The sequence below is a fragment of the Amia ocellicauda genome, chromosome 2 (assembly GCF_036373705.1).
Source record: "Amia ocellicauda isolate fAmiCal2 chromosome 2, fAmiCal2.hap1, whole genome shotgun sequence".
Classification (NCBI taxonomy): domain Eukaryota; kingdom Metazoa; phylum Chordata; class Actinopteri; order Amiiformes; family Amiidae; genus Amia; species Amia ocellicauda.
In genome coordinates this window covers 47258321-47402499 of record NC_089851.1, presented here as the reverse complement: position 1 = coordinate 47402499, position 144179 = coordinate 47258321, and the positions used below count along the sequence as shown (strand labels likewise).

General features: G+C 44.9%; 1 protein-coding gene across 2 annotated transcripts; it reads left to right on the top strand.

Annotated features, from left to right (window-relative positions):
• The first annotated feature begins 44771 nt into the window (after nt 1-44771).
• On the top strand, nt 44772-133073 carry fbxl7 (F-box and leucine-rich repeat protein 7). 2 transcript variants are annotated; one of them, XM_066687216.1, is made up of 4 exons: nt 44772-45318; nt 81968-82057; nt 118661-119272; nt 130432-133073. In XM_066687216.1, the coding sequence occupies exons 1-4, from the start codon at nt 45282-45284 to the stop codon at nt 131166-131168; spliced, it is 1476 nt and encodes a 491-aa protein (XP_066543313.1). In that variant the 5' UTR covers nt 44772-45281; the 3' UTR covers nt 131169-133073. The 2 variants fall into 2 exon arrangements, with proteins under 2 accessions (XP_066543313.1, XP_066543315.1); XM_066687218.1 differs by lacking the exon at nt 44772-45318 and adding an exon at nt 106616-107102.
• Nucleotides 133074-144179: the final 11106 nt, after the last annotated feature.

Sequence of the window (144179 nt, the reverse complement as noted above, 5' to 3'; positions counted from 1 at the left end):
GTGTCTCTGCCACCCAGAGCAGAGCTGTGTGTGTGTGTCTCTGCCACCCAGAGCAGAGCTGTGTGTGTGTGTCTCTGCCACCCAGAGCAGAGGTGTGTGTGTGTGTGTGTCTCTGCCACCCAGAGCAGAGGTGTGTGTGTGTGTGTGTCTCTGCCACCCAGAGCAGAGGTGTGTGTGTGTGTGTCTCTGCCACCCCGAGCAGAGCTGTGTGTGTGTGTCTCTGCCACCCCGAGCAGAGCTGTGTGTGTGTGTCTCTGCCACCCAGAGCAGAGGTGTGTGTGTGTGTGTGTGTGTCTCTGCCACCCAGAGCAGAGGTGTGTGTGTCTCTGCCACCCAGAGCAGAGGTGTGTGTGTGTGTGTCTCTGCCACCCAGAGCAGAGCTGTGTGTGTGTGTGTCTGCCACCCAGAGCAGAGCTGTGTGTGTGTGTCTGCCACCCAGAGCAGAGCTGTGTGTGTGTGTCTGCCACCCAGAGCAGAGCTGTGTGTGTGTGTCTGCCACCCAGAGCAGAGCTGTGTGTGTGTCTGCCACCCAGAGCAGAGGTGTGTGTGTGTGTGTCTGCCACCCAGAGCAGAGGTGTGTGTGTGTGTGTCTGCCACCCAGAGCAGAGGTGTGTGTGTGTGTGTCTGCCACCCAGAGCAGAGGTGTGTGTGTGTGTGTGTGTGTGTGTGTGTCTGCCACCCAGAGCAGAGGTGTGTGTGTGTGTGTGTGTCTGCCACCCAGAGCAGAGGTGTGTGTGTGTGTGTGTCTCTGCCACCCAGAGCAGAGGTGTGTGTGTGTCTCTGCCACCCAGAGCAGAGGTGTGTGTGTGTGTGTCTCTGCCACCCAGAGCAGAGGTGTGTGTGTCTCTGCCACCCAGAGCAGAGCTGTGTGTGTGTGTGTCTCTGCCACCCAGAGCAGAGGTGTGTGTGTGTGTGTGTGTGTGTGTCTCTGCCACCCAGAGCAGAGCTGTGTGTGTGTGTCTCTGCCACCCAGAGCAGAGCTGTGTGTGTGTGTGTCTGCCACCCAGAGCAGAGCTGTGTGTGTGTGTCTGCCACCCAGAGCAGAGCTGTGTGTGTGTGTCTGCCACCCAGAGCAGAGGTGTGTGTGTGTGTCTGCCACCCAGAGCAGAGCTGTGTGTGTGTTTGCCACCCAGAGCATAGCTGTGTGTGTGTCTGCCCCCAGAGCAGAGCTGTGTGTGTGTCTCTGCCCCCAGAGCAGAGCTGTGTGTGTTTCTGCCCCAGAGTAGAGCTGTGTGTGTGTGTGTCTCTGCCCCCTCAGCCCCCAGAGCAGATCTGTGTGTCTGTGTGTGTGTGTCTCTGCCACCCAGAGCAGAGCTGTGTGTGTGTGTGTGTCTCTGCCACCCAGAGCAGAGCTGTGTGTGTGTGTGTCTCTGCCACCCAGAGCAGAGCTGTGTGTGTGTGTGTGTGTGTCTCTGCCACCCAGAGCAGAGGTGTGTGTGTGTCTCTGCCTCCCAGAGCAGAGGTGTGTGTGTGTGTGTCTCTTCCGCCCAGAGCAGAGCTGTGTGTGTGTGTCTCTGCCACCCAGAGCAGAGGTGTGTGTGTCTCTGCCACCCAGAGCAGAGGTGTGTGTGTGTGTGTCTCTGCCACCCAGAGCAGAGCTGTGTGTGTGTGTCTCTGCCACCCAGAGCAGAGCAGAGCTGTGTGTGTGTGTGTCTCTGCCACCCAGAGCAGAGCTGTGTGTGTGTCTCTGCCACCCAGAGCAGAGCTGTGTGTGTGTCTCTGCCACCCAGAGCAGAGCTGTGTGTGTGTCTCTGCAACCCAGAGCGGAGCTGTGTGCGTCTCTGCCCTCTCTGCCATCCAGAGCAGAGCTGTTTGTGTGTGTCTCTGCCACCCAGAGCAGAGGTGTGTGTGTGTGTCTCTGCCACCCAGAGCAGAGGTGTGTGTGTGTGTCTCTGCCACCCAGAGTAGAGGTGTGTGTGTGTGTCTCTGCCACCCAGAGCAGAGGTGTGTGTGTGTGACTCTGCCACCCAGAGTAGAGGTGTGAGTGTGTGTGTGTCTCTGCCACCCAGAGCAGAGGTGTGTGTCTGTGTGTGTCTCTGCCACCCAGAGCAGAGGTGTGTGTGTGTGTGTGTCTCTGCCACCCAAAGCAAAGGTGTGTGTGTGTGTGTGTGTCTCTGCCACCCAGAGCAGAGCTGTGTGTGTGTGTCTCTGCCACCCCGAGCAGAGCTGTGTGTGTGTGTGTCTCTGCCACCCCGAGCAGAGCTGTGTGTGTGTGTGTCTCTGCCACCCAGAGCAGAGGTGTGTGTGTGTGTCTCTGCCACCCAGACCGGAGCTGTGTGTGTCTCTGCCCTCTCTGCCCCCAGAGCAGAGGTGTGTGTGTGTGTCTCTGCCACCCAGAGCAGAGGTGTTTGTGTGTGTGTGTGTCTCTGCCACCCAGAGCAGAGGTGTGTGTGTGTGTGTGTCTCTGCCACCCAGAGCAGAGGTGTGTGTGTGTGTGTGTCTCTGCCACCCAGAGCAGAGGTGTGTGTGTGTGTGTGTCTCTGCCACCCAGAGCAGAGGTGTGTGTGTGTGTGTCTCTGCCACCCAGAGCAGAGCTGTGTGTGTGTGTGTCTCTGCCACCCAGAGCAGAGCTGTGTGTGTGTGTCTCTGCCACCCAGAGCAGAGCTGTGTGTGTCTCTGCCACCCAGAGCAGAGCTGTGTGTGTCTCTGCCACCCAGAGCAGAACTGTGTGTGTCTCTGCCACCCAGAGCAGAGGTGTGTGTGTGTGTCTCTGCCACCCAGAGCAGAGGTGTGTGTGTGTGAGTGTGTGTGTCTCTGCCACCCAGAGCAGAGGTGTGTGTGTGTGTGTGTCTCTGCCGCCCAGAGCAGAGCTGTGTGTGTGCCTCTGCCCCCAGAGCAGGGCTGTGTGTGTGCCTCTGCCCCCAGAGCAGAGCTGTGTGTGCGTGTCTCTGCCTTAGATCAGAGCTGTGTGTGCGTCTCTGCCCCCAGAGCAGAGCTGTGTGTGTGTCTCTGCCCCCAAAGCAGAGCTGTGTGTGTTTCTGCCCCAGAGTAGAGCTGTGTGTGTGTGTGTGTGTGTCTCTGCCCCCTCAGCCCCCAGAGCAGATCTGTGTGTCTGTGTGTGTGTGTCTCTGCCACCCAGAGCAGAGGTGTGTGTGTGTGTGTCTCTGCCACCCAGAGCAGAGCTGTGTGTGTGTGTGTCTCTGCCACCCAGAGCAGAGCTGTGTGTGTGTGTGTTTCTCTGCCACCCAGAGCAGAGGTGTGTGTGTGTCTCTGCCACCCAGAGCAGAGGTGTGTGTGTGTGTGTGTGTGTGTGTCTCTGCCACCCAGAGCGGAGCTGTGTGTGTGTGTGTGTCTCTGCCACCCAGAGCGGAGCTGTGTGTGTCTCTGCCCTCTCTGCCCCCAGAGCAGAGCTGTTTGTGTGCGTCTCTGCGACCCAGAGCAGAGATGTGTGTGTGTGACTCTGCCCCCAGAGCAGAGGTGTGTGTGTGTGTCTCTGCCACCCAGAGCAGAGGTGTGTGTGTGTGTGTGTGTGTGTGTCTCTGCCACCCAGAGCAGAGGTGTGTGTGTGTGTGTGTGTGTGTCTCTGCCACCCAGAGCAGAGGTGTGTGTGTGTGTGTGTGTCTCTGCCACCCAGAGCAGAGGTGTGTGTGTGTGTCTCTGCCACCCAGAGCAGAGGTGTGAGTGTGTGTGTGTCTCTGCCACCCAGAGCAGAGGTGTGTGTGTGTGTCTCTGCCACCCAGAGCAGAGGTGTGTGTGTGTGTGTGTCTCTGCCACCCAAAGCAGAGGTGTGTGTGTGTGTGTGTGTGTGTCTCTGCCACCCAGAGCAGAGGTGTGTGTGTCTCTGCCACCCAGAGCAGAGCTGTGTGTGTGTGTGTCTCTGCCACCCAGAGCAGAGCTGTGTGTGTCTCTGCCACCCAGAGCAGAGCTGTGTCTGTCTCTGCCACCCAGAGCAGAACTGTGTGTGTCTCTGCCACCCAGAGCAGAGCTGTGTGTGTGTCTCTGCCACCCAGAGCGGGGCTGTGTGCGTCTCTGCCCTCTCTGCCATCCAGAGCAGAGCTGTTTGTGTGTGTCTCTGCCACCCAGAGCAGAGGTGTGTGTGTGTGTCTCTGCCACCCAGAGCAGAGGTGTGTGTGTGTGTCTCTGCCACCCAGAGCAGAGGTGTGTGTGTGTGTGTCTCTGCCGCCCAGAGCAGAGCTGTGTGTGTGCCTCTGCCCCCAGAGCAGGGCTGTGTGTGTGCCTCTGCCCCCAGAGCACAGCAGTGCGTGTGCCTCTGCCCCCAGAGCAGAGCTGTGTGTGTGCCTCTACCCCCAGAGCAGAGCTGTGTGTGCGTGTCTCTGCCTTAGATCAGAGCTGTGTGCGTCTCTGCCCCCAGAGCAGAGCTGTGTGTGTGTCTCTGCCCCCAGAGCAGAGCTGTGTGTGTTTCTGCCCCAGAGTAGAGCTGTGTGTGTGTGTGTCTCTGCCCCCTCAGCCCCCAGAGCAGATCTGTGTGTCTGTGTGTGTGTGTGTCTCTGCCACCCAGAGCAGAGCTGTGTGTGTGTGTGTCTCTGCCACCCAGAGCAGAGCTGTGTGTGTGTGTGTCTCTGCCACCCAGAGCAGAGCTGTGTGTGTGTGTGTGTGTGTCTCTGCCACCCAGAGCAGAGGTGTGTGTGTGTCTCTGCCTCCCAGAGCAGAGGTGTGTGTGTGTGTGTCTCTTCCGCCCAGAGCAGAGCTGTGTGTGTGTGTCTCTGCCACCCAGAGCAGAGCTGTGTGTGTGTGTCTCTGCCACCCAGAGCAGAGCTGTGTGTGTGTGTCTCTGCCACCCAGAGCAGAGGTGTGTGTGTGTCTCTGCCACCCAGAGCAGAGGTGTGTGTGTGTGTGTGTCTCTGCCACCCAGAGCAGAGGTGTGTGTGTGTGTGTCTCTGCCACCCCGAGCAGAGCTGTGTGTGTGTGTCTCTGCCACCCCGAGCAGAGCTGTGTGTGTGTGTCTCTGCCACCCAGAGCAGAGGTGTGTGTGTGTGTGTGTGTCTCTGCCACCCAGAGCAGAGGTGTGTGTGTCTCTGCCACCCAGAGCAGAGCTGTGTGTGTGTGTGTCTCTGCCACCCAGAGCAGAGCTGTGTGTGTGTGTGTCTGCCACCCAGAGCAGAGCTGTGTGTGTGTGTCTGCCACCCAGAGCAGAGGTGTGTGTGTGTGTGTCTGCCACCCAGAGCAGAGGTGTGTGTGTGTGTGTCTGCCACCCAGAGCAGAGGTGTGTGTGTGTGTGTGTGTGTGTGTCTGCCACCCAGAGCAGAGGTGTGTGTGTGTGTGTGTCTGCCACCCAGAGCAGAGGTGTGTGTGTGTGTGTCTCTGCCACCCAGAGCAGAGGTGTGTGTGTGTCTCTGCCACCCAGAGCAGAGGTGTTTGTGTGTGTGTCTCTGCCACCCAGAGCAGAGGTGTGTGTGTCTCTGCCACCCAGAGCAGAGCTGTGTGTGTGTGTGTCTCTGCCACCCAGAGCAGAGGTGTGTGTGTGTGTGTGTGTGTGTGTCTCTGCCACCCAGAGCAGAGCTGTGTGTGTGTGTCTCTGCCACCCAGAGCAGAGCTGTGTGTGTGTGTGTCTGCCACCCAGAGCAGAGCTGTGTGTGTGTGTCTGCCACCCAGAGCAGAGCTGTGTGTGTGTGTCTGCCACCCAGAGCAGAGCTGTGTGTGTGTGTTTGCCACCCAGAGCAGAGGTGTGTGTGTGTGTCTGCCACCCAGAGCAGAGCTGTGTGTGTGTTTGCCACCCAGAGCAGAGCTGTGTGTGTGTCTGCCCCCAGAGCAGAGCTGTGTGTGTGTCTCTGCCCCCAGAGCAGAGCTGTGTGTGTTTCTGCCCCAGAGTAGAGCTGTGTGTGTGTGTGTCTCTGCCCCCTCAGCCCCCAGAGCAGATCTGTGTGTCTGTGTGTGTGTGTCTCTGCCACCCAGAGCAGAGCTGTGTGTGTGTGTGTGTCTCTGCCACCCAGAGCAGAGCTGTGTGTGTGTGTGTCTCTGCCACCCAGAGCAGAGCTGTGTGTGTGTGTGTGTGTGTCTCTGCCACCCAGAGCAGAGGTGTGTGTGTGTGTGTCTCTTCCGCCCAGAGCAGAGCTGTGTGTGTGTGTCTCTGCCACCCAGAGCAGAGGTGTGTGTGTGTGTGTGTGTGTCTCTGCCTCCCAGAGCAGAGGTGTGTGTGTGTGTGTCTCTTCCGCCCAGAGCAGAGCTGTGTGTGTGTGTCTCTGCCACCCAGAGCAGAGCTGTGTGTGTGTGTCTCTGCCACCCAGAGCAGAGCTGTGTGTGTGTGTCTCTGCCACCCAGAGCAGAGGTGTGTGTGTGTGTGTGTCTCTGCCACCCAGAGCAGAGGTGTGTGTGTGTGTGTGTCTCTGCCACCCAGAGCAGAGGTGTGTGTGTGTGTGTCTCTGCCACCCCGAGCAGAGCTGTGTGTGTGTGTCTCTGCCACCCCGAGCAGAGCTGTGTGTGTGTGTCTCTGCCACCCAGAGCAGAGGTGTGTGTGTGTGTGTGTGTCTCTGCCACCCAGAGCAGAGGTGTGTGTGTCTCTGCCACCCAGAGCAGAGGTGTGTGTGTCTCTGCCACCCAGAGCAGAGCTGTGTGTGTGTGTGTCTCTGCCACCCAGAGCAGAGCTGTGTGTGTGTGTGTCTGCCACCCAGAGCAGAGCTGTGTGTGTGTGTCTGCCACCCGGAGCAGAGCTGTGTGTGTGTCTGCCACCCAGAGCAGAGGTGTGTGTGTGTGTGTCTGCCACCCAGAGCAGAGGTGTGTGTGTGTGTGTCTGCCACCCAGAGCAGAGGTGTGTGTGTGTGTGTGTGTGTGTGTCTGCCACCCAGAGCAGAGGTGTGTGTGTGTGTGTGTCTGCCACCCAGAGCAGAGGTGTGTGTGTGTGTGTGTCTGCCACCCAGAGCAGAGGTGTGTGTGTGTGTGTCTCTGCCACCCAGAGCAGAGGTGTGTGTGTGTGTGTCTCTGCCACCCAGAGCAGAGGTGTGTGTGTCTCTGCCACCCAGAGCAGAGCTGTGTGTGTGTGTGTCTCTGCCACCCAGAGCAGAGGTGTGTGTGTGTGTGTGTGTGTGTGTCTCTGCCACCCAGAGCAGAGCTGTGTGTGTGTCTCTGCCACCCAGAGCAGAGCTGTGTGTGTGTCTCTGCCACCCAGAGCAGAGCTGTGTGTGTGTCTCTGCCACCCAGAGCAGAGGTGTGTGTGTGTGTGTCTGCCACCCAGAGCAGAGGTGTGTGTGTGTGTCTGCCACCCAGAGCAGAGGTGTGTGTGTGTGTCTGCCACCCAGAGCAGAGCTGTGTGTGTGTTTGCCACCCAGAGCAGAGCTGTGTGTGTGTCTCTGCCCCCAGAGCAGAGCTGTGTGTGTGTCTCTGCCCCCAGAGCAGAGCTGTGTGTGTTTCTGCCCCAGAGTAGAGCTGTGTGTGTGTGTGTCTCTGCCCCCTCAGCCCCCAGAGCAGATCTGTGTGTCTGTGTGTGTGTGTCTCTGCCACCCAGAGCAGAGCTGTGTGTGTGTGTGTGTCTCTGCCACCCAGAGCAGAGCTGTGTGTGTGTGTGTCTCTGCCACCCAGAGCAGAGCTGTGTGTGTGTGTGTGTGTGTCTCTGCCACCCAGAGCAGAGGTGTGTGTGTGTCTCTGCCTCCCAGAGCAGAGGTGTGTGTGTGTGTGTCGCTTCCGCCCAGAGCAGAGCTGTGTGTGTGTGTCTCTGCCACCCAGAGCAGAGCTGTGTGTGTGTGTCTCTGCCACCCAGAGCAGAGCTGTGTGTGTGTGTCTCTGCCACCCAGAGCAGAGGTGTGTGTGTGTGTGTGTCTCTGCCACCCCGAGCAGAGGTGTGTGTGTCTCTGCCACCCAGAGCAGAGCTGTGTGTGTGTGTGTCTCTGCCACCCAGAGCAGAGCTGTGTGTGTGTGTGTCTGCCACCCAGAGCAGAGCTGTGTGTGTGTGTCTGCCACCCGGAGCAGAGCTGTGTGTGTGTCTGCCACCCAGAGCAGAGGTGTGTGTGTGTGTGTCTGCCACCCAGAGCAGAGGTGTGTGTGTGTGTGTCTGCCACCCAGAGCAGAGGTGTGTGTGTGTGTGTGTGTGTGTGTCTGCCACCCAGAGCAGAGGTGTGTGTGTGTGTGTGTCTGCCACCCAGAGCAGAGGTGTGTGTGTGTGTGTCTCTGCCACCCAGAGCAGAGGTGTGTGTGTGTCTCTGCCACCCAGAGCAGAGGTGTGTGTGTGTGTGTCTCTGCCACCCAGAGCAGAGGTGTGTGTGTCTCTGCCACCCAGAGCAGAGCTGTGTGTGTGTGTGTCTCTGCCACCCAGAGCAGAGGTGTGTGTGTGTGTGTGTGTGTGTGTCTCTGCCACCCAGAGCAGAGCTGTGTGTGTGTGTCTCTGCCACCCAGAGCAGAGCTGTGTGTGTGTGTGTCTGCCACCCAGAGCAGAGGTGTGTGTGTGTGTCTGCCACCCAGAGCAGAGGTGTGTGTGTGTGTCTGCCACCCAGAGCAGAGCTGTGTGTGTGTTTGCCACCCAGAGCAGAGCTGTGTGTGTGTCTCTGCCCCCAGAGCAGAGCTGTGTGTGTGTCTCTGCCCCCAGAGCAGAGCTGTGTGTGTTTCTGCCCCAGAGTAGAGCTGTGTGTGTGTGTGTCTCTGCCCCCTCAGCCCCCAGAGCAGATCTGTGTGTCTGTGTGTGTGTGTCTCTGCCACCCAGAGCAGAGCTGTGTGTGTGTGTGTGTCTCTGCCACCCAGAGCAGAGCTGTGTGTGTGTGTGTCTCTGCCACCCAGAGCAGAGCTGTGTGTGTGTGTGTGTGTGTCTCTGCCACCCAGAGCAGAGGTGTGTGTGTGTCTCTGCCTCCCAGAGCAGAGGTGTGTGTGTGTGTGTCTCTTCCGCCCAGAGCAGAGCTGTGTGTGTGTGTCTCTGCCACCCAGAGCAGAGCTGTGTGTGTGTGTCTCTGCCACCCAGAGCAGAGCTGTGTGTGTGTGTCTCTGCCACCCAGAGCAGAGGTGTGTGTGTGTGTGTGTCTCTGCCACCCCGAGCAGAGGTGTGTGTGTGTGTGTCTCTGCCACCCCGAGCAGAGCTGTGTGTGTGTGTCTCTGCCACCCCGAGCAGAGCTGTGTGTGTGTGTCTCTGCCACCCAGAGCAGAGGTGTGTGTGTGTGTGTGTGTCTCTGCCACCCAGAGCAGAGGTGTGTGTGTCTCTGCCACCCAGAGCAGAGGTGTGTGTGTCTCTGCCACCCAGAGCAGAGCTGTGTGTGTGTGTGTCTCTGCCACCCAGAGCAGAGGTGTGTGTGTGTGTGTGTGTGTGTGTGTCTCTGCCACCCAGAGCAGAGCTGTGTGTGTGTGTGTCTGCCACCCAGAGCAGAGCTGTGTGTGTGTGTCTGCCACCCAGAGCAGAGCTGTGTGTGTGTGTCTGCCACCCAGAGCAGAGCTGTGTGTGTGTGTCTGCCACCCAGAGCAGAGCTGTGTGTGTGTGTCTGCCACCCAGAGCAGAGCTGTGTGTGTGTCTGCCACCCAGAGCAGAGGTGTGTGTGTGTGTGTCTGCCACCCAGAGCAGAGGTGTGTGTGTGTGTCTCTGCCACCCAGAGCAGAGGTGTGTGTGTGTGTCTCTGCCACCCAGAGCAGAGGTGTGTGTGTGTGTGTCTCTGCCGCCCAGAGCAGAGGTGTGTGTGTGTGTGTGTGTGTCTGCCACCCAGAGCAGAGGTGTGTGTGTGTGTCTCTGCCACCCAGAGCAGAGGTGTGTGTGTCTCTGCCACCCAGAGCAGAGGTGTGTGTGTCTCTGCCACCCAGAGCAGAGCTGTGTGTGCGTGTGTGTGTGTGTGTGTCTCTGCCACCCAGAGCAGAGCTGTGTGTGTGTGTGTCTGCCACCCAGAGCAGAGCTGTGTGTGTGTGTGTCTCTGCCACCCAGAGCAGAGCTGTGTGTGTGTGTGTCTCTGCCACCCAGAGCAGAGGTGTGTGTGTGTGTCTCTGCCACCCAGAGCAGAGCTGTGTGTGTGTGTGTCTGCCACCCAGAGCAGAGCTGTGTGTGTGTGTCTGCCACCCAGAGCAGAGCTGTGTGTGTGTGTCTGCCACCCAGAGCAGAGCTGTGTGTGTGTTTGCCACCCAGAGCAGAGCTGTGTGTGTGTCTGCCACCCAGAGCAGAGGTGTGTGTGTGTGTGTGTCTGCCACCCAGAGCAGAGGTGTGTGTGTGTGTGTGTCTGCCACCCAGAGCAGAGGTGTGTGTGTGTGTGTGTCTGCCACCCAGAGCAGAGGTGTGTGTGTGTGTGTCTCTGCCACCCAGAGCAGAGGTGTGTGTGTGTGTGTGTGTGTCTCTGCCACCCAGAGCAGAGGTGTGTGTGTCTCTGCCACCCAGAGCAGAGGTGTGTGTGTCTCTGCCACCCAGAGCAGAGGTGTGTGTGTCTCTGCCACCCAGAGCAGAGGTGTGTGTGTGTGTGTGTCTCTGCCACCCAGAGCAGAGGTGTGTGTGTGTGTGTGTCTCTGCCACCCAGAGCGGAGGTGTGTGTGTGTGTGTGTCTCTGCCACCCAGAGCGGAGGTGTGTGTGTGTGTGTGTGTGTCTCTGCCACCCAGAGCGGAGGTGTGTGTGTGTGTGTGTGTCTCTGCCACCCAGAGCGGAGGTGTGTGTGTGTGTGTGTCTCTGCCACCCAGAGCGGAGGTGTGTGTGTGTGTGTGTGTCTCTGCCACCCAGAGCGGAGGTGTGTGTGTGTGTGTGTCTCTGCCACCCAGAGCAGAGGTGTGTGTGTGTGTGTCTGCCACCCAGAGCAGAGGTGTGTGTGTGTGTGTCTGCCACCCAGAGCAGAGCTGTGTGTGTGTGTGTGTCTGCCACCCAGAGCAGAGCTGTGTGTGTGTGTGTCTGCCACCCAGAGCAGAGCTGTGTGTGTGTCTGCCACCCAGAGCAGAGGTGTGTGTGTGTGTGTCTGCCACCCAGAGCAGAGGTGTGTGTGTGTGTGTCTCTGCCACCCAGAGCAGAGGTGTGTGTGTGTGTGTGTGTCTCTGCCACCCAGAGCAGAGGTGTGTGTGTGTCTGCCACCCAGAGCAGAGGTGTGTGTGTGTGTGTGTGTCTCTGCCACCCAGAGCAGAGGTGTGTGTGTGTGTGTGTGTGTCTCTGCCACCCAGAGCAGAGGTGTGTGTGTGTGTGTGTGTGTGTGTCTCTGCCACCCAGAGCAGAGGTGTGTGTGTGTGTGTGTGTGTCTCTGCCACCCATAGCAGAGGTGTGTGTGTGTGTGTGTGTGTGTGTGTGTGTCTCTGCCACCCAGAGCAGAGGTGTGTGTGTGTGTGTGTGTGTCTCTGCCACCCAGAGCAGAGGTGTGTGTGTGTGTGTGTGTGTCTCTGCCACCCAGAGCAGAGGTGTGTGTGTCTCTGCCACCCAGAGCAGAGGTGTGTGTGTCTCTGCCACCCAGAGCAGAGGTGTGTGTGTGTCTCTGCCACCCAGAGCAGAGGTGTGTGTGTGTCTCTGCCACCCAGAGCAGAGGTGTGTGTGTGTGTGTGTGTCTCTGCCACCCAGAGCAGAGGTGTGTGTGTGTGTGTCTCTGCCACCCAGAGCAGAGGTGTGTGTGTGTGTGTCTCTGCCACCCAGAGCAGAGGTGTGTGTGTCTCTGCCACCCAGAGCAGAGGTGTGTGTGTCTCTGCCACCCAGAGCAGAGGTGTGTGTGTGTCTCTGCCACCCAGAGCAGAGGTGTGTGTGTGTGTGCGTCTCTTCCACCCAGAGCAGAGGTGTGTGTGTGTGTGTGTCTCTGCCACCCAGAGCAGAGGTGTGTGTGTGTGTGTGTCTCTGCCACCCAGAGCAGAGGTGTGTGTGTGTGTGTCTCTGCCACCCAGAGCAGAGGTGTGTGTGTGTGTGTGTGTCTCTGCCACCCAGAGCAGAGGTGTGTGTGTGTGTGTGTGTCTCTGCCACCCAGAGCAGAGGTGTGTGTGTGTGTGTCTCTGCCACCCAGAGCAGAGGTGTGTGTGTGTGTGTGTGTGTCTCTGCCACCCAGAGCAGACGTGTGTGTGTGTGTGTGTGTGTGTGTCTCTGCCACCCAGAGCAGACTTGTGTGTGTGTGTGTGTGTGTGTGTGTGTGTGTGTCTCTGCCACCCAGAGCAGAGGTGTGTGTGTGTGTGTCTCTGCCACCCAGAGCAGAGGTGTGTGTGTGTGTGTCTCTGCCACCCAGAGCAGAGGTGTGTGTGTGTGTGTCTCTGCCACCCAGAGCAGAGGTGTGTGTGTGTCTCTGCCACCCAGAGCAGAGGTGTGTGTGTGTCTCTGCCACCCAGAGCAGAGGTGTGTGTGTGTGTGTCTCTGCCACCCAGAGCAGAGGTGTGTGTGTGTGCGTCTCATCCACCCAGAGCAGAGCTGTGTGTGTGTGTGTTTCTCTGCCACCCAGAGCAGAGGTGTGTGTGTGTGTGTCTCTGCCACCCATATCAGAGCTGTGTGTGTGTATGTCTCTGCCACCCAGAGCGGAGCTGTGTGTGTCTCTGCCCTCTCTGCCCCCAGAGCAGAGCTGTTTGTGTGTGTCTCTGCGACCCAGAGCAGAGGTGTGTGTGTGTGTGTCTCTGCCACCCAGAGCAGAGGTGCGTGTGTGTGTGTCTCTGCCACCCAGAGCAGAGGTGTGTGTGTGTGTCTCTGCCACCCAGAGCAGAGATGTGTGTGTGTGTGTCTCTGCCACCCAGAGCAGAGGTGTGTGTGTCTCTGCCACCCAGAGCAGAGGTGTGTGTGTCTCTGCCACCCAGAGCAGAGGTGTGTGTGTGTCTCTGCCACCCAGAGCAGAGGTGTGTGTGTGTCTCTGCCACCCAGAGCAGAGGTGTGTGTGTGTCTCTGCCACCCAGAGCAGAGGTGTGTGTGTGTCTCTGCCATCCAGAGCAGAGGTGTGTGTGTCTCTGCCACCCAGAGCAGAGGTGTGTGTGTGTGTGTGTCTCTGCCACCCAGAGCAGAGGTGTGTGTGTGTGTGTGTGTCTCTGCCACCCAGAGCAGAGGTGTGTGTGTGTGTGTGTCTCTGCCACCCAGAGCAGAGCTGTGTGTGTGTGTGTCTCATCCACCCAGAGCAGAGCTGTGTGTGTGTGTGTGTCTCTGCCACCCAGAGCAGAGGTGTGTGTGTGTGTGTGTGTGTGTGTGTGTGTGTGTGTGTGTCTCTGCCACCCAGAGCAGAGCTGTGTGTGTGTGTCTCTGCCACCCAGAGCAGAGCTGTGTGTGTGTGTGTGTCTGCCACCCAGAGCAGAGCTGTGTGTGTGTGTGTGTCTGCCACCCAGAGCAGAGCTGTGTGTGTGTGTGTGTCTGCCACCCAGAGCAGAGCTGTGTGTGTGTGTGTGTCTGCCACCCAGAGCAGAGCTGTGTGTGTGTGTGTGTCTGCCACCCAGAGCAGAGGTGTGTGTGTGTGTGTGTGTGTGTCTCTGCCACCCAGAGCAGAGCTGTGTGTGTGTGTCTCTGCCACCCAGAGCAGAGCTGTGTGTGTGTGTGTCTGCCACCCAGAGCAGAGGTGTGTGTGTGTGTCTGCCACCCAGAGCAGAGGTGTGTGTGTGTGTCTGCCACCCAGAGCAGAGCTGTGTGTGTGTTTGCCACCCAGAGCAGAGCTGTGTGTGTGTCTCTGCCCCCAGAGCAGAGCTGTGTGTGTGTCTCTGCCCCCAGAGCAGAGCTGTGTGTGTTTCTGCCCCAGAGTAGAGCTGTGTGTGTGTGTGTCTCTGCCCCCTCAGCCCCCAGAGCAGATCTGTGTGTCTGTGTGTGTGTGTCTCTGCCACCCAGAGCAGAGCTGTGTGTGTGTGTGTGTCTCTGCCACCCAGAGCAGAGCTGTGTGTGTGTGTGTCTCTGCCACCCAGAGCAGAGCTGTGTGTGTGTGTGTGTGTGTCTCTGCCACCCAGAGCAGAGGTGTGTGTGTGTCTCTGCCTCCCAGAGCAGAGGTGTGTGTGTGTGTGTCTCTTCCGCCCAGAGCAGAGCTGTGTGTGTGTGTCTCTGCCACCCAGAGCAGAGCTGTGTGTGTGTGTCTCTGCCACCCAGAGCAGAGCTGTGTGTGTGTGTCTCTGCCACCCAGAGCAGAGGTGTGTGTGTGTGTGTGTCTCTGCCACCCCGAGCAGAGGTGTGTGTGTGTGTGTCTCTGCCACCCCGAGCAGAGCTGTGTGTGTGTGTCTCTGCCACCCCGAGCAGAGCTGTGTGTGTGTGTCTCTGCCACCCAGAGCAGAGGTGTGTGTGTGTGTGTGTGTCTCTGCCACCCAGAGCAGAGGTGTGTGTGTCTCTGCCACCCAGAGCAGAGGTGTGTGTGTCTCTGCCACCCAGAGCAGAGCTGTGTGTGTGTGTGTCTCTGCCACCCAGAGCAGAGGTGTGTGTGTGTGTGTGTGTGTGTGTGTCTCTGCCACCCAGAGCAGAGCTGTGTGTGTGTGTGTCTGCCACCCAGAGCAGAGCTGTGTGTGTGTGTCTGCCACCCAGAGCAGAGCTGTGTGTGTGTGTCTGCCACCCAGAGCAGAGCTGTGTGTGTGTGTCTGCCACCCAGAGCAGAGCTGTGTGTGTGTGTCTGCCACCCAGAGCAGAGCTGTGTGTGTGTCTGCCACCCAGAGCAGAGGTGTGTGTGTGTGTGTCTGCCACCCAGAGCAGAGGTGTGTGTGTGTGTCTCTGCCACCCAGAGCAGAGGTGTGTGTGTGTGTCTCTGCCACCCAGAGCAGAGGTGTGTGTGTGTGTGTCTCTGCCGCCCAGAGCAGAGGTGTGTGTGTGTGTGTGTGTGTCTGCCACCCAGAGCAGAGGTGTGTGTGTGTGTCTCTGCCACCCAGAGCAGAGGTGTGTGTGTCTCTGCCACCCAGAGCAGAGGTGTGTGTGTCTCTGCCACCCAGAGCAGAGCTGTGTGTGCGTGTGTGTGTGTGTGTGTCTCTGCCACCCAGAGCAGAGCTGTGTGTGTGTGTGTCTGCCACCCAGAGCAGAGCTGTGTGTGTGTGTGTCTCTGCCACCCAGAGCAGAGCTGTGTGTGTGTGTGTCTCTGCCACCCAGAGCAGAGGTGTGTGTGTGTGTCTCTGCCACCCAGAGCAGAGCTGTGTGTGTGTGTGTCTGCCACCCAGAGCAGAGCTGTGTGTGTGTGTCTGCCACCCAGAGCAGAGCTGTGTGTGTGTGTCTGCCACCCAGAGCAGAGCTGTGTGTGTGTTTGCCACCCAGAGCAGAGCTGTGTGTGTGTCTGCCACCCAGAGCAGAGGTGTGTGTGTGTGTGTGTCTGCCACCCAGAGCAGAGGTGTGTGTGTGTGTGTGTCTGCCACCCAGAGCAGAGGTGTGTGTGTGTGTGTGTCTGCCACCCAGAGCAGAGGTGTGTGTGTGTGTGTGTCTGCCACCCAGAGCAGAGGTGTGTGTGTGTGTGTCTCTGCCACCCAGAGCAGAGGTGTGTGTGTGTGTGTGTGTGTCTCTGCCACCCAGAGCAGAGGTGTGTGTGTCTCTGCCACCCAGAGCAGAGGTGTGTGTGTCTCTGCCACCCAGAGCAGAGGTGTGTGTGTGTGTGTGTCTCTGCCACCCAGAGCAGAGGTGTGTGTGTGTGTGTGTCTCTGCCACCCAGAGCGGAGGTGTGTGTGTGTGTGTGTCTCTGCCACCCAGAGCGGAGGTGTGTGTGTGTGTGTGTGTGTGTCTCTGCCACCCAGAGCGGAGGTGTGTGTGTGTGTGTGTGTCTCTGCCACCCAGAGCGGAGGTGTGTGTGTGTGTGTGTCTCTGCCACCCAGAGCGGAGGTGTGTGTGTGTGTGTGTGTCTCTGCCACCCAGAGCGGAGGTGTGTGTGTGTGTGTGTCTCTGCCACCCAGAGCAGAGGTGTGTGTGTGTGTGTCTGCCACCCAGAGCAGAGGTGTGTGTGTGTGTGTCTGCCACCCAGAGCAGAGCTGTGTGTGTGTGTGTGTCTGCCACCCAGAGCAGAGCTGTGTGTGTGTGTGTCTGCCACCCAGAGCAGAGCTGTGTGTGTGTCTGCCACCCAGAGCAGAGGTGTGTGTGTGTGTGTCTGCCACCCAGAGCAGAGGTGTGTGTGTGTGTGTCTCTGCCACCCAGAGCAGAGGTGTGTGTGTGTGTGTGTGTCTCTGCCACCCAGAGCAGAGGTGTGTGTGTGTCTGCCACCCAGAGCAGAGGTGTGTGTGTGTGTGTGTGTCTCTGCCACCCAGAGCAGAGGTGTGTGTGTGTGTGTGTGTGTCTCTGCCACCCAGAGCAGAGGTGTGTGTGTGTGTGTGTGTGTGTGTCTCTGCCACCCAGAGCAGAGGTGTGTGTGTGTGTGTGTGTGTCTCTGCCACCCAGAGCAGAGGTGTGTGTGTGTGTGTGTGTGTGTGTGTCTCTGCCACCCAGAGCAGAGGTGTGTGTGTGTGTGTGTGTGTCTCTGCCACCCAGAGCAGAGGTGTGTGTGTGTGTGTGTGTGTCTCTGCCACCCAGAGCAGAGGTGTGTGTGTCTCTGCCACCCAGAGCAGAGGTGTGTGTGTCTCTGCCACCCAGAGCAGAGGTGTGTGTGTGTCTCTGCCACCCAGAGCAGAGGTGTGTGTGTGTCTCTGCCACCCAGAGCAGAGGTGTGTGTATGTGTGTGTGTCTCTGCCACCCAGAGCAGAGGTGTGTGTGTGTGTGTCTCTGCCACCCAGAGCAGAGGTGTGTGTGTCTCTGCCACCCAGAGCAGAGGTGTGTGTGTCTCTGCCACCCAGAGCAGAGGTGTGTGTGTGTCTCTGCCACCCAGAGCAGAGGTGTGTGTGTGTGTGCGTCTCTTCCACCCAGAGCAGAGGTGTGTGTGTGTGTGTGTCTCTGCCACCCAGAGCAGAGGTGTGTGTGTGTGTGTGTCTCTGCCACCCAGAGCAGAGGTGTGTGTGTGTGTGTCTCTGCCACCCAGAGCAGAGGTGTGTGTGTGTGTGTGTGTCTCTGCCACCCAGAGCAGAGGTGTGTGTGTGTGTGTGTGTCTCTGCCACCCAGAGCAGAGGTGTGTGTGTGTGTGTCTCTGCCACCCAGAGCAGAGGTGTGTGTGTGTGTGTGTGTGTCTCTGCCACCCAGAGCAGACGTGTGTGTGTGTGTGTGTGTGTGTGTCTCTGCCACCCAGAGCAGACTTGTGTGTGTGTGTGTGTGTGTGTGTGTGTGTGTGTCTCTGCCACCCAGAGCAGAGGTGTGTGTGTGTGTGTCTCTGCCACCCAGAGCAGAGGTGTGTGTGTGTGTGTCTCTGCCACCCAGAGCAGAGGTGTGTGTGTGTCTCTGCCACCCAGAGCAGAGGTGTGTGTGTGTCTCTGCCACCCAGAGCAGAGGTGTGTGTGTGTGTGTCTCTGCCACCCAGAGCAGAGGTGTGTGTGTGTGCGTCTCATCCACCCAGAGCAGAGCTGTGTGTGTGTGTGTTTCTCTGCCACCCAGAGCAGAGGTGTGTGTGTGTGTGTCTCTGCCACCCATATCAGAGCTGTGTGTGTGTATGTCTCTGCCACCCAGAGCGGAGCTGTGTGTGTCTCTGCCCTCTCTGCCCCCAGAGCAGAGCTGTTTGTGTGTGTCTCTGCGACCCAGAGCAGAGGTGTGTGTGTGTGTGTCTCTGCCACCCAGAGCAGAGGTGCGTGTGTGTGTGTCTCTGCCACCCAGAGCAGAGGTGTGTGTGTGTGTCTCTGCCACCCAGAGCAGAGATGTGTGTGTGTGTGTCTCTGCCACCCAGAGCAGAGGTGTGTGTGTGTGTGTCTCTGCCACCCAGAGCAGAGGTGTGTGTGTCTCTGCCACCCAGAGCAGAGGTGTGTGTGTGTCTCTGCCACCCAGAGCAGAGGTGTGTGTGTGTCTCTGCCACCCAGAGCAGAGGTGTGTGTGTGTCTCTGCCACCCAGAGCAGAGGTGTGTGTGTGTCTCTGCCATCCAGAGCAGAGGTGTGTGTGTCTCTGCCACCCAGAGCAGAGGTGTGTGTGTGTGTGTGTCTCTGCCACCCAGAGCAGAGGTGTGTGTGTGTGTGTGTGTCTCTGCCACCCAGAGCAGAGGTGTGTGTGTGTGTGTGTCTCTGCCACCCAGAGCAGAGCTGTGTGTGTGTGTGTCTCATCCACCCAGAGCAGAGCTGTGTGTGTGTGTGTGTCTCTGCCACCCAGAGCAGAGGTGTGTGTGTGTGTGTGTGTGTGTGTGTGTGTGTGTGTCTCTGCCACCCAGAGCAGAGCTGTGTGTGTGTGTCTCTGCCACCCAGAGCAGAGCTGTGTGTGTGTGTGTGTCTGCCACCCAGAGCAGAGCTGTGTGTGTGTGTGTGTCTGCCACCCAGAGCAGAGCTGTGTGTGTGTGTGTGTCTGCCACCCAGAGCAGAGCTGTGTGTGTGTGTGTGTCTGCCACCCAGAGCAGAGCTGTGTGTGTGTGTGTGTCTGCCACCCAGAGCAGAGCTGTGTGTGTGTGTGTGTCTGCCACCCAGAGCAGAGCTGTGTGTGTGTGTGTGTCTGCCACCCAGAGCAGAGCTGTGTGTGTGTGTGTGTCTGCCACCCAGAGCAGAGCTGTGTGTGTGTGTGTCTGCCACCCAGAGCAGAGCTGTGTGTGTGTCTGCCACCCAGAGCAGAGCTGTGTGTGTGTCTGCCACCCAGAGCAGAGCTGTGTTTGTGTGTGTCTGCCACCCAGAGCAGAGGTGTGTGTGTGTGTGTCTCTGCCACCCAGAGCAGAGGTGTGTGTGTGTGTGTGTGTCTCTGCCACCCAGAGCAGAGGTGTGTGTGTGTGTGTCTCTGCCACCCAGAGCAGAGGTGTGTGTGTGTGTCTCTGCCACCCAGAGCAGAGGTGTGTGTGTGTGTGTCTCTGCCACCCAGAGCAGAGGTGTGTGTGTGTCTCTGCCACCCAGAGCAGAGGTGTGTGTGTGTCTCTGCCACCCAGAGCAGAGGTGTGTGTGTGTGTGTCTCTGCCACCCAGAGCAGAGGTGTGTGTGTGTGCGTCTCATCCACCCAGAGCAGAGCTGTGTGTGTGTGTGTTTCTCTGCCACCCAGAGCAGAGGTGTGTGTGTGTGTGTCTCTGCCACCCATATCAGAGCTGTGTGTGTGTATGTCTCTGCCACCCAGAGCGGAGCTGTGTGTGTCTCTGCCCTCTCTGCCCCCAGAGCAGAGCTGTTTGTGTGTGTCTCTGCGACCCAGAGCAGAGGTGTGTGTGTGTGTGTCTCTGCCACCCAGAGCAGAGGTGCGTGTGTGTGTGTCTCTGCCACCCAGAGCAGAGGTGTGTGTGTGTGTCTCTGCCACCCAGAGCAGAGATGTGTGTGTGTGTGTGTGTGTGTCTCTGCCACCCAGAGCAGAGGTGTGTGTGTGTGTGTCTCTGCCACCCATATCAGAGCTGTGTGTGTGTATGTCTCTGCCACCCAGAGCGGAGCTGTGTGTGTCTCTGCCCTCTCTGCCCCCAGAGCAGAGCTGTTTGTGTGTGTCTCTGCGACCCAGAGCAGAGGTGTGTGTGTGTGTGTCTCTGCCACCCAGAGCAGAGGTGCGTGTGTGTGTGTCTCTGCCACCCAGAGCAGAGGTGTGTGTGTGTGTCTCTGCCACCCAGAGCAGAGATGTGTGTGTGTGTGTCTCTGCCACCCAGAGCAGAGGTGTGTGTGTGTGTGTCTCTGCCACCCAGAGCAGAGGTGTGTGTGTCTCTGCCACCCAGAGCAGAGGTGTGTGTGTGTCTCTGCCACCCAGAGCAGAGGTGTGTGTGTGTCTCTGCCACCCAGAGCAGAGGTGTGTGTGTGTCTCTGCCACCCAGAGCAGAGGTGTGTGTGTGTCTCTGCCACCCAGAGCAGAGGTGTGTGTGTGTCTCTGCCACCCAGAGCAGAGGTGTGTGTGTGTCTCTGCCATCCAGAGCAGAGGTGTGTGTGTCTCTGCCACCCAGAGCAGAGGTGTGTGTGTGTGTGTGTCTCTGCCACCCAGAGCAGAGGTGTGTGTGTGTGTGTGTGTCTCTGCCACCCAGAGCAGAGGTGTGTGTGTGTGTGTGTCTCTGCCACCCAGAGCAGAGCTGTGTGTGTGTGTGTCTCATCCACCCAGAGCAGAGCTGTGTGTGTGTGTGTGTCTCTGCCACCCAGAGCAGAGGTGTGTGTGTGTGTGTGTGTGTGTGTGTGTGTGTGTGTGTGTGTGTCTCTGCCACCCAGAGCAGAGCTGTGTGTGTGTGTCTCTGCCACCCAGAGCAGAGCTGTGTGTGTGTGTGTGTCTGCCACCCAGAGCAGAGCTGTGTGTGTGTGTGTGTCTGCCACCCAGAGCAGAGCTGTGTGTGTGTGTGTGTCTGCCACCCAGAGCAGAGCTGTGTGTGTGTGTGTGTCTGCCACCCAGAGCAGAGCTGTGTGTGTGTGTGTGTCTGCCACCCAGAGCAGAGCTGTGTGTGTGTGTGTGTCTGCCACCCAGAGCAGAGCTGTGTGTGTGTGTGTGTCTGCCACCCAGAGCAGAGCTGTGTGTGTGTGTGTGTCTGCCACCCAGAGCAGAGCTGTGTGTGTGTCTGCCACCCAGAGCAGAGCTGTGTGTGTGTCTGCCACCCAGAGCAGAGCTGTGTTTGTGTGTGTCTGCCACCCAGAGCAGAGGTGTGTGTGTGTGTGTCTCTGCCACCCAGAGCAGAGGTGTGTGTGTGTGTGTGTGTCTCTGCCACCCAGAGCAGAGGTGTGTGTGTGTGTGTCTCTGCCACCCAGAGCAGAGGTGTGTGTGTGTGTCTCTGCCACCCAGAGCAGAGGTGTGTGTGTGTGTGTCTCTGCCACCCAGAGCAGAGGTGTGTGTGTGTCTCTGCCACCCAGAGCAGAGGTGTGTGTGTGTCTCTGCCACCCAGAGCAGAGGTGTGTGTGTGTGTGTCTCTGCCACCCAGAGCAGAGGTGTGTGTGTGTGCGTCTCATCCACCCAGAGCAGAGCTGTGTGTGTGTGTGTTTCTCTGCCACCCAGAGCAGAGGTGTGTGTGTGTGTGTCTCTGCCACCCATATCAGAGCTGTGTGTGTGTATGTCTCTGCCACCCAGAGCGGAGCTGTGTGTGTCTCTGCCCTCTCTGCCCCCAGAGCAGAGCTGTTTGTGTGTGTCTCTGCGACCCAGAGCAGAGGTGTGTGTGTGTGTGTCTCTGCCACCCAGAGCAGAGGTGCGTGTGTGTGTGTCTCTGCCACCCAGAGCAGAGGTGTGTGTGTGTGTCTCTGCCACCCAGAGCAGAGATGTGTGTGTGTGTGTGTGTGTCTCTGCCACCCAGACCAGAGGTGTGTGTGTGTGTGTCTCTGCCACTCAGAGCAGAGGTGTGTGTGTGTGTGTCTCTGCCACCCAGAGCAGAGGTGTGTGTGTCTCTGCCACCCAGAGCAGAGGTGTGTGTGTGTCTCTGCCACCCAGAGCAGAGGTGTGTGTGTGTCTCTGCCACCCAGAGCAGAGGTGTGTGTGTGTCTCTGCCACCCAGAGCAGAGGTGTGTGTGTGTCTCTGCCATCCAGAGCAGAGGTGTGTGTGTCTCTGCCACCCAGAGCAGAGGTGTGTGTGTGTGTGTGTCTCTGCCACCCAGAGCAGAGGTGTGTGTGTGTGTGTGTGTCTCTGCCACCCAGAGCAGAGGTGTGTGTGTGTGTGTGTCTCTGCCACCCAGAGCAGAGCTGTGTGTGTGTGTGTCTCATCCACCCAGAGCAGAGCTGTGTGTGTGTGTGTGTCTCTGCCACCCAGAGCAGAGGTGTGTGTGTGTGTGTGTGTGTGTGTGTGTGTGTGTGTGTGTGTGTCTCTGCCACCCAGAGCAGAGCTGTGTGTGTGTGTCTCTGCCACCCAGAGCAGAGCTGTGTGTGTGTGTGTGTCTGCCACCCAGAGCAGAGCTGTGTGTGTGTGTGTGTCTGCCACCCAGAGCAGAGCTGTGTGTGTGTGTGTGTCTGCCACCCAGAGCAGAGCTGTGTGTGTGTGTGTGTCTGCCACCCAGAGCAGAGCTGTGTGTGTGTGTGTGTCTGCCACCCAGAGCAGAGCTGTGTGTGTGTGTGTGTCTGCCACCCAGAGCAGAGCTGTGTGTGTGTGTGTGTCTGCCACCCAGAGCAGAGCTGTGTGTGTGTGTGTGTCTGCCACCCAGAGCAGAGCTGTGTGTGTGTCTGCCACCCAGAGCAGAGCTGTGTGTGTGTCTGCCACCCAGAGCAGAGCTGTGTGTGTGTCTGCCACCCAGAGCAGAGCTGTGTTTGTGTGTGTCTGCCACCCAGAGCAGAGGTGTGTGTGTGTGTGTCTCTGCCACCCAGAGCAGAGGTGTGTGTGTGTGTGTTTCTCATCCACCCAGAGCAGAGCTGTGTGTGTGTGTGTCTCTGCCACCCAGAGCAGAGGTGTGTGTGTGTGTCTCTGCCACCCAGAGCAGAGGTGTGTGTGTGTCTCTGCCACCCAGAGCAGAGGTGTGTGTGTGTCTCTGCCACCCAGAGCAGAGGTGTGTGTGTGTGTGTGTGTGTGTGTGTGTGTCTCTGCCACCCAGAGCAGAGGTGTGTGTGTGTCTCTGCCACCCAGAGCTGAGGTGTGTGTGTGTCTCTGCCACCCATAGCAGAGCTGTGTGTGTGTGTGTCTCTGCCACCCATAGCAGAGCTGTGTGTGTGTGTGTCTCTGCCAAGCAGAGCGGAGCTGTGTGTGTGTGTGTGTCTCTGCCACCCAGAGCAGAGGTGTGTGTGTCTGTGTGTCTCTGCCACCCAGAGCAGAGGTGTGTGTGTGTGTCTGTGTGTCTCTGCCACCCAGAGCACAGGTGTGTGTGTCTGTGTGTCTCTGCCACCCAGAGCACAGGCGTGTGTGTCTGTGTGTCTCTGCCACCCAGAGCACAGGTGTGTGTGTCTGTGTGTCTCTGCCACCCAGAGCAGAGGTGTGTGTGTGTGTCTCTGCCACCCAGAGCAGAGGTGTGTGTGTGTGTGTGTGTGTGTCTCTGCCACCCAAAGCAGAGGTGTGTGTGTGTGTCTCTGCCACCCAGAGCAGAGGTGTGTGTGTCTCTGCCACCCAGAGCAGAGGTGTGTGTGTCTCTGCCACCCAGAGCAGAGGTGTGTGTGTGTGTTTGTCTCATCCACCCAGAGCAGAGGTGTGTGTGTGTGTGTCTCTGCCACCCAGAGCAGAGGTGTGTGTGTGTGTCTCTACCACCCAGAGCAGAGGTGTGTGTGTGTGTGTGTGTGTGTGTGTGTCTGCCACCCAGAGCAGAGGTGTGTGTGTGTCTCTGCCACCCATAGCAGAGCTGTGTGTGTGTGTGTCTCTGCCACCCATAGCAGAGCTGTGTGTGTGTGTGTCTCTGCCAACCAGAGCGGAGCTGTGTGTGTGTGTGTGTCTCTGCCACCCAGAGCAGAGGTGTGTGTGTGTGTCTCTGCCACCCAGAGCAGAGGTGTGTGTGTGTGTGTCTCTACCACCCAGAGCAGAGGTGTGTGTGTCTGTGTGTCTCTGCCACCCAGAGCAGAGCTGTGTGTGTGTCTGCCACCCAGAGCAGAGCTGTGTGTGTGTCTGCCACCCAGAGCAGAGCTGTGTGTGTGTCTGCCACCCAGAGCAGAGGTGTGTGTGTGTCTGCCACCCAGAGCAGAGGTGTGTGTGTGTCTGCCACCCAGAGCAGAGGTGTGTGTGTGTGTGTCTGCCACCCAGAGCAGAGGTGTGTGTGTGTGTGTGTCTGCCACCCAGAGCAGAGGTGTGTGTGTGTGTGTGTCTCTGCCACCCAGAGCAGAGGTGTGTGTGTGTGTGTCTCTGCCACCCAGAGCAGAGCTGTGTGTGTGTGTGTCTCATCCACCCAGAGCAGAGGTGTGTGTGTGTGTGTGTGTGTGTGTGTCTGCCACCCAGATCAGAGCTGTGTGTGTGTGTGTCTGCCACCCAGATCAGAGCTGTGTGTGTGTGTGTCTGCCACCCAGAGCAGAGCTGTGTGTGTGTGTGTCTGCCACCCAGAGCAGAGCTGTGTGTGTGTGTGTCTGCCACCCAGAGCAGAGCTGTGTGTGTGTGTGTCTGCCACCCAGAGCAGAGCTGTGTGTGTGTGTGTGTCTGCCACCCAGAGCAGAGCTGTGTGTGTGTGTGTGTCTGCCACCCAGAGCAGAGCTGTGTGTGTGTGTGTGTCTGCCACCCAGAGCAGAGCTGTGTGTGTGTGTGTGTCTGCCACCCAGAGCAGAGCTGTGTGTGTGTGTGTGTCTGCCACCCAGAGCAGAGCTGTGTGTGTGTGTGTCTGCCACCCAGAGCAGAGCTGTGTGTGTGTGTGTCTGCCACCCAGAGCAGAGCTGTGTGTGTGTGTGTCTGCCACCCAGAGCAGAGCTGTGTGTGTGTGTGTCTGCCACCCAGAGCAGAGGTGTGTGTGTCTCTGCCACCCAGAGCAGAGGTGTGTGTGTGTGTCTCTGCCACCCAGAGCAGAGGTGTGTGTGTGTCTCTGCCACCCAGAGCAGAGGTGTGTGTGTGTGTGTGTGTGTGTGTGTGTGTGTCTCTGCCACCCAGAGCAGAGGTGTGTGTGTGTCTCTGCCACCCAGAGCAGAGGTGTGTGTGTGTCTCTGCCACCCAGAGCAGAGGTGTGTGTGTGTCTCTGCCAACCAGAGCGGAGCTGTGTGTGTGTGTGTGTCTCTGCCACCCAGAGCAGAGGTGTGTGTGTGTGTGTGTCTCTGCCACCCAGAGCAGAGGTGTGTGTGTGTGTGTGTGTCTGCCACCCAGAGCAGAGCTGTGTGTGTGTGTGTCTGCGTCTCTGCCACCCAGAGCAGAGGTGTGTGTGTGTGTGTGTGTGTCTCTGCCACCCAGAGCAGAGGTGTGTGTGTGTGTGTGTGTGTCTCTGCCACCCAGAGCAGAGGTGTGTGTGTGTGTGTGTGTGTGTCTCTGCCACCCAGAGCAGAGGTGTGTGTGTGTGTGTGTGTCTCTGCCACCCAGAGCAGAGGTGTGTGTGTCTCTGCCACCCAGAGCAGAGGTGTGTGTGTCTCTGCCACCCAGAGCAGAGGTGTGTGTGTGTCTCTGCCACCCAGAGCAGAGGTGTGTGTGTGTGTGTGTGTGTCTCTGCCACCCAGAGCAGAGGTGTGTGTGTGTGTGTGTGTCTCTGCCACCCAGAGCAGAGGTGTGTGTGTGTGTGTGTGTCTCTGCCACCCAGAGCAGAGGTGTGTGTGTGTGTGTCTCTGCCACCCAGAGCAGAGGTGTGTGTGTGTGTGTCTCTGCCACCCAGAGCAGAGGTGTGTGTGTGTGTGTGTCTCTGCCACCCAGAGCAGAGGTGTGTGTGTGTGTGTGTCTCTGCCACCCAGAGCAGAGGTGTATGTGTGTGTGTGTGTCTCTGCCACCCAGAGCAGAGGTGTGTGTGTGTGTGTCTCTGCCACCCAGAGCAGAGGTGTGTGTGTGTGTGTCTCTGCCACCCAGAGCAGAGGTGTGTGTGTGTGTGTCTCTGCCACCCATAGCAGAGCTGTGTGTGTGTATGTCTCTGCCACCCAGAGCGGAGCTGTGTGTGTCTCTGCCCTCTCTGCCCCCAGAGCAGAGCTGTTTGTGTGTGTCTCTGCGACCCAGAGCAGAGGTGCGTGTGTGTGTGTCTCTGCCACCCAGAGCAGAGGTGCGTGTGTGTGTGTCTCTGCCACCCAGAGCAGAGGTGTGTGTGTGTGTGTGTGTCTCTGCCACCCAGAGCAGAGGTGTGTGTGTGTGTGTGTCTCTGCCACCCAGAGCAGAGGTGTGTGTGTGTGTGTGTCTGCCACCCAGAGCAGAGCTGTGTGTGTGTCTGCCACCCAGAGCAGAGCTGTGTGTGTGTCTGCCACCCAGAGCAGAGCTGTGTGTGTGTCTGCCACCCAGAGCAGAGGTGTGTGTGTCTCTGCCACCCAGAGCAGAGGTGTGTGTGTCTCTGCCACCCAGAGCAGAGGTGTGTGTGTGTGTCTCTGCCACCCAGAGCAGAGGTGTGTGTGTGTGTGTCTCTGCCACCCAGAGCAGAGGTGTGTGTGTCTCTGCCACCCAGAGCAGAGGTGTGTGTGTGTGTGTCTGCCACCCAGAGCAGAGGTGTGTGTGTGTGTGTCTCTGCCACCCAGAGCAGAGGTGTGTGTGTGTGTGTGTCTCTGCCACCCAGAGCAGAGGTGTGTGTGTGTGTGTCTCTGCCACCCAGAGCAGAGGTGTGTGTGTGTGTGTCTCTGCCACCCAGAGCAGACGTGTGTGTGTGTCTCTGCCACCCAGAGCAGAGGTGTGTGTGTCTCTGCCACCCAGAGCAGAGGTGTGTGTGTGTGTGTGTCTCATCCACCCAGAGCAGAGCTGTGTGTGTGTGTGTCTCTGCCACCCAGAGCAGAGCTGTGTGTGTGTGTCTCTGCCACCCAGAGCAAAGGTGTGTGTGTGTCTCTGCCACCCAGAGCGGAGGTGTGTGTGTGTGTGTGTGTGTGTGTGTGTGTCTCTGCCACCCAGAGCAGAGGTGTGTGTGTGTCTCTGCCACCCAGAGCAGAGGTGTGTGTGTGTCTCTGCCAACCAGAGCGGAGCTGTGTGTGTGTGTGTGTCTCTGCCACCCAGAGCGGAGCTGTGTGTGTGTGTGTGTCTCTGCCACCCAGAGCAGAGGTGTGTGTGTGTGTCTCTGCCACCCAGAGCAGAGGTGTGTGTGTGTGTGTGTCTCTGCCACCCAGAGCAGAGGTGTGTGTGTGTGTGTGTCTCTGCCACCCAGAGCAGAGGTGTGTGTGTGTGTCTCTGCCACCCAGAGCACAGGTGTGTGTGTCTGTGTGTCTCTGCCACCCAGAGCAGAGGTGTGTGTGTGTGTCTCTGCCACCCAGAGCAGAGGTGTGTGTGTGTGTCTCTGCCACCCAAAGCAGAGGTGTGTGTGTGTGTCTCTGCCACCCAGAGCAGAGCTGTGTGTGTGTGTGTCTCTACCACCCAGAGCAGAGCTGTGTGTCTGTGCATCTCTGCCACCAGAGCAGAACTGTGTCTGTGTGTGTGTGTGTGTCTCTGCCACCCAGAGCAGAGCTGTGTGTGTGTGTGTCTGCCACCCAGAGCAGAGCTGTGTGTGTGTTTGTCTGCCACCCAGAGCAGAGCTGTGTGTGTGTGTGTCTGCCACCCAGAGCAGAGCTGTGTGTGTGTGTGTGTCTGCCACCCAGAGCAGAGCTGTGTGTGTGTGTGTCTGCCACCCAGAGCAGAGCTGTGTGTGTGTGTGTCTGCCACCCAGAGCAGAGCTGTGTGTGTGTGTGTCTGCCACCCAGAGCAGAGCTGTGTGTGTGTGTGTCTGCCACCCAGAGCAGAGCTGTGTGTGTGTGTGTCTGCCACCCAGAGCAGAGCTGTGTGTGTGTGTGTCTGCCACCCAGAGCAGAGCTGTGTGTGTGTGTCTCTGCCACCCAGAGCAGAGGTGTGTGTGTGTGTGTCTCTGCCACCCAGAGCAGAGGTGTGTGTGTGTGTGTCTCTGCCACCCAGAGCAGAGGTGTGTGTGTCTCTGCCACCCAGAGCAGAGGTGTGTGTGTCTCTGCCACCCAGAGCAGAGGTGTGTGTGTCTCTGCCACCCAGAGCAGAGGTGTGTGTGTGTGTGTCTGCCACCCAGAGCAGAGGTGTGTGTGTGTGTGTGTCTGCCACCCAGAGCAGAGGTGTGTGTGTGTGTGTGTGTGTCTCTGCCACCCAGAGCAGAGGTGTGTGTGTGTGTGTCTCTGCCACCCAGAGCAGACGTGTGTGTGTCTCTGCCACCCAGAGCAGAGGTGTGTGTGTCTCTGCCACCCAGAGCAGAGGTGTGTGTGTCTCTGCCACCCAGAGCAGAGGTGTGTGTGTCTCATCCACCCAGAGCAGAGGTGTGTGTGTGTGTGTCTCTGCCACCCAGAGCAGAGGTGTGTGTGTGTGTGTCTCTGCCACCCAGAGCAGAGGTGTGTGTGTGTGTGTGTCTCTGCCACCCAGAGCAGAGCTGTGTGTCTGTGCATCTCTGCCACCAGAGCAGAACTGTGTCTGTGTGTGTGTGCGTCTCTGCCCCCAGAGCAGAGGTGTGTGTGTGTCTCTGCCACCCAGAGCAGAGGTGTGTGTGTGTGTCTCTGCCACCCAGAGCACAGGTGTGTGTGTGTGTCTCTGCCACCCAGAGCACAGGTGTGTGTGTGTGTCTCTGCCACCCAGAGCACAGGTGTGTGTGTGTGTCTCTGCCACCCAGAGCAGAGGTGTGTGTGTGTGTCTCTGCCACCCAAAGCAGAGGTGTGTGTGTGTGTGTGTGTGTGTGTGTGTGTGTGTCTCTGCCACCCAGAGCAGAGGTGTGTGTGTGTCTCTGCCACCCAGAGCAGAGGTGTGTGTGTGTCTCTGCCACCCAGAGCAGAGGTGTGTGTGTGTCTCTGCCAACCAGAGCGGAGCTGTGTGTGTGTGTGTGTCTCTGCCACCCAGAGCGGAGCTGTGTGTGTGTGTGTGTCTCTGCCACCCAGAGCAGAGGTGTGTGTGTGTGTGTGTCTCTGCCACCCAGAGCAGAGGTGTGTGTGTGTGTGTGTCTCTGCCACCCAGAGCAGAGGTGTGTGTGTGTGTGTGTCTCTGCCACCCAGAGCAGAGCTGTGTGTCTGTGCATCTCTGCCACCAGAGCAGAACTGTGTCTGTGTGTGTGTGCGTCTCTGCCCCCAGAGCAGAGGTGTGTGTGTGTCTCTGCCACCCAGAGCAGAGGTGTGTGTGTGTGTGTCTCTGCCACCCAGAGCACAGGTGTGTGTGTGTGTCTCTGCCACCCAGAGCACAGGTGTGTGTGTGTGTCTCTGCCACCCAGAGCAGAGGTGTGTGTGTGTGTCTCTGCCACCCAAAGCAGAGGTGTGTGTGTGTGTCTCTGCCACCCAGAGCAGAGCTGTGTGTGTGTGTGTCTCTACCACCCAGAGCAGAGCTGTGTGTCTGTGCATCTCTGCCACCAGAGCAGAACTGTGTCTGTGTGTGTGTGCGTCTCTGCCCCCAGAGCTGAGCTGTGTGTCTGTGTGTGTGTGTGTGTCTCTGCCACCCAGAGCAGAGCTGTGTGTGTGTGTGTCTGCCACCCAGAGCAGAGCTGTGTGTGTGTGTGTGTCTGCCACCCAGAGCAGAGCTGTGTGTGTGTGTGTCTGCCACCCAGAGCAGAGCTGTGTGTGTGTGTGTCTGCCACCCAGAGCAGAGCTGTGTGTGTGTGTGTCTGCCACCCAGAGCAGAGCTGTGTGTGTGTGTGTCTGCCACCCAGAGCAGAGCTGTGTGTGTGTGTGTCTGCCACCCAGAGCAGAGCTGTGTGTGTGTGTGTCTGCCACCCAGAGCAGAGCTGTGTGTGTGTGTGTCTGCCACCCAGAGCAGAGGTGTGTGTGTGTGTGTGTGTCTGCCACCCAGAGCAGAGGTGTGTGTGTGTGTGTGTGTGTCTCTGCCACCCAGAGCAGAGGTGTGTGTGTGTGTCTCTGCCACCCAGAGCAGAGCTGTGTGTGTGTGTGTCTCTACCACCCAGAGCAGAGCTGTGTGTCTGTGCATCTCTGCCACCAGAGCAGAACTGTGTCTGTGTGTGTGTGCGTCTCTGCCCCCAGAGCTGAGCTGTGTGTCTGTGTGTGTGTGTGTGTCTCTGCCACCCAGAGTAGAGCTGTGTGTGTGTGTGTGTCTGCCACCCAGAGCAGAGCTGTGTGTGTGTGTGTGTCTGCCACCCAGATCAGAGGTGTGTGTGTGTGTGTGTGTCTCTGCCACCCAGAGCAGAGGTGTGTGTGTGTGTGTGTCTCTGCCACCCAGAGCAGAGGTGTGTGTGTGTGTGTGTGTCTCTGCCACCCAGAGCAGAGGTGTGTGTGTGTCTCTGCCACCCAGAGCAGAGGTGTGTGTGTGTGTGTGTCTCATCCACCCAGAGCAGAGGTGTGTGTGTGTGTGTGTCTCTGCCACCCAGAGCAGAGGTGTGTGTGTGTGTGTCTCTGCCACCCATATCAGAGCTGTGTGTGTGTATGTCTCTGCCACCCAGAGCGGAGCTGTGTGTGTCTCTGCCCTCTCTGCCCCCAGAGCAGAGCTGTTTGTGTGTGTCTCTGCGACCCAGAGCAGAGGTGTGTGTGTGTGTGTGTGTCTCTGCCACCCAGAGCAGACGTGTGTGTGTTTGTGTGTGTGTGTCTCTGCCCCCTGGAGCAAAGCTGTGTGCTGCAGTCCATTAAATCTAATCTTAAACCAGAAAGCAATGATAAAGTCCAAAGAAAAGTTTATTCGTTACGAGATCAGACAAAGGAATCATGTATGCAGGACTTTTTAGCTAGCATTGATGACCATAATCAAGGCAGTTATCCATCAGTTAAAACCAGTAAAATGAACTCCACAAACAACCAGAGCTAATAGCTGTTAGAGTCTTCTTAAATTTTGTTAGTGATGTTAGTTTTCAAGGATTAATTGTATTAATGCAGTTATTTCACAATGGGCATGATTCAGGTAATTTAGGGATGGTGTGAGAGAACACTCATGCTTTCAAAGTACAAATAAAAAATCTAAAACAAACAGTACCCTGAACTCAGACTCCACATTTATGTGTCTTAAGAAAGGTAAAAAATAGGTTTGGAAACCATGGTAAAAAGTAGTAAATATTGCTGAATTAAGTATTAATTTGACAATGCACTTTGTAAATGTAGTTCACATATATAAAATACCTTGATGAGATATCTTGATACTATGTTTTACTGATGTTTTTCTAATCAGTTTTATTGCAATTCAAAAAGAAAATGGCATGTACTTTAATGTATTCATTTTGATTTTGTTTATTACATTATTGGGAGTTACAATATGGCACAACTTATTTCACAATGCACATTTAAAAACAAATGTTTTGAAAGCTACAACAAAAAAGTTTTCTCTGAAACAAACAATTTAAGTGCTTAAGACAAATTACATTCACTGCAACTTTTCTTTGTAGAATATTCTCCCTTTCTTTCAGGCACTGGTCAAGAATGTAACTGTATACATTCAGAAGAATTCCACCCAAACCATGTGTGACCAAGTCAAAGCTTTCCAACTGTGTAGATAATGTAGTTTTTAATTTGTTCAGATTGTTCCTAGAAACAATAAAATCCAGCACATAAGTATTCTTGTTATGATGTTTATCTCCTTTGTGAACTAAATTCTGTTTAGAGGCAATTAGAAAATCACATATCCTAGACATAACTAGAGCTGAATTTCTCTGGGCCTGTGAGAATTACATTAACATATTGACACATGGTATTAGAGGTGTTATGACAGTGTGTAGTGGTTAATAGTCAATAGAAGATATAAATAGTGATTTGTGTTTTTTCCAGATAGAAAACTTTTTCCATTGGTGTATGTTAATTCCAGGCATATGATCACACAAACATTATACATTATTTATATTATTTTACATTCAAAATTTGCTTAAAGTTCTTAAGATATACAATGAACATGACAATAAATTTTTTAAACCATAACTCGGTTATAGTGTAACAGAGTTTTCTGAACTGTTGGATGTCAGCAGCTCTTGAATGGTGTTGGAATCAGCACTCAATGTTGGAAAGTTGTTGGCAATGCTTTTAAAGTCAATAAACTTGCTAGCCAGAATGCCAACATCTTTGGATAGATCAGCAGGTTCTCCTGAAAAAATAAATCTATTTGAGTAATACTAAGCATTATTATTATTATTATGTATACTAATATTTATATTTATTTCAAGACTTACTAAACTTTTAATACATACAAAGATATAAAACCTTCTATTTCATGCAAGTATACATAATTTATATTTTATGCTAATCAACATATAATAGCTTACAAATACATAATTAGTTAATTCATGCAAATGTTTTTCATTGCAATGTATTGCAACTCTTTGTTTTTAAACTTACGTATGCTGTCCTAGATATTTAAATTATTCAAGTTGGCTATACCCTCAGTCATTTTCAAGCGAGCACAGGGAGGTAACCCTCGATTTTACTGCAGTTTTTATCCCTGCTGTTTTTTAAAACTGTTTTATTTCTTGATTTTTGGTTTTGACTCTCCTTAGGTAAGCTACCACTCCATTCATAGAGAGTTTCTCTGGGCTGCTGCATCTCCTCCTCACTTCATCTATGCTTACTTCATAACTATCAAGAATATATACGTCATGACAATCATAGCGGCATACATATTGCTTTCCAAATCAGGTAACAGTACCATCATTTACACTGAAGGATTTATACTGAAAAATATGTACATGGTATCTTTTACTCACACACTTTTCCAAAACTGCTTATCCTTACAGGGTTGTGGTTAACTATCTCTGCTAACATTGGGAACACCCTGGATTGGATGCCAGTCTATTTCAGGGCATACACGCACAAGCACACATTAACATAAACACCTTGGGGCAATTCATAGTAGCCGATTACCCTTCTAACGCGTTTCTGTGTGGTGGGATGAAAAGAGCCTCTCTTAACTGTTTTATGCAGTAGACAATAAATGTTTAATCATTTCAGCCAAAGGTTGCTTTACCCTTTATGATATTTATGAAAATCACTTAAAATACTAAATATAGAATGAAATACATTGTAAACTGAATTGTTTAAATATATTACATACATATTTCATACCTTCTTTGCTGCTTGAAGTTTGATGGCTTCAGCAAAGATTCAACTGTAAATCCACCTGTGGCTTCATTTGAGCTATGAGAAAATAAGTACTGGTAATTAATATATTGCACTTTACAAGCTAAATCCTTCACCGTTGTCTAAATTCCTTTTGACTTGTCCATGTAAGATAAACTAAATGTATGTTTATGCTTAATTAATCACAGGTTGAATTGGACCAACATAATTCATTCAACATTTTAATATATACAGAACATATTATAGGCAGTAATGTTAATTTAATACAAACAATGTGTTTAAAACACACAGTTTTTAATATATTTGACAATATAGAGGAATTATAAACATTTGCCTTACTTTGATAATTTCTTCTACATTCTTCTATTGGTGAATCCGGTGACCTATTAGCAAAATGTGGATATCAGTTAATTCAGTAAAAAAGTAAAACAAAATATCCACTACTACTCTATTAACCTTTACTGATTTGTATATATGTTATGCATCTGATTGCAGAGAGTTTTAGGGATTTAACAGGAAAACTTCTACAAAATTATCCAGACAGGAAAAAGTATACTGTAAAACTGACTTTGACACACTCTCTTTTCTTTTACGGACCCTTGATTTTCCTCCCTTCACCATGGTATCTACAATGAAAATTATGACTTTATGATAAATATCTGAAATGATACAGCTCTGCTCTGAGGGCAGACACACACACACAGGTCTGCTCTGGGGGCAGAGACACATACACACAGGTCTGCTCTGGGGGTAGACACACGCACAGCTCTGCTCTGGGGGCAGACACACACACACAGCTCTGCTCTGGGGGTAGACACACACACACACACACACAGCTCTGCTCTGGGGTCAGAGACACACACACAGCTCTGCTCTGGGGGCAGAGACACACACACACACTGCCCTGCTCTGGGGGCAGAGACACACACACACACACACAGCTCTGCTCTGGGGGCAGAGACACACACACACACTGCCCTGCTCTGGGGGCAGAGACACACACACACACACAGCTCTGCTCTGGGGGCAGAGACACACACACACACAAAGGGATACAGAGAATCCTTGGTATGACAAGATATCAAGCACAGTATATACCAAACAAGGCTGATATCACGACTCCACTTAGACTGTTGCTACATAAAGACATAATCTGGCCACTGAACAGTTGGCCAAGCAACAACATAAGCAGAAAGTTTTTTATGATAGGAAGGCTGCACCCCTGAAACCATTTACAGCAGGTGATCCTGTATGCCTAGAAACTACACAGGGTTGGGTCCCGGCCACTGTTCAAAATGTTCGCAGGGAGCCCAGGTCCTATGATATCATAACTGATTCTGGCCATGTGTACAGACGCAACAGGAGGCATCTGAGAGCCGACCATAGTGACAGACAAGGGGCTCTCTCCAAGGCTTTGTCTGAGGTTTTCATTCCTGACATTGCTCCTGTGTCTCAGGATGAAAATGATCCTATTTGTGATGGTGTTTCGCAAAATGTCTCTTCTTTCACTATGCCAACTGGATCAGGGGTCAGGGTTACTAGGTCTGGCAGACAAGTGGTCATGCCAAGTCGTTACCAGTCGTTGAAACACTGCCGTAACTGTAGGATTTGACACGTGCTTTGGAATCCGTAGGTCACTAAAGAATATTTGATCTAAATCAAAAGATACTTTTGTGTGTAGTTTGTAACTGAATATGCAAGTGCTAATGAATATCCAAATTGGTGATCAACTGATGCTGGTGATGAAATGTACTATGTGATCAAGTGTGCATGATGAAAAGTGTGTGATGAAAAGACGTAGACCCATTCGAAAATGCTCTGCCGTGATTCAGGGAGTGACTGTTTTTGAATGCGCTTAAAATGTAATTCCTGCAAAGTACAGCAGAGGGAAACAGGGGAAAATATGTGTATATTACTTTAAATATTGAGTCAGTTATTTTGCATGTTAAATAGTAACAATTGAAATCTGGGGGGAAAATCACACAAAATTAATGTTTATTACAGTAAATAACTATTATTTACATCTCTAACCATTTCCAGTTTATTTAGTGTTTAGCCAATGAAAACAAGAAAGTTTGATTGTGAGAATATAATTAAGTTTGCTTTCAATCATTTAAAAATATTTAAATTATATCTCTGGAAACAGTTTTTTGTTCCAATAAAGCACTTCAAAGTTTGAATGTGCACCTGATACATATGGTATCAACCACTGAATGGACATTATCAGCCATTATCAGTCCCATTTGAATAGGGTCGTTATCAGCCATTGAATGGTTGATCATTACACATGCATAGCGTAAAACTAATATCAAAGAGACTCAACTTTGCTTATACTACGTATTTCACTGGGCTATATGGAGGGCCAGAACTGACCAGCTACATTAAAAAGTTAGCACATATATATATATTAAGGTAGAGAGATTTAAATAAAATAAATAATATGTATGTCACAATCCCAGTCTAAATGCACCTCCACATATCCCCACTGGATGTCACTATCACATTTCCTTACCAGTCACTTCTCCCAGCTCCCTTCATTCATTCAAATCAATCAATCAACATTCCTGAACGCCATGTGGACTTGTTCAATCACCCTCTACACCCATTCACTCTGCACCTCCCAACTTGGTTTCTTGCTTCCCTCTGCTCCACATATAAACCCTTCACTGTCTTTCACACTTCGCAATGTTTTGTCAGTTTAATTCCCCTGTTCCTGTGCCCCGAAGTGCGTAACAGAAAACTTCACCTCTTAATGGAGCCAGCGGTGCTGACCACCCTCGTCACCATGCTCGGGGAGGGCCATGCTCGGGGAGCATGAGCGGACGCTCTGGCAGATTGAGACTGCTCTGGACCAACTTCTCGAGTACCAGCCTGCTCCCTCGGTGATGGCTGTTCCGGCTCCTGCTGTTGCCCCTGTAGCCCCTGTCCAGCCAGTCTGGCTGGCTATCCCAGGGAAATACGACGGCTGCCCCGACCACTGCAAGGGCTTTGTACTACAGTGCCAACTGTACTTTGCCCACCTGCCCACGTCCTTCCCCACCAAGGCAGCTCAGATTGCCTTAATCGTCACCCTCCTGACTGGGAAAACACTCTAATGGGCTTCCGCTGTCTGGGAGCAACAGGGTGAGGAGACAAGATCCCTGACTGCCTTCCTGAAGCACTTCCAGGAGGTCTTCCATCACCCAGCGTAGGGGAGAGATGCCTGGGAACAGTCCCTTGTCACTCCCCTAGCCGACCCTGTGAGCGTCACCCTGTGCCTGCTTATCACCCCGGCTCAGTGCCATGTTCGTGCTGGATACAGCTCGGCGATACACATGCCTTTGTTTATACACTGCTGGACTCCGGGTCTGCGGGGAATTTAATTAACAGGGTGATAGTTACAAAACACCACATCACCTTGTGTGCCTCCTCTCTGTGTCCGGGGCTAAGGCCCAGTGTCCCAAATGATGAGCCCCATCACTATGTCCATCGGTCTGCTCCATTCAGAACAGCTCCCCTTCCTTGCGTTTGACTCTCCTGGAGTGGACATCATCCTTGGCCTGCCGTGGCTCACTCACCACAACTCAGTCATCTCCTGGACTGATGGGGATATAATCTCATGGGGGCAGAACTGTTTCTCCTGGTGCCTGTCTCACCCCTGCCGGGTGACACACATAGAGAGCCCCCTTCCCCTTCTCTAATAATGCATTGACTGCATGTAGCAAGGATGTTTCTGTTATAATGGGGGATTTCAATTTCACAAATTGAAACAAAACATTGCGGGGCACAGGAACAGGGGAACCTAGTTGCAGTGCTGGGAAGGATGGTCAGACAGGCGTGGGTCAGGTACCGGCAGCACAGTGCAATCAAGGCAAGGACGAGGTCGTGGTCACAAGCAAGGGTCAGGCCATCAGGCGAACAGAGTAACGAGGGAAGTTCAACATTGTGTTCTGGAGGTCAGGCAAGGACCCAGGGATCCAGGGAACAAGGCGGCGGTGGCGGCACCAATTTATTAGTTTTTTTAACATGTAACTGCAGCTGTAGGTCACGTGAAAGCATTTGATAAGGCATTTGATAAAGACAGATTCTAAAATTGGAAACTGTAGGTAATCAGGGTAATATAAATAGATGAATTAGTTGCTTCATAGTGGAGTGAGGTTGTTAGTGGAGTTCCACAGGGATCAGTATTGGGGCCTTTGCTTTGTCTAATCTATATTAATGATCTGGACTCTGGGATAGTTAGCAAACTTGTCAAATTTGCAGATGATACTAAAATAGATGGCTCAGCAGATACAATGTCGGCAGCACAGGTTATTCAAAGGGACTTAGATAATATTCAGGTGTGGGCTGACACCTGGCAGATGAAATTCAATGTGGACAAGTGCAAGGTATTAAATGCAGGCAATACAAATTTCCACTATAATTTCACTATGGGAGGAATAGAACTGGAAGCAGTAATGCCTGAGAAAGACCTAGGAGTCTCTGTGGACTCCTCACTTTCTCCATCCAAACAATGTGGGGAAGCAATAAAAAAGGCAAACACAATGTTAGGGTATATTGTCAAAAGTGTAGAATTTAGAACAAGAGAAGTAATGTTAAGACTGTACAATGCACTAGTTATACCTCATCTGCAATACTGTGTACAGCTCTGGGCTCCACACTTCAAGAAAGATATCGCTGCTCTAGAGGCAGTTCAGAGGAGAGCAACCAGACTTATTCCAGGTTTGAAGGGAATGTCCTATTCAGAGAGATTGACGGAACTGATGTGGGGCTTTGATTCAAGTCTTCAAAATCATGAAGGGCATTGATCACATCAAACCAGAGGAGCTTTTCCAGATCAGCAGGGACACAAAAGGAAACTTTGATGCAATTGGGCTGCAAGGCATTCATTTTTGTGTGAATAAAACTGCTCTTTGGGGCATCTATTATGTGTGTAAGAGGTCACGTTGATGCCATCTGGTGGTATAAGGTTATGACGGGCTGTTCAATTCAAAATTAACAGAAAAAATAAATCATATACCAAAGTGGATATATAGCAGAAAAACAAAAAATCATATACCAAAATGTATATATGTTATGGCACAAAAATATAAATCACATACGAAAGTTGATATATCATATACCAACATGGATATATCATATACCAAAGTGGATATTTCACATAGCAGAAAAAAAAATCTTATACCAATGTGGGTATATCATATACCAGAAAAAATATGTCACTCTGCAAAATAAAAATATATACCAAAGTCATGTGGTGGAGATGTTGGGCTGGTCATGCGCAGTGTGACCAGTTGGTTAGAGATGAGAGTGGATCCTTCACGGGGTCACAGGCATTAGAGCCGAATGAGGGAGACATCGATTGATTACGAGCAGGAGATGATCATTATTGCTGAGTGTACATATACATTAATATACATATATTACAATTATAACTTTTAAAATGATTGGTACTGTATTTGTTGTTTGTGATGTATTAATAGCTCTTTGTTTTTTTAATGTAATTTGTTGGTGATACTTCCAAGATACTTCCATTTTTGCCCTTTATCTGTTTCACTTCCTCCTTTATTGACCTCTTGCTGTTGTAGTATTGAAAAAAAATATTTGCATTAGTTTTAGCTCCAAGAGTTATGTTTCTTTCTATTTGTCTCTTTGCTTTCCTGATCCCTTTCTTAAGATCTCTTTGCAGTTCAACATATTCTTTGTATTTTGTTTCATCTCTATCCCTTTTTGTATGTGCTATACAACATTTTCTTTCTCTTGATATTTTTTGCATACTTCTATTAAACCATTTTGGCCAGTGTTTTTTGGTCTTCAATTTGGTACACATTTCTCCTGAGCCTTAAGTAGAGTATTCTTAAAATATAACCATCCATTTTCAACTGAATCTGTATCCAGTGTGCCCCAGTCTAACTCTTCTAAGTGCCGCCTCATACCTTCAGGGTTTGCTTTTCTAAAATTGTAGATCATTGTTTTAGACTTGGTCCTTGTTTTGTGCAAGTGTGACTCAAAGCTAACCTTACTGTGATGACTGTTTGCCATTGGTTCTCTATCTAGTGTCCCTCTGACTCTATCTTGGTCATTTGAAAATTTCAAATCAATGCATGCGCTCTCTCTGGTAGGTCCCCTGATAAATTGAGTTAGAAAGCAGTCATTTACCATTCAACCATTTCTATTTCTGCTTCTGTAGTCCCAACTGGGTTTCCCAGTCTATGTTTGGGAAATTGAAATTCCCCATTATAACAGGCACATCCTTGCTACATGCAGTCCAGATTACACTGTACAATGCAACATCTTTCTGAATATCTGAATTGGGTGGTCTGTAACACACTCCTACCACTAATCCTCTGGATCTTTTATTCAGAAGTTTAACCCACAAAGATTCTGTTTCGTTACTAGGATCTAATTTGAGTTCTTCTGCCTCAATGTCATTTCTGACATATAATGCTACTCCACCACCTCTTTGATTTTGCCTGTCACTCCTAAACTGTGTGTATCCTTTCAACTTGTATTCATCCCCATCATTTTCTGCAAGCCATGTTTCTGTCACTACAACATCATAGTCGCACGCCAGCTTCTAGGTCTTACATCTTGTTCCTTCTACTGCTGGCATTGAGGTACAAACATTTCAGGAATTTCTTACTAGCATTTTCCCTTTGTTTTCTTTCCTTAGTGGAACATGTCCCATTGTCAGAGCTCCCTGTCCCCCTGGTCCCTAGTTGAAAAGATTCTCAATTACTCCACACATGTGCTCTCCCAATGCATTAGCCCCCCTTCTGTTTAGATGTAGACTGTCTGGTTTGTACAGGTCCCATCGATCCCAGAAGAAAGAGCAATGCTCCATGAATCTAAAACCCTCTTCCCTACATCAAGATTTCAACCACATTGTAAAAGTCAGACACAAACGACGGGGAGAGAGAGAGTCTCGGATTCCGGCGGTGTCCGGACTTTAATGGGGTTCACACTGTGTCAAAAATAAAAACACAAAAAAGGGGAAACAAGACAAAACCGGCACACAGAAATGTCCACAAAAACGGGTTGCTCCGGGCAGGAAAACGTGGGCTTGTCAGGTCTCTCAGCGGTTAGCTCCCTCCGTTGGGAAAGGAGAGGGATTAAATAGATGAGGCACAGCTGCCTCTGACGTCACAGTCGCCACGGTGCTGATTGCCAACAGCCGTTGGTCTGCAGCCTGTTTGCGAGGGAGCAGAAAACACAGCTGCGGCACATCAGCGGGCGTCAGCAGCAGCCGTGCCGTGACAGACAGCGGCCTGTCACACATGTGTTAAACTTTCTCATCTCTGCCTGTCTCCCTGGCCTGGCACGTGGTACCGGAAGTATTTTGGAGAAAACTACCGTGGAGGTTCTGCTCTTTAGTTTCTTTCCTAACTCTTTAAATTTGTCTTGCAGAACCTCTGCACGTCCTTTTCCTATGTCATTGGTTCCAATGTGGACCATGACCAGTGGATTCCCCCGGCTTTGGCCAGTAGCCCGTCTACTAGTTTAGGGAGATCTACAACCTGAACACCAGGCAGGCAAGATACCATGCGGGTCTCCTTATCACTAGAACATACTTTGTGATCTACACTTCTAAGAATCAATTCTCCTAATATAACTACCTCCCTGTCCTGTGTCTGTGGCAACTTGTAAATCCTTCTGTTTACTTCTTGGTCTCAAGAGCAGCTTTAAGTACCATTTTGTCTACCTGCCCCCAATTCACACCTAACTGTTGTAGCGTTATGTTGGGTGTATTTTGATAAGAGCATTTGGGCACTGAGCTGAAGCACTGATCTAAAAAAGACCTCTCCCCCCCAAAGTTATCAGATTTCCTTAGCTCATCAGCTTGGAACTGGTTTGCATCAAAGTGACAGTTTTGGGGAGGATGGCACCGAGAATGGGCCGAATAGTTTGGAATTCTGCTATGAGATGTCTGGAGAAAGGGGCCTGTAGGTGATAAAAACTCTTTGAAGTGGACGAGAGCCGAAATCCCGACATAGAGCTACGAACCCGGGCCAACCGGCATTTCCAAAAGATGGCATGGATTGACATCAGTCATAAATCAAGCCCCCCTCCAATAGGACACTGGGGGCTGAAACCGAAATCCAATCTCAAAAATTCAACAACCAATCACCTATTGATCTGACAGACTATAAGGAACTGCACGGCCTTTCTCTCTCTCTCTCTCTCTCTCTCTCTCACCTGAACCAGAAACTCGCTGCCACAGCTCAACCTGTAGCTCTGTTGCCAGAACCGGAACCAGAAACCAACCAAGTCTTTGCCGGCAACAGAAGAGTTAAACTGGGAGAAGGAGATTGAGCCGTACGAAGAATTCTTTTAAAGGACTTTATTAAATAAAGAACTTTACAGACTGCGCTGCCCGCCTGTGCCCACCTGATCAGTGGAGTTTTACAGCTGGACAATTGACTGTAGTCGACTGTATACGAAAGTGTCAGTCATTTAAATAGCTATTTGAGTCTTAAGAAACTTGACCCTTGGAACAAACAGGGCCCTGCTTTCCTCAAAGACTTTGTCTTCAAGTAACTACGGTGGAATCCTGCTTACAAAGAAGATTTTGTGCACAACCTTGGAGCCTTCAAACCAGTGGAAAATCTGTTTGGAAAAGACTCTACTTTCGCGCAACCCCAACTTCCAGGTGCATCGACTGAGTGGAAGTTCTTGAACAAAGCTGAACCGGACTGCCTTTGTTCCAAACCACACGGACCTTGTGCCGTGTGCTGTTATCTGAGCACGAAGCCAGAGAGGCCTCTCTGCGACGAAGTTCAGATAAGTTTAACAGTTTGGAGTTCGTGATTCATGACATTTGAGAAATAAATTAGAAATGTTAATCTGTGATTCATAACTCTAGAATGTGTAATATCATTTAGTTTTCTTAAATATAAATGTGTGTTGCATTAAACTGTTTTGTTGATAATTTTAGAAATAAAATCTGTCAACGCCGAGAAATATCTTCTCATTCCTGTTTAACTGTTTAGTCTGAAATTGACACAAGTTAATAGACACCAGATTATTGGTGGCCCTGCCTATCCTTAATCATTGAATAATAATCAGTTAAGGGAAATTGTGGTAACAAGTAATGATAGGATATTTCTCGGCACCTAAACGTAAATGAGACTGATATATATATAACGAGAAGTTACCTGACATAAATACTAACCTCCGTAGTTATTTAATGTCTGACTAACAATACTAATGAGAGACTCACCTTCGTCTTACTAACTGGTATTGTAGTCAATGTGTTTATAACCTTTTTTGTTTAACGATTTGTGTGTTATCATATGCGATCCCATGGTCTTTGATTTGGTCACGGAAGTGATTTGTCTTTGATTTGTTGATCTAGAGTTGAATTTTAATTCATTTTTCCCTTTTGTATAATTAGTGTAGTGCTACATTTAGTCTTTGTTTTTTTTAAAAATTGACAATTTATATCTTTGGAATTGGTGTCTGCATCCAATTATTACAGAAATTGAGTTCTACAAGATTCCAGGATTCGTGATAAGATGATACTATAAATTCACTTCTTTAATTGAATTTTATAAGTGTACCTTACGCTACACTGTCTCCAACTGGATCCACCGGGCACAACTCACTTAACTGAAATCCTGCTAGTCCTAGACTAAATCACCTTTCCTTCAACCTATTTACTTTCACCAACTCAGCAGCTGTACTGAATTGATATGAATTAAGGCGAACTACAGACAATATTAACTTCAATTAAGGCAGTTAAAACAAAATCAGGAATGTTAAGACTGTATGAAACTAGGAACACAATAAGATGACTGCCTCTCACCTGTACTGTCCTGTGTCTGTCTATGGCAACTTGTAAATCCTTCTCTAATGAATATTTTCTTTAAACATGGAATGAGTGCTGCTATATATATTTTTATTTATCAATAGTCAGTTGTAAATCAATCAGCGCATCACGCTGCATTTCAAAATGGTTCAGCTTTGAGTTCAACACAGGCAGCTATAACAAAAACAAGTCAGCACACAAGTTTTCAAAATAGCTCCAAAACTTTATTAAAATGACTTCATTATTTCCATGCAACCGATGCTGACAATGAGTGTTGCTTTTCTAAAACTCAAGGTACCGATGCCTTGAAAATCTAATTTTGATGGTTTCGTGTGAGTGCTGTGATTTCGGGGTCAACCACACCTATAACCCTGCCCCCGTATGTTAACTGCATCCAGTCCCCGCCCCTACATTGTATTTAATTTTGGCACTCTTCAGACGGAGCCATCATGTAAAACAAAACACTGACGTGCTGCAATGCAATGTGTGTATTACATTTAATGCAGTCTCTACCATCACGCTGCTGTAGCAATGTAAAGCATTATTATTACATTTAATTTTGGCATTAAAATAGTACGATGCTATAAAACAATTCAGCAGGGATAAAACACAAAAATAAGCTTGTATTGTTTAACAATATGTGCATTGTATTTAATTATTGTACGACAAATTCGCAACATTCTGTACAGCAATACGCCGATCATTTTTCGATTTCAGCATATGTATTTTGACACTAGAAAGCTTCCATAGGCCATCAGCTGCACTGCTCTCTCCCTCGGGCTCCAGCCATTTGCCTGGGCAACCATATGAAACTTAGCCCAGTAGGCCTCCCACTTGGCCTCTCCATCATATTGCCTGACCTCCACGTGTCGGTCTGTTGGCCCCCTGTTCTGCAACCCATTCCAGGTCTCCCATGTATCCCTGCTGCTGGCAGAGCAGCAGCCATGTCGGGCCCTTTGTGACCATTGTAGGGAGCGGGAGTCTCCTTTTTTCTTTCTTTTTAGTAACAAACAGGCAGATTAAGTGATATAATTATTATTGTAATGTCAGGACGTTAATTGCCCTTGAAAAACACAGTCTAAAAAACTTCTCACTTTTTGTCTCTACTCTGCTCTCTCTCACTCAGGCCCACATTCCTACACAGTATCCACACACACTCTCTGCTCCACACCAAACTCACTACCCATTCCCAATCCCTTCTTCTCAAATCCCCACCAGCCACCAGGCATTTTACATTTGTGTATAAGTTTCTAACTCCAAAATAGAAAAACGTATAAAATATTATAAAGAAAAGTCATGTAGTGGGAAAATTTACTTTTATAATTTCCTTTATATTCTGTATATATTATTAATTGTTTCATGTTGTTATATTATACATTGTTTCAGTTTATCTATGAAGCAATCATTAGTTTGTATTTATTCTGTCTGAGAGGTTACTTCAATCAGCATTGTCTTCTCATGATGTCATTCAGCCACTGTCTTCTGGATATTCAATCAGCTGGAACAGTCAAACAGTATAGAGATTGTGTGTTTTGGGGCACAGGTATTTGGCTAAGGACTTACAACAATGTCTTTGATAAACATCTGCTGCCTAAGAATGCTGACCAGCACCAATCAACTCATCAAACACTTCAACAACAATAACACACTTAGGTCTGTGTTAATTATTATGTATGTGGTAAATTATGTTGTACAACTGTATTTTAGTGAGATGTAATCACTTCTGACAGAGAAGACTGTAACCCATTGTCTATGAAGATACAAAAAGGCTTCTACAACTCACATCCTTAGTTCTTTTCTTCACTTCATGTAAGAGGAGAGCTCTGGGTTAACCTGTATTTATGTTTTCTGTAATAAACTTGTTACTTCTTCATCGGTGTATCCTGGGACTTACTAAAACCACTACAGTCAAGTAGCATTTAAGCTTATTGAAAAGTAGTGTCAGGTCAAAGAGACCCAAAACGTAATAGGAGGTTTAAGAAAGGTTTGAATTAAATTAAAATGTATTATTTTAACACTTCTTAATCAAGCGTTCCTTTTACAAAGATAAAATAAAATGCTAAAAATATATCAGGGGACTGGTCTTTTTGTGCAGTGGATTTGTTACTCTCTTGAGGTTGTGTAGATGAGGTGCTTGGATGTGTGCCTGATATTGTGGTGGAGTCTGACAGTACAGGCTACGATGTGCACTGCAGTTTCAAGCCATAGCTATGGATGAAGTCAATGGAAAACTGATTATGGTTATTTTACAACTCCAATTCAAAGTGCCAATGTGTCACTTAAATGATACTACTTATAGTAAGAGTATTATTATTATTATTATTATTATTATTATTATTATTATTATTATTATTATTATTACTATTATTTTGCAGGGTGCTAAGTTCTATAGGCCTGCTATATGGTAAATACTTGTATTCTCAGTAACAAAGTAAAAGTGTAATCACCATAACAATTTCAAACATAAAAATATAATAATAAACATTAAATGTCTCTATATTGATTATTTAAGACATAGAAAGTAGTAATTATGTAGTAACTGTATGGTGGGTGTGGTAATGTGGCGGATGCCGGGCTTCACTTTAGCGCCCTCTTTACAGATCAGTGACTCCATCTTTCTCCCTTGAAAGGCGGAATCAAAACAGCAACACTATTTAAACTTTCCACCTTGATATATACATATATGAATGCGAATAGAATATAGCACTAATTTCTATATATTTACTGCATGAATTATGATTTTCATAAGAAAATAGATGGGTGGAAGGCAGTTATAGTTTGTTTATGATAAATATTGCTTTATTTTTATTACTACAATATAGTAATTGTTACTTTTAAAAATTGTGTTATAACATTTTAACTATGCAAATAATAAAGTTGTGTATGCCCTTTAATAGACTGATTATCACTAATCCGAAAGGAATTCATACCGATTGTTTTTCAATTTCATATCTTTTGGAGTTGCGGTCTCTTTAAAATCTGTACCAGCCCCTGTGCTTGCCTTCTACAAGAGATTGTCATGTAGGAGGTTCTCCGACGGAATAAATCTATGTTGCTTAAATCTGTTATTAATAGCCGAAGCTTTGTTTAAGATTTGCTTAAGTAATGAACTATAAAAAATACATGTTCGACAAAACAAGTAGTTACAGGCTTTTATTTTAATCTCCCGATGGACCGCTGGATTAACGGAAATTTAAAAATGGTATGTCTGGAAGGGATATAGTTCTTAACCCGTCTATGGATTGCATAAAATGGGGACGTCTCCGTTGGCTGTTATTCTATCAAGGGCTGGATTGAGCGAAGTGCTACATTATCTTAGTTTTTGCGGATTCATGTTTTCGTGACCACATTTTTGAACGAGAAAAATATTTTTGGATTGTATGGCTACAGCAGAGTTCTGTCGATAGATTATGCATTCGACAGAATGGGAGCGAACAATGGCAAACACTATGGAAGTGAGGGTAAGCTATTAAGTTACTTTTATAAATTCTCTACCAAACAAAGTCACTCCTTTGTATCTTGGTGTTGTATATCAACCAGATGTGTATAAAATGCCTTACAATTATTATTGTTATCATCTTCATCATCATCCCTGCACCCTTTTACAATTGTGATCGAAGTGAAATGTTATGTGGAACAAACTTTGTCGTCATTTAAAAAAAAGTGCACACCAGTCATTCACTTTTATTGCCTTATATTAATCGGAATCTGAGACGAGTATTTTCACAAAGAGCGTAAAAAACAACGGAATAGTTTCCTGGCTGTCTAATTTTGTTTACGTTTGCCGTTAGCGAACATCTATCCTTTACTAAATAAAACATTCAAAATGAAAATTACGATTATTGTGCAGGATACACTAGAATTTTTTTTTAAGCCCCCCTGACAATAATCCCACTGTTACTGCTTGCAACAAATATTGTATCCTGTAGCTATAAGTGGCTTATTTTAGGTACACATGGCATTATGTTTATATATCTTCTATCAATTTAATAATTCCACAAATAAGGTAACATTCAAACAACATTTCACAGTAATGTAAAATTAAATTGAATTGAAACAGCTGGATAAGCAAAAACTAGTAAATCCTCAGAAGTGTTGAGAGGGAGGGGAGGTAGTCTTAATAAAATAAATAGTAGTTAATAATTAGTAATGGTTTTACCCAAAGGAAAAAGGAATTTACCATGAATAACAGATTTGATTAAATAGACCCACGTTAAATGAACTCTGACCTGCAGTGCCGTTTCCAAGCGGATGCTTAGAACCCCCGGCCTCGAGGGGGCGCCCCTAGCAAGAAATAATAATACATTAATCGACTATATCTTGAATGATTTTCTATTATTGATTTTCATAAATTACCACAGGGATCAGATTTCAAATAATGTACACATTTTGTTTATGAGCTAGTCGTGCCCAGGGGCATCATGGAATCAAACATCATTTATGCGATAGAAATCATAGATCTGGGGCTGCATAGTGTATGCATCCTAACAGTTTGGGTGTGGCAGAAAAGAAGAACAACATGTTTTTTAGGATTGAGACATGACCAAATTATAACGTCGGAAAAACGACCAAGAACATACCAATCTAGTGCAAAACGTACAAATAAAAAAATACACAGACAGCACACTGGCCCCATTCCAGTAGCGAGTCAGCCCGATGCCAGTTGCCGGAATCGGCCCGATGTCAAATTGTATTATGGCCCAGAATCGGTGCAACGGGACTTGCCGGAATTGGCCTAGACTGTCGGCCCGATGTCAAATTGTATTACGGCCTGGAATCAGCCCGGATCTGGCTGCCTGCATCGAGACAGGTCTCGTTTGTCCTATTCCACAATGTAAAACATAACCTACTTACAGCAGTATGTTCACCTAGGAAATCCACCAATAAGATAGTAAAAGTATAAAATTGCAAAAAAAAAAACCCATTATTTTAACATTTTAAAAATATTCAATGCAAAGTTAATGCATAAGGGAAATGCAAAGGTTGAAATTTCATATTTGAAGTTTAAAATACAATACAAACTAGGCGATGTGGGAAATTCTTATAAATATTATTTTATATAAATATTATATAAGATGAAAACATTCATTTTAAATGCAAAGCGCTTGCTTTAGTTAGCACAAATCCTGCTCACAATAGGGGAATGGTAAGGTCCTCAAGGTGAGAGATGAGACGATTCTCACTCCAAGCTCATCCATCCATTCATCTTCATGTCTTAGATCTCAGTTTGCTTACTTTAGGCTCACTAAATTTGTGAAAAAATAAGAATTGTAATCCAGACATTGTTATTATGTATAGGTTTGTATTTCTCTAAATATTTAATATAAACATTTTATTCATATACCTACATATACGCATACGTATATAAAACATTGGATTTTAAAGGTTATACTTCATTAATATTATTATATCTATATACTTTTTTCCATCTACCTGAATTGTTTAAGTTTACTGCATTTTTGCTGCATTGGAGAAACATTGAATACTTTAAAAACTAGTCCTTCCACCACAGATAACTGATCATCTTGTATGTAATAGCCTGCTGTATGTGTAGATCACTGTTCAAAATGAATGATGAAAAATGTACATTGGAACAACGTAAAACACAATGGAAATGCAATAAGTACGGTTGTTAATGTCAGTATTTAGTCCAGGGGTAGTCAATAGGCGGCCTGCCGGCCAAATCCGGACCGCCAGACGCTTTTGAATGTACCGCGAGAATAATTTTAATTAACTTTTATCATTATATATATATATATATATATATATATATATATATATATATATATTTTTTTTTTTTTTTTTTTTAAGTAATGTTACGGAGGTTTGTTGACTGCACTGCTTGTTGCAGTGCTTGTTATTGTGTGGAACCTAGTCGCAGCAATTCCTGGGCTGCGTCCCAAATCGCACACTTGCTCCCTACACCCTTCGACAAGTGTACACTTCGCGTGATGTTCTGCTGACGTCACAGAGTGTGCACTTGAGTGAGCGAGGGTGTAGGTTGTAGGGTGAAGCTAAAAGCGCTCAATGGGACACACTTCAGCGTCAGCATTCAGCGCCTTTGCCTTTGACCGAAAAAATACCTACGTCTTGTCATCTGTGTCTGTATTTAATCAAAATAATAATTTTGAAATACATTGCTCGTTAATATCACCTCCTAGTTTTATAGGCTAACTACTTCAGTAATTAATTAATTAATTGATTGCTGCCGAAACTTTCTAATCGTATATTTAAATCATGATTATATAATCATTTTTATATGATCTATCTATGTATTATTTCCTTGATACATAATTTAACAATTTCATCAACTGTCTAGCTAACATTACATTTATATGCACCCAATGCAGATTTCCAATACAGACGCATATTTCTAGCAGGCACACATCGAGAACTGTGCATCCTCACCTGTTTCAATTACAGAGACCCACTGAAATAGATCTGTGATTGACAAGCACCAGAAACCGCATCTAGTTTGCATATATAGCGTTGGTTGATATGGGATTTTTCGCTGGTGATGGTTGTGAAGCAAAGATATGTTTGATTCGAAATCTGACTGATTTCATGGATTTCATGGAGATTTTGAGCTATGTTTTTTGACTTCGAAATGACTCAGAATCGCGAATTTCAGATCTCCAGTTTCTCAAAATCCGCCATGAATTACTCAATCGTCTTTGCCCTAATTTTTCAACACTCATTTTGTGTGGTTCACAGTGGGACAAAGGGAAATGTTAAATACTTGAATCTAATAAGACACAAAATACTTGAAACATTCTATTATGTTTATATGACTGCAGTAATCTTTAACAAATTAAAATTTAAGTGGTCTGAAACTGTTTTGATACTAATATACATTTGTCAAATGAATGTACTAAATATAAGCAACAGGGTATATTACTAATTCACAGAATTGTGTGTGTTGGAAAGGGTCATTTGAAGGTGTGACCCCATCCCCCCCATGTCTGGACCTTGACTATACCTTGACCAAGAAATTTGGACCCTGACACAAAATAATTGACTACCCCTGATTTAGTGTATGCAAAATGCATTAGATATAAATCTGTATATTTTACTATTGTTTCAAGGTTTCACAATGAAGATCTTACAGCCAACCTCCTGCTTTCACACTGTCACCGAAGTCCTGTATTACTTTCTCCTGGCTTTTTCTTTTAAATAATTCTAGCCATCTGGACTGTCTCTCTTTATTACCATTACCCAATTAGTGAAGCTAGGTTTTGGAAACCGATATTGTTAGGACAGAACTGCTACATCTGATTGGTTTGTTACCTGTAGGGGGCAGGTCATACATGACACAACGTTAGTTTTGAAAAGTTAATTTATTTAAAAGAAAAAGCTGGGAGAAAGTGGAAGCAGGTGATCAGCTGTAAGATCTTCATTGTGAAACTGTGAAATAATAGTAAAATATACAGTTTTATATACAGTGAGGGAAAAAAGTATTTGATCCCCTGCTGATTTTGTACGTTTGCCCACTGAAAAATAAATGATCAGTCTATAATTTTAATGGTAGGTGTATTTTAACAGTGAGAGAACTGTAGAAGGAGATGCGTTTACAAATCGGTCAGAAATGAGAATAATAATAATAATAATAATAATAATAATAATCAGAAAAATAAGAAACCGAGTAATAACAAGATCTGTGTTTTTCAACGCAGATAATAATAATAATAAGCAGAAAAATAATAAAGAAACCGAGTAATAACAAGATCTGCATTTTTCAATGCAGATAATAAGCAGAATAAGTGGTTTCTACAACACTTGTGAGTTTCGTGAGTTTTCATGCATGTATAAGCGTTTTATAGACATTTGAAAGTTTAAAGTTTTCAGCATTGAAGATACTGAATGCAAATTCCAAGTTTGTCCACATGATGGAGGTAGAGGTCTACATAACGAATGTCAGTATATGGTTGAGGCTGTCATTTTCATTGGTGTATAGCAACCATGTTTTTTGTCCAATCAACTTGGCTTTTTCAACATTGACAGATGTTTGTATTCACTGCTGCATGTGACATGGCCTTCAGTATCGGTACCAGCGCACCGTGTCACCTTTGGGGACAAAACTCACCACAATCAAGCATAACATTGTAATTGATTAGTGTACCAAGTTTGGACTCATAAAAATATTAATCAGATGAAGACACATGTTGACATTTGTTGCTTAAAGGTTTTGGTAAGCAGAGTATTTATGGTCAAGTTCCCCCTCTGTGGTCAAATATTTTAAGGAAGAATTCCAGTTACAATCTCAATAAACCAACTACACTTATTTGATTTAAATATATCAATTTAATTACATTAGTAATACCATCAATACCTCTAATATCATAATATATTAGTAAACACTTGATTCTCTAAGTTTCATTTTGTGTACTTTAAAACACAATCTAACCATTTAAGTAGCTTTAGATTGCTGCTTCTCTTCAATTTGCAGTTACCTTCTCAAGCTTATTTAGTTGCATACCTGGTGTTTCATATAGTTATCACGTTGATGTGTGCGTTATATATATTTACAGCTGTAAAAGCAAAGTATATCACTAAGGAGCAAATAGCTCCAATTAGTTTTAACTTTTGCGCCTGACCGAGTATGTCCATATTTTCATGTGTAGCTCACACAGTACATGTCTTATGTTCATCCTTTCAACTCTACTTCATAGAGTCCAGGACAAAACATTTCCAAGTCTCATAAAACAGCCAAAGAAATAAGCAACAACAACCCATAAAATCAAATTTTCAGGCACGAGAAAACATCCTTGCTGATGCCCAATCACTCCCTTGTGCCGCACAACCAGAGGAAAATTTTGTAAGAAGAGACTCCACCGCAGCAGTCTTTGGTTGGTTAAGCCTTTGCAAAAACGTTAAGGGATTACGTTGAGTTTCATAACTCAACTCTTTACCATTCCTGAGAAAACGATGTTTGAAAACAGTCAATTTTTTTGGACTACAGTCAAGATGGCTGCCAAACCATGTGACTTTAGGCCACCATATTGCATTCGAGTGACCATACCATAGACCCCTACACTCATACAAAGTTTGTTGAGTTTTCACCAAGTGGTTCAAAAGTTATAGGCATTTGAAAATATTCTGGCAGAAGAAAATAAAAATAATAATACAAATCCTTACAACAACAATAGGCTTCCAGGCATCCTGGACCTGGAAGCCTAATAATAATAATAAAAATCCTAACAGAAACAATAGGCTTCCAGCACTTCGTGCATAGAAGCCTAATAAAAATCCTAACAGAAACAATTGGCTTCCATGCACAAAGTGCTGGATGTTTTCACATGCAGACTGAAAAAAGATGTATACTACTGTTTGTATTTCACACACTTTTCAGTCTGATGTATCCAGAACTGTATGCCAAACTTTTTTTTAAATGAGCATAATAAAATCAAAATTTGACATTTTAACAATAACTATATCATTTCATACTGTATTAATATATTATGGTGATAGAGATTATAGAAAGAATAAATAAAACTAAGTTTTTAATAGTTATCTTTTGTCAATCCCAGTGCAGGTTCAGCTGAAGACACACAGTTGTAACCTATCAGAACTCATCCCTGGTGAAAACTGGTTCTTATCGAACTGTTCTTCTAGGTATCTGTTAGGGCTGTGCTCAAAAAATCAATATGGCAAAATGCTGATGTGCGCATTGATACAGCAGCTTTGAAAAATAAACATACCTATGCACATTTCTTCCTTAATGGGAGAACTAAACATGTATATTACTCTCTCAGATTATCATAACTTGCTATTAAATAAATTGTTCATGACTGATACATCAAGATAAATAAAATAAATAAAATTACTACTGAACAGATTGAAATGTGTCTGCAGTAGCCAATTCGTCCTCCTGTCGCACCCCTCCTTTAAGGGAAAAGTCCCAATACTAGAAGTATGATTTGACAAATAGACTGCTGTAGTGTAAGGTACACTTATAAATTTCAATTAAAGAAGTGAATTTATAGTATCACCTTATCACGAATCCTGGAATCTTGTAGAACTCGATTTCTGTAATAATTGGACGCAGACACCAATTCCAAAGATATAAATTGTCAAATTTATTTAAAAACAAAGACTAAATGTAGCACTACACTAATTATACAAAAGGGAAAAACTAATTAAAATTCAACTCTAGATCAACAAATCAAAGACAAATCACTTCCGTGACCAAATCAAAGACCATGGGATCGCATATGATAACACACAAATCGTTAAACAAAAAAGGTTATAAACACATTGACTACAATACCAGTTAGTAAGACGAAGGTGAGTCTCTCATTAGTATTGTTAGTCAGACATTAAATAACTACGCAGGTTAGTATTTATGTCAGGTAACTTCTCGTTATATATATATCAGTCTCATTTACGTTTAGGTGCCGAGAAAGATCCTATCATTACTTGTTACCACAATTTCCCTTAACTGACTATTATTCAATGATTAAGGATAGGCGGGGCCACCAATAATCTAATATCTATTAACTTGTGTCAATTTCAGACTAAACAGTTAAACAGGAATGAGAAGATATTTCTCGGCGTTGACAGATTTTATTTCTAAAATTATCAACAAAACAGTTTAATGCAACACACATTTATATTTAAGAAAACTAAATGATATTACACATTCTAGAGTTATGAATCACAGATTAACATTTCTAATTGATTTCTCAAATGTCATGAATCACGAACTCCAAACTGTTAAACTTATCTGAACTTCGTCGCAGAGAGGCCTCTCTGGCTTCGGGCTCAGATAACAGCACACGGCACGAGGTCCGTGTGGTTGGAACAAAGGCAGTCCGGTTCGGCTTTGTCCAAGAACTTCCACTCAGTCGATGCACTTGGAAGTTGGGGTTTCGCGAATGTAGAGTCTTTTCCAAACAGATTTCTTCTTTGTAAGCAGGGTTTCCAGCGTAGTTACTTGAAGACAAAGTCTTTGAGGAAAGCAGGGCCCTGTTCGTTCCAAGGGTCAAGTTTCTTAAGACTCAAATAGCTGTTTAAATGACTGACACTTTCGTATTCAGTCGACTTAATCAATTGTCCAGCTGTAAAACTCCACTGATCAGGTGGGCACAGGCGGGCATGCGCAGTCTGTAAAGTTCTTTATTTAATAAAGTCCTTTAAAAGAATTCTTCGTACGGCTCAATCTCCTTCTCCCAGTTTAACTCTTCTGTTGCCGGCAAAGACTTGGTTGGTTTCTGGTTCCGGTTTGGACAACAGAGCCACAGGTTGAGCTGTGGCAGCGAGTTACTGGTTCAGGTGAGAGAGAGAGAGAGAGAGAGAGAGAGAGAGAGAGAGAGAGAGACCATGCGCTGTTCTTTATACGCCTGTCAGATCAATAGGTGATTGGTTCTTGAGTTTGTGAGATTGGATTTCGGTTTCAGCCCCCAGTGTCCTATTGGAGGGGGGCTTGATTTATGACTGATGTCAATCCATGCCATCTTTTGGAAATGCCGGTTGGCCCGGGTTCGTAGCTCTGTGTCTGGATTTCGGCTCTCGTCCATTTCAAAGAGTTTTTATTACCTACAGGCCCCCTTCCCCAGACATTTCACCGCAGGATTCCAAACTATTTGGCCTATTCTCGGTGCCATCCTCCCAGACTGTCACTTTAATGTCAACCAGTCCCACGCTTTAAGGAAATCTGATAACTTGGGGGGCAGAGGTCTTCAGCTCAGAGCTAAAATGCTCTTATCAAAATAACCCATCATAATGCTACACTGCATATCAATTTAAAGTAGAGGGTTTCAACAATATGGGTCTTAATGTGCTACTGAAACGCATAAATAAATAAATAAATAAATAAATAAAAAACACATTTATTCCATTTACATGTTTAAAAAGGTAAATCAATCCGCGCATAGCTGACACTTGCATGACATATTCAAGTGCTTGTCTATATTACATACCTGTAGTTCTTTTAAGCAAATCAGTTGGGACTTGGCAGTTATGAGTGTGAAAATAAGAGGCGCGCCAGTCAAATTTTGAGTATATTTGACCGAGTCAGTCTGTTTACAAAGGGATTCTGGTGCAGAGACGCTGCGCGACATGGCTGAACCCATCCCCCACACAGCACTGCTGCAGGTCAAAAGTGTCAAAACTAGTTCAATTTAGAGTACTGGACATATAGAGAGTTTAATATACAGTGGTTTTATTCAAAACACGTGTTCAATACAATAATCAGCGAAAACATATTCATTACGATCTGAGAAGAACGAACGAAAATTAATACAGATTAAGCCTAAACGACATCAATTCCACACGATAAAATTATTTAAAAGTAAAATACAAATCTGATTAATTGCTGATACATGTTTGCGTATTGTTTTATATAATATATATTATAAATATATAATGTGTGTTACTTAAATGTATCATGATATGTATCGTATCATGAGGTTGTAGGCAATATCCAGCCCTAGTTTCTATAACACAGTACCGTGCGACAGTGACCTTGTTTACACAGACACCCAGGGAAACATGCGGTTCTTCACTTAGTTTTGTAGTGCTTTTAGTAGGTTATCAACATCATACAGTAAAATTATAATTTTATATAGTAGTATTTTTCATGACTATAATGATTTGAAAATGTTTATATTGGCCCCAGCCTAGCGATGATCCTGTTGCTGTACAGGTTTGTGAACGCTGGACACAAAGGGGAGAGAGAGACTCTTGAATTCCGGTAGTGTCCGGGCTTTATTAATGGTCAGGTCCGTTCAGGGGACACAGACAAACATGGAAAACAAAAGCAAAATAAAGACACAAACGTCCACAAAACAGGGTGCTCCGGGCAGTCAGGGGTTGTACAAACAGTTCTCCTTCTCTCTGGTTAGCTGCTTCTGTCGGGGAGGGAGAGGGATTAAATAAACAGGGCACAGCTGCCGCTGACGTCACAATTGCCTCGGTGCTCATTGCCCGCAGCCGTTAGTCCACAGCCTGTTAGCGAGGGAGCGGACAACACAGCTGCGGCACATGAGCACCTCATCAGCGGGCGTCAGCAGCAGCCTTGCCGTGACAGACAGCGTCCTGTCACACACCCCCCCCCTAGAAAAGGACCGCCCGACAGTCGGGCCAGGAGAGAGATGGGAGGGAGAAGAGGAAGGGACAGGGGAAGGGGAGGGAAAGGGCCGGGAGAGGAAGTCAGCGTTGAGGTGCTGGGGGCCGGGGCGGTGACGGACTCTGAAGTTGAAGTCCTGCAGGGCGAGGTACCAGCGGGTGATGCGGTGGTTGGAGTCTCTCATGTGGTGCAGCCACTGCAGGGGGGCGTGGTCCATCTCCAGGGTGAAGGGGCACCCCAGGAGGTAGTAGCGGAGCGTCTCCACAGCCCACTTTATAGCGAGACACTCCTTCTCAATGGTGATGTACTTATGTTCCTCGGGCGATAGTTATTTACTCAGATAGAGGATCGGATATTCCTGACCTCCGACACTCTGGGACAGGACCACGCCCACTCCAACTTCGAGGCGGCGGTCTGTAGAATAAAGGGGAGAGAAAAATTTGGGCATTTCAATACAGGGTGTTGGCAGAGGCGGTCCTTAATTGCCTGGAAAGCCACCTGGCACTGCTCCGTCCACTGGACCGTATCTGGAGTACCTTTTCGCGTAAGTTCGGTCAGGGGGTAAGCCAGGGTGGCAAAGTCCGGTAGAAACCGGCGATTGACAAATCCGGCAAACCCCAAAAACTGCCGAACTTCCTTTTTGGACTTAGGAGGCAGACAGGAGGCAATAGTGGTCACCTTGTCAACGACTGGCCGTACCTGCCCCCCTCCTAAGAGGTACCCCAGATACTTGGTCTCCCTCCTCCCAACTGCGCACTTGCCCGGGTTTGCCGTGAGCCCCGCCTGCTGAAGGGACTGGAACACAGCTGCAACCTGGACGAGGTGGCTATTCCAGTCCTTACTGAAAATCACCACATCGTCCAGGTACGCAGAGGCATATTGTTGGTGGGTCCAGAGCACACAGTCCATCAGCCATTGGAAAGTGGCCGGGGCTCCGTGCAGCCCGAAAGGCATAGTGCGGAACTGGTACAAACCCCGAGGAGTGGAGAAAGCGGTTTTCTCTCGGGACGCTGGACTGAGGGGGATCTGCCAGTATCCCTTGGTTGAGTCCAGTGTTGTGAAAAAGTGAGCAGCGCCCAGCCGGTCCAGCAACTCGTCCACACGGGGCATCGGATAGGCATCAAACCTAGACACTGCATTGAGCTCCCTATAATCAATGCAGAATCTAGTGCTGCTGTCAGGCTTTGGCACCAAGACTATAGGGCTACACCACTCCGATTGTGATTTCTCTATGACTCCCAGCTCCAGCATCTTCTGCGCTTCTTCGTTGACAGCCTGCTTTTTGTAATAGGGGGTGCGATAGGGTTTGACATGCACGCAGGTGTCCGGTGCAGTGTGGATGTGGTGTTCAATGAGAGATATGAACCCAGGTCGGTGAGAAAAGACATGCTGGAAGCGGTGCAATAAAGAGCGAACCTGCTGTTTCTGGGTGTTTGTTAAATTGAGTTCAATGCGGACCTCAGAAACAGCAGCTTCAGACTCTTTATTGTGGGAAGAACTAGAAGCACACAATGCTTCCTCCTCTCGCCACTTCTTCAGCATGTTCAGATGGTATATCTGCTTTTCTCTCCGATGATCCGGGCGACACACCTCATAATCGACATCCCCTAAGCGGCGTGTGACCACAAAGGGCCCCTGCCCTGTTGAGGTTGAGAGTAACACCAGTACCTTGTCCCCCGGTGTGAACGATCGTAACCGGGCTCCCCTGTTGTACAAGCGCTGTTGTCACTCCTGGGCCTGTAAGAGATTCGACTGTGCGAGTTTCCCCAGTGCCGATAGCTGATCTCTCAGGTCTAGGACGTGCTGTACCATAGAGGTCCGGGAGGGGGCGGCAGCCTCCCAGTCCTCCTTTATTAAATCGAGGATGCCCCTCGGCCGCCTACTGTATAGCAGCTCGAAGGGAGAGAAGCCGGTGGACGCCTGGGGCACCTCGCGTACAGCGAACAGCAGGGGCAGCAATAACTTGTCCCAGTCCCGAGCGTCTGTGCTCACAAACTTACAGATCATGTTTTTTAGTGTTTTATTAAAGTGCTGCATTAGGCCGTCTGTCTATAGAGGTCTCGCATCACGCGTGACATGAATGGAGTGCCCTGATCTGTCGGGATTTTCTTTGGGATCCCCACCCGAGTGAAGACCTTAAACAGCTCCTCGGCGATCCTAGTCGCTGACATTGTCTGTAGAGGAATAGTCTCCGGGTACCGAGTGGCATAATCCACTATGACCAGCAGATCTTTTCTGTAACGGACCGATCAAATCCATCCCAATGCGCTCAAATGGTATCTCCATGAGAGGCAGTGGCACCAGCGCAGCCTGCGGTACCGCACTGGCATTGGCCTTCTGGCACTCTGGACAGGCAGCACACCACCTTTCTACCTCCTTTTTGATGCTTGGCCAGAAGAACCGGTCCGTTATCCGGCTTAAGGTCTTGTCACGACCCAGGTGACCCGCCGTAGGTACTTTGTGTGCAGAGAGAAACACGAAGCGCCTGTGCAAACGCGGTACCAGCAATTGTTTTGTGACCGGGTCCCCTCCTTGGTTTTTGGTTACTTTATATAATAAATCTTTGTCAATGTGGAACTGGGGATACGAGTGCGCCCTCTGTGCGTTCACTATGCGACCGTCCAAAACTGCGACCTGGTCATATAACCGACCCAGTGCATCATCCCGAGACTGGTCCAGAGCGAAATCGGAAACCCGGGAGAAGACGGGATCCGGGGGCTGCGCCAGAAGTCGTCCTCCGGCCCCATCTTCAGAATCCTCAGGTCAGCCCAAGCCGGAGTCGCTGCGGCCACAGCAGAGACAGGCGCAGGAGCTCGCACCTGAAGTTGCTGGACCAGCGTCTCCAGGGTGTGCTGTTGCTGAGCCTGCAACTGCACTACTGCGGCCAGCAATTGTTCCACGGAAGCTGCTGGATCCTGTTCCTATATAGGGATCCTAAAGGATCCTCTCAAGATTCATACCAGTACTATGAGGTGGCCTAGATGTTCTGATTTATTAGGGGGGCCGAGCAACGAAGTTGCTGGAACCCTATTGTAATTGTTAGGATTTTTATTAGGGGGCCAAGCAACGAAGTTGCTGGAACCCTATTGTTATTGTTAGCATTATTAGGGGGCCAAGCAACGAAGTTGCTGGAACCCTATTGTTATTGTTAGGATTATTCTTATTATTAGGGGGCCAAGCAACAAAGTTGCTGGAACCCTATTGTTATTGTTAGGAATATTAGGCTTCCATGCATGAAGTGCTGGAAGCCTATTGTTTCTGTTAGAATTTTTATTATTATTAGGCTTCCATGCACAAAGTTTTTATTATTATTATTATTATTATATATATATTTTTTTTCCTTCTGCCAAAACTTCTAATGCCCCTAAAACGCTCATACATGCATTAAAACTCATGAAACTCGCAAGTGTTGTAGAAACCACTTATTCTGCTTATTATCTACGTTGAAAAATGCAGATCTTGTTATTACTCGGTTTCTTTATTATTTTTCTGCTTATTATTATTATTATTATTATTATTATTATTATTATTATTCTCATTTCTGACCGATTTGTAAACGCATCTCCTTCTACAGTTTTCAACTATTCCTTACCAAACTTATACCTACAAATGCAGTGAAAACTACACGTGTCGGTCACATGGCGCCGCCGCCATGTTGCGATTAGAGGCGAAATTGTGAAATGGTACAAAAATCTTCTTCTCCAAAACCAATGGACACATGCATATGCCACTTCATACACATGTATACCTTATGGCCTACTGTTACGCTTGTTCATCAGAAGTTGCTCGGTCTCACGCTTTGTCTGCCAGGCTGCGTTTTCTGATTCAAGCTTTGGTGCCTTCTACTCCAACACACTTATACCCACTGTGCCACAAATTGGTATGTATGACAGTACTACAGAGTACTACCAAGGTTGTTAAAGGCGAGTTGCACCAGTGAAAAACATGGGTGCTGTGGGCCAATGAAAAAAAAAGTATGCGCTGCTTCAGACAAGTTACACATTTCCTGTACACTGGAATGCAGTACACACATGAAACTCTGCACATGTGTGTATGCCTCTGCCTTGAAGAGAAAACCAGAAAATGAAGTTTGTGGGGTACACGGTTTAGCCGTAATGTTGCATTCAACATGTGTCCGCATGCAAAAATGAAAACAGCTACTACTCCGGAACTCTAAAGCCCAGTGCTCTGAAACTTTGCATGTATTACATAGACACTGCTATCTATCACGTCTGCAAGAGACAAGTGACTTTGTTCAACAACATGGCAGCCACAAGAAAATGCATATGTATAAAAGCATGAAACTTGACCCCAGAAAAGAACAAAGAGCCATATTCAAAAACTCACCAAATTGTGTTACAGTATGTCTCTTATGACAGCAAATATCTTCAGAACTATAGCCTAATGTACTTAAATTGTCAGTGATTGAACTAGTAGAAAGATCTGTCAAAGTTGATGAAGCCAAGTTGATAGGACAAAAAATCTGGCTGCTGTACACCAACCAAAATGACAGCTTTAGATGATAGCCACATCATGACATTCCTTATGTAGACCTCTACCTCCATCTTGTGGCCAAACTTGGGAATTGCATTCTGCATCTTGAATGACCAATGAAAACTTCACATATATGCTAGAATTATGTGAAAAATACAATGGTACCTTACAAAATTGATGCATGCAATCAAGAAATTAATATTATACCTCACTGACATTGAAATACACACTTCAAGTGACAAAAGATTGAAAACCTCAAATCTATACTTCATTGGATTAGAATTGAGAACTACACATTTAATAATACATGCATTTAAACTACAAATGCCTGCTCAAATCTGAAACCTACTGATACAAATGGAAGCCTTAAAAGTTGCATGGAACTTCTAGTTATTTATTTATTTATTATTATATATTTTTTCCCCTTCCGCCAAAAAAGTGTTGTAGATACATCTTATACCTACAAATGCAGTGAAAACTACACATGTCGGTCACATGGTGCCGCCGCCATGTTGCGATGAGTGTCAAAATTGTGAAATGCTACAAAAATCTTCTCCAAAACCAACGGACACATGCCTATGCCACTTCATACAGATGCATACCTTATGCCCTACTGTTACGCTTGTTCATCAGAAGTTGCTCTGTCTCACGCTTTGTCTGCCAGGCTGCGTTTTCTGATTCAAGCTTTGGTGCCTTCTACTCCAACACACTTATACCCACTGTGCCACAAATTGGTATGCATGACTCTACTACAGAGTACTACCAAGGTTGTTAAATGCGAGTTGCCCCAGTGAAAAACATAGGTGCTGTGGGCCAATGAAACACATGGCAAAATTGCGTGAGTGGGGGGAGCTCGGAAAATTACCATGAGGGGGTGGGGCAGCAGCCAGCAAAAGCCACCACTGTTTGGGAAATGCTGTATTAGTTCATGCCTATGCCTTCACCCTACAACTAGAAGCTGAAGATGATTGGGTACATGGTTTAGCCGCCATATTGGATCATACCTTTTTACATGTGAGCTTATTAAAACGGTTCCTTCTCCTGCACCATAGGGTCCAGTGTGCTGAAACTTTACATATCAGCCATAACATTATGACTACCTGCCTAATATTGTGTAGGTCCCCCTTTTGCTGCCAAAACAGCCCTGACCCATCAAGGCATGGACTCCACTAGACCTCTGAAGGTGTGCTGTGGTATCTGGCACCAAGACGTTAGCAGCAGATCCTTTAAGTCCTGTGGATCAGACTTGTTTGTCCAGCACATTCCACAGATGCTCGATTGGATTGAGATTTGGGGAATTTGGAGGCCAAGTCAACACCTTGAACTCGTGATTCATCAGACCAGGCCACCTTCTTCCATTGCTCTGTGGTCTAGTTCTGATGCTCACGTCGCCATTGTAAGCGCTTTCGGCAGTGGACAGGGGTCAGCATGGATACCCTGACTGATCTTTGGCTATGCAGCCCCATACGCAACAAACTGCGATGCACTGTGTGTTCTGACACCTATCAGAACCAGCATTAACTTTTTCAGCAATATGAGCTACAGTAGCTTGTCTGTTGGATCGGACCACACGGGCCAGCCTTCGCTCCCCACGTGCATCAGTGAGCCTTGGCCGCCCATGACCCTGTCGCCGGTTCACCACTTTTCCTTCCTTGGACCACTTTTGATAGGTACTGACCACTGCAGACCGGGAACACCCCACAAGAGCTGCAGTTTTGGAGATGCTCTGACCCAGTCTTCCAGCCATCACAATTTGGCCCTTGTCATAGTCGCTCATATCCATTTTTCCTGCTTCTTACACATTAACTTTGAGGACAAAATGTTCGCTTGCTGCCTAATATACCCCACCCTCTGACAGGTGCCATGATAACAAGATTATCAGTGTTATTCACTTCACCTGTCAGTGGTCATAATGTTAAGGCTGATCGGTTTATATCAGATCTGTAGTTATTCACAAGCATGACAGCAGCAAGTCAGTTGATTTGCATTAGGGCTGGGCGATATGGCCAAAAATGTTATCACGATAAAAAAATCATATCCGTCGATATGGATAATTATCACGATAAATGTCAAATCATTATTTCTTTCAAGTTTAAAGGCTGATTTTTGCTCCTGAGTGAAAGTTGAAGAAATCAGACAGTTAATTGTGGTTTTGAACTATTCTTTATGGTCAAAACATGACACTTGCCAAACAGTGTTTCATTTCACAAATCTGAGGTAGAACATTCAAAACAATTATCAATGATAACATATTTTTTCAACATGAAAATATGCATGAGTAAAATGCCTTTTCAGTCCTTTTTCCTCAACAAAATAAATATCTGCAGTCTGATGTATAACAGCCCCACAGAGAAAATCAGCATGAAGGCGAACACGATTTAGTTAATGTGTGCCCATTTACAAGTTAAATGAATGAATGAATAAATAAATACAGCAGATCTGGGTTTCCCTCTAAAATATTAAGGACTGATTTATAAATGCGTCCATAAACGCATTGACTGAAATGTGCACACTTTAATTAAATTAAACCTGCTATATTGTAGCTGCTGTTACTGGATGATTTTATTGTTGCACATGGAAAAGTTTTCTTACAGTAACGTAATGCGTGTCTGAATATAATGTTGTCTATACATGTTTAGCTTTTCTTAATATCTCTTAACAGAAAAGTGTATTTATTACGCAGTCTCCAATCATGTAAAGCACAAAGAATAAAATAGACACAAAAGTGTTTTCCACATCAGGCTTTATCGCTTGTAGTGTTGTTTTCGGTCTTTGTTTTTAAAACGAAACACAAACCAAACCCACAGTCGCTCTGCTCCTCCCACAACAAATGATCTTCCGACACGGCCTGGTTTCACAGACAGCTCTGGCGTGGTGCTGAGCCAGTGGTCCGAGGTGCAAGTGTTGCAGTGTGTGTTCCTCTCCACGGGCATACTGTCACTCCTCCTTACATTGCTGCTGCATCACAGAGGTGAACTGGACTGCTGTACCGAATTATCAACATTATCGAAAAATTATCTAAACATCTTTATATCGTTATCAAGATAAGTAATGACTGTGATAATTATTGTTATCGATTTATCGCCCAGCCCTAATTTGCATGTATTCAAACAATTTCCATGCAGGAAATTCGACTCCAGAAAGAACTCATCAGCCTTATTAAAAAAACGGTACAAGGTATGCTTATTTGAGGTATGTTTCGTCGCCAGTGGTGATGGAATATGGTGGCCCTATTGTGTAAAATGCAGAACTTTTAAGTGTATTTCTGAAGCTACTTTCTCTATCCATCAAAAACCTAGTATGTGTTATTCCCTTATGGCCTACTGTAACATTTCTTAACAGGAAGTCTTCCACTCACACAGTATGGTGGTCATATTGTGCTATAGTGCCAAATAGTTTTGAACTTCTGGTCACGACTACTTCACAAACGTAAGGCCCACTGTGCTGAAATTGTGCATACATGACACTAGCATGGTATGCTACTGTGCTCAAATTTCACGTGAGTAGCGCTAGTGCAAATATCAGTCAAAGTTGTTAGAGCCGAATGGATATGATACAAAACAATGCTGCCAATCAAAATTTCTGCTTTTCATATTGAGCCACATACAGTGGGCACCTGGCACCCCTGACTGGCAATGTACAAATAATACTTTAAAAAATATAAACAAGATAATTATAGAGATAAACTCAAAATACCAACATGTGAGAAATACTGTACTTTATTAATGTTCCAATGGAACCAACCAAAACCATACAATTATTTAATACAAAATAACTTTCACCAAAATCAAGGTTTCATAATTATTGGCACTCCTCATTTAGTACTTAGTGCAACCACCTCTGGCAAAGACAAACAGCATGGAGTCTTTTCCTATAATATTTGACAAGGTTAAGGAACACACTTGGAGGGATTTTGGACCATTCCTCTATGCAGATCCTCTCAAGATCCTTCACATTCTTGGGTTTGCGCTTATCAACTGGCCTTTTCAACTCAGCCCACAGGTTTTAGATTGGATTGAGGTCCAGCGACTGAGATGGCCATGGCAGAACATTGATTTTGTTGTCACAGAACCATTTCTGTGTGGATCTTCAAGTCCCAGCCTTCTGGCAGAGGTAACCAGACCAGACCAGCCAAAATTGCCTGATACTTGGTGGAATTTATCATGTCATCAATCTTAACCAGTGCCCCTGGACCTCTGGAATTAAAACAGCCCCAGAACATCACTGACCCACCACCATATTTCACCACAGGTATGAGGTGCCTCACCTTGTATGCATCTCTGTTTCAACTCCAAACATGCTGATGCTGTATCTGACCAAAACGTTCAATTTTGGTCTCATCTGACCAGAGCACCTTCTTCCAGTCATAATTTAAATTACGTTTAGCAAACTCCAAACACTTGCGTCTGTGTCTTGGGGTCAGAAAAGGCTTTCTTCTGGCAACCCTTCCAAAGAGCTTGTGGTTGTGGAGGTGGCGTCTGATGGTGCTTATTGAAACCTGGTGACCCCAAGACGCCACCAAGGCCTGCAATTCTTTCACAGTGATTCTTGGGGATTTTGTTGCTTCTCTCACCATCCTCCTCCCTATTCTGGGCGGCAAAATGCATTGCAAGCCATTACCAGATTTATGAAGGTCTATGACCATCTGTCTCTTTTGAACTGCCAGTTCTTTTGTTTTCTTTAGGGTGTTGGATGACAAAGGGATATTGCATGCGTGTTACCTCATTTCTATACCATGGTGAAACAGAAAGTGATGTAATTGCTCAATATAGTTCCTTAAGACTTAGATAAACTTAAATAAGTGGAATATAATTCCTGGTTTATTTTTGGTAGATGTTATTTACAATAATCTTTAAGGGTGCCATTAATTGTGAAGCCTTGATTTGGAGGACATTGATTTTTAATTAAATCAATACATTATTTTGGTGGGTTCAATTGGAACATTAATAAAGTACAGTATTTCTCACATGTTGGTATTTTGAGTTTATCTCTATAATTATATTGTTTATATTTTTTAAAGTGTTAATTGTGCATTGCCAGTCAGGGGTGCCAGTAATTTTGGAGCCCACTGTACATGAAGAAATTCCTTATGTAGACCTCTATCACCCTCTTGTGGTTATCTTTTGAAATGGAATTCCATATCTTCAATAACACATTCATACAATCTACACATGTACACTAAAATCCACTCAAATTTAAATACACACCTTGAATAACATAAACATGCAAACTACACATGTATAGAGGGTGTCAAGAAGAGGAATTGCTTCTAACTGGAGTGAGGTTGATAGTGGAGTTCAACAGGGATCAGTATTAGGGCCTTTGCTTTTTCTAATCTACAGTACTATGCAGAAGTTTTAAGCAGGTGTGGAAAAAATGCTGTAAAGTAAGAACATAAGAACATAAGAAAGTTTACAAATGAGAGGAGGCAATTTTGACTCATTGTGGTCGTTTGGTGTCCATTAATAACTAAGTGATCCAAGGATCACGATGAGCATATTTTGTAATGTTCCCAATTTGCTGGCTTCAACCACATCGCTGGGGATTTTATTCCAGATTGTGTCAACTTTCTGTGTGAAGAAGTGTTTCCTATTTTCTGTCTTGAATGCATTTAAGCCCAATTTCTATTTGTGTCCCTGTATTCCATGTGTCCCTGCAGATCTGGAAAAGCTCCTCTGGTTTGATGTGGTCAATGCCTTTTATGATTTTGAAGACTAGAATCAAGTCCCTACGTAGTCTTCTCTGTTCCATGGAGAAAAGGTTCAGTTCCCTCAGTCCTTGCACTTGTCCACACTGAATTTCATATGCCAGGTGTCAGCAATACACATGCACATGACCTTTATTCCACAATTGATTGTAATGCAATGAACAAGCAAGATTGTCAGCAATATTAAAAATAAAAATACGTATTATAATATGTGTGTCAAAGTGACCCACGTGGTGGTTCTAGTTAGACGTGCTTATAAAAACAATATTTTTGCAAATCTGGCTCTCAAACGCTGTCAGGATATTGAGGATATTTAGGAAAAGTAAAAAATGAAGACCAGACTGACTGATTGACTGACTGAGCATTTAAATGCTGGTCACTGTGATGTCATCGCTAATCTGCCAATCAGGTGAGAGAGAGGAAAGGAGGGACAGAGCATGTATGTTCTATGTGATGTCATCACTGACTCGACAACAATGGGTGAATGAGAAAGTGGAGAGAGAGAAGGAAATATAGAATTATATCACTGCAAGCTTAAACAGGGAGAACTTTGTGAGGGAGTTTTCCAAGGCTAATAGAAAACTAATGCTTTCATTTATTAATTTCTTATCTTTTGACATTTAAATGAAGGAAGGCAATTGTACAAAGTCCAAGTCCATAAATCCAGTTTGTTACCATTCTTCCAAACAGTGGCGTATCCAGGAATTCGCGAGGGGGGGGCAAAATGAGGGTGAAGAGGGCTGATGAATTAACAGCAGGGGGTCTGAGGGGCCTCCCCCATAACATTTTGAAAATGTAATACCTGAAATGTGTGATTCTGAGTCATTTCAGCGTCGAAAAACCATTAAATCAGGCAGATTTTGACTCAAACATATCTTTGCTATACAATCACATATCATTGTTGGACACATAAAATCACATATCAATCAACATTATGCAGGCAAACTAGACACGGTTTCTGGTGCTTGTCAATCAAAGAGATGTATTTCAGTGGAGCTCTGTAATTGAATCGGGTGAGGGTGCACAAAGTTCGATTTGTGCACCTTCTAGAAATATGCGTCGTCATTGGAAATAAGCTGTTTTCACCGCTGATGTAGGAGTTTCTAGGTGAATTCAAGTCTCCTGAATTCATCAGTAACATCTGCAGAAATTAGTTTGAGGTTCTTATTTATTTACATATACGCTAGCCCATAAAGTCTTTCTTCTGTCATAGTAGAGCACAAATATGTTTTGAGTAGTTTAACCACACTGAATGATGTTGCTGTCATAACTAGTATGGTATATGAGCACGTTACAAGTGACATAACCATCCGAAAAACTGAGAATAAGAGTTTGAGCCTTCTGCATCAAATGGTCTAGCTCCATCTGCACTTATTTATTTCAAAATTGCCATCCCCCCCCTTAAATATGCCACTGGTTCCAAATGTTGTTGCTGTCTCTCTCCTCTTCTCTCACTCTCACCTACTCTGGATCTCCTCCCTGCCTCTCCACATTAGAAAAACTTTGCTTCCTGTTTTATCGAGGGGAAAGCCAGCCAGGATATTGTATTTAAAAATAAATAAATACATACTTTTGACATTTCAGGTGAATGAAGGAATTGTTTAATATTATTTCCTAGACTGAGACATGACAGACTTTATTCCACTGAGCTTTTTAACATGTTCCCCAGATGGCAGTTTAAGTCTAATAATGATATTCTATAATACTTATAATTGCATCTCTCTTAAAAAAATTATGAATACTAAAATGAGATAACAAAGATTTCCAATAAGTCTCTGTAGGACTGGCCATCAGGTTACTGTATATTTAGGCAGGACGTTTAGGCATGTTATCAATATTCATACAAGTGAGAGGATTATTCTACCTTTGCAACATCATCTGCCATTTTGTGGTTTACATGTCTGAAGATGTTGTGGAGTTTTCCACTATTACTTGACACTTACATTCAGGATTCCAGCTATCAGAAGACTCCCTTTGTGCTATTTCTCTGTTCGTCATCTAGTGTCTTCAGTTGGGTCTCAGAAGTTGACCTACTGGGGTGGAGTGCACCAACTGAACGTACGTCTGGCTTTAAACTATGGGCCAGATTAAATCAAAACTTTGACCCATCCGCTAATATAAAAGTACAGAACTGTACTCAGTTGTGACTTCATTTTTAGTAAGATGACATGTTCTTCTAATCATAAATGTAACCGCTATGATGTACAGGTTTGTAGTTTACTATTAGCGGGTGGGTCAAAATTTTGATTTAATCCGGCCCTGTGTCTGACTTAAAACTATAAATAAGCCTGACTGAAAATGTAGTGCTCCACCTGTGCTTAAATCCTACGCCTCATACAGAGTAGACATAAGGATTTAGTCCCTGGTGGTAACATTTAAAAAACAATATCAACATATGCATCAAAAAAGGCATCCCGCTGCCTCAAGAAGGTGGTGTGCAAGCTGTGGCAGCAGGTGATGGGAACCTCCCTTGCACCTCCCTAGCAGGATCTGAGAACATAAATGGGTGCTTGGCTTGCATCATCACCACTTTAAAATGTGCTTATCATTACCACAATCTATTTAACAATAGCAATGTATAAAATCAAGACTGTTGTTTAAATGAGAATTACAGTACCAAATTGTGACATTATTTTAAATAACAGATAAGTACATAATAACACATTAAGAACATAAGACAAGTGTTTAGGAGTTACCCAAGTCAGACACAGGACAGGTGAGAGAGGAAGCTATTTTGTTGTGTTTCTACTTCCAGACAGTCTTAGCATTGTCTAATCTTGTTTTTAGTTTTGCCTTAATTGAGTTAATCTTCTTCCTAGTTTGCCTTTGTAGGCAATTTGGAGGTGGAGTCAGTGAGGTGTCAATTGATGGCAAAAAGCTAAACACAAAGGTACATAAGCAGCTGCTGAGAAACAGCTGCACTGTATCTCTGTAACAAAAACAAAAAAAGTCAAGCAGTTGAATACTATTTTATTGGATTTAGTATTTTCTTTTCATCAATAAAAACAATTCAATTTTTAATACTTATGATTAAAAACATTGACATATCAATCCTTAAAATCACTTAAAAATTTTTAAAATCTTGTGATTTTTAACCAAACTAAAACAATTAACTTTAAAATAAACGTGCTCAAATCAAATAAACAAAACGTGATAAAAGCAAAAAAATTGCACACCAACAAAAGAGTCAGATACATTGAAAATAACTGAAAATGCATTGAACAAATTAAAAAAACAATTAAAAAGGAAAAATAAAAAACAAACAAAAAAGGTCCAATGCATTTTAAATTAAACCCAAAACGGTCAATGTATCTGACAACAAAATATAACAAAACTCTACCAAAAACCCTAAACAATTGTGATTTAAAAACAACTAAATCTTTAAAAACAATTAAGATTCATTATTTAAAATCTTCTTTTAAAAACAATCATTCTTAAAATCTTTAAAAGATCTTTAAAAGATCTTGGACTCGGGCTCCAGCAGGGGGAACTGACCGTCCCCGGAGGTGGGTCCCATCATGGGATCCTGAGCTCCCCCAGATCTTGTATGCGCCAGTTCTTAAAGGCTTCCTCCTTGCCCCTCTGATGGATCTCCAGATTGACGTAGTCTTTTACAAACACCATGCCCCTCCGCGCGATGACGATCGGGTCCAGCTCCTGCTTGTTGAACAAACAGATGTTCCGTCCCTCCCACAGTGCCTGCTTCACTGCGCAGACGACACGCCACCAGCACCTCAAGGTAGATGTAGAAATTCCCTTGGCTGGACCGTATAGGATCTGCTGGGCGGTCGCCCGCGCAGGAACGGCGAACCTGTGGAGGAACGGAGAAAACAGGAGCCAGACCCTGTGGGCGGAGGGGCACTCACTAAAGATGTGAGCCTCCGTCTCCTTCCCCAAGCAACCCTTATAGGGGCAGGTGTCATAAGGAGCTATGCCCCTTCTGTGCATGAACACTCGGGTGGGGAGACACCGACTCACAGCCATCCAGGAGACATCTTTCTGCGTGTTCGTGAGGCAAACGTGCGTAGCGTTAGCCCAGATAAACCGGCAGGTTTCGGGAGGGAAATCTTCTATCCGGCTACAGATGGTCTTATAATCCCAGGAGGCCAGCACGACTTTGTGGAGGCCTACTTCGAGCGCGAAGGCTCGGAGCGCCCTGTAGAACGGCGGGGGATCCCACGAGTGCGGCCTGGTGTTATCCATGGCGCAGAGGCCGAATGGTCTCAGGCTGCTGGCAAAATAAAAGCGGTTCATGAAACTCACTTTCTTGCCAGCAGCCTGGATGTTCTTGACCACATAGGCCAGCCCCTGCGCCTTTATCAGCCGCACAACGTCCGGGACCCCCCTGCCTCCATCCAGGGTACCCTTCACCATCTGCACTCTTTTCAGCCTCTCCATTTTGCTCCCCCAGACAAACCGAAATATAATTCGGGTCACTAGTTTTGCGATAACCTTGTCTGGGGGGAAGATCATTCCTACGTAGAGGAGTATCGGGAAGAGGATGGCCTTTACGACCAGCACCTTACCAGCCATCGTCAAGGTCCTTGTGCTCCAGCCGTGGATCTTCCTTTGGACCTTTGCTATGGCCTCCTCCCAGCTCCGGGTGCCCGTGTTGGTCCCGTCGATCGTGATCCCCAGAACCTTGATAAACGGCTTCACAGGGAACACGGTCGGCGGGCCCCGGCCGACAGGCCATGCCCTGGAGAGGTAGACCTCGCTCTTGGCCTTGTTCACAGCGGCCCCCGTCGCCCTGCAGAAGCCGTCCAGCAGTTCCTCGACCCTGGCCACGGACGGAGCGTCCGTGCAGACCACGGCCACGTCGTCCATATAGGCCAGGGCCTTCAGTTGCTCTCCGCCGGAACCCGGGAGATGGAAACCTGTCACCCGGACGTCCCGGCGGATCGCCTGCATGAACGGCTCCAAGCAGAGGACGTACAGCAGGGCCGACAGGGGACAACCCTGCCGGACCCCCGACCTGACCGGAAATGGTTCGGTCAGGTGGCGGTTCACAAGGACCCTGCTGCTTAGGCCGCTGTAGATGATCTTCACCCACTTCCTCAGGCCAAGAGCGAGACCCATCCTCTCCATAACGAGCTGCAGGTATTCGTGGCCCACTCTGTCGAAGGCTTTCTCCTGGTCCAAGCTGATTAGGACCAGGGGAAGCCCTCTCTCGTTCGAGTAGGCCACGACATCCCTGAGCAGCATGGCGTTGTCGGCCGCCGATCTCCCCCGGGCACCACAGACCTGGTCGGGACCCATGACTTGAGGGAGTGGCCGCTGCAGCCGGAGCGTCAGTGCTTTGGCCAGTATCTTGTAGTCGGTGCACGGGAGGCTGACTGGCCGCCAGTTCCTCAGATCTTTTGGGTCTCCCTTCTTGTGAAGAAGGGAGAGGATACTTTTCTTCATCGAAGGGGCCAATCTGCCCTCTCTGTACATCGACCCCAGGACCTGGCCCAGATCTTCCTTAAGCACCTCCCAAAAGATCTTATAGAACTCAGCAGGGATCCCGTCGGGACCCGGTGTCCTTCCAGAGTTAAGACTCTTTATCACCTGGGAGAGTTCAGTGGTGGTGATCTCTGGATCCTCCTCCTCCTCCTCGTCCCCCTCATTGCGGGACTCCAACAGGGACAGAAAGTGATGGATCAGATTTTGATCCACCACCTTCTGGTCGTACAACTCCCTGTAGAAATCCCGCACCACTGTCTCAACAGCCTCTCTGCCCTCCACCTCTTGCCCCGAGGAGTCGATCATGGAGGACATTGCAGGCCGCCTCTCCTTCGTTTTCTTGAAGAAGAAGCGGCTGCATTTCTCATCGTCCTCCATGATGCGGACCCTGGAAAGGACCTTGATCTTTTCTTGCTCCTCCCGATAGAGGGCGGAGAGACTCAGTTTGACCCGGGCCACCTCCTCAGCTAGGTCGAAGCCTCTGAGCTGTAAAAGACTCAGGCGCTGGAGGCGGGCGTTTAGATGGGAATATCTCGCCCGCCTCTCGCGAGCTTTCCGTTTCCCCAGCTGAATGAAGTAGCCCTTGGTTCTTTTCTTCATCATCTCCCACCACTCTATGGGAGAATCAAAAAGGTCCTTCAGGGTCCTCCACTCCTCGAGGCGTCTGCTAAAGGTCTTAATCACACGAGGGTCATCGAGCAGAGAGGTGTTGAGCTTCCAGACCCCAGGCCCCGACTCCCGTGTGCTCGGAATGAGCACCTCTGTCGTCAGGAGCCTGTGGTCTGAAAAGAAGACCGCCTCCGAAGACATGGCGGTCCTCTCCAGTGGCTTGCTGAGGAGGACGAGATCTATCCTGGAGAAGGAGGAGCCAGAAGAACTCACCCAGGTGAACAAGGGGACCAGGTCCCGACCTGCGTCGCAGAGTTCAAAGTCCTCCACGAACGCAGCGAGGTCCCTGCTGGATCTATCGTTACGGGGCTTACTCCGGTCTACATCCCTCAGAGCACAGTTGAAATCACCTGAAATGATAACTGGCAAGGTGCCGATCAGGAGCGGGCGTAGCTGAGGGAGAAAGAGGACTCTCTCTCTCTGGCTGGTGGGGGCATAGACATTGACCAGCCTCAATACAGCCCCCTTGTATTTAAAATCGAGGCTGGCCAGTCTGCCCGCCTCTATGACCTTAAATGTTTTAACTGTTAAGAAGGGGTTTTTCAGGAGTACGGCAATCCCGTCCGCTCGGGACACATTGGACCCCGACCAGAAGGATTCTCCTAGGGTCCAAGTGTCCCGGAGATCTTTGTATTCTTTTTGGAACGGGATGCCGCACTCCTGCAAACAGATAATATCCGCCTTCATTCCAGCCAGAGAGTTTAAAACATCGGTCCTCTTTTTCACCTCAGCAATGCTCCTCACATTGATTGAAATAATAGTTAATGCCATAATGGCTGTGAGGGCAATTACCCGCTCCGTAACAATCATGTAAAGAAACCTTTCTCTTCCCCACTCCTCTCTTCTCCCTCACCTAGCTTAGCGCTAGCACCCATCATTTCAATCATTTGCCTCACCGCTTGATCCTCTAGGAAGACTATGGGGGGGGCTCGGCTCCCGCCACCCGGTAAGGCGGGCAAAACTCCACTGGGCTCAGGGCCCGTGGTGCTGGAGGTTCTCCCTGGTTCCTTTGAGGCCGAGGCCCGACGAACAGATGGCAGGGCAGAGGCTTTATGTACAACTGGGGAGAAAACTGTGTAGACCCCGCTAGTTGTTCTTTTAACTAATGGTGGGGGAGGGGGTGGTCTCTCCCTTCCCGGCTGTCTGCCGCCGCAGGCCTCCTCCCCCAGCGCCAGTGACCTTGCCATCACGTCCCTGATGTCTTTCTGGGAAAGGACACTGGCGCCGACTCTCGTCTCCTGAGGACCTGCGGCTCTCCCACTACTGCCGGGAGGGCATACCTGACCCCTCCCCTGGGAGAGTCTCAGTTGTGGGGCAGGAGGAATGTTATTTCTAGGGGGCCTCTCATCTACCAGGCCGCCCACTCGGGGCAGTGGAGAAGGCCCACCACTCTCCTCTCCGGAGTCAGAGTGGGGCGTATAAAAATTTGAGGGAGGGGACTCTGGAGCGGGGGAGGAGCCGGCAGGAGGGGGAGAATCTGCAGAATGAATCCTCTTTTTCATCATACCCCCCCTACCCATGCTCCTCTTCTCAGCCCTCCTTCTCTTCCCCGCTACCACTGTCCACTCTCCCTCTGCCTCCACTTCTGACCCAGAGTCAGAGAGGGAGCCTATGAGGCTCCTGAGGATTGTTTCCTCTCTACCCCCATCTTGGGGTATCACCTTTGGAGGAGCCTCCACTTGATTTTCTCTCTCTCCACCACCCCCGAGGGCCCGCGCCCTATTTGCATAGGAGGAGGGACAATTCCTAAAGAGGTGCCCTCCCCCACCGCACAGGTTGCAGGCCCTCTCCTGCTTGCAGGCCCTGGTCTGATGTTCCCCGCCGCAGACCTTGCACTTAACAACGGTACAGGCTGCGGCTAAATGACCCAGGGCCCCGCAGTTCCTACATAATTTGGGCATGCCATGATAAAAGACAAGCCCCCTATTTGCTCCTAAAACCACGGTGCTTGGTAGATGGCGTACTCCGCCGATGGCGGCCACTTCCACCTGCAGGCGCACCTGCCACCGCCGAGCACCGGTCCAGACCCCATCCTCATCATTAACTCTCCTGCTTTCAGACAGGATCTCACAGTGTCTCCTCAGCCATACTTCTACGTCGTACTCTGCCACTGCTTCATTGTAAAACTGAATAGTTACAATTTTAATCTCTCTATCTGTCAGGGCGTCGACCACAAAGTCATTCAGGGGCATGCTGTCTTTTTTCTCCCTATACAGGTTCCAAAAACTCTCCAGCACTTGAGGGTTCTTAAAGCTCACCTCGAACACGTCCCTAGGTCCAGGCAGTTTTACCACACAGTTCAGCTCAGAAGGGGCAAAGCCCAGGCCCCTCTGCAGCACGGACCTGCTGAACTCCAGCCGGGTGAGGGCCGCGGTCTCGGCTCCAGCCTCACGGCTGAAGCGCACCGCATTATGGCGCCTCACACCGGCGGTTCGCTGGGCCATGCTGCACTTTCCTACCTTGGAGAAGGGTCGGGAGGCTCTCAATCCGGAGGTCGGGGCAAGTCCACCTGGCTGGGGAGCAGCTTCCACCTCCGGGGCTCTTGCAGGGAGCGGGCCTTGCGGGGAGAAGTCCGGGCCCTGGCTGCAGGAGGCCTCCCTCAGGGACGTTGCCGATCGGCCTGGTCGGTCCCTGGAATCCGAGGCCTCTCCTGGATCCTGGCTGGTGACGTCAGCGGGGAGCAGTCCTGGTCAGGCCGGGCTCCGGGTAGATGGTCGGCCGGGCTTCTGGATGGGACCCACTCCGTGAGGAGTCCTCCGACCCCTCTGGCTAGGTCCCCTGTCGCTCCCGGTCCGTCCCAATCTCCACTCGCCTCGGCCTCCGGACCGCTCCAAGGACCCAGGACTCTGCAGCTCTGTCAACCGGCACCTCCCCGTCTCGTCTGGTCTGGCCTGATGGATCAGCTCCCTGCAAGGAAAAAAGAAAGACTGTCAAATACAGCTCAAAAAGCCCCCTGCTGGACAAAGGTTTCTCTCGCTATTGGAGGGAAACCCGAGTCCAACAAGCAGTTGAATTAGGGGACAAGAATCAAGAGACAGTGTTTAGGGCACCAACTATGGGCTCAAATTAGTGTCGTAAGTAATGGCCATAAGCCATAAGTCTATGGGTACAATCAGTGGTGAAGTCAAAGATGTGTTGCACAGTGGTGACTGTCAGACCAGCCCACCCTGCTCACTGATTGGGTTAGGAAGAACCATCACTCAAACCTACTGGACCAGTGGAGACCCATGATCCATGCCTCTCTGTAAATCCCTCCCTCACGGCAAAACAGTGCCAAAACTCGTAAACGGAAAGAAAAAAAGAAAGAAAAGAAACTGGTGGCAAAAGCAAAGATTGCAGCATCGCAACCAAACACGGACTTCAGGCAAGTTTTGCCCTCAATTTAACATTATTTGCTTTCAAGATTTTATTTTTTTTGCTTTCGATATAATTTTTTATTGTTTACAATTCTATACATTTTGCTTTCGATTGTTTTATTTTTGATCTCAGCATCAATTTGTTCTCAACTTTTTTTTTTTTTTACAATTGGTTACTTTTATGGCACTAATTTAAGCTCATAACCAACAACTTTCTACATTTAGAACCATGTGGCCACTACAGTGTCAAGTTTGCAGAATGATTGCCTTTTCATCCAGGAAGATTTCATTTGTGAACGTTGTCAGCATATTGAAGTCCTAGAGATCAAAGTCTGTGATCTTGAGGCTCAGCTTGCTGATCTGCACTGTATTAGTGATATGGAAGAATTGGTCAATTATCCCATGACAGAGATGATGTGCATGCCAAAACCTAGGAAGGTTGAGCCCTTAGAGCAGGACAGCGTAGAGAACTGCTGGGTTACTGCTGGACACCGAGTTGAACAGTGACAGCTCAGAGGGTAACGGGAGGGCAGTTGAGCACCAGAGTGCCATGGTGCCCACTACCCCCAAGAACAGGAAGGTAGTTATAGTAGGATACTTAGACACATAGATCACACAGTGTGTTCTAATGATAAGGAAACCCACATGGTATCTTGCCTGCCTGGTGCTCAGGTTGCAGATCTCCTAAATTAATAGACAGACTACTGGCCAAAGCCGGGGGGGATCCACTGGTCATGGTCTACATGGGAACCAACCTCCATGGTAGTTTGATCTGAAATACTACCGGTACCACGTGCTTGGCCAGGGAGACTAGAAAGTTCAACACATGGTTGAAATCCTGGTGTAGGAAAGAGGGATTTATGGGGCATTGGTGTTTCTCCTGGGATAGACGGGACCTGTACAAACCGGACGGTCTACATCTAAACAGAAGGGGGACTAATGCATTGGGAGAGAGTATGTACGGAGTAATTGAGAATCTTTTAATCTAAGGACCAGGGGTGCAGGGAACTCTGACAATGGGACATGTTCTACTAAGGAAAGAAATGAAAGGGAAACTGGTAGTAGGAAAGTTCTAAAAGTTTTGTACCTCAGTGCCAGGAGCAGTGGCTGAAACAAACGAAGGGGCAGTTCAGACCGGGTGTGCTGTCAAAGTGTGGTCTGGGGTGGGGGGTGAAGTGTGGTCCAATTGTAGATCACATCATGGATCGGGGGAGGGGGCAATCAAGACAAGTTGGGGCACTTCAGAAGAAAAAGTGCAGGGGAATGAAAAGAGGCAGTGCCACCCCTGCCAAGAAGAGTTAGACTGGGGCACACTGGATACAGATTCAGTTGAAAATGGATGGTTATAATTCCAGAAAATACTACTAGAGGCCCAGGAGAAATTCGTACCAAAACTTGAGTACCAAAAAACACTGGCAAAAATGATTTAATAGAAGTATGCAAAAATATATGAAGGGAGAGAAAACTGTATATAGTGCATACAAAAGGGATAGAGACAAAACAAAATATATAGAACTACAAATTATTTATAGACCGTTAACTCACGTATTCCAAATGACACTTAGAACAGGTGACTGGAAGACTGCAAATGTCATACCAATCCACAAGAAAGGGTACAAAACTGAGCCAGGAAATTACAGACCAATCAGTCTCACCTGCATTACTTGTAAAATGTTGGAAAAAATTATTAGACAGAAAATAGAGGAGCATCTTAATGAAAACCATATTCTTGGAGATGGTCAACATGGGTTTAGATGAGGCAGATCATGCATTTTTTGAACATTCAACTGTAGCTGTAGTTCACGTGAAAGCATATGATATGATATACTTCAAAAAGCATTTGATAAGGTTCCACACCAAAGACTGATCCTCAAATTGGAAGCTGTAGGCATTCAGGGTAATGTAAGTAGATGGATTATGAACTAGGGCTGGGTGATATGACTTTAAAAGATCTCTATATTTTTAGAAGTTTGCGTGATACACGATATATATCGATATTTCTTGTTTTTATCCTATCAAGCTACAAAATAAGACCAAAGACCAAAAACAGGCTGTACTCCACGGGTTCAGGGATTTGTTGGGAAAAGTTTATTTACTGGTTTTCTTCTTAACAGTACTATTTTCTTCACAGGTCTCCTACTGTGTCCTGACAGAACCCAATCCTTACTGTGCCCATTCTTCAGGGCGGGTCCCAACAATCCCAACAATCCCTAATATCTTACACTACACAACTTATCAGATCTAATAAACAAAGAAACCGGGCGCGAGGGCCAACCAAAGGTTTATACTAAATAACTACAACACAAAACACCATCAACTCAATAGGCCTGTTGACATGAAATGGAGACAGCACTTTTGGGAGGAACGCAGGGTTAGGCCGTAGCGTGACCCTGGAGCCATCTCCCACAAAACGGACACACGATGAGTGTATGGACAGGGCATGTACCTCGCTCACGCATTTGGCAGAGGTGATTGCCAGCAAAAATGCAGTCTTAAGTGACACCAGCTTCAGCTCAGCTGAGTTCAGTGGCTCAAATGGAGCTTGGGAAAGTGCGTCCAGCACTACATGAAGGTGCCATGCGGGCAGTGAAAGGGTTCGAGGAGGCCGTAGCCATCGAGCTCCCTTTAAAAACTGAACAGCCAGAAAATGAGATCCAGGAGGCTCGCCATCAATCCGGACATGACATGCAGAGATGGCCACCAGATACACTTTGAGCGTGGACGGGGACTTGCCCTGGTCCAACAGCTCTTGTACAAATTGCAATATGACCCCGATGGGGCAATTAATTGGGTCTTGACCGCCATCTTGGCACCAGGTGCTAAACGTCCGCCAGTGGTAGGAATACTGTGACCTCAGTGAGGGAGCTCTCGCCAACTGAATAGTGGCAACTACCGCGTCTGACAGACCCCAGGCAATCAATCGCTCCCACTCAGGGGCCAGGCCCAGAGCTGGAGGAGGCCCGGATTGGGGTGCCGAAGCGTGCCCTGCACCTGGGACAACAAGTCCGCTCTCATTGGGAGCTGCCAAGGCTCAACTGGAGGAGGCCGAGGGGGAGGGTCTGTGATGCAGCCACTAGGAGACCCAGCAGCCTCTGGCAAAGGGACACCCTGACATGAGCTCTCAGTCGGAAGAGGGAGAGACACGTGTGGATTGAGGCAACTCTCTCTAGCGCCAGCGTGGCGAGCATGGAAATGGAATCGAGGCACAGTCCGAGGAACTGTGCCTGCTGAGTTGGCTTCAGGCGGCTCTTCTCTCGATTGACCCAAAGGCCCAATTCGGAGAGGCGGCTTAAAATCAGGTCTGTGTGTATCCGAACCTGCTCCCTCGAGTGAGAACAAACCAGCCAGTCGTCTAGATAATTGAGGACACGGACTCCCTGGCAATGCAAGGGGGCTAACACGATGTCCATGCACTTGGAAAAAGTGCGTGGCACTAGCGACAGGCCGAAGGGGAGAACAGCAAACTCAAACGCTCGGCCCTCGGAGGCAAAGCAGAGAAACTTCCTGTGCACCTGTGCAATGGGGATGTGAAAGTTTGCATCTTTCAGATCCACCATGGTGAACCAGTCGCCGGGCTTAATGGCCTGGGACATGGTGCGCAGATTGAGCATCTTGAAGCGCAGCACCTTGAGGTGGCGGTTCAGGCGCCTCAGATCCAAGATGGAATGCCTCAGGGGCGGGGTTCGGGTGGTGGAGGAAGTGGGGTCGGGCCGGGTCCCCTCCTACCATGAGCTGCCATGGGCTGCCAGGGGCCTGGGGGGGCGCCTGCCTGCTAGTGAGACACTGGCGAAGATCAGCAAGTGGGTGGGGCTGTGACCTGGGCTGTGGTCCGGCCTGTGGCCTGGGCTGTGGCCTGGGCTGTGGCCTGGGAGCCACGGTCGGGGAGCCTCCCCACCGGCGAGCTGCCGCAGACGGCGTGCCTTGCTGGACCTGAGGTGCCACTGGGTACACTCGGGCCAGCTGCAGGGACTGCTCCCTCTCCTGAAGGGTGCGCGAGAGCATCTCCTCCACAGAGGGGCCAAAAGTAAAGCCCGGTGAGATAGGGGCATCCATGAGGCGCCCTGTTGCCCTTGCCCCCTGGTGCATCACCGTGACCAGATGATCTGCCGCCGCCGCCGCTATCTCTGAGATAGGGGGCGGGGTGGGTGATGCGCCATGTTGCTCCAAGGACTCCGCCAGCTGAGCCAAGTACAAGGCCAGCAGGCTTTCCGTATTTCGGAGGCGAGCCGCTTGGGCTCCAGCCTCATACGCCCTCCGGAGCAGCGTCTCCGTGACGTGACACTGCCTGTTGGGGCAGGCCAGGTTGCGTGGCTCCACGGACAGCGGAGGTAGGGAGACGAGCGCGGCTATGGTGGAATTTACACTGGGAAAATCCACCAAGCCTGCTTCTGGGTCCTAGCATAAGCCTCCCCACTCCTGGCTAGGGCGGGGGCTGTTGCCGGATGGTCCCAGGTGGCCCTCAGCTCATTGAGGAGGTCAGGCAGGATCTGAAGAGACTCCACAGCCCTCTGGATGACTGCCCAGAACTCCCTGTCCTGTCCCGTGGGAGCAGGAGGGGCGTCCACGCTCAACAGAGGAGGAGGGGTGGGAGTGACCAGCTCCTCCTCCATGAGCTCTGCCTCCAGCTCTGAGTCCTCGTGAGGTCCCAGAGAAAGGCAGTCCTCCTCCCAGGTGGCCTGTCTGCTGCCCTCCTCCTGGGATGGGGCGGACAGACTCCCCTCAGTCTCCACCGGCGCTGTGTGAGCCGGCAGCGGAGCATCATGGTGTGGGGGGGGCGGAACCTGTTGCGCTGCTTGTGCTTCCTGCGCAGCTAGGAGAGCGCAGATTTGGTCCATCCTGCTGTTGAGAGCAAGGATGGCCTCATCGCGCTCCCTGTCTACTGAGCCCGACCTCCTTCGCTGACGCCATGGCAGGGCGATTGCAGCGGCGCCTGGTAAGACCTCTGGGCGCGCCGTAGTGGACCCGGAAGTTGCGGCCAAATCGCGCCTGCTGTCAGTGCCCAGACAGACAGGGCATAAGACTTCCCCACTCCAGGCGGGCAAAGTGCACAGGGAAATGTGCAGCAGAGGTGCTGGTCAGTGTTTGCACCGGGGGCACAAAACAACTGGAACGCCTCTTCAACAAGTGGAGCGCCTAGCGGGCCTGTCTCCACCCGGCAACGTTTATATACACGGGGGTGCTGCAACACCAACCACACGCAACCTTGCTGTTGCCGGACTGAACACTGTGTATACCAAGCACCAGGTGCTGGATACAAGCGCCACGTAGGCCCGTAGGCTTAACCATACCGTATGTGTCTGGGGTCCGCAGGGGCAGAGGGTAGTAGACCACCAGCCGCAGCGGGATCTAAAACCGAGGTACGCATGCACAGACCGGGAGGGCTAGCAGTGCTCGTTCTCAGCGAACCGAGAGAGCGAGATCTCCTACAGCCACAGCCGCGGGCTGTAGTGCAGGCGCAAGCCGGCGGAGGAGCACCTCACGCAGGCGAGATCTCTTGCAACACACCACGGCTCCGGACGGGCAGCCGGGCCGTGAATTTTACTGCCGCTTGCTAGCGCTCCTACTGTGGACGAAAAAACCTTTTGGACAAAAAACCAACACAAGCAAGCAGTCGGAATATATATAGCACTATATAAACACGACTATTATTTTTAAAAGGCTCTTCTTGTTAATGAAACTGAAACAGAAAGTGCAGCTGGACCGGTGGTGCACGGACGGGACAGAATCGGGATTAGCTATCAATAATAACTAAACACACACAAGACAGAGACGATGTGTAGCGAAAAACGGTGGTGAACAACACTATAAAGTGAGCCAGCCACCCGAAATACACAGTTTGAATGTTTATTATAAACACAGACACAGAGAGCTTACGTTCCTGAGTCCAGCAAAGAGGCAAAAGAGGATGAACCTGCGCTGATGTCACGTTTTATAGAACAGGAAGTGGGAAGGGACCTGTTCTGAGTGACGAACGCTGGGGCCAATGGCAGCTTTGATAGAGTGACATTTCGATCGGGTTCCTACAGAAGTGCACAGAAACCCCTACCCCTTTGGAAGTGCTTCCGACTTGAAAGATAACCAACATTTTCAGGTCCTCCCCTTCTCTAAAAGCTCAAGCCAAACTGGATGTTTAGCACACACCTATAATGAAGGTGTCATTTAATAGGTTACAACCCTGGCAATAGCAGGCTGAAAGAGGTTTTGCATCTGAAATCAGGATGATAATAACCTAGATAAGCATTTTTTCGCACACCAACCACCATTTCCCCTCAGCGGTGGAAGTTGCCACATTCCATTTAGAAGGGTCAATGACCGGAGTCTGATGTTAACTGCTGTTATTGTTCTAATCTTTTAACTATAATGATATGCATTCATATTGTGATTTATGATTCATTTAGAGATGTATTTTGTAATTTACAATAAACATCTGTGTTCTAAAAAGTTTGTGAAAATTTATTTTAAACAATTAAGGACAATCTTTTATGTTAATCATATATACTTTTGATTATGATTATGTTCAACATAATTGTGCTATTGTTTTAATTACATTTGTAACATTTGTAAAGGCAGGCAGGGCCTCTCTCTCTCTCTCTCTCTCTCTCTCTCTCTCTCTCTCTCTCTCTCTCTCTCTCTTAAATACTTAGTAGTGGACAGATGTAAGCATAGTTTATTTTGTCTATTTTTACAGTGATCATTTAAATAGAACAGTTATTGTTATATTATAATCTAAACTTATATGCTTGTAGATACAAGCTGTACACTGAATGTCAGCAACATTAATAATAATATTCGGAGAAAAGTTAAGCATCTGATTCAGAGAAATTACTAGAACGACGTGAGACACGTTTGACATAACACTAATTCTAGTATAAAATAGTTTGAGGGGGTGGGGGGTTATATTGAAAAAGTATTTCATTTTTGGTATACCATGCAAACACTAGTCCTGATATGATCAAACAGAGTCTTGTTTAGAGAACATATCCTAAATTTGAAAAGTGAGTTGCCATAGAACAACAGGAATTTTCAATAGTATTTAAGAAAACCTTATATTCACAGTAGGGGTGATCATGCTGTACTTAAATTTGACTCTTTGCAAATGGTCAACCTAGTGGCAGGGGTGGGGGTCAATTAATCAAATAGTCATCGACAACAGCTGTGGAATTTTTAATAGTCAAAATATTTGTCATGCACATCACTAATTAGCAGGTATTTGTCATTTAAAACTGAAGTTTTGTATTGAATAATCAGTATTGTTGGAAGAAATTAGGTAAACTGATTCCTTAAGTCACCAAGACAGATAAAACCTGAAAACGTGGTCATATATTGTTGGTTGTACAGTACTAATGCTATTTTCTAACCCACTCTATTTTTAGGCAAAGGCAGTTCAAGCCTCTCATCTGACGTGAGTTCAAGTACAGATCACACACCAACCAAAGCTCCAAAGAATGCAGCTACCAGCGAAGGTAGGCATCTGGTCTTCATTAGTGTCTCCACCCACCCTTGTGTAGTGTTGACTATTTTGGGAAAAATTTTGCTGTAAATCAAAAACAAACTTCTACCTCTGGGACTTGCTCAGCTTTTTAAAATGACTTTTAGATGTCTTGTATGAATGCCAGTCTAAAATCAATCACAATTTGCAGTTGTCTAAACATGGCTAATTTCTATTGTATAGTTTTTCTTCCTGCATTTTTCTCAATTTGTCAGAGATTTTATATTTTTATACTAATCCATTTAATATGCATCAAAGTGTTAATCAATGTAGAACTGCAGTCAACTCTATTGGCTACATAGCAGTAGAATATGTATTTATTACTAGTTAGGTGAAGAACTATAGTTAGGCAAGGTCCTGTTGTTACTGTTAAAATGGTTATGCACAATGACAAATTATGTTTGTGTGCAGTTTACAAAATAGTGTTCTATTTCATAACCTGTTATGCATATATCTCAGTTTGGAATAAGACATGGGATCTTGAGATCCACAGAAGATGGATGTAGGTTTTTGTTGCAGTTCGGTCAATGGTGATTTTAAATACTTTTTTAAAGGAATAAGGTAATATTATACTCATAGATGAAAAGCAGTTATAACAGTTGAAAAAATCCATGGCCAAATATACAATTTAATTTTGACCCTAATTTATTCAGTAGGCTGCTGGCATGAAAAGAGTACATAAGAGAAATTGAGGATTTTGTTTTTTACCAAGGTTTTCATCATCATTTGCAAAGAAGAAGCAATATAATTGTTTTTGCCATGAGTGATTTTTAGAATGGCCCATTCTTAGAAAAAAGTTTACAAATGAGAGGCCATTTGACCCATCATGCACATTTGGTGTCCATTAATAACTAATAATAATTAATCCAAGGATCACATCCAGTCCATTTTTGAATCTTCCCAAGTTGTCGGCTTCAACCACATCGCTGGGGAGTTTGTTCCAGATTGTAACAACTCTCTGTGTGAAGAATTGTCTCCTGTTTTCTGTCTTGAATGCCTTTCCATGTCCCTGGGTCCGTGTGTCCCTGCAGATCTGGAAATGCTCCTCTTGTTTGATGTGGTCGATGCCTTTCATGATTTTGAAGACTTGAATCATGTCCCAACATTCCAGGGTGATAAGGTTCAGTTCCCTCAGTTTCTCTGAGCATGACATTCCCTTCAATCCTGGAGTAAGTCTGAACTGCCTCTAGAGCACTGAATAATTTCTTGAAGTGCGTTACCCAGAACTGTACACAGTATTCCAGATGAGGTCTAACTAGTGCATTGTAAGTCTTAATATTACTTCCCCTCTTTTATATTCTACACATTTGACAATATACTCTGGCATTTTGTTTGCCTTTTTTATTGCTTCCCCACATTATTTGAATGGGGAAAGTGTGGAGTCCACACAAACTCCTAGGTCTTTCTCATGCGCTACTTCTTCCACTTCTATTCCTCCCATAATGTAATTATAATGGACAATTTTGTTACCTGCATGCAATACCTTGCACTTGTCCACATTACATTTCATCTGCCAGGTGTCAGCCCACATCTGAATATTATCTAAGTCCCTTTTGAATAACGTGCTGTCGAGATTGTATCTGCTGAGCCATCTATTTTAGTATCATCTGCAAATTTGACAAGTTTGCACACAATCCAGTCCAGATCATTAATATAGATTAGAAAAAGCACAGGCCCTAATACTGATCCCTGTGGAACTCCACTAGTAGCTTCACTCCAGTTAGAAGCAATTCCTCTTATTGACATCCTCTGTTTCCTATGCATCAACCAGTTCATAATCCATCTACGTACATTCCCCTGAAAACCCACAGCTTCCAATCTTAGGATCAGTCTTTGGTGCTTTCTGAAAATCTAAGTATATCATATCATATGCTTTCACTTGATTGACTGGTGAGGTAGGTATCAAAAAAAAAAAAGACGGGCTGCAGGTTAATTTAATTTAATATGTCTTTTGTAGCCGAGTATCGACACATTAAAAAAAGACTGTTTGCATTTGGAATAAAGGTTATTTGCTGTCTTATTATTATTATTATTATTATTATTATTATTATTATTATTATTATTATTAACATGAAGTATAAACGCTATAATATATGCATTAATTTAAAAAACTCAACACCAGCATGTTAAGCACAGATTACAGATGTCCCTAAAATCAAGATGAAAATAGAGACTAAAACAACGTATATACTCATTCAATTTATAGTAATTCGTTGCATGGAACAAATAACAATATAAATGCACAACTTAAATTTTGCAGAATTCATTTAACAATAACAACAACAAAAGTGTGATGCCGTGGCAATACATTTAGCAAATACCTCCATTAAAAAACTAAAAATAAAGTATGCCTACCTTACTTCTAGTGAAGGTTGATTCTTCTTTCATTTTTTAAGTAAAATGTGCCATAATATTATTCAGGGAAACCTCATTCCTTAGTATTGTGCTCCTTTGATGAGCTGTGCAAAGTGGCACTTCATGACAGACTTTTCCAGTCGCAGTGAGGACATATTCAGGTGAGATAATTCCATTCCTTGGACAGATCACAGTACCTGTACAATACCAGTCACAAGCTGCTAAGCTTCCACTGATTGTTGTGGAAGGTGACAAACCTGGTATGTTTGGAAGAAATTGGTTAAAGCATTTTCGCTTGGATTGGGCAAATATTTTTGCAGTGGAAGCCCCAAAAACTTGGTTGAGGAAGTGGTGAGCTGCCATAAAGCTGTGTTTCAAAAAGGTTTTGGCACAATTTGGGCTTTCAAAGCTGAAGTTCGGTTACTTCCAAATGCCAGAGCAAAATTCCACAAAGCAAGGTCAGTTCCTTATCCACTCAAGGAAGCTGTGGAGAAGGAATTAGGCTTGTTGGAGAAAGATGGCATTATTTCCAAGATTGAGAGGAGCAGCTGGGCCCATTGTTATAGTCCCCAAAGCAGACCAAGTCCATTCGGATCTGTGGTGACTATAAAATCACTGTAAACCAGTGCATTGAGGAAGTGACCTACCCATTTCCTAACACTGAAGATTTGTTCACAAAGTTAACTGGGGGCTCTGTGTTCAGTAAATTGGACCTCACATATGCTTATCAGCAGCTGGAGTTAGATGCAGATTCACATTAGTATTTGGTGATCAATACATATAAGGGGCTATATAAATACCACAAATTGTCTCTTGGAATCTCCAGGGTACCTGCAATTTTTCAGTCTGTGATGGTTCAGATACTCCAAGGGCTTGGAAATGTTGTATGTTTCCTTGATGACATCCAAATAACTACTAGCAGTGAGGAACAGTACCTGAAAACACTGGAAGAGGCCTTAAACAGACTAGAGTAAAATGGTGCAAATTCATGTTTATGCAGAAAAGTATAGAATACTTGTGTCATTTGGTAGATGCTGAAGGGTTGCATCCAACTGAAGAGAAGGTGGAGGCAAACACTAAAGACCCACAACCAAGGACTGTAGCAGAACTTAGATCATTTCTGGGACTTTTAAACTACACTGCCCAAATAAATTAAGGTTACACGTAATCATCACAGTATAACACCAAATTAATTCAACTTCAGGGATATCAATCTGTCCAGTTAGGAATCCTAAGCGATTGTGAATCATTGTCACCTGTTTTGATGCAAATGAAAGTGACAACAGGTGTACTGGAGAGGCAACAGCAAGACAACCCCCAAAAAGGGAATGGTTTTGCAGGTGGTGGCCACAGACAATTGCTGTGTTGGACAGGGCCGTAGAAGGGCATCAACCCAGCAGCAGGACCGGTATCTGCTCCTTTGTGCGAGGAGGAACAGGAGGAACACTGCCAGATCCCTACAAAATGACCTCCAGCGAGCTACTGCTGTGCATGTTTCTGACCAAACTGTCAGAAACAGACTCCATGAGGGTGGCATGAGGGCCTGACGTCCACTAGTGGGACCTGTGCTCACAGCCCAGCACCGTGCAGCTCGATTGGTATTCACCAGAGAACACCAGAATTGGCAGGTCCGCCATTGGCACCCTGTTCTCTTCACAGATGAGACCAGGTTCACACTGAGCACATGTGACAGATGTGAAAGAGACTGGAGATGCTGTGGTGAACGTTATGCTGCCTGTAACATCATCCAGGATGACCGGTTTGGCGGTCGGTCAGTGATGGTCTGGGGAGGCATATACTTGGAGGGTCGCACAGACCTCCACGTGCTAGCCAACGGTACCCTGACTGCTGTTAGGTACCGGGATGAAATCCTAAGATCCATCGTCAGACCTTACGCTGGTGGAGTGGGCCCTGGGTTCCTCCTGGTGCGGGACAATGCCTGGCCTCATGTGGCCAGAGTGTGTCAGCCGTTCCAGGATGATGAAGGCATTGATGCCATTGACTGGCCCTCACGTTCCCCAGACCTGAATCCAATTGAAAACCTTTGGGATGTTATGTATCGGTGCATCTGACACCACCAAGTAGCGCCACAGACTGTCCAGGAGCTCACTGAAGCCCTTATCCAGGTCTGGGAGGAAATGCCTCAGGACACCATCCGCCGTCTCATCAGGAGCATGCCCAGACGTTGTCAGGAGTGCATACAGGCACATGGGGTCCATACACAGTACTGAGTCTTGATTATGAGTTGCCGTGATGAAATTCACTCAAGTTGGAACAGCCTGTGATTTCAATTGTTTACTTTGATTTTCAGTGTGAGTTTGAATCCAGCCCTCAATCGGATGGTGATTTTGGTTTCCATTGGCGGTTGTTACGTAATTTTGTTCTAAACGAATTACACAATGTACAGTAAAGATTTTGATCTTTAATATATTTCGTTCATCAAGATCCGATAGTGATTTAAGTGTTCCCTTAAGTTTTAAGAGCAGTGTATTATGGTCGTTTCATGGCAAACCTCTTCACTGTCTTGTAGCCATTGCACGAACTCCTACAGAGAGACAAACATTGGAGTTGGTCAAAAGAGTGTGATTCAGCCTTTGTTAAATGCAAGCAGCAATTGCTCAATAGCAGGGTGTTAATGCACTATGACACCCAGAAATGTTTTAGACTGGCATGTGATGCTTCACCCTATGGAGTTGGATCAGTAATTACCCACACATTGGACAATGGTGAAGAGAGAGCAATTGCTTTTGCTTCAAGAACATTGAGCAGTAGTGAAAGGAACTGAGCACAAATTGAAAATAAGTGTTGGCTATAGTTTTTGGAGTAAAGAAATTCCACAAATATTTATACGGTCGTACGTTTACCTTTGTGACTGATTACAAGCCATTGACAACCATTCTAAGGTCAAAGACAGCTGTACCTACCTTAGCAGCACTCCGACTGTTGTGCTGGGCATTGATTTTGCTAGCATATTGCTATGAAATAGAGTACAGGTGTTCAGAAGATCATGGCAATGCAAATGCGCTCTCCCGCTTACCACGGCAAAACATTGAAAAATCTGATGTTCACTCAGACATTTTCTTTTTATCTTGCATGGAAGAACTGCCTGACACATCAAAGGATATCTCTGAAGCAACACTCCATGATCCAGTTCTATCTATTTGACTGGATTGCCAAACCACCTGGAAAATTAAGCCTTACATCCTTAATTCCTTAGATGGGAACAACTTTCAGCAGAACAAGGTTGTATCTTGTGGGGTTTGAGGGTGATAATACCGCCAAGCTATTGTGTCAAGCTGTTAGAAAAACTCCACAAAGAGCATCCTGGAATGTGCAGGATGAAGGCTTTAGCGCAAAGCTATGTCTGGTTCCCAAATTTGGACAGAGACATTGAGGAAAGGGTTAAACAGTGTACTGTATGAATGGCAGTATGGAACACACCTCCAGTTGCACCCTTTCACCCATGGAAATGGCCTACCCGGGTGTGGCAACGTATCTCTGTGGGCTTTGCAGAAAAAGAACGGCAGTTTTTCTTCATTCTAGGTGACAGCCACTCAAAATGGCTAGAAGTTTTCCCAGTGACTCAAATTACAGTAAAGACCATGGACATTCTTTGAAACTTGTTCTCTTCTTACGGTTTCCCAGAAGAGCTTGTCTCGGACAATGGTCCGCAGTTCACAGCAGCTGAATTCACCAAATTCCTGAAGCTAAACAGAATTAAACACACATTAGTCCCTCCATACCACCCCACTTCAAATGGTGCAGCAGAATGCTCTGGTCAAATATTGAAGCAAGCACTTTTGAAACAATTGCTGGACTCAGACAAAAATAAACTGGACTTACCTCTGCAGCACAGATTGGCAAATTTTCTTCTGACCTATCATTGCTTCCCTCTTCTGTCACTGGTCATTTCCAGCAGAGCTGTTTTTGAAGTGTCAGCCACGCACTTGCCTCAGCCTGTTAAGGCCTGATCTTGAAAAAGTTGTGGAAACGAAGCAAGATCATCAGAAGCTACAGCTTTACAATAGCAGTGTGAAACTGTGTGCTTTCAATGTCCAGGACAGAGTTCATGTAAAGAATTGGAGATGGGGGAAATGAGAAATGATTTTGGAAAAACATGGATAGTCCAGTATGTTCACATAGATCATCTGATATCTTTGAGTGATGGTGCATGGAACAAATCGGAAGCCGAGTCCTGGGGAGGTGGTTTTGGAATTGACAACACTCCAAGATTTGGCTTCCTAGAAAGCCAGCAAAAAAAGTGAGACACCTCCTGAGGCAGGAAACTCACCTTCAAGGGAAGCAACACAGCCAGCACCTACTGAAGGGTTTCCTCAGTTCCCAGAGCTGGCACAAGTGTACTCACCCACTTGTCAAGTGTCCCACAAGTGGGAATTATGCACAGGAAAAAACAAAATTATCCAAGGAAAAATACAAAATTATGCAAAATTATGCAACATTAAATCCTTTGTAATATTTTCTTACAAATTGAATTAAATATAAGACTATTTTAACCTTTACAAATACGTACAAGTATTTTGTATTTATATAGCACACAGCACATTTGTATCACAGAATCAACTACTCTATCATTCCTTGAACAAAAAAAGTGACGCATTAGGTGTAAATTTTAAAACGAAATGCAGTTGTTAAATAAGGACTTTTCAGCAAAATGACCCTGCTTTGAATTAGATGCTCACAAGTGCAAAAAAACAAACAAACAAACTATTAAAGAAAAATACTGTGCAATGTAACAAAAAAATATGTGCAGTTATATTGGATACTTCTCATACTACCATAGCACAGCAGGTAGAAATTAAATAAAGCATCAAAGACTAATCAAAATGATTTTATGTTGATGTGAAGTCTTTTTAAATTGCAAGATTGAATTAAAGGAAAACCAGCTCTTTTAGTTTGTCCTCTGAAAGAGAATGCCTTCGATCAGAGAGAACAAGGTTGTATAGCAAGTTGCTGCGCTCAGCATCAGCCATGTTTGTTACAGCATGTATGTATCTAAAAGCTAATGTTTTTATTTTTGGGAGTCGGTCGGATGTTCCTGACCAAAAGATGGTGATGTCAATTCCCCCTTACTGTTCAGCGTGCTGGATTGCGTTGAGCGCCACCTTCCCGGTATACAAAGCAAACTTCTCTTCTGGAATATCACTGAAGCCAGGAATTGAAGCGTAATCCTCCTTGACATGAGACATTACAGGAACTCTTCTGGGGTTGAAAATCCATACGCATTTCAAAAACTTAATTGTGGGCTGCCCACTCTCAGTATCACTGATGTACTTCTTCAGCTTTTCAGCTGCGTTGTCTACAGCTGAATGAAACAGGTGCACCAACTAGCTACTTTGATCAGTTGTTAAATTGTTGACATCTTTAGCCCTGAGAAACCTTTGAGTGTTTTCCCCCAAAAACTGAATATGTGTCTCAAAGAAAAACAGCAGTTTCTCAAAAGCACAGAAAAAGCACGGTATCTGGCTTTCAAGTGTATCAAATATGTCAGTGATTGGATTGCACATTTCATTGATGAAACACAATATAATCTTCAGCAATAAACATTGGGTTTCTTCTGACAGCATTCTTTCAAGTTCCTGCAGCGAGTGTGGTGTGGATTTGCCACACACAAACATTTCTTCTTCAACAAAGCCGTGATAGTGCTGAAAGCGGTTTGCGTGGTACTGAACAGCAGCAAACCAGCTGTTCCATCTAGTTGCTACTGGGTCTGGTGCCATTGTTGCACTGGCAACAGTCCAGACAGTACTGTTTTTTAAGCTTTTTTCATATATGCGGCATTATCTGTGTCAAAGACAACCACATTTTTGTAAGCAATTTTGTAACTTTGCACAATCTGAATGACTGCTTGAGACACGGTGCTGTGGTTTGTTTTCTGCATGAGGTGCATGTCAGCAAGATAGGAGGACACCTTCCCAGTACCGTCTATCACTAGTGGGGCGAGTAAAATGTTAAGTACATAGCGGCCTTCATCGTCAGTCATTTCATCAAATAGAACTGACACGTTCTTATCCTTTAGTTTGTCCTTAAGTTTATTTCTCTCAGTTTTGTAGACATCTGTAATCTGGAATTTCATTGCTGTTCTTGACTCGAGTGTTTAGAAATTGGCGTGCAAAAGGATGGTCTGTTTTAGATAACGGTATGTTTGCAAGGGCACAAGTTAAGACCCAGTCACGGACAACATCCAAGCGCTCCCGTTGTGCTGTTGTGGTTGTGTTGAAACACATTGAAAGTGTATGTTGCATGTGCGATTCTCCCTACAATGAAGCTTTTCTTTTTAAATGCTTCTGTGATTTCGTTAGGTGGTTTGCAATGGTAGATTTTCTCTGATGGTCCAGAACAACGTTGCAGTCTACCTTAGCAGCACTAAGCACGTTGCAGTCTACCTTGATGGGTGATCGGCAGCCAATATATGAGCTTGTAATTGTCAAACTGTGCAAGACATACAGTGAGAGAAAAAAGAATTTGATCCCCTGCTGATTTTGTACGTTTGCCCACTGACAAAGAAATGATCAGTCTATAATTTTAATGGTAGGTGTATTTTAACAGTGAGAGACAGAATAACAGCAAACAAATTCGGAAAAACGCATTTCAAAAAAATTATAAATTAATTTGCATGTTAATGATGGAAAAAAGTATTTGATCCCCTATCAATCAGCAAGATTTCTGGCTCCCAGGTGTCTTTTATACAGGTAACGAGCTGAGATTAGGAGCACTCTCTTAAAGGGAGTGCTCCTAATCTCAGCTCGTTACCTGTATAAAAGACACCTGTCCACAGAAGCAATCAGTCAATCAGATTCCAAACTCTCCACCATGGCCAAGACCAAAGAGCTGTCCAAGGATGTCAGGGACAAGATTGTAGACCTACACAAGGCTGGAATGGGCTACAAGACCATCGCCAAGCAGCTTGGTGAGAAGGTGACAACAGTTGGTGCGATTATTCGCAAATGGAAGAAACACAAAATAACTGTCAGTCTCCCTCGGTCTGGGGCTCCATGCAAGATCTCACCTCGTGGAGTTTCAATGATCATGAGAACGGTGAGGAATCAGCCCAGAACTACACGGGAGGATCTTGTTAATGATCTCAAGGCAGCTGGGACCATAGTCACCAAGAAAACAATTGGTAACACACTACGCCGTGAAGGACTGAAATCCTGCAGCGCCCGCAAGGTCCCCCTGCTCAAGAAAGCACATGTACAGGCCCGTCTGAAGTTTGTCAATGAACATCTGAATAATTCAGAGGAGAACTGGGTGAAAGTTTTGTGGTCAGATGAGACCAAAGTCGAGCTCTTTGGCATCAACTCAACTTGCCGTGTTTGGAGGAGGAGGAATGACCCCAAGAACACCATCCCCACCGTCAAACATGGAGGTGGAAACATTATGCTTTGGGGGTGTTTTTCTGCTAAGGGGACAGGACAACTGCACCGAATCAAAGGGACGATGGACGGGGCCATGTACCGTCAAATCTTGTGTGAGAACCTCCTTCCCTCAGCCAGGGCATTGAAAATGGGTCGTGGATGGGTATTCCAGCATGACAATGACCCAAAACACACAGCCAAGGCAACAAAGGAGTGGCTCAAGAAGAAGCACATTAAGTTCCTGGAGTGGCCTAGCCAGTCTCCAGACCTTAATCCCATAGAAAATCTGTGGAGGGAGCTGAAGGTTCGAGGTGCCAAACGTCAGCCTTAATGACTTGGAGAGGATCTGCAAAGAGGAGTGGGACAAAATCCCTCCTGAGATGTGTGCAAACCTGGTGGCCAACTACAAGAAACATCTGACCTCTGTGATTGCCAACAAGGGTTTTGCTACCAAGTACTAAGTCGAAGGGGTCAAATACTTATTTCCCTCATTAACATGCAAATCAATTTATAACTATTTTGAAATGCATTTTTCTGGATTTTTTTGTTGTTATTCTGTCTCTCACTGTTAAAATACACCTACCGTTAAAATTATAGACTGATCATTTCTTTGTCAGTGGGCAAACGTACAAAATCAGCAGGGGATCAAATACTTTTTTTCCCTCACTGTAAGTCTTTCAATATCACAACATCAGTGGTTTCATCACATAGTACACTGAATAATTTAATAACTTAATGAAGTGTAACTGTAAATCAGTGTTTGATAGCAACCCTCTAGGTTTGAAGACCTTAGCTTGCCTGTGAAATCAATTGCTGTCTACATTGTAAACAAATAAACATTGTTTATAAGTAATACAATGTTGGATTTTTTTTTGTCAACTGGAAACATCATACTAGCTGGGCAGGGAGTGTGACTGAAAATGCCTGGGGAGAACATATCTCTCTGTGGTGATTAAAGATAGTGTTTTTGTGCAAACCCTGTTGTCCTGGCTAAATTCCAAACCACATTTTTTCAGTCTGGCTTACTTAACAAAATGCAGTTTAACTGACTTGATACCTCAAATTCTCAACCTCATGAGTAGTGTAGTGAGCTACTGGTGCAAAATGACTGTGGTATGTGAAGGGTACAAGTATTTTGGTCAGTATTTTTACATGGTTCTCATATAATCCAAATTAATTTTTAAAATCAGATTGGGATCTTCTTCCATACTCTTACACATAATGGGCATGATTTTCTAACACTAGCAGAATAAAGTGCATGTAAGTTTACTGACAATTGTTTCAATTTTCCAAGGTAAGTTAATTTACACTTCACATTATTTTTTTAAATTTACGAATACACCAAGTAAAGAAATTTTCTGGAGTAGATTTACTTTTTCAAACATAAGTGATTTTTTCCAATGCTGTTAAGGCCATTATTCACAATTTCAATGTGTAAAACCCTTTGAAGATATAAAATTACTCAGTGCATATAAACCAGCTGAAATAGGGGCATTTGACAGGAGAAAGACAAGATGGCTCTGCTCCTTTTGTTGCATAGGCAAAGAGAACAGGGGACCAGACTGTATCCGGTTGAATGAATATTTCACCCAAGGGCCACTTTTGTGAATGGCACCAGTAAGGCACTATAAGCTATAGGCTTGATAAGCAAACCATGTATGACCTTTGTAAATTGTTTAAAGCAGAGTTGGAAGCTTCTACCAACAGGACACATGATTTTTGCCTTACATTTTAATGACTGTGGACTAACACAGGTGCCCAGTGCTGCAAGATAGGAGTATCCCAGTCTTCAGTTTGTAAAATATTTACTGATGTAAAGCCTCGATTAAAAGAGCTCCTGCATATATTAGATTTCCACTATCACTGACTGAGCAACAGCAAAATTAACTGTACTTTTATCCAAGATGCTAGAATGCCACAAATAATTTGACTAATTGACTGCACACACATCACGGTACAACCTCCTGTAGAGTCTGAAGCAGTTTTCAGAAACTTTCCTTTAGTAATTGAAAATATTTTATATATAAGTCACATGCAATGTGAATGTGTTATTTTTTACATTCCTTTAATCTTTCCACTTTTTCATTTTCTGAACTGTTTTCTCCTTTTTGTGCATGGCAAAGGCTATTTGGGTTTCCTTACAAATGTATTTATTTGTTTTTTTGTTTGTTTGGCTTTTACTACAGTTTCTTCTTTGATTTATTTTAAATTGTTTACTTTGTCTTTGAAAAGTGCAAGACTGAAAACACTGTAAATGCCTTGGCAATTTGTGCATGTAAAGCAAGTATGTTTTCATCAGTATGTACATATTTTAGTTATTTTTTGAGGTGTTCATCTTGTAGTTCTGCAGTTGCATGTTGTCTTTTTGAGTGTGTTTTTTCCTGTTTGACATTGAAGGTTGATCATTTAATTATCAGAGTAATCAGTTTTTCTTCTTGGGGTATGCATGCTTTATAATTTTTCATTGTTGTCTTGTACCAACAGCTTTGCTTATCACAGTTCATCACAGTACTATACAAATAAAATGATTACAAGAAAAAGGTTTCACTATAGTTGGCCAAATCAATGTAGAACTAATAATTTTATACACTTCACTTTCTATACTGTGAATTTGAGTTACAAAGTGGACAAAAATGAAAATTCCTTTAATTCTCCCTCCATGTTGCATTACCTAAATGATCTAAATCTGCACTGTGCACACCCCAATCTATAATTACTGTTCCATGAACCCTTAGTTCATCATCAGAACACGTAAACAATTGGTTGAAAATATCAAATATCTGGAATGGCTGATGGAACTACAGCCATGGTTAGTAGAAAACATGACCTCTTACATGCACTCCCTTGGGGCCACATTTGGGCTGCCCAGATGCGAAGACCGTAGTCATGCTGTACTGGGAATAAAATAATATTGGTGTATCCATGGGGCAACAAGAATCCTTGTGCCTTCTGTGAAGCCTAGTAACAGTGGCCTCCTGCTCTATGCTTTGCTCAACACCCAGTGGGCTAACCAGACTGGATAGCTATTGCTGGATAATTCAATGAATAATAATGGTACACAGCAGGGCAACAAGAGCCAACTCAAGCGCCTTCCGCTGGACACAGCAGCAGCAACCCCCAGCACAGCTAGCATAGCTAGGGTGGGGCCACAATACTGCTGTCAGGGGACAAGGGACACTCTTCCAGATATGAAGGATCTGGAGGGCCCACAGTTGAAAAACCAACAGCCGAAGCAGTGCTTACAGGCAAGGACCACTACCATGGAGCAGAGCTCTGGGCTGTAGTGCGGGCACAAGCCAGCAGAGGATCCCCTATCGCGGGTGATGTCTCTTACGACAGACCGAGGTTTAGGCCGGGCGGCCGGCCTCGGCTATTACTGCCACTGCGTGTGCTCTCCCTGTGGAGGAAAAAGTCCTGTGGACAAAAACCAACACAGCTGTAACATGGTGACTCAGGTATGAGGAACCCAGGTGCAGAGATAAGGGAGTCCAGGGACAGGCGAGGGTCAATACCGGCAAAACCTGACGCCGGAGCCGAGGGGTGATCCCGGTGAAAATCAGCAATCAGGGTCCAGAACATCCAAGTCCGGAACCCATGAACGTTCTTCTGGACCGTACCTCTCCCAATCCACAAGGTATTGCAGACCAGTCCAGCGGTGACGAGAAGCAAAGAGAGTCCGAACAGCATAAATAGGACCATCATCCAGCAGCAAGGGAGGAGGAGGAGCCATCGAAGAGGATGGTTGAGGAGCTGGCAGTGGGTCAGAGATAGGGACTGGGGACCAACGGTTTGATCAGGGAGACATGGAACGTTGGGGATATGCGATAAGAGGAAGGCAGCTATAAGCGGTAGGCAATGGGGTTGATCTGACGGAGGATCTTGAATGGACCAATGCACCGAGGACTGAGTTTGCGACAGGGGAGATGGAGACGGATGTTCTTCATAAAAAGCCAAACTTCCTGCGATCTGCCTGCAGCTTCTGACGGTGCACCACCTGTCGGGAGACGGACATGTGCAGATTGCCAGACCTCATCACTCTGTTTAAACCAGTTATCCACGGCAGGAACCTGAAGAAACTCATCTGACCCAGGAAAGAGAGGAGGCTAGGAGGCACTGGAAGGGCGTGAGACTGGTGGAAGAGCTGGTAAGGGAGTTCTGGGCGTAACCAATGTAACCAATTCAACAACTGCTGACGGATGGAAGCGGGGAGATAGGTCAGGTGAGGAGGACAGTCAGGAGGCGTCGGGTCGTTGGACAGGGCCTGCTGGATCTGTGCCATGATGTCCCATCATATCAGTGCTACAAGACATGCCGGTGATGATATGGGATCTGTGGAAACGGGGACATCGTCAGAACAGAATAACCGGGATAAAGCATCTGCCTTGATGTTTTTGGAGCCTGGCCAGTATGTGAGGGTAAAGTGGAATCACAGGGCACAGGGAAAGAGCTTTTGAGGTTGGCCGTGACGTTGTGACAACACGGCCCCGACTCCGGATTCAGAAGCGTCCACCTTCAAGACAAAGGGAAGCGAGGGATCTGGATGCTTTAAGATGGGAATCCATGATGAAGAGGTGTGTGAAAGCCGCTGACGCTGCAGGTGTCCACTTCAGGCTACGAGCGGCACCTTTGAGAAGTGATGTAAGGGGAGCAGCAACAGAACTGAAGTTACGAATGAACCTCCTATAAAAGTTTACAAATCCCAGGAGTCGCTGAAGCTCCTTTACTGTGCGGGGTTGGGGCCAGTCGGTGACAGCTTGCACTTTCCGGAGATCCATGTGTACCCCGTCAGCATTGATGACGTACCCCAAGAAACTGACCTGTTCACGGTGGAACTCGCACTTTTCTACATTTACGTATAGTCCATTCTGCAGGAGGCTGCGCAAAACCTGGTAAACATGAGAGACGTGAGGAAAAGGTAGGGGAAAAAATCAGAATATCATCAATATAAACAATGACAAAACTGTTTAAGTATTCTCTCTCAGGACATTTTTAACAAATGCTTGGAACACGGAGGGGGCATTAGCCAATCCGAAGGGCATAAGTAGGTATTCGTAGTAGTGTGTCCACTACTGGTCTAAAAGATGGTTTTCCACTCATCCCCCTTACGGATTCGAATCAAGTTGTATGCACTGTGAAGGTCCAGTTTGGTGAAAAAGCGAGTGCCACGGACTTGTTCCAACGCTGCTGGCACCAGAGGAAGAGGGTACTGGTATTTAACGGTGAGGTTGTTCAGACCTTGGTAATTGCAGGTAGGGCTGGGCGATATGGCCAAAATACATTATCATGGTATTTTTCACATTTTTGATGATATGACGGTATTTATTAGTGGCCATTTTATACTGTTTGTAAAGCAAAAGTAATAGGACACACCTGACATTGAATTACGTTTCCCTGTTCTGTGTCAGTTGTCTTGAAACCAAATCATGTCCACACTATCAACGACGCACCTTTCTTTGGGACAGATTCATTGGGGTCACTGCTGTGAAGTTTCACCCACACTACTCTCCTCCATCTCATCTTCATTCATTGTGCATTGATCACGTCTGTTTGTACATGTCAACACGCAATACACATGGAATACATTTTCGATATTTGGCTGAGGTAGTAAAACAAGGGTCACGCTGAGAAGCGCAGTTCTGTGCAGTGATAGTGCGTTCTTGAGTGTTTTTGCGTGACGCCACTAAGCCACTATCTGCACAGAATCGCACAGCCCAGCACAGTTCTGAGAAGCTGCTGCGGGAGGCGAGTTGTGGCTGTGAGACACAAGATTATGCAGAAATCAAGAGGGATGTATTTAGCTGAATGAAAACTACTACTGCCCCCTTGTTAGTGGAGGTGAATGTCAACTTTCATTTTCAGTACACAATGAAGCTGTGAACAGCATTGTCAAAACCACAGATACAGAATTCTAGATCGACTTTATTAAATAATGACATCAATTATAGTTAAAAGTATAATGTAAATCTATGATGCACAATAATTAAGTTGTTACTTAACTAGACAGGGGATATATGCGTCCTCTGGGAGGGGCTGTCCCTGGCAGCAATTCAATGGCACAGTCTCCTGGTCTTTGAGGTGGTAAACAAGCTGCTGTAGATTTATTGAAGACTGCAGAGAGGTCTCTGTATTCAGAGGGACAGCTGAACAGTGAAGACAGGAGAGGACTTTCAACGTGCGTGGCTCCACACTGGATAGATGGAAAAGCACGGTTCTCCCCACTTGACGATTTCTCCTAGGAAATGATGGGATTGTGATGTGCTAACCAAGGGAGTCCCAAAATGACCTCAGCACCGGGGGAATCAATGACAAGAAATGATATTCCCTCTAGGTGAAGTACTCCGATTTGCATAGTGAGGGACTGGGTTCGATGAGACACACTACCGGAATCTATGGGTTGGTTATTGACAGCCTTGACATGGAGTGGAGGTAAACAGGGAATGAGTGGAATGCCCAGTTTTTCTATCATTGTACAGTAAATGAAGTTGCCGGCAGATCCCGAGTCTATTAAAGCAGAGACAGACACGGTGTTATTCTCCCATCTCACTCTGAGTCATAGTGAAAATCGCACATTGTCCCGTACTCACTGAGGAAGTGGAAGATGAGCCGGGGCGAACAGGGCAAGCATCACGGAAATGTACTTCGTGACCACAATAATGACCACATCATCTGGGAAGGCGGCAGGCTGATTAGCAAAATACAACAAACATTGCAATAGAAACCCCTCACATTTATCTGGATTACCATCAAAGTTCTCTGGAGTTGCAAGGTGTACAGGCCGAGTGGCAGGAGCAGCTGCCTCGGGTGCAGCAGCAGCAACAGCAGCGGCAGGCGTAACAGCAACAGGCAGAGAGGCTGAAGCTGGGCTTGATTGTAGCTGCTGAAGTAGGCGATTCAAAGTGTCTGCGATCTGTTGTAGTTTGGTGTCATGGTCAGTCAGACGGGCTTCCTGAGAAGCCATGGCAGACTGCAGCTCGGATTTCTCTGCTGGGTCCATGTTACGAATAAGTCTTCTGGCCGAGGGGGTGAGCCGAGGGGTGATCCCGGTGAAAATCTTCTGGATCGTACCCCTCCCAATCCACAAGGTATTGCAGTCCGGCAGTGACGAGAAGCAAGAAGAGTCCGAACAGCATAAATAGACCATCATCCAACAGCAAGGGAGGAGGAGGAGGAGCCGTCGAAGAGGATGGTTGAGGAGCTGGCAGTGGGTCAGAGTTGGGATAGGGACTGGGGACCACCGGTTTGAGTAGGGAGACATGGAACGTTGGGGAAATGCGATAAGAGGTAGGCAGCTGAAAGCGGTAGGCAACGGGGTTGATCTGACGGAGGATCTTGAAGGAACTGATGAACCGAGGACTGAGTTTGCGACAGGGGAGACCATGACAACAGCAAACTAGTCTGAATATTAATAATAATATTAAATAGTAGTATGTAGTATGTTAAAAGCTGAATTGAGCTGAGGCACCAACGGACTTCCCTGGCGCACATGGAACAGAACAGCATGGCTCATTTTAATAAATTAAAATACAGCCATTACACACAAACGTAGCGAATTGATGGGTGGATGGTACTATTTGTACTAACAGCCAGCTGAAAAACACAATTTCTGTTTTTTATTCACAAACAGAGGCCCTCACCTGTCTTGACGAACCAAGGCGAAGGGCAAAAGGAGGAAGTCTCTGTGCAGACGTCACCTTTAATACAAATAGTAAGAGGAAGGGTCCTGTTTAAATGACGGGCACAGGGGCCAATGGCAGCTTTGATAGTGACGTTTCGATCAGGTTCCTACGGAAGTGTATAAAAACCCTCCCCCTTTGGCAGTGCTTCCTTTTTCAGATAACCCCAGTTATCATTGCATTCGCAACCTATCATTCAATTGTGTCAATTGTTGGTATAGCTTTTCTTTAACTGCCTCCACTGCTTCAGGTTGGAGTGAATCTTGCTTCTGTGGGGTTCCTGGTGTAGCGTTAAGTGGGGGTGTATTTTGATAAGAGCATTCATAGCTCTGAGCTGAAGCTCTGATCTAAAGAAGACCTCTCCCCCAAAGTTATCAGATTTCCTGAGCTCATCGGCACATGAACTGTTCTATATCAAAGGAGGATGGCACCGAGAATGGGCCAAATGGTTTGGAATCCCTGCTGTGAAATGTCTGGGGAATAGGGCCTAGAGGTAATAAAAACCCTTTGAAGCAGGCGAGAGTCGAAATCCAGACACAGAGCTACGAACCCAGGCCAACCGGCTTTTCCAAAAGATGGCATGGATTGACATCAGTCATAAATCGAGCCCCCTCCAATAGGACACTGGGGGCTGAAACCAAAATCCAATCTCACAAACTCAAGAACCAATCGTCTATTGATCTGACAGGCGTTTAAAAGCTAGCGCACGGCATCTCTTTCTCTCTCTCTCTCACCTGAACCAGTAACTCGCTGCCACAGCTCAACCTGTAGCTCTGTTGCCAGAACCAGAACCAGAAACCAACAAAGTCTTTGCTGGCAACAGAAGATTTAAACTGGGAGAAGGAGATTGAGCCGTACGAAGAATTCTTTAAAGAACTTTATTCAGTTAAAGAACTTTAGAAACTGCGCATGCCCGCCTGTACCCATCTAAGTTGACTGCAATACGAAAGTGTTCAGTCATTTAAATAGCTATTGAGTCTTAAGAAACTTGACCCTTGGAAACTAACAGGGCCCTGCTTTCCTCAACGACTTTGTCTTCAAGTAACTACCGTGGAAACCCTGCTTGCAAAGAAGATTTTCTGCACAACCTTGGAGCCTTCAAACCAGTGGAAAATCTGTTTGGAAAAGACTCTACTTTCGTGAAACCCCTAATTCCAGGTGCATCGACTGAGTGGAAGTTATTGGACAAAGCCGAACCGGACTGCCTTTGTTCCAAACCACACGGACCTCGTGCCGTGTGTTTTATTTGAGCCCGAAGACAGAGAAGCCTCTCTGTGACGAAGTTCAGATAAATTAACAGTTTGGAGTTTATTTATCATGACATTTGAGAAGTCAATTAGAAATGTTATTCTGTGAGTCATAAACTTTAGAATGTGTAATATCATTTAGTGTTTTCTTAAATATAAATGAGTGCTGCATTAAACTGTTTTGTTTGACAATTTTAGAAATAAAATCTGTCAACGCCGAGAAATATCTTCTCATTCCTGTTTAACTGTTTAGTCTGAAATTGACACACGTTAATAGACACTAGATTATAGGTGGCCCTGCCTATCCTTAATCATTGAACAGTAATCAATTAGGGAGAATTGTGGTAATAAGAAATGATAGAATCTTTCTCGGCACCCAAACGTAAATGAGACTGATATATATATAACTAGAAGTTATTTGACTTAAATACTAATTTGCATTAGTTATTTAATGTCTGACTAACAATACTAATGAGAGACTCACTAGTCTTACTAACTGGTATTGTAGTCAATGTGTATGTAATTATTGTGTAACGTTTTGTGTGTTATCATATGCCATTCCATGGTCTTTGATTTGGTCACGGAAGTGATTTGTCTTTGATTTGTTGATCTTGAGTGAATTTTAATTAGTGTAGTGCTACCTTTTATCTTTGTTTTTAATAAATTTGAGAATTTATATCTTTGGAATTGGTGTCTGTGTCCAATTATTGCAGAAATTGAAACATGAAACTATGTAACTTTGTAAATGCACACGATATCCAATGTTTAGAAGTTTTGTACCACATCTCACACCCTCAATAATTACATATTCCCTGGTAATGTGAAGAGGCAGGTTAGTGATACAATCTTGACAGCACAGGCTATTCAGAGGATAATATTCAGTTGTGGGCCGACACCTGGCAGATGAAATTCAATGTGGACAAGTGCAAGGTATTACATGCAGGTAATGAAAATGTCCACCATAATTACACTATGGGATGAATAGAACTAGATGAGGTAACGCATGAGAAAGACCTAGGAGTCTATGTGGACTCCTCACTTTCTCCATCCAAACAATGTAGGTAAGCAATGAAAAAGGCAAACAGAATGCTAGGGTATATTGTCAAAAGTGTAGAATTTAAAACAAGGGAAGTAATGTTAAGACTGTACAATGCACTAGTTAGACCTCATCTGGAATACTGTGTACAGTTCTGGGTTCCACACTTCAAGAAAGATATCGCTGCTCTAGAGGCAGTTCAGAGCAGAGCAACTAGACTTATTCCAGGTCTGAAGGGAATTTCATACTCGGAGAGACTGAGGGAACTGAACCTTTTCACTCTAGAATAGATAAGATTATGTGGGGACTTGATGCAAGTCTACAGAATCATGAAAGGCATTGACCACATCAAACCAGAGGAGCTTTTCCAGATCTGCAGGGACACACGGTCCCGGGGACACAAATGGAAATTGGGCTTCAAGGCATTCAAGACAGAAAACAGGAGAAAACTTCTTCACACAAAGAATTGTTACAATCTGGAACAAACTCCCCAGCAATGTGGTTGAAGCTGAAAATTTGGGAACATTTAAAAATAGACTGGATAGTATCCTTGGATCATTTTGTTATTAATGGACACCTAAAAAGCATGATGGGTTGAATGGCCGCCTCTCGTTTGTAAACTTTCTTATGTTCTTAAGGGTTGTGTGGCTGCTGTACTTGAAAGAGGGGCAGGACAATTTCCCTTAGAGGGCCACTATCCATGTCTTCCCCCTCCAGGATGATGGCAATCTCTTTTAGAGTTGTCATGTTTACTGCAGTTGGCACATACTATTCTCCCCCGTCTTTGTCCCTTTATTGCTGCCTGCCTTGCACTCCCCTGTCTGTGTCCCTGCTTGCCACACCCATGACAATGGCCTGTGAATTGTACAGGAGACACAAATGCCTTATTCTTTGCATCCCCCTTATCCTCAGTCAGCATGTTCTCTGTGTCCATTGGTGGAAGCAATTATGCAATGTCTCCCCTAACACTGTCAGTGTTACTACTATTTTTCTTTCAGTATTGTAATGCCTTATTAGAGTGTGAATAGGATTCACTTTTTTCTCACTTCACTGTTTCTCTAGTCTTCTGTGACTGAGTTTCGGTACAAGATTATGGTGAGAGCTTGTACCAGTTCCCCCACTACTCCCTCCTTTGCCAGTCTCTCTGGCTCTGTTGGTCTCTAGGGCAGCGTCTACATTATTACCTTCACTACCATTGCTTTCTTGGTTTGAATCATAATCACAATCATCCCAATCCTTCCTATATCCGGCCACTTATTCCTCCAACAGATCCCAATCAATATTACAGTTTTTCAAAGCCTCTTTACTTCTAATGCCTGCTACTCTACATACTGTCAAGTTCTTGATTGTAGTACTAACTTACTGAGGTGTGGATGAAGGTAATCACACAACAACAAGCTTTCTTCAAACGATTAGCAGGTTTATTAATGCATTTACAATACAGACATGCAGTGGTGTTGCTCAGACTCCAGCGTAGAACGAAGGTGTGCACCCTCCAAGCCAGGAGCCTGCGAGCAATCAACTACTTAACTAACACATTTCCTTATTTTCTGTAACACCAAGGCATCCGGTTTGAAGTATGCTCACCATTGGCCAATAAAAGAACACATGAGCACCTGGTGCTGAAGCATAATATGCACCCCCCAAAAAAATCGTAACCCCTGCAACAATACTTTGTGTTCTTTTTTCAGCTTTGGACTCTTATGTCAAAAATTGACTCCTGTTACATGGTTCCCACAGGTCCTTGAAATCCTTGAAAGTTTGTGAATTTGAGAGAAAAAAATTAAGGCCTTGACATGGGTAATTGAAAGTGCTTGAATTTATGTATTTTGTGCAAGAACAGAAATTGAAGTTCTTTAGATTTTTTTTTTTACTTACACATTCAAGCCTCTCTCTCTTTTTAATTGTTTTCTGTGAGCTTCTGTAAAGCCTGCTAGTTCTCATTATAAAAATTCTCAGTGTTGTAACAGTTATTAACCTTGACCCGTGTCTCAAACTATGCCGTGTTGGGTCGTTGAATTTGGGGGAATCGGGCCTGGAAAATCCTTGAAAAGTTCTTGAATTTTATGTTTAAGAAGGTGTCGGAACCCTGTCTGTAATCAATGTATTTTCTTGCTGTAATGTGTTCATTCTATCCAATACTCTCTCCAGTCTCTCTTGTATTTGGAGGAAAAGTTGGCATAAAATTACAATTCCCTTATTCTGACTACCCCACCATTCACTCTGTTGACTTGGGGCCCACTTTGGATCCCAACCACATTTGGTAATTTTCTCATACATTGTAGCACTTTTACCACTCTCATACTGCCACTTTCATACTACTTCATACTACTCATGCATTTTGGTACCTTTTCCACTCACACACTCAGTTAGTTAATTTATACCACTTATTTTATACATACACATAACACCATTCATATTCAATGCTTGATCAAGCCTGTTAATCTTCAGCTAATGATGCGCACCTTGTAATTACTGACCCCAACTGCTGTCAAATCTTTCCTACAGACTTACAACCCGCAACTACACATTAAAACATACACAGAAATTTTGTGATCAGTCAACTACCTGACCTGGCTTGTCTAACTAATGTCGAACACCATAGGGTCCACAGTGGTAACTGCTGTGAAATCGTTCCCACAGATTTACAGCCCAGAACTACACATTCAAAATAAATGCTAAAAAGTTGTGATCACTAAATTACCAAAACCGTCTGGCCCAAGATGCACGTGCTCAACAATATCCCATACCTGACAATACCTTTACCCTCAAAAAACATTTTTGCAGTTCTTTTGATCCTAATACACATTTAATTCAGTCTCAGTCTGTTAGCATTCTAGCCTATAACTATGAAAGGTGGTTTTGTTTAGGTTAAATGTACTCACCCTTACAGGTAAATTGGTAACAGCCAAAGGATGATCAGCCACAGCATATTCAGGGCCCTTCTCGCAGCACCATTTTCTGTAGTGGATTTATTCTCCGTTATCCACAAACACTCAGGACTCAGGTTAATTCTCAGCTCTGGATATTTTATTCAATGCATGCAAGTGAAGTGCACCCCATCACTCATGAAGCAATAAAGCAACTCATACATATATACAGACATATATACATGTAGTTTTGATGGGCATGTTGGTTGGGAGGGCACACATTATATTTGGTGGGACCTGGGAAGGCCTAATATATCACAACCAATCATATGATATTGGTGTAAGGTGAGACAGAGAAATGGAAGAGAGGTGTGTGTTGAGCCCTTCTTGGAAATAACTGCAAAAGTCATTGAGATAACACAAATAGAACTTTAATCAAGCTAGATTAGAAGTGTCATATCAGGCCCGTTCCCTCAGTGAGACTTAACTTTTACAAACATAAGTGTAGCTTTTTATTTAAAAATGACATAGAATGTTGTGACCGTTCGTCCAATCAAAAAGCTTCAAAAGATGCAAGCTCCGCAAGGTTCATAGGCTGCCCTTCCCAAGGGAGGAGGTCATCATGGAAGCAGATGTCTGGTCCTGTTACAGCATACAAACTGTATGATCTTGGGGTTTTCTTAACAATGAGGTAACATCTTTAGCTTTGAGAGGAGAAACGGGAAATCCACAAACGGACAAACCTATGGGCGATACATTCAGACAAACCCATGGGCAATACATTCGTGGGCCGTTTCTCTTATCATAGACAAACAGAATTAGTGAGAGGAATTAAGAAAGGGAATATCCTTAACAACTGCTTCATTGGCCTTTTACTAATAAATCCAATTTGCCAAATCTACATATGTAATTATTTCTAATATCAATATCAAATATTATACAGCTTATATTAAACATTAATAATGACTCTTCAGTGTGTTTGCTTGATTGACCAATTTCTGAGGCATATATCATTCCTACTATAGCAGGAGGTCACATACCTGTTGTTTCAGGGTTCCTTTGTTATATATGCAGGCAAGCAAAGTGTTATACCCGACTCCTGAGTGTCTGCAAATTTGACTGGCAAAACCTTTTTCTAAATGTTGAGTGGTGATGACTCGTCAGTCTTTGTGTTTGCACTGTTAGACCTCCATGGTGGGGTGCCTCATCAGCCCTCTGGGGTGGGTTGTGCCTCGTTGGGCTTCCAGAGTGCCTTGTCAGCCCCTCTATTGCTGGAAGGATACTGAATATATATTCTGAGCACTGAATAAATATAAAATAAAATTAAATATATATATATATATATATATATATATATATATATATATATAAAAAAGAATGGATCTGTCTGTCTACCATCAGTCTGTGTGTTCTGTTCATGTTCTGTGATGAGGTCGTTGTTATATTCATTTAAATGTTTGGTTTGTATTCTGCAGACAGTGTTCAATGAACCTGCATGCATATGAATGTCCTCCTGTTTAATCTTTAAATATTTATTCTACTTGAACTCTACTGGTGGAAAAAAAATGCGGCCTGAAAAAGCAGACAAGCCTATCTATAAGTATATTGATCTTTTTCTGAAGTGGCACCTTTGATCAAGTTGTGTAGACTAAAATAAAGTTCTCATATTTGCAATTTTCTTTTTGACGTGTTGAGATCTCATATTTAATTTTTTATCTATTTGGCATTCGGAAAACATAGTTTTTTTTACTAGGTCTGCAATAGGGAATTATTTATATAGCCACACTGGTTTCTAGGGTTAATACAATAGAATAACACTAAAAATACACAAACACATAACATTTCTGTCCAGAAAGTATCCTATTGTAATACAATTTAATGATTATGTATATAGTACTTGGTACACACCATTCAGCCTTTACTGAAATTAATGGTGAAAATAATACAAGCATGGTGTACCCCAATCTGCCTATAGGGATGATGTCATGCAGCTGTTTGCAGACAAGAGGATACACACACCCAGGGAAAAGAAAACAGCTTTCAGCAAAAGATAAGTACATTTTTTGTAGAAAAAAATAAATAAACATAGTGAAACACTAATTACATAGCTTTTCTTTTAAATCTCATTTCAGACATTTGCAATTATTCTATTGTCTTATCCCCTGACTTCCAGAAGGGCCAGACATTGGTTGATGTTTGTATTTAAGGCTGTCCTGCAAACTCTCACCTCAAAAATGTATTGGAAAAATAGCAATTATCAAACAAGCTCTCAAGACTCATGGAATGTTTTGCAGTGCAGCCTTAAACTAGAGGTTCTGGAGCCTATAAGGTTGTTCAAATGTTTGATAACTGATATTTTTATTGTTGATTGTGATTGCTTTTCTTAATGTGTGTATGTTCCACAGTCCCGGCAGCAGGATGAACTCGGCAGGGGTGCATCAGAACTGACTAAGGGGGCACAAGTAGGTCTTTGATGAGCGGGGGCGGTCAGTGTTCGAATTGTGTCAGAGGTCTTGGGGGATGGTGCTGGCGAAGTGTAACAAGAATTACCATAAAACAAAATGTTTTTTGGAACAGCTTGGGTATCTTTTTAGTTTACATTAATTTTGTTTATTTAAAAAAATCTTATACAAAAACAATTTTTAGAGGTAAGCCACAAGAATCACAGTATGATTTCAAATAATGCCATCAGGAAACAATGAACGTATGCATTTATTACCCATTGCACTACTGTTCCACAAACATGTTTGCTTCACTTGCTTTCAAGCAAGTAAGAAAAAAACAAAAAAAACATAAGAACATAAGAAAGTTTACAAACGAGAGCGGGCCATTCGACCCATCGTGCTCGTTTGGTGTTCATTAATATCTAAGTGATCCAAGGATCATATCCAGACTGTTTTTAAATGTTCCCAAACTTTCAGCTTCAACCACATCACTGGGTAGTTTATTCCAGATTGTGACTACTCTCTGTGTAAAGAAGTGTCTCCTGTTTTCCGTTTTGAATGCCTTGAAGCTCAATTTCCATTTGTGTCCCCGGGTGCGTGTGTCCCTGCTGATCTGGAAAAGCTCCTCTGGTTTGATGTGGTCGATGCCTTTCATGATTTTGAAGACTTGGATCAAGTCCCCACGTAGTCTCCTCTGTTCCAGGGTGAAAAGGTTCAGTTCCCTCAGTCTCTCCGAGTAGGACTTTCCCTTCACACCTGGAATAAGTCTGGTTGCTCTCCTCTGAACTGCCTCTATAGCAGCAATATCCTTCTTGAAGTGTGGTGCCCAGAACAGTATTCCAAATGAGGTCTAACTAGTGCATTGTACAGTCTTAACAATACTTCCCTTGTTTTAAATTCTACACTTTTGACAATATACCCTAGCATTCTGTTTGCCTTTTTTATTGCTTCCACCCATTGCTTGGATGGAGAAAGTGAGGAGTCCACATAGACTCCTAGGTCTTTCTCATGTGTTACTTCATCTAGTTCTATTCCTCCCATAGTGTAATTATAGTGGACATTTTTATTACCTACATGTAATACCTTGCACTTGTCCACATTGAATTTCATCTGCCAGGTGTCGGCCCACACCTGATTATTATCCAAGTCCCTTTGAATAGCCTGTGCTGCCGAGATTGTATCTGCTGAGCCACCTATTTTAGTATCATCTGCAAATTTGACAAGTTTGCTAACTATCCCAGAGTCCAGATCATTAATGTAGATTAGAAAAAGCACAGGCTCTAATACTAATCCCTGTTGAACTCCACTAACAACCTCACTCTAGTTGGAAGCAACTCCTCTTATCAACACCCTCATGGTGCATGCTGTCTTGGTGCAGTTTGTGCCCATTCATCTTGGCAGACATGCTCAATCTCTATCAAGATTGCTTATGGACAGCAGTTGTCAAGTCTTTCCACAGATTCTCAGTAGGATTGAAGTCAGGACTTTGACAGGGCCTCTCAAAGCCATTCATTATATGATTCTTAAGCCACTCCAGTATAGCTTTCATTGACCTGCTGAAAGGTACATTTGCATCCCAGTTTTAAGCCTTTAGTAGACTTCAGTTTTTTCCTTTAGTATTTGATTTTGCTCGGTCCATTTTTCCTTCAATCCTAACAATCTTTTTACTCTGTGCTGGGAGATTTGCTGCTCAGTTTGGAGGAATGGCCCAATCTAGGCAGGTTCTGAGTGGTGTAATGCACCTTCCATTTCTTGATGATTGAGTAGACTGCTCACAGGGGTATTCAGAGACTTTCCATATTTTTCCACATAAATTATCCACATGAATACATCATAAATTAAATTGTAATACATATTACCTAGTTTCTGTACAATCAATTAATCAAATTAGACAACAAGTGTCGATATTTCAGAGTTTAAATCACTATTTCAGTGATTTAGTCTCAACCCAGCAATATTGGAGCAGGATCACAGTGACCTACTTTAGACAGGCAGGTTTATTATGATACCTTGTGGTCAAATATGGGAACTGCAAGAAGCACTAATAAAGGCTCGTTGGGGCAGCCAAGGGTCTCAAAAAGTGGAAGCAAACCTCTTTCTAATGAAGGCTGATCCTATTTCAATTTAAAAACTAACATATCCTTCTCATTGTTGTGAAAATATGTATACATTTGAGTAGGCTATTTTTAGACTAGTTTATACTCATGCCTTCTTTGTCAGGGACACTTTACATATGATAAAGGCCATGGATCTTTAAAGTATGTAGGCAACTGCAGTGTTTTATGGGCTGCTGCAGTGGTCTCAAGTAAGCTATTGTCATGTTGGTGCCTCATACTGCTATTGGCCACCTCCAGAGGTCACAGTCTCTTGAGTTTTAGTTCATTTTTCCCCTTGATTGTCAGTTAATCTCCACATAGTTAAGTTCATTGATCCTTGTTTTCTAATTAAGTTCAACCACCTGCTCCTCATTTCCCTAGCGAGTGGGCATTGTTAGCGATTCAGGGACTGGAGTCAGTATCCGTCCACCCCAATAGTATTTATGGCCAAGAGCCGCTACTTCTACTTCTTTCTGTTTTCATGTTGAATGTGTGGAGTAGGTTGTGTTTATAACACATTATTTCCTACTCAAAGTGTCATAACTAGGGCTGTGCTGGTAAATGGTATACTCCCTCATCGCAGTGTCATGCCCTCACCACAGTGAAAAAAAATAACCAAATAAACTAAACTTGGGGAAGTTATGGGTCATGCCTGTTAATCAGTTTAGGGTCCGTACATTCATATCTGTGTTTCTCTGAATAAACAAATATGTTTTATATTCTAATTATCCAAAATATTTTTTAAAGGCAAACCTTCAAAAAATGTAAGCAGTGTCAAAAATATTTTGTCATTTCAGGGGCTAAAATGTAGGAAACTTTCCTATACAGTTGTCAGACTTTCCTTCTAAAAGGACGAAACATTAGACTCCCATTTTACTTCTGAGTAAAGACAAGTCAGTTACTAGTTCAGGCACAAAAATATGAGTTGTGCAGGTGTTAACATTTTATAAACTGTTATGCCAGTTACAGCAAGTAGGCTACCTCTGTGTCCTGTAGATTTTGTGGCATTTGTGGTAGACTTGAAAATGTTAGAGCACAGGTTTACCAAACCAAAGGTTAGCAATTCTATACATCCTGGTATGTTTTAGAGGAGCCTTACAGGGCAGCTGAAGGCCAGTTAGCTGGGGATTTATCATGTTCTAATGATTGCAAGTTTCCCTCAGTTTTTGTCCCTGCATTGCATAATTGTTTGCTTCATGGGTTATTGCTTGCAGTTCACTGTAATACATAGTAAAAGTCTATTTAAAAAAGATAAAAAGTCTGTTTATCTATATATTGTTATCTGGACAATTCTGGCTTAACTGGAATTGGAGTCAGAGAGATAAACAAAGCAGGGGACTCTCTAATCACAAATTAAATATATAATTAATAACCCACAACACAAATAATAACTTCCAAATAAATATAACCTGTAGTAATATTCTGCTTCTCCACTTGCCCAGATATTACTACAGTTTCTATAAACTACCATCAGTGCAGTTCTATGCAATTCCATTGACTTCAACAGCTTAACAACTCAACTCCACACAGGGCTGCAACTCTGCTTGTTAAGCTACCCTAAGGAACCTCCCCTCAACTAAGTCTCAGCCATATGTCCATTTCAAATGTGGGCATGTACAGTGGGGGAAAAAAGTATTTGATCCCCTGCTGATTTTGTAAGTTTGCCCACTGACAAAAGAAATGATCAGTCTATAATTTTAATGGTAGGTGTATTTTAACAGTGAAAGACAGAATAACAACCAGAAAAAATCCAGAAAAACGCATTTCAAAAAAGTTATAAATTGATTTGCGTGTTAATGAGTGAAATAAGTATTTGACCCCTTCGACTTAGTACTTGGTGGCAAAACCCTTGTTGGCAATCACAGAGGTCAGACGTTTCTTGTAGTTGGCCACCAGGTTTGCACACATCTCAGGAGGGATTTTGTCCCACTCCTCTTTGCAGATCCTCTCCAAGTCATTAAGGTTTCGAGGCTGACGTTTGGCAACTCGAACCTTCAGCTCCCTCCACAGATTTTCTATGGGTTTAAGGTCTGGAGACTGGCTAGGCCACTCCAGTACCTAAATGTGCTTCTTCTTGAGCCACTCCTTTGTTGCCTTGGCTGTGTGTTTTGGGTCATTGTCATGCTGGAATACCCATCCACGACCCATTTTCAATGCCCTGGCTGAGGGAAGGAGGTTCTCACCCAAGATTTGACGGTACATGGCCCTGTCCATCGTCCCTTTGATTCAGTGCAGTTGTCCTGTCCCCTTAGCAGAAAAACACCCCCAAAGCATAATGTTTCCACCTCCATGTTTGACGGTGGGGATGGTGTTCTTGGGGTCATAGGCAGCATTCCTCCTCCTCCAAACACGGCGAGTTGAGTTGATGCCAAAGAGCTCGATTTTGGTCTCATCTGACCACAACACTTTCACCCAGTTCTCCTATGAATCATTCAGATGTTCATTGGCAAACTTCAGACGGGCCTGTACATGTGCTTTCTTGTGCAGGGGGACCTTGCGGGCGCTGCAGCATTTCAGTCCTTCACGGTGTAGTGTGTTACCAATTGTTTTCTTGGTGACTATGGTCCCAGCTGCCTTGAGATCATTAACAAGATCCTCCCGTGTAGTTCTGGGCTGATTCCTCACCGTTCTCATGATCATTGAAACTCCACGAGGTGAGATCTTGCATGGAGCCCCAGACCGAGGGAGACTGACAGTTATTTTGTGTTTCTTCCATTGCGAATAATCGCACCAGCTGTTGTCACCTTCTCACCAAGCTGCTTGGTGATGGTCTTGTAGCCCATTCCAGCCTTGTGTAGGTCTACAATCTTGTCCCTGACTTCCTTGGACAGCTCTTTGGTCTTGGCCATGGTGGAAAGTTTGGAATCTGATTGATTGATTGCTCCTGTGGACAGGTGTCTTTTATACAGGTAACGAGCTGAGATTAGGAGCACTCTCTTAAAGGGAGTGCTCCTAATCTCAGCTCGTTACCTGTATAAAAGACACCTGGGAGCCAGAAATCTTGCTGATTGATAGGGGATCAAATACTTTTTTCCCTCACTGTATATATATATATATATATATATATATATATATATATATATATATATATATATATATATATATATATATACACACACATATAGACATATACAGTGTAAGGGGTCGTTACTGATAAAATGTAATATATTAGTCGTTATTCATTTCTTGAGAAAAAAGTAATATTAGTATTGCATATTAGTTAATTTAAAATGTAGCATGTTATATTACCCGCTACATTCCTTCCTTTTGCCTGCAAAACAATGTTACTAATCTTCATAGTCTGGTAATGCATTTTTTAAAATGTGTGCCAAACAAATAAACTGTATCTTACGTGGGTTACCTTAGTTCTTGGGTCAGCAGTGTAGAAAACTGTGAATTAATCCGGCTGGATGATATTATTTTACTTACACACAAGTTTATTAATCCACAATTTCATTACAAAGGCTCAGCAATAATAGAAAACAAAGTAATCTGTCGGTAGTCTGCTATAAACTGGGTAACAATTAAAACAGTAAATACAAATCAAATGGAAGAGATCACAGTAGAGATCGCTGTGCACTTGGCAACACTGTAAAATCAAATACATATTTCAATTTACTAGCTTCATTATAATCATTTGCAAAACTAACAGCACAATTTACTTTAATTGAGATAACCTTTCAATATATATCAATGCAGAAATTAAAAGTGACATCTCTAAGCCATACCAGGAAATAAAAAAGCAGAAAACTTGGCAAAGGTTTATGGTCACTGTTGTCTAAACTATATGAACATTGAATGAAAAAAAAAATTGAATCCCGCCTTACTTTTATAAATGAAGAAGGCGATTGGCCGCATGAAAAGACTTCTGCAAGTGATTGGCTGTGTTAAAAAAATGTTTTGACAGTTACTCCAACGACCAATGTCAGCATTTTTAATCGTGTGTGGGTGTAGCTTGGGTTTCATAATAATGCCTACCTTACAGTTCAGCTCTGTGAGTCTGACAATGGCATGTACACAAGCACGCATGTGCCTAAGGCATGGGGTTCTTTTCTCAATACAACGAGACTATGCTTTTAATTACCAATTTTGTTTTAGATATGGCGCACATGATTAAATAAGTCTTGTGGAATTCATGGCTTCCGATTTAAACACCATTTAGGTAAACCTAAACATAATTTTAGTGAATGTACCTGTCATTTATTTTATACTGAAAGAAACTGTAATATTATTACTCAAATTATAAGTCTAACACATTATATTAACTCGTTATTAGGACAAGTAATATTATTACAGTAGCACATTACATTACTAATGTGTTACCCCCAACTCTGGACAAATATCGCAATGTTTTATTAAATTGTATTGCTGTGTCACCCTTTCTCAGCAGGGTTTCTTTCCACAGCAATCTTTTTCTTTTATTTCACGCAATTGAGCACAGGTTAAAACAATCAACAAAAAGTCTGCAAGGCCCGCTTAATCTTTGGACTCCTGCCGATTCCTGGACTCCCGCAGATCCCTAGCCAGGAAGGGGGCGCCTTCCCCAGCTACACCATCTACTGTAGCTTGTGACTGTGGCTACAGACTGGGATCGCATTTCCCTTCCTCCTAGGGCTCTAAGAGTGTTTTTCGTCACAGGGTGCTTGAGTGCATCTCCACTGTGTCCAGTGTGACTTTACTCAGCTTTAGTGTGTTTAAACGCCTTGTAACTGCGGGCCCCGGCGATCTTCAGCCTGGTGTACCTCGGTGTGTCCGCATCTCAGCACCACTCCACTGCACATCCTGAGTCTAAGTACATCTCCGCTGTATCCAGTGTGATTTTAAAATTTACCTTGATGTTGCAAAGTGTGCTCCGCTACCTGTGGGCCCAGACCCTCCCAGGCTCAGTCCACCACCACAGCTGAGGTGGTCCCTCCACTGCTGCCACTGCCAGACTTTATTGATATAGTCTGGCTCACAGCCCAGCACCTGCAGGTCCCATGGCCGGAGGGCTGGTGGTTCACTTTTTGAATGCCGGGCCCCTTCCCACTAGCCCCCAAGAGCACTTCCCATGCTGCCTGACTTCCACACAGAAGTGCAGACCACATGGAACAAGCCTCTTTTCGGCTCCCACCCCGCCCCACCTTTAGCCGAATCCAAGGTGCTCAGGAAGCCGGTCTCCTGGCCTTCCCCTTGGTGGATTCAACCATCGCCGCCCTGGTGTCTCTCCTGCCGGTGTCGGCTGAACCCCAGGATCGCTCCTGCCTTAACAGGCAGTGCAGGGTTACAGAGCGACTTCTCCTCAAAGCCTATGCAGCCGAGGTGGCACGCCTGCAGAACACTGCCAGCCTGTTTGCTCTCTACATGGGTGGCTTGATAGAGACCCTTGGCCCTGAGTCTGTGGGCCCCCTCAGAAAACTTCTAGTTGTATGTTCAAGGTATAGACTTAAACATATGTGCAGAGTTTCATGTGTGTGCTGCATTCCAGTGTGCAGGAAATGTGTAACTTGTCTGAAGCACCCATGTTTTTCACTGGGGCAACTCGCAAATATATTATGGGTTACACACATCCTCGGACAATAACATTCCCACGAGGCATGACATGTGCACCTGCTTGTGGGAACACTGCAAAACTTTTTCTTTCCCAAACGCATTAGCCAATGAATCAGTACTATTATGTTGTGTAACTACGTATCGGGACTGCCCCGTAACTATCACTGAAGATGTTTGTTAGACTGTATAAAGGCTGTGTGAAACTTTCAATAAACTGAAGATAGACGAACGGACTACTTCTGTGTCTGTGCATTTTTCTTCCCGAGCGCTGCTGAAAAGTCTCCCCTGTAGCTGAAAAGGCTGACTGGCCTGACTGCCTGATTCACTGGGATCCGAAGGGTTGCTTCAACTGAAGCGTTGTACCTTAACAGCGGACAAAGCATGCGTCCAGGGAACTTCTGATGAACAAGCGTAATAGTGGGGCATAAGGTATGCATGTGTATGAAGTGGCATATGCATGTGCCATTTGGAAACTAAGATTAGGTTTTGGAGAAGAAGATTTATGTTGCATTTCACAATTTAGACTCCTATCACAATATTTAGCAACACCATGACACCAACATGTGCAGTTTTCACTGCATTTGTAGGTATAAGTGGTTTCTACAACACTTGTGAGTTTCGTGAGTTTTCATGCATGTATAAGTGTTTTATGGACATTTGAAAGTTTCAAGTTTTCTGTATTGAAGATACAGAATGCAATTTCCAAGGTAGTCCACATGATGGAGGTAGAGGTCTACATAACGAATGTCAGTATATGGTTGAGGCTGTCATTTTCTTTGGTGTATAGCAGCCATGTTTTTTGTCCAATCAACTTGGCTTTTTCAACTTTGACAGATGTTTGTACTAGTGTTAATCACTGAAAATTTAAGCACCTTAGGATTCACTGTTCTGTAGATATTCACTGCTGCATGTGACATGGCCTTCAGCATCGGTACCAGCATGCCGTATCCCCGTTGGTGACAAAACTCACCGCATGTGCATAGAAGCCTAATAAAAATCCTAACAGAAACAATAGCCTTCTAGCACTTCATGCATGGAAGCCTAAATATTGTTTCAACACAAATCAATATTAACACAATTTCAGTATTGCACCAAACGGAATATATTGTGTGTCTACTGCTGTTGGGCGTAATTGGCCTTTTCATATTCTAGTCCACCTGTACTCCAGGCTGGTCCTGGTCAGACTCCCCTTTACTTCATTCAGTCTTTAGATATCTTCTTTGTGACATTTTAATTAAACAATTTTAAATAAATAATTGAAATTAACAATTTTAAATAAATAATTGAAATTAACAATTTTAAATAAAATATTGTTTCTCTAGAAGAGTAGTTTAAACTTGCATTAAAATGCATTTAAAGGTATATCTTAAACATTTGGTTTTCTTAGGGAGCAGAGGGACCATTATTGAGTAATAACTAAGGTACTTATCAAACCTTGATGATTCTGACATTGGACCAGGGGCAGCCATTTCTTTAAGATCCAGAAAAATAATAAAAGGTTTTAAACAGTATTATTCAGCAAGCCATTTTATCTCTGCTAGTACTATATTATATTAGTATATTAAATATGGTTTAAATATTTTAGGATATTGTTTGTTTTTAACGAGTGTCAATATGGAATAATGTAATCAAACATACTGTATCATTGTTCTTAAAGATATGGTAATGGAACAATCCAAGAAGTCTTTCTTTTGGACAACAAAATTGGAGATTTTTACTAGCTTTGCTGCCGGGTATTGGTTTGCTGTATTGAACCCAGCTGTTGAACTGTATTGCTCCTACCACTTAAATACTTTTCTGGGAGGTTTCCAGATACACTTTTGGATGGGTGACAAATATTGTCTGGAAATGCAATGACTAGTAATTCAGAGAACCCCATCTTGACAGATTTATTTTTGCAATTATAATATGTGAGAGAAACCCAAGTGTTTCTAGGTTTAGTGAGCTGCTTTTTCCAAAATGGGACAAAATGGTGATGTATTTTGCATGTCTTATGAGGTTTTCTATTTTTATTAAGCATCAGTTGCCAGTCCAAAGACACATGGTATTACTGAACTGGAACAGAGGAATTAGTGCCAATCGAAGCAGCAAGGGCTTTGCCAGTTTACTACGTGGAATTGTGTGCAGTTGTGTGATAAAAGAAACGGGTCAGGGCTGTTTTGGTGGCAAAAGGGGGACCTACACAATATTAGGCAGGTGGTCATAATGTTATGGCTGATCGGTATATATTTGTGAATATTACAACAATTATGGTCATGGAGGTCTGAGCAAAGATTAAGTTTAATTTGGGCAGACAATGGGGGGGTGGATTTTGAATAATGGAGAGCTAAATAAGAGATTCTCTAATTCATTCAATTATATTTTCAATTATACATACTTTTGGAATGTCCAGACTGTTATTTTTCTGTTCACACTTTCGTGCGACATAACCGCATATTGCTATGGGAACACTAACCAAAACCATGGATACTCAAATGCAGCACAGCTTTCAAAAACACTTTCTATTGGTTATGAGGGTTTTAGTAAAACACATTTTTATTGGTTTATGAGCCCTATGTTTCTTAGTCGGTGCAGTGTGCGCGCAGCACCATTGCGCATGAGAATCACTGTGGAGTCAGAAAGCTTCCAGCGACAACTAAAGCACCATAACTATGTTAAAAAAAAATTAAAAATAAAATCAATGGTAAATAAATATAATAATCCTTCATTAATCCTCCATATAATATATGGTAATTTGTAAAAAAATATTTAGCCAATAGTTTGATCAATTATCAGTGCATTATCAGTGTTCATTCCTGCCGATTGCAGATAGTTTCAAAATGCTGTTATCGGCTGACCTCTAGTCTAGGCTATGTCACCATTAAGGAAGCAATGATGATTATGGTAATAAAAATGACACACACATTAGCACATAGGTTATCAGATAATACACATTTTTATAATAGTTTGGTTATTATTATTATTATTTTTTTTCTTTTTTCGATGGACTGGTGTCCTATCCAGTGCCTTCTGGGTTAGGCTTCAGCTCACCATAAACCTGTACTTAATGAAGTTGCTGTTGGTAATGAATGAATGACAATATTATAATTAATAGATTGTGATATTGTCACCTTTGTGGAGGGGGATGCAACATTGATCATGTTTTTAAGGTGCATCATCCTCATAGTTTGGTTTGGTTCCCTTTTGCTAATGTTTGGGTTCCCTAGTAATTGAAAACCTTGCTTGTTGTGCACAAATGTAAACCTGGGAAAAGGGCAAGTTACAAATGGAGCCCAGTCTTCTAAAGTAAAGATATTAAACCCAGGCAAGTTTTCAGTTAGTTCAATATTGGCCCACATAAAATAATAATTGTACAAAAGGTAGGATAAATTCAAAGCAGGCTGAAGGCCAAAATTGTACAGTTGTAAATGTCAGTACATCACAAAAGTACAACATTGCATTCATTCCTTTTCATAAAATATATAATCTGGTGTATTTATTCTACAGTATGTTTAAGTATGTACTGTGATAAATATATATTGCCAAAAGACAATAGTGAACATATAACTTTATTTCCCTTTCTAATAAATTGCAGAAATTAATTTTCAAAAGTGTGATGGTGGACTAAATGTAAATTTACTTTTAACTGTGTTTGTGAACTTCATGGATTTAATACATATATTTCCTGAAACAATGGGCACTATGTTTTAATCAGCCTTGAAAACAATATTGTGTATGTGTTTTATAAGTAAGCAATTCTTATTTTGTCTTTATAACAAATAACTACTTTTTTGCAAGGGTTATGACTAATTCACAATGTGTTTTTACAATATGCCTCTGTGTCCTGTTTCCTTTTGAAACTCCTAGTTGAAAGTTTTCATCTAAGCATAATAGTTTTGATTATTATAATTCATTATTATTCGATGGACATTCTATCCACATTTATCCTTTCTTGGTTATGTATTACAGACTCTGATGTCAGCATGCGGACGCTGAGCACACCAAGTCCTGCTCTGATCTGTCCCCCAACCTCACAGGCTTTAATCAATGGCAAAGACTCATCTACCTCCTCGTCTTCTGTCACTGGTGAAACCATCGCCATGGTGCACACTGCTCCCAACACTTGCCTGTCCCACTCCAACATTAGAACTGTGTCAAGGCTGCAAAAAGAGCAAGCCCCTATTGACATCCTGCCTGACTACTCCTTCATCCAGATCTTCTCCCACCTGCCTACAAACCAGCTTTGCCACTGTGCTCGGGTCTGCCACCGCTGGTACAATCTGGCCTGGGACCCCAGGCTATGGAGAACCATCCGCTTAATGGGGGACTTGCTGCATGTGGACCGTGCCTTGAAGATCCTCACCCGCCGCCTTTGCCAAGACACTCCCAATGTGTGCCTTATGCTGGAGACGGTGGTTATCAGTGGCTGCCGCAGACTGACGGACAGAGGACTCTACACCATTGCACAGTGCTGTCCTGAGTTGAGGAGGCTGGAAGTGTCTGGCTGTTACAACATCTCCAATGAGGCAGTCTTTGATATTGTGTCACGCTGTCCAAATTTGGAACATCTGGATGTTTCAGGTAAAATATTACAGTAGTTTATTTCCCACAATTTAGCAAAGACCTATGAAAGATACATTCACAACTGAATAGTGAGTTTAATTAGCTGAAACTTCAAAGAATGTCCTTACAATTATAGGAGATATTGCTATCTGGCACAGATACCCATAGACATAAATAACTCCCCTGGTAATAAAAACTGATGTGCTGTCCTTCTTTAAAATAAAATATGATAAATGAGGAAAATGTATATATAGAACACTTAATTGCCATTGATATCCCCATAATAAAATCTAAACTTCCAAGAATGTAATATTAGAAGGGTATAGTTTCACAGATACCTGGCAGCACCACACTGGTTTAAATGACTGATTTTAAATAACATTATTAATGTTAATGTATCATAATCATAAAAGACAAATAATCATCATATTTCTTACTTCGTATTGCACTATATTATAGAACATCTATGTAATTTAAATAGACACAAACAACCATTTACCACAACAACACAACATAAAAAGTGTTTTTTATAAACAGAAGATAGCATGTACATATTTGTTTAACCATGCACTAGTAAACACTAAAATCAAAATATGCAAGTATTTGAATCCAACATTCATAATACAAAATTAACAGCTAATGACTGGAAAAATTATATCACTTCTCTGTTTGGGCAATACACTTGCCATACACAGCCATTGGATGCTATTCTTCTTCAGAGCGGGATATATTGAAGAGTTTTGTCTCCAAATTCATGTTCGGATTTGTACTGTTCTCCTTGTGTGTCCTTGTTATGTTATCTACTTACTTCTAAGTAATAACTCCATTATTCTCTTAACTCAATCAACACACGCTTTATATCCTCTTAACTCTACTACCTGTTTTACACACACTTTGGTCCCTACACAACAAAGTTACAATAACTATTGTTACATCCTCCTTTTTCTTTTATTGACTAAAGTGCTAAAAATGAAAAGAACATCAACATTAAGGACCTGTCCATTGTTTTGAGAGGTCTTTCAGTGCACAAAGTTTTTGAAATGCTTTGGTAATTTGATAAGACATCCTGCTTTGGATATGGACTGTGGATGTGCCTTCCGAATCCGAGTTTGTTGTCATTTTAAATCCATAAGTTGTCTTGAGGTTCTCCTGATCACCGCCTGGGACGTTGGAGCATTCTCTGAGGAGCATTCTCTGTAATCTTTTTGGAGCATTGAGCAGTGGTTTCCTCATTATATTTTCCAATGGCTTATGGTCCGACTATACATCTACTTGTCAACCATATTGACTGCCTTGCATCAGGGCTGCTCCTAGTCCTGTCTCTGATGAGTCACACTGTAACAGTAAACTCTCTTCAGGATTATAGTACTTCAGGATAGGTGCTGTTCCAATCATGTTCTTTATTTTGATCAATGCTTGTTCTTGTACTGTTCATTCCCGTACAGGTTCTCTGTGTGTCAGCTGTCTCAACACTCCACAGTTGTCTGACAGGTGTGCACAGAATTTTGACAAGTAATTTGTCATCCCTAACAGTCTTTTGCACTCCTTTAAATTCTGTAAGACTGGGCATTTCCTTGATTGCATTGATTTTTTTCTCGATCAATGTTGTAGGCCTTCTGAGGCTAGCAGATGTCCTATGTATGTGAGTCTCAATTTAAATTTCTCTGGGTTGAGCTTGATGTTTTTCCCTCTGCATCTTTGTAAGAACAGTTGCAGTTTTTTTTCATGATCCTGCTCTGCTAATTCTCCTTCTCCTACTATTAGTATGTCATCTGCTATTGTTTGGATTTCTGGGAGACCCTCCAGAGCTTGGCTCAACTTCCTTTGAAATAGCCATTCTCAGCCACCTGTACCTACCACAGAGTGTAGCAATTGTGGTTCTTAAGCTGGAGTCTTCTTCTAGCTGTATGTGCCAGAATCATTTTTTTACATCGCAAACAGTGAAAACTCTTGCCTTAGAAAAATCCGGCAATATGTCATCTATAGTAGGCAGTGGAAAGTGACTTCATTTTAAAGCCTTGTTCAGTGGCCTGGGGTCAATGCAGATTCGGAATTTCCCTGATGGTTTTTTAACATCTGACAGACTGTTGATCCAGTCTGTGCTCTTAACCACAGGAGTTATTATTCCTCTGTTTTGCAAGCTTTGAAGCTCCTCTTTCAATGGTGTCATTAGATAACAGGCACTCTTCGCTTAGGCAATTTCACTGGTTCCATGCTGGTTTCTATTTCAGTTCTGTATTTGCCTTTTAAACAGCCTTCTCCCTCGAAGAGGTCAGCATACTCCTGTTTGATATTGTTCAGATCTTGCATCTCTGTTACAATGCTATCTACAGCTAAAATGTTTTCAAACTGCACTTTCAGGTTCATGGACTGCACTGTTTTGCTGCCAAGGAGAGGACTCCTTGTCGAACTCCAAACGTTACAGTTTTCTTTTTCTGGGATTCCTGATTTTAATCTTGCATTTGCCAATAGGGTGTAACTTCACCAGCACCTACCGTGTTCCCTCAATCTGAGTGACAGGATTTAGCAAATTGATTGGGATGATAGTACAGCTAGTTCCACAATCCATCTGGAATCTGACTAGTTTGTCTCCAATAAGCATAGCTGCAAATAGTTGCTTTTGATCACTGTTGTTTCTTTGAACTGTATTTGCTTCTTTCTCTGTCTGTGTAGTCACACTCAAAATATCTTCATATGGCTCCTGCTCAGCATCTACCACATTGTGCACTATTGTTTTGCTTCTCTGCTCTGTTGTCAAACATTTCACTGCAAAGTAGTTGTACTTTCCACATTGTTTACATTGTTTCCCATAGGCAGGACACTTCTCTATTTTGTGCATGTGTTTTCCCACAAAATATAGCATACATAATATAGCATACATAATAGCATGTGTTTATCTTCCTTGAATTTATCTTCAGTCATTGCATGTATTTCTTCAACTGTATTTCCTTTTTATAGCTTTTATGTTCTCTTTTGACAGTTGGTCAGCTCTGCAAATCTGTAAGCATTTGTCTAAAGTCAGGTCGGCTTCTCTTAAGAGACATTCTCTGAGGTGCGAGTTGTGAATTCCGCATACTATCCTATCTCTGAGAAGCAAGTCTTTCATTTCTCCGAAATTACATATAGCCACCAAGACCCTTTAATCAGTGACATATTTATCAATGTTTTCTCTAGTGTCCTGATTCCTTGTGAAAAAATTGGTATCTCTCTACAGTCTTGTTGAGTTTTGGGTTACAATGCGCATCAAAAGCAGAAATTAAAGTACTCACAGTACACTGGTCCTGAGGAGTTGCTGCACAGAGAGTCTCAAACACCTCCCGTCCTGTTTTCACATAATAGAATAATTTCACTTTCAGTTTGTCGTCTGCCTCTTAATTCTTATTTCCATCTTGTCCAAGCTTTTGATGGATTTTTCGCTTGCAAATCCAGCGGTGCTGGTGGTTTCAATCCGAGTATTTTGTTTTTCTTTTTTCCTTACAGCCTCACGTCAGACTCCATTATTCTCTTAACTCAATCAACACAAGATTTATTTCCTTTTAACTCTACTTTGTGTGTTACACACACTTTGGTTCCTACACAACACGTTTACAATAACTATTGTTATAGTGCTGACACAATTTAACAGCAAGTCAAATGGACTCCATCCATTAAATGCAGGAGAATCAGGATTAAGGATTAAGGATTAAGATGCCAGGATGCATTCATGAATTAGGAGTGAAACTGCAACATAATACAACAATGGAATGTATCAGAAATGTGAGATAACGTACATCATTCACTGCCACATGCTAAATGAACTTAAGGGATACATTACTGTAAATAAACTAATTAAAATAATAATGAGGAAATTAAGCACTTGCTCTCTTAAAAGCATCCAAATTACAGCTAACTAATACACTGCAAATGAAATAAAATAGCAATCACAGCTATCATATGCTACTAGGGCCAACAATAAGGCATCTAGTATCAAACTGTAAATGTATCCTTGTCACAAATATTCTCTCATATGTGTAGTAACAATATTATAGAACAATTAACACTTACAGAGGATGCTTACACAAGCAGAAAACAGAAGGATGACAGCAAATAGAAGAGGGAACTGATCTGCTAGGGCAGGACTTGATCAACATCATAAACCTTTGACGCCCACTACCCGCCCACTACGACGTCACATTAACTAGTAATTTGTATAGAATTTTTTTGTTTTGTTACAGCTAATCCATACAAACAAAATAAAACATTCCCAGGTAGTATAAAATAAGTTATCATGTTTTAATTTATTTTTTACAAGCACACGGTTTATATATAGGTAGGCTATTGATTTAACTTGCTATTGACTTAATTTTACTCATAATAAACTGTATGTTAACTTTAATTTGTATTTCATTAATTCCAGAAAATAGTGTTGGAAATATGGCATCAATGTGAACCCCTTGATGAATATACCCCAGTAATATTAGAAACAACACAACTGTACTGAAAGTAGTAAATACTACTAGTAGTAAAAAATACCTAACCTAATACCTTGGGTTAACTATAAGTAAAAGACTCCCTTCTACAGTTTGTGTCAACATTATATATTTTATGGTATATTATAATAATAATAATAATAATAATAATAATAATAATAATAATAATAATAATGGGTCAATTGCAAGTAAAGTGCAGAGCTGTGTACTAACCACGGGATCATCTCCAGCACTTTGCTTTCAGTGTTTTTCAATTGACCCCTTAAGCCTAATAAATTATGCATAATAATTTAAACTTACATTGGTTGTTCAATCCGTGATATACCACTTTTCAGTTGCACAGCTTATGTTCAATTTCTGGCGTCTTCTGTACATTTAACAAAACATCCCAAACAGCAGATGTTCTTCTAAACATTTGTTTTGTTTGGGATGTTTTGCACAACACTTTACATGATGACGGATAAAGAAACAATAATGGAGAATAACTGAGTGGTCCACATGCATGCTGGTAGATGGGGGGATAGTACTCTTTCAAAAAAAAATTGTTTAAATTATCAGTGTAATCGTCCATTTTCAAAATACATTGTTTAAATTGAATCTGGTCCATTACCTGCTGACATGACTGTTTTGAACTTTGTTATACCTACCAACTTTTAGGATGAAGTGGTATAAGGAGCTCGGTGTCGGGGGGACTTCCCCAGAACATTTTGAAAATTGGAGACCTTAAAAGCTCTGACATAATTACATATTTTTTTCAAAATTACCCCGAGCACCACCCCCCCCAATATACCACTGTAATGGGCTTTATACAAATCTGATGTTTTAATTTAGACATCTGAAGTCACTCGCAGTATTCAAAGCCACATACTACCCATACTGCACATACTACATATCAGCATTTCAGTAATATTGATATGTAGTACATGTAGTATGGGTAGTAATGCAAATACAGCTAATTTATATTAACGAGAAAAAAAATGATGCGATTGTCACGTGGGTTCTAGGGTTTGTAAAACCTCCGAACGAACCTTCGAAGACAGTCCTAATTATATATTTTTTTTTTCTCACAAAAAATGAATTCCTATTTAAAAGCATTGTTTCTTAAATATTTTCACGGCCCACCTACACTACCTCTGTGGCCCACTACTGGGCCGCGGCCCACAAGGAACTAACTTCCTGTTTACAGTTCAAGGGTCAAAGCTATGACATGCTACTTACTGCTTTAAGAACATAAGAAAGTTTACAAAAGAGAGGAGGCCATTCGACCCATCGTGCTTGTTTGGTGTCCATTAATAACTGAGTGATCCAAGGATCCTATCCAGTCTGATTTTAAATGTTCCCAAATTTTCAGCGTCAACCACATCGCTGGGGAGTTTGTTCCAGATTGTGACAACTCTCTGTGTGAAGAAGTGTCTCTTGTTTTCTGTTTTGAATGCCTTGAAGCCCAATTTCCATTTGTGTCCCCGGGTGCGTGTGTCCCTGCTCATCTGGAAAAGCTCCTCTGGTTTGATGTGGTTGATGCCTTTCATAATTTTGAAGACATGAATCAAGTCCCCACGTAGTCTCCTCTGTTCCAGGGTGAAAAGGTTCAGTTCCCTCAGTCTCTCAGTAGGACATTACCTTCAAACCTGGAATAAATCTGGTTGCTCGCCTCTGAACTGCCTCTAGAACAGCGATATCTTTCTTGAAGTGTGGAGCCCAGAACTGTACACAGTATTCCAGATGAGGTCTAACTAGTGCATTGTACAGTCTTAACATGACTTCCCTTGTTCTAAATTCTACACTTTTGACAATATACCCTAACATTGTGTTTGCCTTTTTTATTGCTTCCCCACATTGTTTGGATGGAGAAAATGAGGAGTCCACTCCTAGGTCTTTATCATACGTTACTTCATCTAGTTCTATTCCTCCCATAGCGTAACATAGTGGACATTTTTGTTACCTGCATGTAATACCTTGCACTTGCCCACATTGAATTTCATCAGCCCATAACTGAATATTATCTAAGTCCCTGTGCTGCTGAGATTGTATCTGTTGAGCCACTTATATGAATACTACCAATAGATGGTGCCAGATACAAAATTCAAACACAAACTAAAGCTCAAATAAAGGATCTGGGGGGCAGAATAGGATTAGTTGTGCAGCAATTCTTTACCCTTCTGTCTTGTAAAATGTTCTCATTGATTAGTTTGTTTACTGTAGCATAATACTCAATTGTCAGGGATTACGTTTATATTAACCTGAGAGAATGTAATAATGATAGGCCTTAAGAAATTACACTTGCGTTCTGTATCAATGTTGCAGACATTCTACATATTTCTCTATTGTAAAACATACTCACTGAGCGATTACATTGTTCACTATAGCATAATACTCAACAGTTGTCCATGTAACAACAATCAAGCAATTCACCTACATTTCTTATCAAATTTGCAGACAGCAAGACAGCAGGCGCATCTCTTACAATAGGCTATCAGCTTATCAGTGTTACAATATACAACTCTGATGAAAACTTATTTTGAAGGTACTGCAGTGAATAATCTATCTCCAGATCAATTAATCAGAAACACTTAAAATCAAACAGGGGTAAATGTGGAACTGTAGCTCCTAGAGAGACAAAAGGCTGAACACTTTAGTCAATGTAATATATAATGCAGTAATAAAAAGTATACATACAGTTGTGAGCAAAATTATTCAACCCCCATAGCAAATCAGGTGTATTGTCAAAATGTACAAAAAGCTGTTTGCAATGAACAAATCAAACAAAAGCAATTTCAAGTGTTTTCCCCAAATTCAACTGAAAATGCAACTTATAATGACTCCTCCAGTCTCAAAATTATTCAATCCCCTGAATATAATCCCTCACAACAGCACAAATATGCAAAACAGGTGTTGTCTCAAGCACACCTGATGCAACTAATCAAGGGCTTCATTAGTTGCACCAGGTGTGCTTCAGCTAGAACACATGAAATACCTGAACTGGCTAGGGGTTTGTTGAGTGTCACATTTGACTGCATGTTAGAAGTATGGCTAAGTCAAAAGAATGGTCCAAAAAGTTAAGAGAAGAGATCATCGCCCTTCAACAAGGAACAGGATACAGAAAGACTGGGCAGTAAAAGGAAGCTATCAATGGCTGCAACCAGATGGCTGAGAAGGCAGGTTGTGAAAAACCCTTGAGTGAAGAGGAGACTTGGTGGAAACAGGCACTGAGGGTTCAGTGAGCACAGTAAGGCATGCACTAAATGCACTACTGAACCAAAAGCACAAGAAAAGTCGGCTCCAATATGCTCAAAATCATATACATAAGCCACAGAAGTTTTGGGATTCTGTTCTGTGGAGCGATTAAACAAAACTGGAACTCTTCGGCACGATGGATCAGCGGTATGTCTGGAGGAAGAAGAATGAAGCATACGCTGAAAAGAACACTCTACCCACAGTTAAGCATGGTGGTGGCTCTGGGGCTGCTTTGCATTCTCTGGCACTGGAAACCTGCAGTGTGTGGAAGGCAAGATGGATTAATTGAAGTATCAGGAAATTGTAGGAGAAAATGTCATGCCGTCTGTGAGGAAGCTGAAGCTTGGGCTTCATTGGACCTTCCAACAGGACAATGATCCCAAGCATACCTCAAATTCCACCAAGGCTTGGTTGCAGAAGAAGTCCTGGAAGATTCTACAGTGGCCATCACAGTCACCTGACTAGAAAATCTCTGGTGGGATTTGAAGAAATCGGTTGCAGCACGCAAACCCAAGAATCTTACTGAACTGGAGGCCATTGCTCTAGAGGAATGGGCTAAGATTCCTCAGGAACGATGCCAGAAGCTGGTGTCTGGCTATGCATCTCGTTTGCAGGAGGTTGTAACAGCAAAAGGCTGCTCTACTAAGTACTAAAAATGCTTGCCATGAAGGGGTTGAATAATTTTGAGACTGGAGTTGCAATAAGTTGCAATTTCAGTTGAATTTGGGGAAACCACTTGAAGCATTTGTTGTGTTGAGCTATTTCAATTGCTTTTGTTTGATTTGTTCATTGCAAACAGCTGACAGTCTACATTTTGACAATAAACCTGATTTGCAATGGGGGTTGAATAATTTTGCTCACAACTGTAGGTTGAAAAAGCCATGGGCAGGGTTTAGAATGCCATTATAACATCAGTCTGTACATCAAGCAGTGACCTGTGGAAATAAGTTCAGCTTTGTGGCAGTGAAGAAGCCTTGGCTTCTGTTGCATTTTTGATGTTATAATTGTATTTTGTTTGCAATTAAATCATAAGTAAATAACCTTTTTCAGAAACATTATTATATTTTATTCTGTTTACTCTGTCTTGTAGAACTCAATTTCTGCAACAATTGGACGCAGACACCAATTCCAAAGATATAAATTCTCAAATTTATTAAAAACAAAGATAAAATGTAGCACTACACTAGTTATACAAAAAGGGAAAAACTAATTAAAATTCACTCAAGATCAACAAATCAAAGTCAAATAACTTCTCGTTATATGTATCAGTCTCATTTATGTTTGGGTGCCGAGAAAGAGCCTATCATTTCTTGTTACCACAATTCTCCCTAATTGATTACTGTTCAATGATTAAGGATAGGCAGGGCCACCTATAATCTAGTGTCTATTAACATGTGTCAATTTCAGAATTTAAGAAAATACTAAATGATATTACACATTCTAAAGTTTATGACTCACAGCATAACATTTCTAATTGATTTCTCAAATGTCATGAATAATAAACTCCAAACTGTTAAACTTATCTGAACTTTGTCGCAGAGAGGCCTCTCTGTCTTTGGGCTCAAATAAAAACACACGACACGAGGTCCATGTGGTGTGGAACAAAGGCAGTCCAGTTCGGCTTTGTCCAATAACTTCCACTCAGTCAATGCACCTGGAAGTTGGGGTTTCGCGAAAATAGAGTCTTTTCCAAACAGAGTTTCCACTGGTTTGAATGCTCCAAGGTTGTGCACAAAATCTTCTTTGCAAGCAGGGTTTCCACCGTAGTTACGTGAAGACAAAGTCTTTGAGGAAAGCAGGGCCCTGTTTGTTTCCAAGGGTCAAGTTTCTTAAGACTCAATAGCTATTTAAATGACTGAACACTTTCGTATTGCAGTCGACTTAATCAATTGTCCAGCTGTAAAACTCCACTGATCAGATGGGTACAGGCGGGCATGCGCAGTTTCTAAAGTTCTTTAAAGAATTCTTCGTACAGCTCAATCTCCTTCTCCCAATTTAACTCTTCTGTTGCTGGCAAAGACTTAGTTGGTTCCTGGTTCCGGTTCTGGCAACAGAGCTACAGGTTGAGCTGTGGCAGCGAGTTACTGGTTCAGGTGAGAGAGAAAGAAAAAGGTGCTGTGCGTTGCCTTTTAATGCCAGATGTCAGATCATTAGACGATTGGTTCTTCAGTTTGTGAGATTGGATTTCGGTTTCAGCCCCCAGTGTCCTATTGGAGGAGGCTTGATTTATGACTGATGTCAATCCATGCCATCTTTTGGAAATGCCGGTTGGCCTGGGTTCGTAGCTCTGTGTTGGGATTTCAGCTCTCGTCCATTTCAAAGCAGTTTATTACCTACAGGCCCTATTCCCCAGACATTTCACAGCAGGGATTCCAAGCCATTTGGCCCATTCTCTGTGCCATCCTCCCAAGACTGCCACTTTGCTATAGAACAGTTCACCTGCCGATGAGCTCAGGAAATCTGATAACTTTGGGGGAGAGGTCTTCTTTAGATCAGAGCTTCAGCTAAGGCTCTGAATGCTCTTATCAAAATACACCCCCACAAATGCTTTTTCGGATTACATTATGAATCGGAATGACTTAATGTTTAGCGCTGATGCTCCTCTTGTTCTGCCCTGATGTAGTTGAATAAACCACATAAAAGTGGTTCTGAATTACTAAATATTGTGCATGTAAAAGTAGTCAGTGAAAACATGCTCAGATGTTTTTTCTTACTTTCTTTAATTTTTTAATGATTATAGGGCAGTGTTCTTTGGTAAATGAGGCAAACTATGGCAAAATGATACTATAAATAAAAAAATATAAACAAATACACAAAAATAAACTCATTGAGGGGCCATTTGCATAAAACCATATTAGACTAGTCTAATGCAAGTTAGACAGTTGCATAACAATTAAGACTGACTAAATCTTAAAAAGACCTAAAAAGTTAACTTCCTTACACCCATGAAGCTTAGAATTTAAGTCTATCTTTCCAGTGGTGACAATGTCATGTCATTGATACGGACACTGCCTCACACATACTCTGCTCTTCCTGCCCACTGCTCAGTCCCCCAAAACATTGGGGAATCAATTATCAATTCTGTGGTCTGCAGATAGTTCCTTTTAAATGTCTGCTTTTCCAGAATGCACACAAAGCGGGTTGATGCTCTTATTTGTTTTGTTATTTCATCCCATGCCTTTTGTTTAAGTGCATTCGTTTCAGAAAATGTCACCAAAAGTTACTGTTTTAGAGAAGCATGTTTTTCCCAGAATGCACTGAGTGATTGATTACTGTAGACTGTTTTAACTGTTTTAAATGAGTGAATTATACTAAGACAAAGACTTAGTTTATGTAAAAGCAACCGGCCCCAGATGCCAAATATTTATTTAGAAAACTGAGAATAAATTGTTTTGTTCTTCAGCACAAAAGGGAGATTATTCCTTTTCCATGATTTCTCTTCTCATTCCAGTGATCTTTTTTCATTCCTGGCAGGTTGTTCCAAGGTGACTTGTATCAGTTTAACACGGGAAGTCTCGGTCAAACTCTCCCCCATGCATGGCAAGCAGATCTCCATTCGCTACCTAGATATGACAGACTGTTTTGTACTGGAGGATGAGGGCCTGCACACAATTGCAGCACATTGTACACAGCTCACCCACCTCTACCTACGCCGCTGTGTGCGAATTACAGATGAAGGCCTACGCTACCTGGTCATCCACTGCACCTCTGTCAAGGAGCTAAGTGTCAGCGACTGTCGCTTTGTGAGTGACTTCGGCCTGCGGGAGATTGCCAAGCTGGAGTCCCGTCTACGCTACCTCAGCATTGCACACTGTGGCCGTGTCACTGATGTGGGTATTCATTATGTGGCCAAGTACTGTGCTAAGCTGCGGTACCTCAATGCCCGGGGGTGTGAGGGCATCACAGACCATGGCCTAGAGTATCTGGCCAAGAACTGCACCAAGCTTAAATCCCTTGATATTGGCAAATGCCCCCTGGTGTCTGACACAGGTTTGGAGTTTCTGGCACTCAACTGCTTCAACCTCAAGCGCCTCAGCCTCAAGTCTTGTGAAAGTATAACCGGTGGGGGACTACATATTGTGGCAGCCAACTGCTTCGACCTGCAGCTGCTAAATGTGCAGGACTGCGAGATCCCAGTGGAGGCACTGCAGTTTGTAAAGCGCCACTGCAAGCGCTGTGTGATAGAGCACACCAACCCTGCTTTCTTCTGACAGGGGACAAACAGGTTTTATTTTGTTTTTTTTTATCTTGCATGGTTGACAAATTACAGTTTCTGTTGGATTACTACCTGAAACACTTGTTTCTGTTAGGCAAGAAGGGCTATGTATCAGTATAATGCATCTTTTGTTGATGTTTTTGTTATTTATCAAATAGGTCTTTCCTTTAAATTATTTTACTTTGCCCCCACAAATGCTTTTCTTAATTGGATGTTCATCAAGGTATGCACTTCAAATTAAAAATTATAATAATAGTGACAAATGCATATTATCTTTTCCAGATATGAATAAATTTTCTCATAAATATAAGTAAATGTAGCAGATTAAATTAAATATAAGCTTGGGTATGGGTCAGCAACATATACAACTTGTTACTCGTATTTGAAGCTGTAACAAAATGTAGTAAACCTTCAACAGTAATGTGTTTCTCATTGGTCTGTACCTGTATTTACAATAATATTTTTTGAGTTTTAAAGTTTAGGAGGAGAACAAAACCCCAATCCTGCTTCTGGCTTCTGCCTACTGAAGTGTAGGTATCCAGCAATAAAAACACTTTCCCAGCATTTGTTGTTTAGCATCTGTCCTCCCCCCAAACACCACCTTTGTAGCAACTGCTTTGCTCATTCCACTTAGTGAGGGAGGGGGGGGTGCAATGGCCTGATCCACATGGCCAAGTAATTTATTATTTTTTAAAGAATAACCTTTTACTACATATGTCTATTGGAGTTGTCCAAACTATGGAATGTGGCATTTTCCGATCTTTGGACCAATTCTGCTGGCTTTCATCTGTATCTATTCACTGTTAAAATACACCTACCATTAAAATTATAGACTGATCATTTCTTTGTCAGTGGGCAAACGTACAAAATCAGCAGGGGATCAAATACTTTTTTCCCTCACTGTATATATATATATATATATATATATATACATACATACATACATATACATATATATACAAACACACACACACACATTATTGATACAGCAGAAAGGAAGGAATGGTCAAAACACATTTAAAATTGTATTTAAAATATTTTACACACATTTAAAAGCATTGAGTATGGGGACACACTATTATGTAGGCTACCTATCACTTTTGTAGATTATTAAATTATTATAGATGCACTTCTAAACTCATGACAGATATCCTCTTTTTTGTTTTGGTGCTTTTATCAGGGAATCAAACTGATGTTTTCCACATTTCCTTTTTCTAGTACTGTCCTTGAAAAGTCTAGTTAGGTTAGAAAAAACAAAACAAAAACTTTCCTTATCCTTTATATTTTTAAGAAAGTAATTATTTTTTGATGTGCCACATTGTGTCCAAATTCTTAAAATGTTACCTGTGAGGCACATATTAGATGTGTATGTATTTTAGTCCATAATGATCATTCATTTCATTGTTGGACAAGCAAAAAATCATTCTGCAATATGGCACCAGATGGTTGTTTAACAACAAATTCCTCATTCCTCTGTATGCTATACAATTACTTTTCAAGGGTTTCTAATACATTATGTAACATGAAAATATACCAATTATACTTTGTAGGGAACTGCTTCAGATTGGAGATGCTTGCCAATATATGAATACAAAGGAAGTAATGTGGGCTCTGAAATATTTTCAATTCCATGCTTGTAATATGAGTTACCTGCTTATAAATGTTAATACAGATTTTTCAGATTGTTTTTTGTGCAATGTTTTTTTTCTTTGTATGAAAACTCATAACTACTGTTAAGACAATCATTCTCTTATTTTTTGTTTGCCATCTGAGAATAAAAAGTGTATCTGCTCTGAACCAAACATGGAGTATGTAAAAAAAAGAAAAAAGAAAAGTTTGTAATCCTTTTTAAATATTTCATTTATAACTATTGCAATAAAAGCCACTATATTTAATTTTTCTTATTAAAGCTCTTTTTCAGATTTTGTCTAAAGGGAAAAAGTATGGATTCAAAGTAAAAAATCACACAACAAATATCAGTAATTATAAAGATTACGTAAAGAATATATAAACCAAACACATTGGCACATAGCAAGCAGATATGTCCATTTTAACCCAATAAAATACAGAACTCACTACAATTCCCCCCTTTGACCCTAAGACAGTAAAGGCTCATTTGGCCACGTATAATATGAAGCATCTGCAATAGTGTCGTTTATCTAAATTTTCATGCTGACAGAGGTGATGGGATGTTTCAAATAACAGCAGTGAGCAGTGGTCAGTTTTTTTGGTATTCATTAGGATATGTTGCCCATAGAAAAAGACACCAATAATCTGTGGGCAGATGCTGTGAGCAGTAGGACAGTGAAGTCCACCATGGGTAAAGGAGTTCACCTCACCCTTGCATGCCAGAAACCTAGATTGCATTTGTATAGTTGTGCAAAGAATAAACATGCACAGAAACAGGTTGCAGAGTGTTACATGAACAGATAATGTAAACATAACCAAATCTTTGTTCCCACTTGATAACGTGTTTTGCAGCAACAACACCTGAAGGACGTATAGTAGTTTTTTTCAGATACATCTGATTAGGACAGCAAATAAAATCATATAGACAAATAGGTGACAGAGATTAAAAAGAATGCCAGAGATCCTTTCTGAACCCAGAGAAAAATAGGTGCACAGAATGAAGAGCAAACAGGACAAAGAAAAAGTTAATATTGTGAGAACACCATGAGAAGAAAAAGTTTGGGAACTTCTCTAGTTCCAGGCAATGCATTGATGCAAGAGTCTTTTTAAGTAGAAAAAAATATTTATATTTTAGTCAGCCAGGTAAGTATCATCAGGCAATAGGTTATAGGACATATCCAATCCCAATATGTATTTGTGCATCATCTGAGATTATTATATCTACATCCTTAATAATTTGGATCCGTTGCTCTGGATTTTAATCAGGTGAAATGTTTATGTCCCAACATATGTTGAACATTCCAAAACACTGACACTAGGGAAAGTTTAATCATATCTGCTAATTCCTGTCATAAAAAAAATTAAAGTTTCAAGGTATTGAAAGTTTAACAGTTTATAGAGTAACTCAGGAGAGAACAGAATGTTGGTGTAGAAATAGGGCAGACTAGAGAGGTATATACATAGTGTGATTCCCCAGTAAAAACACAGGTTGCCTTTGTAACCTAATTGAAATGTAAGCATGATTATAAATCACATATGGGTAACCAGCCAATCACAGTGTAGCATTTCCCAAAATTCCTATACTTATCTTGTGTATAATGTTATCCCATGCAGAGACCTATCAATATTCAAAAATAATAGTTATATAGTTATTATATAGTTATAGTTATTATAATAGTTATTATATTATAGTTATTAATAGTTATTATAACCTCAAAACCTTTTAACCTTTGACTTTAATTCGGATAGGGTTGTAAACCATCCCTTACAATACAAAATTGTCCCATAATGAAATGAAAAATGTTGCGTTCTGTATTGAATGCAAATTGTTACATATTTTTTCAATTTCAGGTTTTACTGTAAGAAGCTTGCTATATATGACAGACAGGACGTTCCCTCACTAACAGGCTGCGAGCTCACAGCTGCAGGCAATGAGCACCATGGTAACTGTGACGTTAACAGCAACTGTACTTTATCTATTATATCCCTCTCCTTCCCCGAGGGAGGCAGCTGACCGTAGAGAAGGAGGACTGCTTCTACAACCCCTGACTGCCCGGAGTACCCTGTTTTGTGGACATTTGTGTGTTTGTTTTGCTATTGTTTTTCCCCCTGTTTGTGTGTTCCCCCTGGACGAGCCTGAACTCTAATAAAGACTCTCTCTCTCCCCGTTGTTTGTGTTCAGCTTTCACAATGACATTCATGAAAAATGCTTTGGTTATACTATACATATTAATAGTCATGTCGATAAAGCTTCCTTGTGACAGCAAGCAATCCCCTTGTGTTTGTGTGTGTTTTCACATCTTGCATTAGCTGTTGCTACATTATGACTGACAGCAGCGCAGGATTACAAAAATGGCAACCTCCTCACATAAGAACATAAGAAAGTTTACAAACGAGAGGGGGCCATTCGACCCATCGTGCTCGTTTGGTGTTCATTAATATCTAAGTGATCCAAGGATCCTATCCAGACTTTTTAAATGTTCCCAAACTTTCAGCTTCAACCACATCGCTGGGTAGTTTATTCCAGATTGTGACTACTCTCTGTGTAAAGAAGTGTCTCCTGTTTTCCATTTTGAATGCCTTGAAGCCCAATTTCCATTTGTGTCCCCGGGTGCGTGTGTCCCTGCTGATCTGGAAAAGCTCCTCTGGTTTGATGTGGTTGCTGCCTTTCATGATTTTGAAGACTTGGATCAAGTGCCCATGTAGTCTCCTCTGTTCCAGGGTGAAAAGGTTCAGTTCCCTCAGTCTCTCCGAGTAGGACTTTCCATTCAGACCTGGAATAAGTCTGGTTGCTCTCCTCTGAACTGCCTCTAAAGCAGCAATATCCTTCTTGAAGTGTGGTGCCCAGAACAGTATTCCAAATGAGGTCTAACTAGTGCATTGTACAGTCTTAACATTACTTCACTTGTTTTAAATTCTACACTTTTGACAATATACCCTAGCATTCTGTTTGCCTTTTTTATTGCTTCCCCACATTGCTTGGATGGAGAAAGTGAGGAGTCCACATAGACTCCTAGGTCTTTCTCATGCGTTACTTCATCTAGATCTGTACCTCCCATAGTGTAATTATAGTGGACATTTTTGTTACCTGCATGTATTACCTTGCACTTGTCCACATTGAATTTCATTTGCCAGGTGTCAGCCCACAACTGAATATTATCTAAGTCCTTCTGAATAGCCTGTGCTGCCGAGATTGTATCTGCTGAGCCACCTATTTTAGTATCATCTGCAAATTTGACAAGTTTGCTAACTATCCCAGAATGCCTACAGCTGCCTACAGCTTCCAATTTGAGGATCAGTCTTTGGTGTGGAACCTTATCAAAACCTTTTTGGAAATCTAAGTATATCATATCATATGCTTTCACGTGATCTACAGCTGCAGTTGCATGTTCAAATTTTTTTAATAAATTAGTAAGACATGATCTGCCTCGTCTAAACCCATGTTGACTATCTCCAAGAATATGGTTTTCATTGAAATGCTCCTCTATTTTCTGTCTAATAATTTTTTACAACATTTTACAGGTGATGCAGGTGAGACTGATTGGTCTGTAATTTCCTGGCTCAGTTTTGTCCACTTTCTTGTGGATTCGTATGACATTTGCTGTCTTCCAGTCAGTTGGCACATCCCCTGTCCTAAGTGTCATTTGGAATAATCGAGTTAGAGGCCTATAAATAAGTACTGTTGGAAATATCCCATCTGGCTCAGGTGATTTGTTTGTTTTTAATTCTGCTAGTCCCTTTAGTACCTCCTCCTCATTTATCCTGATCTCTCTTAGGGTTTGACTGGACTGATTGTCAACCTGTGGCATGTCATCTGTTTTTTCTTTTGTAAAATCCTCTGTGAAATACTCATTTAGAATATTTGCCACATCTTGTTCGTTTTCCAAGATACCTCAATTTTTGCCCTTTATCTGTTTCACCTCCTCCTTTATTGACCGCTTGCTGTTGTAATATTGAAAAAAGCTCTTTGCATTGGTTTTAGCTCCAAGAGCTATGTTTCTTTCTATTTCCCTCTTTGCTTTCCTGATCCCTTTCTTAAGATCTCTTTGCAGCTCAACATATTCTATGTATTTTGTTTCGTCACCATCCCTTTTGTATGTGCTATACAATTTTCTTTCTCTTGCTATTTTTTTGCATACCTCTATTAAACCATTTTGGCGAGTGTTTTTTGTTCCTCAATTTGCTAAGTTTTGGTACAAATTGCTCCTGAGCCTCAAGTAGTATATTCTTAAAATATACCCATCCATTTTCAACTAACTCTGTATCCAGTGTGCTCCAGTCTACCTCTTCTAAGTGCCGTCTCATACCTTCAAGGTTTGCTTTTCTAAAATTGTAGACCATTGTTTTAGACTTGGACCTTGTTTTTTGAAAGAATGCCTCAAAGCTAACCATATTGTGATCACAATTTGTCATTGGTTCTCTAACTACTGTCCCCCTGACTCTATCTTGGTCATTTGAAAAGATCAAGTCAATACATACGCTCTCTCTGGTTGGTTCCCTGACAGATTGAGTTAGAAAGCAGTCATTTACCATCTCAACCATTTCTATTTCTGCTTCTGTAGTCCCCACTGGGCTTTCCCCCATTATAACAGCCACATCCTTGCTACATGCAGTCCTGATTACACTGTACAATGCAGCATCTTTCTGAATATCTGAGTTTGGTGGCCTGTAACACACTCCTACCGCTAATCTTTCAGATCTCTTGTTCAAAAGTTTCACCCACAAAGATTCTGTTCCATTACTGGGATCTAAAACAAGTTCTTCTGCCTCAATGTCATTTTTCACATATAATGCTACCCCACCCCCTCTTCGATTTTGCCTGTCTCTCCTAAACTGTGTGTATCCTTCCAACTTGTATTCATCCCCATCATTTTCTGTAAGCCATGTTTCTGTAACTCCTACAACATCATAGTCACATGCCAGCACTGTGGCTTCCAAGTCTGACATCTTGTTCCTTATACTCCTGGCATACAAACAATTCAGGACTTTCCTACTGGCAGTTTCCCTTGGTTTTCATTCCTTAGTGGAACATCTCCCATTGTCAGAGCTCCCTGCCCCCCTGGTTCCTAGTTTAAATGATTCTCAATTTCACTGCACATACGCTCTCCCAATGCATTAGCCCCCCTTCTGTTTAGATGTAGACCGTCCAGTTTGTACAGGTCCCATCTATCCCAGAAGAAAGACCAATGCTCCATAAACCTAAACCCCTCTTCCCTACACCAAGCTTTCAACCACGTGTTAAACTTTCTAATCTCTGCCTGTCTCCCTGGCCTGGCACGTGGTACCAGAAGTATTTCAGAGAAAACTAACGTGAAGGTTCTGCTCTTTAGTTTTGTTCCTAACTCTTTAAATTTGTCTTGCAGAACCTCTGTCCTACCTTTTCCTATGTCATTGGTTCCAATGTGGACCATGACCAGTGGATTCCCCCTGGCTTTGGCCAGTAGCCGTCTACTAGTTTAGGGAGATCTGCAACCTGAGCACCAGGCAGGCAAGATACCATGTGGGTTTCCTTGTCACTAAAACACACTGTGTGATCTATGTGTCTAAGAATTGAATCTCGTAATATAACTACCTCCTTCTTCTGGGGGGGAGTGGGCACCATGGTGCTCTGGTGCTCAACTGCCCCCCCATCACCCTCTGAGCTGTCACTGTCCAACTCAGTGTCCAGCAGTTGGAACCTGTTGGGCAATTCAAGCTCTTGGGGTGTCTCTAGGGGTTGTGCACGCCCTTTTCTGCGGTTACGACCTACTGTAACCCAGCAGTTCTCTACGCTGTCCTGCTCTAAGGTCTCAACTCTCCTAGGTTTTGGCATGCACACCATCTCTCTCATGGGCTGATTGACCAATTCTTCTATATCCCTAATACAGCGCAGATCGACAAGCTGAGCCTCAAGATCACGAACCTTGATCTCTAGGATTTCAACCTGTTGACAACGTTCACAAATGAAGCCTTCTTGGATGAGTTCATCTAGGAAGGCAATCATTCTGCAAACCTGACACTGTAGTGGCCACATGCTTCTAAATGTTACTTTTTTTTTGTTTGTTTCTTTATATGTTTCTTTATACTTCTCTTGGTTCCTGCTGCTAGTCAACTGCCTACATTTTGTCAGCGAGAAACAGCACAGCTCTTTCTCAACAGCTGCTTTAAGTAGTGAAGACTCTTTATAGGAAGTTGAAGAAAGTGTTTTTGCGATTATTATATAATGTTTTATATTAATACTAGCATTAGAAGTAGTTTTGTATACAGACTGAGCAGATTCGATTTAGCAGGACAAGTAAAGGGTCAACAAGGTCGATTTGTTAGAAACTCCCGTCAGTAATGAAAGATTACACAGTGCCGAAATAGCCTACAGATGTCTGCTGAGAATTTGTTTATGACTTAATCGTTTCTCCAGATAGGCAGGAATTGTTTCTGTTAATGGGCGATTGACACTAGGTAAATGACGACCGTGGGATCGCATCTTCCTAGTGCACATCAAAGACGGACATCTGCTTTGGATCCATCACCTCTTCACGGGAGGACAGATCGTAAAACGGACCCGGACCTGTATCTTCTGATTGGATGAATGGCCATAAGATGTTACGTCATTTTTCCTATAAAGTTGTACTCATGTTTGTAAACATTAAATCTCACTGAAGGAATTATTTCTGACGTGGAGCTTCCGAGCCGGCTCGATTAAAGTTCTGTTTGCTTTATCTCCGCGACTTCTCCACTTATTTCTGAGACGGTTCTACAAGTAGCTTTTGTCTACCTACCCCCAATTCACACCTAACTGGCCCCACCTGGCTCCTCCTGCAACAGAATTCCTGCTAGTCCTAGACAGAAACTCCCTTCTACAACCTGTTTACTTTCACCAACTCAGCAGCTGAACTGAATTGACTTCAATTTAGGCAAACTACAGACAATGCTAACGTCAATTTAAGGCAAACTTAAAACAAAATGAGCAATGCTAAGACTATTCTGAAACTAGTCAAACAACAAGATGGCTACCTCTCACCTGTACGCTCCTGTCTCTCTCTGTGGCAACTTGTAAATACTTCTGTTTTGCAATGGGAAACATAGTGTGCCTGGTAAATGAAAGAGGCTACAAAAATACAAATGGAAATGGGAAACTAAATTATCCTGGATTTGTATAGTTTTTTTCTGTCGGCCATGTAAATGTAAATGTCTGCAATGTAAAGCAACACGGCTCAGGAAAAACTCACAAGAGCACAATGAGAGGATGCAGAAGACGCATGGGGCTACTGTGCAATTCCTTGTGCCTCAGGCATGAGAGGCTGATATGGTAGACCAGCAGTTCTGAAACTGGGGTCCATGAGAGACTCTTAGGGGGTCCACTGCAAAATGCCCCAACACCTCTCAGTAAATGCCCCTCCCCCCACTGTCAGTAGTTTCTCCTGTCAGCACACCCTACCCCTGCTCTCACAAGCTTTTACCGTTTCCTCCCCATGCTCTCGCAAGGTTGTAACATCCCCCACCCTCCCCCAACGCTCTCACAAATTTTTACCATCCCTCCCAACCACCCCCCACGCTCTCAGAATTTTCCCCCCGCTCTCACAAGTTTCTCCCGTCAGCACCTCCCTTCTTCCTTTGGTTGGTGAGGGTCCTCAGCCAAAAACTGGGCGGCAAAGGGGTCCCTGGGTCAAAAAAGTTTGAGAACCACTGTGGTAGGCTATGAGATATATCATTGTATATTGTGTCCAGATCTAGGCATGTCTCTTTTTGATAGATGATGTTAGCTAGACTTGTCTGCATGAGAATGGGCTACCATACAATAGTTAGCCTATAGTTATGGCTATTTAGTGAGTCTAGATAAGTTCATTCATACTTCCCTGTACTGTACTTACTTGGGGTCCAGGTACTTGCCTGTACTGTAGTTGCCTGTGTAAATTGAAAGTTGTAAAATGTATTATATTTTGAATTGCTATGTTTTATGTAGATTGAATTTGTAATGGTTCATGCCTTTACTTAACTGTATTTTTGCACTTTGTTTTGCACTTTTGTTGTAAGTCGCCCTTGATAAGGGCGTCTGCCGAGAAATAAAAATAATAATAATAATAATAATTAATTCTCCCCTGCAAGATAATAGCACACTCTCACCTCAGAAAACAAGTCTAGATATTATCTAAGAGAGACATGCTTACATCTTGGTCAGATTTCTGGTGCTGCTATCTAATGTGGAGTGTTCAGACTTGGCTAAATACTTCACTGATATCATCATGTCTATGCAGTCCATATTTCTAAAAGTGTCTGATGTTAGAATACTTTGTAAATGATTCTGAATTTAATTTGAATTTAAATTAATCTGTGCCAGTCAGACAGCATCATTGCAAAGTAATTTGCTTCTCTTATTGTTTGTATACATATTTGTCCCTGATTCATCAGTTCCAGTATAATACTAAATAGAACACATTTAACAGTAAATATTAAATTTCAGAATTTTATAATTAAAGTAACACATGCATCCCACATAGCCTACATTTTAAAGCTTTATATTACAATACATTGCTAACATATGTCACATGAACACCTCCCACACCCAGATGAAAGAATGCCAGAGCTCCCACAAAGCACAGTTGGTGCCTACACTGTTTATTTACCAGTTCCAGGAATACAATTAACAGGGGTAATCCCCAGCAAACAATACATACAGGTAATAGGAGTGTGCAGGGTCTGCACTCTCCAGATTAAAGAACAATTAGATCCCCTTCCTTCCCACACTTGCAAATCATGAAATCCCAAATGATACAGAAGAAACAAAAACAGAAAAAGAAAGATCCCTGGCCCCAGCCACGGAACTGGAATACAAACAGCGCGTCGGATGCATCTAGCCCAGCATTAACCCCTCCCAACTTCCTTTAACACTGCAACCATGGTGTATTGCTAGCAGGGAAGTGGCAGTGGAGAGAGCACAGCAGACCTCAGAACAAAAATACCCCAACTTTAAGTAACCCGGTTGTGCCTTTACTCATCGTTTACCACCCTTCATCACAGACCTGCCTTCCTAACACATGGGTTTGATCATAAAATGATTACTTAACTTTGAATAATGCCAGCTCACTCTCTGACCACAGGTCGACCTCCAATACATCAAGCCCCTTCCTGGTCTCCCATGGGATCTCACAGCCCCGGTCCCACCCAAACCATCCAGGCTAGCATCAGTGTATAACCGGAACGGCAATGAAAAGTTGGCATATGCCAAGATGGGGGCACTCACCAACTTGGTTTGAAGCGTCTCAAATGCCTCCTGGCATGGAGTCATCCAAGTTACCGGTGCAGCTGAAGCCCCAGGCCCCACCATCAATCAATCAATCAATTTTTATTTGTATAGCCCCCTTCGCAGGGTAGCCACAGAGCGCTTTACAGACTGGTAAACATAAAACAAACGTACAGCAAAATAAAATACATAAATACAATAAAATAAAATATAGACCTGTAAACATTTTACATGATCTAGAATAAAGTGAGTAAACATTTAAGTAAATAAACCATTTAGGCATGGAAGAGAGAAAAACAAAAAAACTCCTATGGATGGCATGTAGGAGAAAATGAATCTCGGGGGGTCCACAGCTTAGGGTCTAGGCCTAATGGTTGCCTCCCCTCCAGGCAGTATGGTTATTACAGCAGCAAGGAGATCAGAAAGTTCTTTATCGGTGCTGCTGGCTGTGCTCTTCCCTCTGGAGGAGGCCTACACTGGCCATCAGGGGTGGGGGGGTTGGACCATCAACAGACTTTGGGTTGCAATGGCTCGTCAGACCTTGGGTGTGGATGCCCTGTTGACCCTCCGTGGTGAGGTGCCTCTGGGGTGGGTTGTGCCTCATCAGACTTCCATGGTGGGGGATGAGGTGCCTCGTTGGACCCTCGGAGGGGGCTGTTGCTGGAAGACAAGAAGGCAGTTGTGCTCAGATACTGGTCAAGCAGTGCAGGACATTTCCAAAGACAGTTGTGCAATTGCATGTCCATGGCACACCAGCGGCACTATGGGCTAGAAAAACAGAGACTTAAACAGATGAGTCTTCAGACGTGATTTGAAGGCTAAGACAGAGGGGGCATCTCTTACATTGGCTGGAAGATCGTTCCACAGCTTCGGGGCCCTATAACTGAATGCTCTACCACCTGCAGTTTTCTTGTGTATTTTAGGGAGCGCTAAGTAACCGGCTTCCTGTGATCTCAATGGCCGACCTGGTGTGTATTCGATAAGGAGATCTTTTAGGTAGGGAGGTGCCAATCCCTTTAGTGCTTTAAATGTTAATAAGAGAACTTTAAAGTCTATCCTGTAGCGCACAGGCAGCCAGTGAAGAGAAGCCAATACTGGAGTGATGTGTTCATGTTTTTTTGTTTTTGTTAGGATTCTTGCAGCAGCATTTTGAACTAACTGAAGTGCAGAAATAGCTCTGTTTGTGCTTCCTGACAGAATGGCATTACAGTAATCCAATCTAGATGTAACAAATGCATGTATCAATTTCTCAGTGTCCTGTAATGAGAGGAATGGTCTTAGTCTAGCAATGTTTCTAAGATGGAGGAAGGAAGATCTCGACACATTCTGAATATGTGATTCAAAGGATAGATTATGATCACAGATGACACACAGGTTTCGTGCCATCTCCTTAGGGGAGAAATTAAAGTTATCATTAATCAGTTTTGTTAGTGCATGATGAACAGTTCGATTTTTTTCTCCTAAAATTAGGACTTCTGTTTTGTTAAGCATAAGAATTTTTTTTGTCATCCATGTTTTAATCTCACAGACTTTTTTTTCTAGGTCTATGGTATTGTTAGGATTTACTGACAGATATAATTGTGTGTAGTCTGCGTAACTGTGAAAGTTAATATGTCATCGAATGATATCACCTAAAGGGAGCATGTACAATGAAAAAAGTATAGGTCCGAGGACTGAGCCCTGTGGGACTCTGTACTTAACCTCAGTTAAATTTGAGTGGTTCTTGTTAATTTGTACATATTGGAGTCTGTTTGACAGATATGATTTAAACCATGACAGCACATTGCGAGATAGGCCAATACGATGTATCAAGATTTTGTGGTCGATTGTGTCAAAAGCCGCACTTAAGTCTAATAAAATAATAACACTGGCGTGCCCTAAGTCAGAGGACTGAAACACGTCATTCAATACTTTTAACAGGGCCGTTTCTGTACTATGGCTGGAATGGAAGCCTGATTGGAATTTTTCATAAGGATGATTATCAGTTAAAAAAGCTTGCAATTGGTTTGCAACTACTTTCTCCAGAACCTTTGAAAGGAAGGGAAGGTTTGAGATAGGTCGATAGTGTTTAAGTTGGTTTGGGTTGGCACTGGATTTCTTAAGAAGTGGTTTAATTACAGCTATTTTAAACGATTCAGGAACAGAACAGATCCTGAGGAT

Coding starts and splice junctions, on each gene's coding strand:
- fbxl7 (XM_066687216.1), top strand. CDS start 45,282: ATGGGAGCGAACAATGGCAAACACTATGGAAGTGAGG. Junction 45,319..81,967: donor CAAACACTATGGAAGTGAGG/GTAAGCTATTAA, acceptor CTCTATTTTTAG/GCAAAGGCAGTTCAAGCCTC. Junction 119,273..130,431: donor GGAACATCTGGATGTTTCAG/GTAAAATATTAC, acceptor CATTCCTGGCAG/GTTGTTCCAAGGTGACTTGT.